At 34.5% G+C, this 138,131-nt stretch overlaps 12 protein-coding genes, 1 long non-coding RNA gene and 1 pseudogene across 15 annotated transcripts in view; 5 read left to right on the top strand and 9 right to left on the bottom strand.

Moving 5' to 3' along the window:
• The window catches only part of LOC114761397 (uncharacterized), a 1,182-nt gene extending 849 nt beyond the window's left edge, over nucleotides 1-333 (top strand). Inside the window, exon 2 of the long non-coding RNA XR_003742143.1 lies at nucleotides 91-333. This is a non-coding gene — a long non-coding RNA (uncharacterized LOC114761397). The remainder of the gene's footprint in view (nucleotides 1-90) is intronic.
• Nucleotides 334-6,736: 6,403 nt separating this feature from the next.
• On the bottom strand, nucleotides 6,737-8,540 carry LOC114761401 (uncharacterized). 2 transcript variants are annotated; one of them, XM_028950762.1, is made up of 2 exons: nucleotides 8,457-8,540; nucleotides 6,737-7,573 (listed from the first exon to the last, which is right to left on the bottom strand). In XM_028950762.1, exon 2 carries the CDS (start codon nucleotides 7,569-7,571, stop codon nucleotides 6,840-6,842), a length of 732 nt encoding a protein of 243 aa, XP_028806595.1. In that variant the 5' UTR covers nucleotides 7,572-7,573; nucleotides 8,457-8,540; the 3' UTR covers nucleotides 6,737-6,839. The 2 variants fall into 2 exon arrangements, with proteins under 2 accessions (XP_028806595.1, XP_028806596.1); XM_028950763.1 differs by lacking the exon at nucleotides 8,457-8,540 and adding an exon at nucleotides 8,336-8,360.
• Nucleotides 8,541-15,089: 6,549 nt separating this feature from the next.
• On the top strand, nucleotides 15,090-15,778 carry LOC114761405 (uncharacterized). Its single transcript, XM_028950768.1, has one exon. The coding sequence runs from the start codon at nucleotides 15,134-15,136 to the stop codon at nucleotides 15,758-15,760; it is 627 nt and encodes a 208-aa protein (XP_028806601.1). The 5' UTR covers nucleotides 15,090-15,133; the 3' UTR covers nucleotides 15,761-15,778.
• Nucleotides 15,779-23,718: 7,940 nt separating this feature from the next.
• Nucleotides 23,719-32,208, top strand: LOC114761395 (golgin candidate 1). The gene is made up of 21 exons (XM_028950756.1): nucleotides 23,719-24,073; nucleotides 24,795-24,881; nucleotides 25,240-25,289; nucleotides 25,369-26,124; nucleotides 26,224-26,286; nucleotides 26,439-26,516; nucleotides 26,616-26,819; nucleotides 27,462-27,518; nucleotides 27,619-27,693; nucleotides 27,767-27,838; nucleotides 28,013-28,075; nucleotides 28,193-28,291; nucleotides 28,761-28,838; nucleotides 28,940-29,008; nucleotides 30,306-30,353; nucleotides 30,440-30,535; nucleotides 30,612-30,688; nucleotides 31,096-31,141; nucleotides 31,225-31,323; nucleotides 31,423-31,467; nucleotides 31,594-32,208. The coding sequence occupies exons 1-21, from the start codon at nucleotides 24,046-24,048 to the stop codon at nucleotides 31,663-31,665; spliced, it is 2,262 nt and encodes a 753-aa protein (XP_028806589.1). The 5' UTR covers nucleotides 23,719-24,045; the 3' UTR covers nucleotides 31,666-32,208.
• Nucleotides 32,209-36,386: 4,178 nt separating this feature from the next.
• LOC114761388 (NADP-dependent malic enzyme) lies at nucleotides 36,387-41,094 on the top strand. Its single transcript, XM_028950743.1, has 19 exons — nucleotides 36,387-36,805; nucleotides 36,984-37,104; nucleotides 37,219-37,293; nucleotides 37,508-37,659; nucleotides 37,748-37,853; nucleotides 37,970-38,035; nucleotides 38,180-38,275; nucleotides 38,382-38,453; nucleotides 38,546-38,629; nucleotides 38,708-38,806; nucleotides 39,067-39,114; nucleotides 39,219-39,272; nucleotides 39,395-39,493; nucleotides 39,568-39,657; nucleotides 39,779-39,856; nucleotides 39,981-40,055; nucleotides 40,148-40,238; nucleotides 40,449-40,577; nucleotides 40,685-41,094. The coding sequence occupies exons 1-19, from the start codon at nucleotides 36,654-36,656 to the stop codon at nucleotides 40,771-40,773; spliced, it is 1,776 nt and encodes a 591-aa protein (XP_028806576.1). The 5' UTR covers nucleotides 36,387-36,653; the 3' UTR covers nucleotides 40,774-41,094.
• Nucleotides 41,095-41,941: 847 nt separating this feature from the next.
• LOC114761379 (dehydrodolichyl diphosphate synthase complex subunit NUS1-like) lies at nucleotides 41,942-43,064 on the bottom strand. The gene has a single exon (XM_028950737.1). It carries the CDS (start codon nucleotides 42,823-42,825, stop codon nucleotides 42,070-42,072), a length of 756 nt encoding a protein of 251 aa, XP_028806570.1. The 5' UTR covers nucleotides 42,826-43,064; the 3' UTR covers nucleotides 41,942-42,069.
• Nucleotides 43,065-45,351: 2,287 nt separating this feature from the next.
• Nucleotides 45,352-45,750, bottom strand: LOC114761349 (E3 ubiquitin-protein ligase RNF181-like). Its single transcript, XM_028950699.1, has one exon. It carries the CDS (start codon nucleotides 45,748-45,750, stop codon nucleotides 45,352-45,354), a length of 399 nt encoding a protein of 132 aa, XP_028806532.1.
• Nucleotides 45,751-56,327: 10,577 nt separating this feature from the next.
• Nucleotides 56,328-62,873, top strand: LOC114761365 (probable protein phosphatase 2C 6). The gene is made up of 4 exons (XM_028950718.1): nucleotides 56,328-56,894; nucleotides 59,826-60,113; nucleotides 60,428-60,533; nucleotides 62,089-62,873. Exons 1-4 carry the CDS (start codon nucleotides 56,415-56,417, stop codon nucleotides 62,409-62,411), a joined length of 1,197 nt encoding a protein of 398 aa, XP_028806551.1. The 5' UTR covers nucleotides 56,328-56,414; the 3' UTR covers nucleotides 62,412-62,873.
• Nucleotides 62,874-65,912: 3,039 nt separating this feature from the next.
• Nucleotides 65,913-72,434, bottom strand: LOC114761338 (putative ABC transporter B family member 8; annotated as a pseudogene).
• A 4,237-nt stretch (nucleotides 72,435-76,671) lies between these two features.
• LOC114761341 (uncharacterized protein C3F10.06c) lies at nucleotides 76,672-80,450 on the bottom strand. The gene is given in 8 exon segments (XM_028950687.1): nucleotides 76,672-77,086; nucleotides 77,305-77,364; nucleotides 77,821-77,929; nucleotides 78,008-78,108; nucleotides 78,257-78,844; nucleotides 78,847-78,906; nucleotides 79,492-79,653; nucleotides 79,990-80,450. Coding segments are annotated over 8 exon segments (1,545 nt in total). The 5' UTR covers nucleotides 80,276-80,450; the 3' UTR covers nucleotides 76,672-76,907.
• Nucleotides 80,451-81,813: 1,363 nt separating this feature from the next.
• Nucleotides 81,814-89,639, bottom strand: LOC114761340 (uncharacterized). The gene is made up of 14 exons (XM_028950686.1): nucleotides 89,297-89,639; nucleotides 87,626-87,681; nucleotides 87,358-87,532; nucleotides 86,868-86,969; nucleotides 86,516-86,587; nucleotides 86,082-86,198; nucleotides 85,877-85,954; nucleotides 85,523-85,585; nucleotides 85,346-85,442; nucleotides 84,587-84,665; nucleotides 84,230-84,441; nucleotides 82,993-83,138; nucleotides 82,620-82,742; nucleotides 81,814-82,288 (listed from the first exon to the last, which is right to left on the bottom strand). The coding sequence occupies exons 1-14, from the start codon at nucleotides 89,381-89,383 to the stop codon at nucleotides 82,127-82,129; spliced, it is 1,569 nt and encodes a 522-aa protein (XP_028806519.1). The 5' UTR covers nucleotides 89,384-89,639; the 3' UTR covers nucleotides 81,814-82,126.
• A 6,453-nt stretch (nucleotides 89,640-96,092) lies between these two features.
• On the bottom strand, nucleotides 96,093-104,465 carry LOC114761339 (DNA (cytosine-5)-methyltransferase CMT3). 2 transcript variants are annotated; one of them, XM_028950684.1, is made up of 21 exons: nucleotides 104,170-104,465; nucleotides 102,488-102,522; nucleotides 102,239-102,350; nucleotides 100,665-100,772; nucleotides 100,449-100,568; nucleotides 100,241-100,340; nucleotides 99,949-100,163; nucleotides 99,786-99,851; nucleotides 99,411-99,668; nucleotides 99,233-99,291; nucleotides 98,715-98,781; nucleotides 98,300-98,629; nucleotides 98,132-98,200; nucleotides 97,959-98,045; nucleotides 97,782-97,869; nucleotides 97,541-97,656; nucleotides 97,338-97,442; nucleotides 97,183-97,226; nucleotides 96,997-97,066; nucleotides 96,656-96,759; nucleotides 96,093-96,522 (listed from the first exon to the last, which is right to left on the bottom strand). In XM_028950684.1, the coding sequence occupies exons 1-21, from the start codon at nucleotides 104,398-104,400 to the stop codon at nucleotides 96,351-96,353; spliced, it is 2,556 nt and encodes an 851-aa protein (XP_028806517.1). In that variant the 5' UTR covers nucleotides 104,401-104,465; the 3' UTR covers nucleotides 96,093-96,350. The 2 variants fall into 2 exon arrangements, with proteins under 2 accessions (XP_028806517.1, XP_028806518.1); XM_028950685.1 differs by having other exon boundaries at nucleotides 102,239-102,338.
• An 8,824-nt stretch (nucleotides 104,466-113,289) lies between these two features.
• On the bottom strand, nucleotides 113,290-115,562 carry LOC114761407 (uncharacterized tRNA/rRNA methyltransferase slr0955-like). Its single transcript, XM_028950772.1, has one exon. The coding sequence runs from the start codon at nucleotides 115,300-115,302 to the stop codon at nucleotides 113,437-113,439; it is 1,866 nt and encodes a 621-aa protein (XP_028806605.1). The 5' UTR covers nucleotides 115,303-115,562; the 3' UTR covers nucleotides 113,290-113,436.
• Nucleotides 115,563-116,425: 863 nt separating this feature from the next.
• LOC114761389 (hexokinase-1) lies at nucleotides 116,426-121,493 on the bottom strand. Its single transcript, XM_028950745.1, has 9 exons — nucleotides 120,746-121,493; nucleotides 119,813-119,963; nucleotides 119,548-119,730; nucleotides 119,069-119,143; nucleotides 118,733-118,888; nucleotides 118,503-118,601; nucleotides 118,301-118,431; nucleotides 117,233-117,314; nucleotides 116,426-117,092 (listed from the first exon to the last, which is right to left on the bottom strand). The coding sequence occupies exons 1-9, from the start codon at nucleotides 121,015-121,017 to the stop codon at nucleotides 116,745-116,747; spliced, it is 1,497 nt and encodes a 498-aa protein (XP_028806578.1). The 5' UTR covers nucleotides 121,018-121,493; the 3' UTR covers nucleotides 116,426-116,744.
• Between the last annotated feature and the right edge of the window lie 16,638 nt (nucleotides 121,494-138,131).

Below are 138,131 nucleotides of genomic sequence, written 5' to 3'. Positions count from 1 at the left end.
ATGATATTATATATCAATAATATTTTTAGTTTAAACATTCCGTTTTTTTTTAAAGTATTGCTGACATTAAAATTTTTTTGCATTTTGCAGCATTTTCAAAGTTTGAACACATATTGTGACTCAGATGAGAGGAATACGCGACATTTGGTCAGAGTACTTCTTAAATTTAACAAAATTAGAGTAGAAGATGTATAAGTTGTACGTTTCTCCTTTTGTATAACAAAATTAGATTTTTATTGACAATTTATTTGGTTTTGTTCTACATATGCTACGAATTGGTGGTTGTATTTAATATTAAATGTAGCTGGTTATATATAATAGTGGGTTCCTATATGAGAGGTGATTATTTAATAAAAAAATATTTTTTAAAAAAACTACCACCTACAGCTTCTGTTGTAATACAAAACAGAAGCCATAAGTACCAACATATGGCTTCTATTATAATACATAACAAAAGCCATAAGTGGGTACCTATGGCTTCTGTTACTCTTGAAACAGTCACCGTAAGTGCTTAATCGTACGGTTTCTGTTCTTTCATAACAGAAGCCGTAGGTAATACTTTTCACTACTGTTGCTTCTACTAATGCACATATACAGTAGTGAAAAGCTACTTTTAACAGAAGCCAAATGGGGTATTTTGCACTAGTGCAGGTTGCTTGCTGTGGTGTGGTTTGGACATGGTTTTATACACAGAGCATGCGTTCGCCTTAGTGACTCGTGAAAATTTAAATCAAATAAAAACACATAACCACATTGAGAGGCTGATATATGACACATGCCATATATCTTCGAAACGTGGTGATAAAGAGGTCACTCAATAATCAATATGGTCTCTCCTTTTCTTTTCTTTTCTTTTGTAAATAAGAGGAAGAAGTGGAATATTTACACAACATAACAAGGCAAGTAGGTGAAGATTTGACAAATACAGACAACGTCCGCCATTCGAATTGCATTTTACACGTTTAAAACTAAAAAGAAAACGCAGTGGACTTTTCATCCATCGTGCGTCATGACATGTGGTGGCGCTCTCATAGAAAATATCTGATTTTATTATTACAAAGTCGTTACATTGTTTGGTTTGATTGAATGGAATGGTTCACATTCACCTTAAATTTTTACAGTTGAGGACTCAAATTTTATGAATGAAAAAAAAATTATATTAAAGGAGTTGTCCTCAATTAGACGGCGGAATGATTACTTTAATGTTAAATTAAATATGATATGATAGTACTACTTTCGTTCCAAAATATAAGAGCTAGTTAACTAATTTGAGTAGATTAACGAAACAAGTTAAGTTAGTTATTTGTAATAAATATGTGTTGTCTTTTTTAAAATATCCTTACTAATCAAATTTATGGGTTAGAACTACCATTATCAAAAAGACTATTTTAAAAAAAATAAATAAATATGAAAGACAAAATAAATTAGAATCATATATTTAACACCAAAATAAAAGTCAAAATGAGGTTTCTCTACGAAGGACTGGAGGTAGTATATTAGATATTAAGTAGCACTTTTTTAAATTATTTTAATTAATAAAAATATTATTAAAAAAAGTACAATGAAAATTGATTATGCTGGGCGACTTTCGCAAGGTACAGTGCAAAACGCCAAAGCCACTAACGTGAGGTGGGGCACAAGGTCGTTTTTAATGTGGGTCTGGTATCTCTGTCCGCCATGTATTACTCCCTATTCTTAATATAATGATTAGATAGCTAATTTGGATTTATTAAAAAAAATTAGTTAACTTGATTATTTATTACAAATATGTTTTGGTCTCCCTAAATTAAATTATCATTTTCAATTATATGTATTGGATGATGAGAATTATCTCTTAGTGTGAATCCTTTTACTATCAATAGGAATATTTTTTTTAAAAAAAGGTGATAAATTAAGATCATACATTTAGAATCAAATTCAGCTCTCCAATTAATTTTTATATTAACAAGAAGCGGACGTAGTATATTATTCCAAGCCTTTACCCCTCCTGGTCCCTCTCAACTAACACCCGCATATGAATCTTTACTACTAGATTTTTGTTGTGCGGTTATTTAATACTCCTCTTGTTTTAAATATAATATTCATTTTATAATACAAAATATACTATAAAATGGGTTTTATATTTAAAATCAGAAGAATATATTGACCGGAAGGGATTGAATATGAAATTCTCTACCCACTTATAATTTCATCCTTCACCCTTAAAACGGCAGGACTTTCTACTCTACTCTACGCTCTTTTTCTCTTAATCATAATTGGATTAAAACTTCAACATTCCATACTTAAAAAGTATATAAATAAATCTTATAATGGCTAAAATTTAATCTGAAAAGCTCATTACTATTTAATGGTCCCTATTTAATATTTTATAAAATATCGTTATAATTTTAGTATTTTACTTAAAAATAGATAAATAAATTTTAACTACTAAAATTTGATCTAAATAACTCAACTGAATTTGGTGGAGGAGAGAAAAACCTATGAGATTCTGGTGTTTGGTACCCCTGGACAGGGAGCACATGTAGCTAGGTCGCAGTGAGTTCATGCTTCTGCCCTAAATATATAGCATGTAATTGATAAAAACATGCACGCAAGGAGTTTATTTTAGGGAGAATTGTAATTAGGTCCCACTCAAGGAAATTAAATACAAAAAATTTTCTTAAAATTATGAAATTATTCTGAAGTCTCAAGGGACTTTTTTGTAATAAATTTTATTTGTTTAATTACAAAATTACTCTTTTTTTTTTAAGTTTGTATTGACAACTGAAAGAGCAGTGGTTGACAACTTAGGGTATAAGGATTGACAACTATCGCGATTGGTTTGACAACACATTTTCTCAGCATATCACACCCTAAGTTGTCAAATCAGTCGTGATAGTTGTCAATCCTTGCACTCTAAGTTGTCAACCATTGCTCTTTCAGTTGTCAATGTAAACTTTTTCAAAAAAAAAAGAGAGTAATTTGGTAATTAAACAAATAAAATTTATTACGAAAAAGTCTCTTGGGATTTCAAAATAATTTCATGATTTCAAGAGACTTTTTTGTATTTAATTTCTTTAGGTGGGACCTAATTGTAATTTTCCCTTTATTTTATGCCATATTTTCCCCAAATCTACCCTACATTAAAGATGCATTTTCGAAAAGATCTCAAAAAAATTTATTTATAAGTCAAATTGGACAACTTTTGTTTACAAACAAACTCTCATGCTTACAAATTTTTTTGGTCAAAACTCATGCTTACAAGTTAAACTTGTAAAAAAATAGTAGAAAAATTAGTCTTTCAGTCCTTTAAATTTTAGCTCAATTATAACTTAACCTCTCATTATAATTCGATGTAACCCAATCCCTAAATTTTTAATAACTCGCTTAAAATTTAGTCATTAGTATTTACTCCATTTAAAAAGTTTACACTTATCATCCACAAGCAGAACTGAGTCATCCAACCTAGCTTGAATCAACAACCATATAAAAGCCATGTCAGCATGAGGAGAGAAGGAAGAAAAGCTTGGGCAATCAAAAATGTCAAAGAAGAGACCATTGCCAGAGAAGGCAAACCTAGTTCTGACATTTTGCTAGGTTAGATGACTCAGTTTGACTTATGAATGACAGGATAAAGTTTTTAAATGGAGTAAATATTAATAACTAAGTTTTAAAAGAGTTAAAGTCTCGTTTGGATTGAGATTGTATAAAGCTATTAAAGAGTATTTAATATGTGTAATTTCTTGTTACATGGGACTAAGTAATCCCATATAAGTAGGATCAGGGAATACTACCTCCCCATGGTATTTTTCAATCCCGCATACATGGATTTGCTCAATTCTAAATAATAAGCAATCACTTATATTAAATACTTTTTTAACATATAATTTTTTTTAACCTCAACTTCAATCCTTACCCTTATATGCAATGTTTTGTAGCAAACAGGATATAAAAGTTTAAGGTTTGAGTTATGCCGAGGGCTGAATCATAATTGAGTTAAAACTTAGAGGATTAAAATATTCATCTTTCCAAAAATAATTTTGTTAGAAAGTTTCTGTATTTAAATTTTTCACCTGAGATTTATGAGTAATTTTATACACAAAAAATGATGAACCATGGCTTAAAATCGAAGTCCCATGACAAAATATCATTTTGGCGTCTATTTATTAAAAATAAGTTTTAGTTAAACTTTATTCATAACTTATTTTTTATAAATAGGTTCGGGTAATAATAATCCCCAACAAAACATAATCTTCGGCCCAAAAAAAAAACACATAGAGCAGGGAATATGGGTTGGAACCCACAGGTCAATCCGCCAACCAGCTAAAAAAGAATGGGTTAGGATTGGCATTTTGCCAGCCAATTAAAATGCAAGCTACTCTAACCTGCACCGTATAACCCGTGAGTTATAGCGGGCTAACTCGCAGGTCGACCCGCTTAAGTCGCCATTTTTTTTCCTCCACATAAATAATAGGTTGTTATATTTGAAATTTTTTCCCCTTGTTTACATTTCAATTTTCATGTTACATTATATATATAAAAAAATATTTTTAAAAAATAAGCATAGTATATTTATAAAAAAAATTTAATGACTAAAATCAAATATAAGACAATATTTGTAATGGAAAAAAAGTGTTTTAGAAAAACACGGTGAATCAACTTTTAAAAAAAAAATAGATAAATGCCCTTCTAATTTATTAAGAGATAATTTTTTGTATCAAACATGGTACTTGTATGAAAAAAATTGTAAAATTTATCACTTGATGAGTTGATGTTGAATGTTAATCATGTAAAATATTTGTAATGTATTGTTTTATATTTGTATTGACTATTTTAAATGTAGTTAAACATAATTTATATTTGTAATTGCTTTTGAAACTTTGGATCACTATTTATTAATTTTAAAACTAAGTAAAAATAGGGTTTAAAAATTAAGAATTAAAAAAAATGACAGGCTAGCGGGCTAGCCCGCCAATCTGCTATAACGGGTCAAGGTTGGTATTTTTCCAAACCTTCAAAATACGGGCTCCTTCAACCCACACTGCATAACTTGTAGGTTGTGATGAGCTGGCCTGCAATGCACGAGCTGCCTCTATTCTCAGCTATAAAAACACACACACACAAAGAGACAACGCAAGTTTACATCTAATATTTGCTCATGCGGTCGAATATGCCTCCACATCCTCCTTTGGAATTAGAAGGTTTGGGAAATGATTTTAATGAAAAACTCACCTTCCATCCTCATGATAGGTTGGAGCCACATAGACGCAATATAATACTACCTCCCTAAAATATAATAAAACAAACTAGTTAAATTAGGTAATAGATAGATATTATTTATTTGAAAAAATACCTTCATTAATTGTGTAGATTTAAATTTCTCCCTGATAGTATAAAATTTTTTTTAACATATTCAGTCATTGTAAGGATTACTTAGGAGGAGAATAAATGAATATTAAAATCAAAATAAATTGATATTTTATATTTAGAACCAAATTTAATCTCTATATCTAACTCTTGGTGCACGATCATCACATATATCTTCTTTCTTCATTGATATTTTGGTTATTGCTGTTGGCCTCACCCACCTGTCAATGTCAACATGAACCGTTTTTTCTTTTTCCTTTTTTTTTTTCAGAAATAAAAAAGAAGACAAGGGAATGATCACGATGAACAGTAACTGCGCTATGTTTTTGTGTCAGGATGCATCCGTTTTTTCCTAACCAACCAATCGTTTATAGTTATACAACGATTTTATATATAGAAAAATAGATTAATCCGAAACTTCCACAGAAACTAGGAAGGAAGCGTCACGGTGCCAGGGCCACAGCCTTAAAATCACGTTGGATTGAATGAATTACAAATAATACAAACGGTCCCCTCAATAGTCCAGCCTAGCTGAAATATGAACCAGAAGAAGTTAAGGGTCAAGAAAGAAGACAATCTCGGCGAAGTGGTGAAGCATAATGCAGAAACAAAGGCCAATCACAAAGTGTCTCTGATCCACTACCACTGCTTTGTCTGAAATATATGCATCCTTCAATTTTAGATACCACTGGTAGTGGCCAAGTATTTTATTGTCCTTGTTTGTTTCAGGGCCCATTTTCAATTTTGACACAGTCCGCACTACATTCTCAAAGCACGTTTATTTACATGTTAGCCAGCAATACAGATAGTGACCGGAGCTGAGCAAGATGCTAAACAGCACAAAAATAGTCCAATTGCATTTTCGATTTTCAATTAAAAAAGTCATAGGACAGAATTTCTGGTTTTGTATGGCTATTCAGTATGAAGCTTGCCAACACACAGCAATCAATAGTTTTTCTCTATAGATCTGTTCGTCTCAGCTTTGAATTTTGAAACACAGGATTATACTACTTTCGATTTTAAATATAAGATTTGGTTTGTAACGTAAATTGCACTACAAATTAGATTTTATATTTAGACTTGTATGTCTCATGCACCCTATTCATGCTTGAACACTTCATGATTGGCCATGCTGCCGTAACCAAGTTCAAAGGGGGAAAAGGCTGAATAGAGGAAATCAGTGAAACTCAATTAGTAGCAATGGTGATGACTTGAAAAGAAAAGAAGTTGAAAACAAAAACAAAGGACGAGTAACAGGTCTTTATGTTTATACTTCACAACCGGGGGAAAAAAAAGTGTGAAAGCCTCCATCAAAAATCATGCAGCCACTGATTTCTCTGAAAAAATAAGATTGTACATGATGGAAAGAAAGAACGAAAGAAAGAAAGATCTTCTGTTCCCAGCAGCTTTTTGCTTTTGCTGCTAATGATAACAGGTGATTCTGATGAGTTCTTATTTACAATTACGTGAAACAGACTCAGAGTCTTACAAACTCATGTATCAGCATGAGCAATAGTACTTTGAGAAGTTACTTCTGCATCAACTACTATAGACTTTGAGCCTCCAAAAGTCACTTCAACAATGTCATTTTCTGAAGATGTGACTCCTAAAATATTGCTTTTGACGGCTCCATTTCCCTTACTATCATTTGATATGTTTTCTCCATGCACAATGTCGATCTGTGCCACGCCGCCCATTGTCTCAGTTCCATTAACTTCAGGAGGAACACCGTTTTCATCATCAAAGGTATGGGCCCAAACCCCACCTGTCAAGGTGTTAGGTTCTTCAATGGAGCCGTCAGCTGATTCTGTGTTCCTTCTGATTTGCGCTTCTGCTTCCTTCTCATTACTTTCAAAATCATTAATGACTGCTATGTTGGAATTCTCAACATTGCCTTGCCCTTTGTCATCTGACTGACTTTTGCTTGCTGTGTCATCAGTATTTCCAGAATTAGTATCCTTCTTAGGTTCTTCTATATGAACTTTTCCCAAGGTAGGGAACTGAATTTCATACAACCATGACGGTGAGCCTTTACGCCCCAAAGACACAGCCCAGTATTGTTCAACAGGCTTGGGTAGTCGGCCATAGTCGTCTGGTTTATATCTTGAATGGTTGATCTGGTATGTCAACCAAGCACAACCAGCCACAAGCAGCATCACCATCAATGCCTGCTTCACGTTGGCCCCTTTAGATCTCTGTTGCCTTCCCAGGTTCTGATATTCCATTTCTGCCAATGATGAAATAAGTCAAACTCTAAGGAAGAAGAAACCCCCAAGATATTTTTAATAGGAAAATTCTGGCCTTATGAAATTTAGAGATTAAAGAATTGGCAGCGCCGGCAAGACGCAGTAATAAATCCGACGTTATCCCCTGGGGAAGGAATTCGAGTTTTAGGAACTAGAAGCACCGAAGCCCATTTAGATTTTTCTTTCTGATGATTTAGCCCCTTTGTTTTACTTTATTTTTTGAATGAAACTGCGTAATCAGTTACTTCAAACACCAGGGTAGATAACTCTCGGTCGGCCTCCACGTAACTAGAGCAAAACAATGGACGCTGATTGCACAAAAAAAAAAAAAGGGTCTTTAGATCACCATTACAGTTCCCAGTAAGCCCCTTTAAATTTGAATGAATAGAAATCCGTGGTACGGAAAAGCCCAGTTCTTGAACTTTCCTTTCACCTGTGCTTCCCGATCATTCTAATTCCTATAAATCGACTAGACCCAGTAATCCATTTGTCACAGCAGGGAAACCGGAAACTTGTCACCGAAAGACCAAATGAGAAAATCGGATTGAATTGAACAGAAAAACTGAAACAAAAAGTCAAAAGGGGAGAAGAAAACAGAGAAATGGTTCTAGTCTAAGAAAAACAAGGTCGGTTTGCACAATGCTCTTCCTAGTTCCAAATTTATCCAAGAAAAATTAGTCATTAGCAACCATAGAAGAATCAAGAACTTCAACGCACACTAGAATTCAAGAAACAAGCATTACCACGGCATGGCCAAAAGAAAACCACCCAGAAATCAAACATACATAAAAAGCGAGGCGAATTGGAAACGAGGAAGCGACGGTCAAGAACTCTTAACGAGAAAGAAAACGCGATAAAGGTTACCTATTGCAAATGAAGAGCTTGATGATCTTGCTCTGAGGAGTTGTCTACTTGCTCTTTTTGTTCTTTGTGCTTTCCAAAAATTTTACAGAGGAGATCAAAATTAATAGTTTGGCACGCTGAGAGTCGTTGAGAGGACCCAGAGTGGCGGTTGCTTTTTGTGTGTCATCTCCAAAATACCCCCGCCTTCCTCGCCGAACCTTGCTGCTTACTCAAAGCGTGCGCAGGGTTAAGACTGACTAAGCATTGACTTCTCTGAGGGTAATTAGGGAAATCAAATCATGAAATGCCTTGGAGTCCCAAATCGCCTTATCCCTATTTTTCTTCTGCTTTTTAAATTCCCGAAATTAATGCCAAATTTTCTATGCGGTGATTGTATTTTCCCCAATTTTTTAATCATGATTAAGGTGAGATAGACTCATCAAATTGGGCTGGCGAAAATTAAACAACTAAAATATCACTGCAACCAAATTATTAGAAGTTTAGAGTATCATATCATCATTATTAATTAATTTTATAATAATTTGACAGACTCCCTTTGATTCGGATTTATCAGTTTGATAGTTAACAAAATAGTCAAATACAGGTGTGCAAGCAAATGATTCAATTTTATTAGTGTCCGTTCTGTTGTCTGATTTTGAATCAACCGGACCTTCTTGGATTTATCAGAATTAAAAACTGGGGACCTCCATTGAAAGTTCTGAATTTCATTTGAACTAAAATAATAATGACCCAAAAAATAATAACAATAATAATCAAGAAGATTGCGGAATCATTTGCTCTTGGTCAGCTGGTGTGATGTGGGGTTGAGAAGTTTAGAAATCCAAATTGGTTTTGTCTACGTGAATGAACGAGTAGTGAAAAGGAAGTGCAGGGAATTGTCAAATGTGAAATGTCAACGGTTACCTTGTTGTTGCTGCATACAAAATATATTCTCTCCCCTTCCCTCTCTCTTCTCTCGTCAGTCCGTCACTCTTGAACAAGATCTACTCATATTTTCAATTATTTATGCTTATTAATCAATTCGTGTATTTCAAATTAATTTGTCAAACCTTTGAAACTAGATGAATTTATCTTGCCTTCTAGCCATTGGGCTAAAATTGAGGTTGGGTCCATAAGAAGGTCCAAATCTCGGCCCGTAACCATACAATTCTCAAAACAAGGCCCAATTTAAATAGACGCTGGGTTATCTCTTCCGGATGTGATCTACGCCCACTCCCAGCGGAGCTCCTTTTTATAAGTAAAACTAAATGAATATAGTATACCCCCAAACAAAAAAAAAAAAAAGGATGAGTATAAACTCATGGGGTTGGGTTTAGTAAAAGAGATTAGTTTATCACAATGTAACAAACCAATATTCGAATTACTGGTAAGAGAAGTGTTCACATATAATGCCTGATAATATTTTAAACAGGGTTGTTTCTATTAGGAAGATAATGTGGGGCTGCGCTTGACAAAAAACTAAATGAATATATTAATCTGGAACAAGTGTGCCGTGGTATGCCACGTGTACGTTAAATTCTGAACTCCGGCAAAGTCGCATACAAGACGCAAAAATGTGGCAATCATTTCATAGATAAAGACGAAAATGTTGGATAATATGATAGATGTGGACAAGGCAGAGCGGGAGGGGGCTCCTCGTGGAGAGCCCTAAAACAAAAGGCAATGAATTATGAAGAGAGGAGTTGAATGAACGGAAAAGGATATGTGATTGGCACAGAAACAAAAAGTAAAGTAGGGAAAAGCAGAAGCACTAGATTGAAAAGGGGTTCAATAGTATGAATTGTGTGGAAAATAATTATATACTTTATATATAATTAGTAATATGGGGAGCCAAAGACAAGGACATGATGAAAGTTGGAGTACTACTTTATAAATCAGGACCGCCCTATACATATCCAAATATCTTCACGCAACCCTTTCCCGCTCCCATAATTCACTACAGTACCTATTCTTCCTCATTTGATTATTCTGAGAATAATAATGATAACTTTACTTAGTCGCTAAAAATAGTCAGTGAAATGAATGGGGGGTGACGAAGAAAAGAAGTGGTATTGAACAGTGTGACTGGCTGCGAGATATAGGGATACATTTGTCTTTTCATATCTCTTGTTTTTGCCAACAGGAACAGGGTGCCCCAATATAATACTAGTAACATGGGGCATTGTGTTAAAAGTGAAGCAAAGCATGCAAAAACACGAATTCTCGGGGAATGAAGGAATATGGGAAGGAAGATGAGAGGGCTAAGGAAACTCCACTGGTCAAAATCAGAGTTGCCACAAATACAAGTTTCTCGTAATATTTTAATTCCACTTTGTATTTCCGTACTTTCCTCTGGTAAGCAAACCACCAACAGTCTCGTGACCAGCGATACTTAATCCAAACCCAACCTTGAGCCTGTTTGGTTAAGCGGTGGGATCTCAAATAAGTCCGTTTAAATTCAAATAAGTGCTTATGAAGCATGGTTAGGGTGTTTGGATAATTTTTATAGAATCCCGATGAATCGTGATTTTAACCTCCCACCGCACTTTTAGAATGAGCAACAAAAGATAGCTTATGCGTTTAAAAAATCCCGATGAATATTCAGTAACTAAATTTTCTTTAATCTACCCCTCATTCTAATGGTAATTATTTTAATTTTTTTAAAAAAAAAAACATACAATATGAAACTGTTTTTCTTTTAATTTTATCTAAACAAAAATAAGATTACGGATGACATATGATTGAAACAACACAATCAAATATTTAGGTAATATTCTGATTCTAGGAGCATTGTTAAATTAAGAAAATAATGATGACAAATAATTTTTCAGCTTATTTTTATATTTATTATTGTTATTTTATCTAAATGATATCTCTCCATTTACTCTTCCACAAATCTCTCTTCAAATATTATCTCCACATATTTTGCCTACAATTTTTCAACCTAAACGGCTAAACCACTTCAAATAATAATAATTTTAAAATAAAAATAATATTTAAATATTCATGTCATTTATTAAATTATATTTAATAAAATTTATTATTAAATATAATAATTATGAAAATGTAAACAACTTTATTAACTTTATGTCCTTTTTAGTAATTATACACCCATAAATGATTTTAATGAATAAAAACCAAACATAATCACAATTCTTAAAATCACTTATAAAAAAAAAATTCAAACAGAAATCACGATTAACTAATATCACTTATAGCCAGTATCACTTATAAAATTTACGATTATCTAAAATTACAGTTGTTCACCGCTAATCCAAACGGGGACTTCGTCCCTACGAAATAGCATTTCAGTGACTGTATTGCGTATAACATTTTATTCCTAAAAAGAGAGGCTTATTTGGGTCTGGGGGAAGAGACTGCCTATAGGCCATAGGCTAGCCTCGGCCTCCCGGGTGATGCGGCGAATCGCGATGGATGGACACAGTCCTGAGCGTGCCACGTGTTCAGAACATGCCATTTAACTTGAAGAGGGGATGATTGTTTTTTTTTTAAAAAAAAACGATTTCTTTTACACGAAAATCATTTTATAGAGTAAATTTATATGATTTGAAATATATTTCTTCGCCTTATGCTTAATCAGTTCAATGTAGTGTGTATTATATTATTAAAAATATATATTTTTTGGAAACAAAGTTATTAAAAAAATTTATGTTATAATATTATTTTTATTTTATATTCAATTCATTTAACATAATTGCTTAAATAAAACATGAACTTGATATCTAAATTACCAGAACGAAATATGAACAGACATCTCATGTTCTTTCTTATGTCATCCGAGATTCCACTACAACATCCACTCTTCTGATATTTAATATAAGATCTAATTATTCTTCTGATCCTAAATATAAGAACTTTATATTTAGACCCGGAGAAGTAATATATTAATATTAGTCTTATATATAAGACTTATTTTAAATGTTTATCAATTTTTTTTAAATTAACTCCATTGATATTCCACTAATAATAATTAAGTAAGAGATGTAAAGAAAATTAAAAAAAATGTTTAGAGTGTTTCAGTAAAAACATACAATATTAACTAATATTTTTAATAAATTAAGTTTTATATTAAGTATTGGAAGAATTTACGGGCACTCTAACATGTCGTCCGTGTTCAGTTAGTCGATTGAAGATGTGAAGAAGTCAAATTAATTTATAATATGCACTATTTACTTCGCGTAGATGTAATTATTCCGTATTCAGTGTTATTACACTGCATAACTTTTCATCGAATTGCCATACCAACCCACTGCGCGGTAGTTAAAATAAAGAAAACGATAAAACAAACAAGGCGTCGATATTTTAACTCAAGTTATTTTTACCAATAAAATTTTTCTCCAATAACAAACTTTTCTATAATTTTCCGTTGAACCTTTTTTTTTTTTTTGCCAACAATTTTCCCTTTAACAGTTTAACTTACCCAAGGCTCCGTCCGCTATGGCTATGCAAGGACCAGTACCTTAGATCATGCAGAGCAACGACAATTCAAATGCCAGTACCGTCGAAGACATGTCTTGAACAAACTATTTCATTCTCAAAATGCAATAATTTGAGACATACGCTCCGTCATACACTGCTGCTACGCTTTTATTTTAAGGGATCGACGGATAATTAGTAAATTCTTATGCAAAACTTGATTAAAACCAATACACACAATAAAGTAAAATCTACTGTCCACATTAAAATTATCATGCATGCGCTATTCCTGAACTAAATTATTATTACTACAAAAAAAAAACAGATAAATTTTTCATAGTTAAGTAGATTGCCAAAATTCTGAGCTGGCGATCTTGCCTTGCCACAGCGGAAAACTGGAAATGGGCATTACCACGTCTGTCAGAATAGATCGTTGGCACCTGTCGCCGTCTTTTACATAAAGAATGGGCATGGATTAGCTTTGCTGAAAGTATGTATATAATGGACTCATAATTAATACTATCCCAAGTTTGAATATACTCTTCCAGTTATTAAGAACCTAATTCTTAAGTTAATTTTAGTTCTAAATATAATATCTATTTTTTATATTTATCAATTTTTTTTCAAATTACCTCTACGGATACTTCTTCAACCATAATAAAGTAAGTAAGAAAAGAAGTATATTAAGAAAAATGATTATGGGATTTTAGAAAAAAATATACTACCTCTAGTCCTTAATATAAGACCCCGTTTGACTTTTAGTTTTGTCCTAATTATAAACCCCAATCTATTTTGTCTCTCATATTTATGCATTTTTCCAAAATAGTCCTTCTAATGATGATAGTTTTAACCAATACACTTAATTAGCAAGGATATTTTAGGAATGACAATACTTATTTATTACAAATAACTAACTTAACCTACTTCTTTAATCTCCTCAAATTAGTCAACTAAGTCTTATAATTAGGACCGGAGGTAGTATCATGTTTCTTATAATTAACTAACTTATCTAATTTTTTTAATTTTAGCAAGTTAGTTAAATAGGTCTTATATTAAAAATCAAAAGAGTAGTACTCCTCCGGTCCTTATTATAAGACCCAATTTGACTTTTTATTTGGTCCTAATTATAAGACCCTAATCCATTTTGTCTCTTATATTTATGCATTTTTTCCAAGATAATCCTTCTAATAATGATAGTTTTAGCCAATATACTTAATTAGCAAGGATATTTCAGGAATGACAACACTTATTTATTATGAATAACCAACTTAACTTACTTCCTTAATCTCCCCAAATAAGTCAATTGGGTCTTATAATTAGGACCGGAGGAGTATTTATTTTTACATTATATGAAAGGCATCAATTTTTGTTTTGTTTTTTGGGTCGGGGGTTTCAAAGTTAACGCATCGGAGCTAGCGGTATGGATTAGCTTAGAGTGCACGGCAATGGGGAAATGATAATTTAAATTTGACCCCGAATTTCTCTTCAATTATACATTCAACTCTAGTGTGCAGAGGGAGATATCCGTCCGCAAAGTGTGTGCGGACTGCAGGGGTCGATGTCGTTTATTATGTAACTAGTTACTGTGCTTATCACTTCAATGACGCGTCCTGACGCTATCATTAGATCTCTACTATCCAGATTTTATATGAGTAGTCCAAATTTATTTATTTTATTTGTTTAAAATAATTATTTTAATACGTATAAAATATAAAATAAAAATAATCTCTTAATTATTATTTTTTAAAATAAATTTGTTATTTAAAAATAGTTAATTAAAAATTTTAAATCTGAACCATTTAAATAAAATTTCAATAATCATGGACTGGGAGTGTTTATTAAGGAGATAAACAGTGAAACTAATCCTCTTTTGTTATCGTAAACCAGGCTCTCACCTGTTTCCTTGCCACTTCATCGTAAAACACACGCCGTTTGAGCTGCTCGCACTGTTCTACTCACAATCTCCATGAAAGGCACAAACGGGAAACAGCATCCCCCACAATTTAGCATTTAATTTAATTTAAAAACATTATCTATATCGTTCTTGTCCACACATGCATGCCTCCCTTTCCATCTCGTGCCTATCCCTCTCAAATCTCATTAGTTCAACAACACGCGCACGCGCTCGTGGGATTTCACTCGCTCTCCAATCATGCACTACGTCCCTTTAAATACCTGTTCTCGCTCGCTCTTTCTCGTTCCATATCCAATCTCAATTTCTTATTCGCTTTCTCTCTGTATCTCCCTCCCTCTCGATCGAAATGGAAACTGAGACTAAAGCTCCGGTGGTGGCCAAGAAGGTTTGGAGCATTGTACGGTTGGTTCTGGTCATGTTGAGAAAAGGTATAGCCAAGAGCAAAGTCGCGCTTGAGCTCCATTTGCTTCTCAAACGCGGGAAGCTTGCCGGAAAGGCCTTAGCCGACAGCACTCTGATGCTCCACCACCACTTCGCCGCCGCCTTTGCCTCTCGATCTAACAACCACCACCATTCCTTCATCCCTCCGCGTGAATACGAGTTCAGCTGCAGCAACAGCCCCGCCTACCCCTTCGCCTCCGCCATCAAGCGCAAGCACAAGCTGGGTAAGTCGTACCAATACGACGACGTGTGCACCGTGAATGCCTTCCAGAAAGTGCTGGAGATGCTGAACAATGAGAATTCCAAGTTCGTGGAAGCCTCGCCTCTGGTGACATTGCCAGGCTTCGGGAAAAGCCCTATCGGGAAGCAACTGAGAGTGACCGACTCGCCGTTTCCCTTGAAGGACGACGGAGATAGCCAGGTGGACTTGGCGGCAGAAGAATTCATTAAGAAGTTCTACAAAGATCTAAATTTGCAGAAGACAATGGCCGTTCTTGATTCGCCCTGCCCTAAATATTTGTGGGATAGGTGAATTACGACGTCGCTCATATCTCTGTGTATTTGATCCCACGCGTATATACCTCAAAACTGGCTACTACATCTCACGAATCAATACCTTCTATTTTTCGCTGCTGTAACGTCGCATAATGAGCAGTTTTTTTCTGGGTTGGTTCTTGAAGTGAGAGCTAGCTAGCTAGCTAGCCAGTGCGTGCTCGGACGTACTTGGGGTTTACTTCTGATTTGTCATCACAATGTGGTCTTGGTGTTTTTTTTTCCCTCCCTCTTTTTAATTAAAAGTTGACAGCTCCCTCTGTTTTTGGGTTGTGAAAACCCTTTTGTCACAATGTTGTGATCTGTTCATGGTGATAATAAAAGGAATTACAGAATGAAGGGGATGATGGAATTGTGCCTGTCTTTCTGCGGAAGATTAGGAATAATAATTTCTCTTCTTTCAATAAAGGACGTCGTCGTACCTACCGGGAGACTTTGGATGATAAAGGAGGGACTAAAGCAAGAGCGTTGTGTTTTGTCGTTGGTAGAGGAAGAAATTCAAGGTGCAGCTATCTTTTCTAAGTATTGGTGAGTTGGATCAGTTTGGCTTTATTAGCCACCTTTTATTATGTCTCTCTTATCTCTTGGCCACTCACTATTATAATGGTGGAACCACTGGTTATGGTTCGTAATACATATTGATACTGTACGTACTCGTCGCTTATTCCAAAATCACTTGAATTTTTAGTCTTTTTAAGTCTAATAATCAATGATTAATTATATGATATAGTATGGAGCATATAGCATATATAGCTAGCTTGAGTATATGTCCAATATCCATACAATCCTTTTGCTCTGGCGTTTCAGTACTGTACTGTAATTGTTTTAAGTTGTGGACAATAAATTGTTTAATAAGATGTACGAAAGATATAAGAAATCATAGTTTTCTTTTCAAATTGGGTGTTTAGGATAATTAATTAAAAATTATTCAATTCATTAAGGGTTTTGAAGTTTATATTTCTTTGTGCATGTAATTTTATTAATGCTATCACTACTCCAAAAACCACCATATATATAATATATATCCACTCATGGACGCATATATATATATATATAGAGAGAGAGAGAGAGCATATACTAAAAACATTGTATGCTTCAATTCAAGCATATCTTTTGGCAGTCACTATGAAATACACACAGATGAAATACATAGCCCAAATTAATAGACTTGGTGTATATATAGCAGGCTTCGGGGCAGGATGTTATAACCACTCTGATGCTTAGTTTAAATCATTTGTAACACATTTTTATATATCAACAAATACATTTTATTAGTTCAAGTAATTTATAAATATAGGATTAGAGGGAGTAATGTGCATTTTGTCATCATTCTCCTCCAAACTGGCCAAAACAACTAAAAGTACAGATGCCTTTTTAGTTTTCCTAATTTGTTTCGATCAGCTTGTCTTTTTCGTTCAACTAATTCCATTGGGCATTCACTAATAAAGCACAAAGAGTCACTATAACTCTCATTTAAATTTCAAGGACACGCGGCGTCCAGCTCCGGACATTTTAGAGATGATGAAGGCTAATAAGTAATAGTAACAGAGCAGAAAGCAGAAATCTTGGTGTTTTATTCGAATAAGTTTTTGTAAGTTGTAATTCATTTATTGGTCTGTGTTTCACACTTGCTGTTTTATCGCGTGTATTAATTAATTAATTAATTAATTAATTAATCACAGTAATGTAATCAATAATAAAGTATTCATGTTTTCACTAATAATTAGACTGAGATCTTAAGATTCAATAAACTGACATTAGGGGGAATGTACGTGTGGACTCTTTTTCTTACTTGTTGATAGGGACCATGATTAAATTAATTGCTTAATTAATATCATGTGGCCATCAATTAACGTCTATGCAATTTTTCATAGTACACTACTATTTGATGTGGAAACTTATTGATAAAATAATCCAGGTCATATTATCGATTGGTGCAATCATTGAGAATGTGAATAGATCAATGGCCAATAGATGGGCAACGCTTGTAACTAAAAAAATTGCAATTATAGCAATTAACCCAGTTAAAATATAATTGAAGGAGGACCTGGGGGTTTCACAAGAACCAAAATTATTGGATTGGCTAAAGTAATGAAGAAAATAAACATCAACGGGTTGTCCCTCTAATCAATGACATCACAGCGAAGAATGAAGAGGCCGCCATTATATCCACTATAGCAATGGTCAAAGAATCGGCAAAATCAAATGCCCCAACCACACTTTCCTCCATTGATAATCTTGCGAGCGAGATAATAGTTAAAATTCAAATTAACGCGTTAAGTAATTGAAGTCATAAATATCATTGTCATCAATATAAAATGTAAAATTTATGAGAAGTCATCGTACGGTTCATAAGTGCTATATTACCTCCGGTCATAATTACAAGACCTTGTTTGTAGTCTACAATTATGACCGGAGGTAATATATCACTTATGAACCGTATGATGATTATACAAACGAGATATTATAAATATGACCCGAGGTAATATACACGCAAACACTAACTAGACATTTGTCAACAGTATAAGTTATAAGATGAAGTGTTTAGATACATATATATATTACCAATTTCTTTGTGAAATGTATAAATACCATTGTTTTAATGTTTCATGTAACATTGAACCAATATTAAAATTAGAAAGTTTAAGTTTTTCAACACCTGTTCCAATTTTTTTTGCCGGACCAAGCTTCTAATTTCTCATCAAAACAACGCTAGATTCATGAAATGTATGGATAACTATTGAAAATAAAAATAAAATGGTTGTCCCGAACCCAAGAAAATGTATTGTTTATCAATATAATGATGTGATTTCTTTGCAATTAATTATATATTTTATATAAGGATAATGTATAAATTTGTTCCAGAAATATTATTATTGGGCATCTGGGAAAAAAAATTTGTGTGCAAATTTATTTTAAAAGTTTTGAAATTTAGTAACATCAAATTAACATACTTTTTTAACAGTAACGAGCAATATTATTAATATCTCTGAGTAAAGAACTTTCCAGAAAAATTTAATTTTATGCCCTCTCCTCTCCTTCACCTTTGTTAATACTTTTGTCAATGCTTTGGCCCTTTCTATAAACTTTGCTTTTATATATGTTCGTGGCTCTTATTTTATTAAGCTTTATTTATTCAACCAATATCCATACTTTACGAGCCACACGCCATGAGACGTGTCTTCTATGATCGTGGGACATATATAGACCATTCGATGGGAGACGCTAGCAGACATTGATAGCCTGATTTACTGAGAGAGAAAAAAAAAAACAGACATTTATGATCTGATCTTGACACTTGTCTAGAATGCCATCGCATTGATAATTAATTAATCAAGCTGGACAAAAATTGACACTAGCAGTGATAATTAGTTAATCTTAACTATAACCCAATGTGATGAAATTAGCACATAGTATTTCAATTTAAGAGTTATGAAATCCCTACACCGATATATCAAACAGACGGATTTTATTAGATTATAGAGCAAAATACTCTAATATTTCTTATATTTTTTCTTAATTACACAGACATTCCCCTTCATTTTGACACTTAAGTCTAAATTATTAATTCTGTTAAGAATGTTTTAAAAAGATACTTTTTAATTAAAATTTATAGTAACATATTTTTTTACTTACTAATTTACCCTTCATAATACTAAATCTCTTAATTTTAGCTTAAAAAAGTTTTGAAGAATTGAAAGTTTTTTCTTTCCCTTAATTTTATTTTTTTAAATAGTTATTTGTTTAATGTTTTCATCATATTGACATAGAAAATTAAGTAATTTAGTTAATGTAGACAAAAAAAAACTTGAACGAAAATTTGATTAATTCTTTAAGTAAATATATTGACTAAAAAGGTTATAAATATTTCGAACAAAATTTTTATTTAAAAATTTTAAATTATAAGTTTAAATGATTTCTATAATCTTTCTAACTTAGATAATTTATATTATATGATGAAATAAATATGTATTTATTTTATTTTCTAACCATTTAAAAAAACTAAATAAATAAGTTTCATTTATATGATGAAGATTAAAATTATAAAAGTTTATAATATAATAAAAATTAATAAATTTTATTACATTTCAAAAGTTTTGAAAATACATGTATTAAAATTATTTTTTGTTGTTCAAAAATTTTTTTTGACAAGTATAAATGTTTAAATAACTTTTATGTTAAAAGGGGGTATTTTGTTTTTTGTTTAAGTCAAACTTAACAGTGAGATGGATGAAAATGAAACTTTAAATATTAACATACATTTTAATTTCAATGAAGGTCTATATATATTTTCAAAATAGAGGAGGGGTTTCTGTAATTTAGATAAAATATAAAGGTGGTTGGTGTATTTTACTTTAGATTATATAATTGATTCACATCAATAATTCATTGTTAGTTAGTTATGAGCATGGATCAATTATATAATACTACACCTGATCCTAAATACTCTTTCGGATTTTAAATAAAAGACTCATTTTATAGTGTAATCTACACTATAAAATTAGTTTTACATTTAGCATTGAAAGAGTACGAGAGCTAGTTATAGATTTAATTTGGTCATAACTATAAGGCATCAATATACTTTTCGCCCATATTTATTCACTTTTCTCCCAAAATAGTTGCTATAATAAATACACATGTTAAAGAGTTTTTATCTTCGTGCATATGATTAAAAAATATTTTAGAAAAAATAACATTTATTTATTATAGATAATTAACCTAATTAATTTTTTTAAATATTTACAAATTAATTATTTAACTTTTATATTAAAAACCAGAGATTACGGCATAATTGTCATGAAATGAGCACAAACTATTCAGAATACTTGTAGTTAAAAAAAAAAAGAGAGAAGAAACTAAATAAAGCCATGAAAAGATTAAGCTTTTGCTTTATAGAATGGTAAATCTTGCAGGGGAAAGGGAGGGACTTGCAGCGCAATCTGAGCAAACTTTTAAGTCCCACGCGGGGATAAGGAAGCTTTATACATGTAGCGTGGAGCTGCGTCTATTGATAACACACATATGCATATGTGGGGGCAAAGCTTTTACCAAGTGAACGGGTTGGGTTTTGTCAATTTACCCCCTAAAAGAAAGAGGAATGAATGGCACTTGAACTATTTTGTCAAACACTACCTAAAGCAAAGGTGCTTTAATTTTGCCCCTTCGAGCTTCAATAAAAGACCCATTTATAAAAGTCATACCCTCGTTGCTTCGTTAGGTGTGTAATGGGTAATAGTGGGATACGTATTAAAGGGACTTTTTTAGGCGAGGCTCAGCGTTTCAACGTTTGAGTTTATTATTTAAATATTACTCCCGCCCGTAATATTTATAAACTTCAAATTTAGAAAAAAATATAATCTATTTTATAAGTTTTAATTTTAAGTTTGTTTTAATATTTAATATATTTTTTAATATTACTCTTAATTATTTCTTTCTTATCATATTTTTCTACACATTTTCTTTCATTTTTTATTTATTATTAGGATATATTTGAAAATAAAAATATATTTTTAACATGTTTATTGTTTTTAACTAATTTTAATAATTATTTATTATTTATAGATTAGTTATTTAAAACTTATAATAAACACAAGAGGAGTACTGTATTATGAGGATGTCCGGTTGTGGTACGTACACACACATTGAAAGCCCTTTACTTTACACGCACTTTGTGTGTTATATACGTACTATATTTTTATATATAATAGTAAGGAAGAAGTCCTGAGAAACAAGTATTTATCTGTAAGTTCTAATAATAGGCAAGGAGTTATTATTTATTATTATAAAATTTGTTATTGCAGACTGCTCCATTATTCATGAGGTTTTATGACAATTATGTTATTTACTTAGAACTTTATAGTAATTTTCTCTTATAATAACACTTGCTTGGAGCAGTATATATAACGTCAAATTAAACAACAGTGTTCATGCATGGATGAGTTTTGCTTTTCTACGATATGATATTTTTTGTCCTAAATATAGAAATTAGTAACTAATTTATATAGAGTTAAAAATTAATTAAGTTTAATTTGAAGGGGCTAACCTTCTCCATTATGTAGGGAATTGGGAATGAAAGATCATAAGACTAATATTATAGATGGATTAAAGAAAAGGGCATAAAGCAGGAAATACCAAGGGGCCCCTATCAAATTAAAAAACAAAAAAACAAAAAGCACGAATTATTCTTTTATGTATTATCACTGCCACTCGTTAATCTTACCGTTCGGCCGGTACTAACTTTTCCCTGTGATTCACTAGAAGCAGGACTTTCGGTTGGTACTCTTTTTAAAAAAATAATTTATTGCACCTGTGCTTCTAAATTTTCGCGTATTCTTTTTAATAGTCTCCATTCTCAATTTAAAAGAGCAAAATAGGGGGAAAACTTTATGTTTTCAATGTTTTTTATGTTACATGGAAATTAAATCACATTCCACTTACCTACGAGAACGTTACGAATGTATATTAATTAAGAAGATAAAAGCATAAAAATTTCTATGAGACATAGTTGTTTGTACTTTACGCTCATTTTTATTTCTTTTATTTAATGTATCTTTAACCACATGGGACCTTACAAAAAATTAAAAAACAGTGACACTATAGACCTATAGTGCTTCTTTTCTATCTGTTTGCCATTACTAATATCGCGCGTTTATAATCTCAGGCCCATTAAAGGGGCCTTTGATGAATGATTAATGTGGTTACGTGAAGCCACTAATCTGCGTGATTGTGAGCCTCATCCGGCCCAATCTGTATAGCATGTACTTCTCCGGTCCTTATTATAAGACTCAATTTGACTTTTTATTTGGTCCTAATTATAAGACCCAATCCATTTTTTCTCTTATATTTATACATTTTTTTCCAAGATAATCCTCCTAATAATGATAGTTTAGCCATATACTTAATTAGCAAGGATATTTTAGGAATAACAACACTTATTTATTATAATAACCACCTTAACTTACTTTAATCTCCTCAAATAAGTCAATTGGGCCTTATAATTAGGACCGGAGGAGTAATAATTAGTTTGTCTCCCTGTTGTGGCCTGGGGTTTTCCCTTCTATGTGATGGACTTTTTTTTTTTGGGTACATGTGATGGACTTTTAATCTTCCTATGTGAAAAAAATGGACCTTTTAATCTTCTGAAACTTTTTGGGCTACATGAGCTCGTATGCTTGAGGCCCAATCTAGTTTGCATATTTTTACTCCTCAGCCCAACATTGATATTACTTAGAGAGCCATTTAAGTACCATACTCTTGGCTTGGATTGAGTCGGAACACCTGTCCAAAATTTTACTATAAAAATAAATAAATTGCCTTTACTAACGGGTTGAGTCTCGAGAAAATAATTAATCTTTCGCAACATAACAAAAGGTTGAAATCTTTGCAAAAATAGTTTTTAGCATAATAAAAATTGCCTTTATATAAAAAGCAGCATGCTCTTTTAACATTTTCAGCTAATAGAGATATTAGGGATTAAAAAACAAAACATTCGAAGCCTGCGTTTTAGTGGCCGGATGGTTAGAAAGTGGGTAATAAGACACTCTCACGCTCTAGGTCGTGGATTCGAAACGCAACGCCTGTTGCGGGTAAATTTTGGTATTAGTCGGTTACCCAAAAGGTGTTAGATACCAGGGCTTTAAGCCAAAAAAAAAAAAAAAAGACCTTTGGTTGCGTAGCTGAGACTTTGTAGAGGGAATTTTCTTGCATACATTGATTAAACACATTATTTTCTTTCTTTAATAAAAAGTATGCCTTTTCAAAATTTAATGATTTTTTTTATCAAATTGAAATTAAGTTCTTTCAGCTCAAAAAGGAAAGAAAAACCAAAAAGTGAATGAAATCCCCCACTTTTTTTTTTAAAAAAAATTGAAATTAAGTTGACATTAATAATAATTGCGTAAACAAGAATAGGACGCGTGAACTGAAGAAGCCCCTTGTTTCTTCAATATTACTCGAAGCTGAATTGCTTGCCGAAACCAACCTCCTCGGAACATAACTAACGATCACGTCCGTTGGATTGCGTGAAGTTGTAATTCAGTTCCTGAATCCTTTGATGTCCACCATTCCTCAAAAGAAACGGTTTTATTTCTCGCGCGAGTCTTCCTTCATAATCAAATATCACTGCGTTTTTCAACTCCCTGTTCCAGCTCTCTGAATCTAAGGGACGTCGTACCCTTTCCTCCGCTTCTTCATGGAGGCTTCATTCCTCGATCTCTAAGGAAGCACCCCAAAACCCTTTCAGATCCCAATCGACTTTTATCTGAGATGGCTTCCTGGCTCAAGGCCGCTGAAGGTATCGATCTATCTCACTGCTTCTGTAATCTGCATTCTGAATTTCCCCTAATTTGACACTTTCTATTATTATTGTGTCATTGCTTTAACTGGCAAACCCTTTGGCGTCCCGTAGGGTTCGAGATTGATCTGGTTTCTTTTACAAATTTTGTGAGTTATGGTTAAGTGATTTTTCGGCTTACTGCCTTTACATGCTCTGATTCGATGGTTAAAGCATTTAGTCAAATTCTACTGGATTGTTTTGGATGTTGAACATTGGCTTGAACTATAATCATAAAAGCTTCATAAAGCAGCTCCTTGCTGATTTGTGGGTGTTTTTAGCTGGACAAAGATGTATGCTTCCGAGGAGAATGCAAATTACCTTTACATTTTGCCCAAACTTATGAATGCTGTTAAAGCTGCCCAACAGAAAGGGAATAGCTCCCCCGGATCAATTGCATTGCCAGTAAATTTTCTACAACTTCGCGTGGAGCATAATTTCACTTTAAATACTTCTTTACATGGTCACTTCTTTTTTTTTTTTTTAAATCACGCAGGAGAAATTTGTACCAAGTCTAATTGATCTTTTGCCTCCTTTGTATAGTTTTTGGTTCTATCACCTACTGCAGTATTAAATGGAAAGTTTCTCTTTTCCGGCCCCCACATTTGGGTCTGTGCATGCATGCAGCTCATATTGAAATAAATTCTTACTTACGACACTCTTTTTCTATTTATGCGAACAGATTTATTTGAAGTTGTAGATCGAAGGGCCAAACTAGTTGTCAGTGAATTAGCAGATGAGCAGTCTGATTCTAAGTCGCCGGGTGTAGGTATATAACAATCATTATGCACTGATGTTTGAATAGTGACTGCTTGACCTGAACTTAATCCTGGGTTTAATGCTACAATTTTGTATTGTTCATTTACTAGGAAGATTAAATCTGACACATCTGACGCTTATAAATTTATTATAAGCTAATTTTTATTGCTAGAATGGCAATTTTGCTGTCACCTTGACTCACCATGATTAAAATTTACTGGATTGATGTGCTAAGATGCGTATCCAAGTGTAACTGTTATCTGCAAGAGAAAATAACAATACAAAGCTCAGTTTTCTAGAATGACTCCATATTTTACAATTCCAGATGCACAAGTGCTAACATTTTTTTGAACCTTTCTGACAATTAGCTTCTAGCGGGCAAGGATCTCAAGGCAATAGGTCAAAATCAAAATCTAAGGTTTGCCTTCGAAGTTTATCCTTAAGTAGTGTTCTTATAATATGAACCTTGATCATATCTTCTTGAACTATTTTTGCAGGCTCAAAAGGGACAAGCTGTTCCTTCTCCTGTAAGTAGTGACACTGCAAAGGAGTCAGGTGGCATACAAGAAGCCCCAGTAAATGTAACTTCTCCAAGTAATAAGTTCGATTCAACAAAGGTTCAAAAGGGACAATCTATCTCGTCTCCTATAATAAATGATATTACAAAAGAGCAAGTTGGCACACCAGCAGAACCATTAGAGGTTACTACTCTGAGTGATAACGTTGATCTTAATCTTGTAGCTGAGAATGATGGGAGTGCTTCTATGTCTACAAGCCAAGCTGATAAGGAGCAGCAACCTACTGAAGCAATGCCACCCTTGTCAGGCATTCCATCACCAGAAGAGATAACTAATGATGTGAATAAGCCTGAAATGGACAATGTGGAGGTCTTAGTAAATGATAATAATGCTGAACCTTCCACTATTCCTTCACCAATTTCTACAGACGGCCAGCTTTCCAAAGAGAATGCTTCAGATATCCATGATGGGCCCTCCTCTCCATCTAACAAAGGAATTGAAGGCCCCAGTGAAAATCAATCCACTGATACTGGCCTAACTAGGGAACCTGGAAATTTGGATGCTAATTTCAAAAAGGCTCAAGAGAGATCTGAATCTCTGACCTCTGACACTGCTTCTAATGGTGATGTTGTTCGTAAAGATGCTGGTTTAAAAGTTGAATCTATTGATGATGGAAAGAGCCAAGACGATCATAAAACTGATAATTCAAAGAAAGTACAAGATCAACTTGATGAGGTGTCATATTTATTATAAGAGAGAAGCTTATAAATTATTAATTGGAATGCATGTCTTCTATTGAATTTCTTCTGACTAGTTTTTAAGTTGGTCTCATAGGCTCAAGGACTGCTTAAAACAGCTAAATCTACTGGCCAATCTAAAGAGGCAAGATTAGCTCGGGTAAGAATGATGTCAACTAACATGTCTGTCATCCAACGCCTTCCTAAGTGGGAGAGGCATGATTACAGAGGCATATCTTGCAGATTGATCATGGGATCTTAGCCATAATTTTCTTCTTAAGATGTTTAGTTTATTTTCTTATTGTTCTTCAGGTTTGTGCTGGACTATCATCACGACTTCAAGAATACAAAGCAGAAAATGCGCAGCTGGAGGAACTTCTTAGTGCAGAGGTGAAGCTACATTACTATTTGTTGTTTAAAGGACTAGTGTTATCATGCTTCTCCATTAGAGAATATCTAATGGTTTTAATACTAAATTAATGCTTACAGAGAGAGTTGAGTAAATCTTGTGAGGCTCGAATAAAAGAGCTGCAGAAAGATTTGTCTGAATGCAAAAGGGAAGTATCAAGAGTAGAATCAAATATGTCTGAGGCCTTGGCAGCAAAGAATGCTGAAATCGAGACTCTTGTCGGTTCTATGGATGCTGTCAAAAGACAGGCTGCATTATCAGAGGGAAATCTTGCTTCTCTGCAGGTTCTTCATAGTTATATTGAAGTGTATTTTGCTTATCTTTTTTCTGCGGCTACTGTCTCAACCTGATCTATATGTCCTGCATTATTTACTTTAGTCCCTGCAAAAGTTTTCTCCTTCTTCTTCATTGAACATATTGGGTCACTCAAGCATTGGCATCTGTGAGTTTGGCTGAGAATTTCATGTGGTCATTGTATTCCTTGAAGTTTAGATGGGCTCCTTTTCCATTTTATCAGTTCTATTTGGCTAACCACCATTTTTTTATATACAAAAGAGTTTTAGCCATTTAATTTACATTACCTACTGTGTAGTTTTCAAAAGATATACCTTGCTAGAAATGCAAAATAAAATAGCTGGTTTGCATACAGAAGAGATTGCCCAATAGTGCCTACCGGAGCATGAGATGACGTGCTGTATTTATCATAGGATAATGGCAGAGCTGCGTTTATAAAATTGCTCTTTCTGTGTCAGTGTAGTCTTTTTTCAAATATATCATTTAACTGCTACCTGCGAGTCTTTTTGTGGTAAACAAAAATAATCAGCTAATATACTACAGTGACCGAGTAGCATGTTGACTTGCCTATATCATATTTTCTCCATGATTTTGGTCTTCCATTTATTCTGTGCTTAATCACATTTAATCAGGCAAGCATGGAGTCTATGATGAGAAGTCGAGAACTTACGGAGACAAGAATGATGCAGGTAAGTAAAATATTTGCTACATGTAAGATTACCTTAATTATTCTGACGTTTATGATTTTTTAAAATGAACTTTTGTGTTATGAAATTTTTATTCTCATAGGCTTTAAGAGAGGAGCTAGCATCTGCTGAACGAAGAGCAGAAGAGGAGCGTGCTGCTCATAATGCTACCAAAATGGTCGGTAGATAGAGTACTTAATTCTTGTTGCACTTTATCTTGTACCTTTCTTATTTTGTGATTGATGGGACAGTCTGCCATGGAGAGAGAAGTAGAATTGGAGCACAGAGCTGTTGAGGCGTCTACAGCCCTTGCAAGGATACAGGTAACTTGACTACTTATCGTGCTATGCAGGTTCTATTAAAGTAAATGTATTTATCCTTCTGTTAATAAGCTGGGTATATTTATGTTCCCCCTGATAAGCTCTGGGAATTATAGAACCAATTCTGACATCAAGGCTTACCATATGCATTGATTAATTGATTGCTTCTCATTTCAGAGAATAGCGGATGAGAGAACAGCGAAGGCCACAGAACTGGAGCAGAAGGTGGCACTTCTTGAGGTACATAGGGAACAGTTAGTTAGTGATTTTTTTTTTTAAATAAAGGAAAGGCTAAGGCTGATTGTTAATTCTGAAATAAAGATCTAGTAAATCAATTTTTGAGTCTTCTGTTACTAGGTTGAGTGTGCATCTTTAAATCAAGAACTACAAGATATGGAAGCACGTGTTCGCCGTGAACAAAAAAAGTCACCAGAAGAAACAAATCAAGTAATTCAGGTATTACTTAGGCATCTCTTCATCAATTAATTTTTCTTGCTGTAGGTTTCTGTACACTGTAGTCTTCTAATGAACTAATTATTATAATAGACATGTTTAAAGAGCTGACACCCTATATACTTTGTGGCCTAACCTTTATACAAACAACACGTAGTATGATATAATTATGCATGGACCCCATATTAAAGGGTGATTACATTATACTTGTGCAAATTTCCAAGCATTAGATATATTTTTCCGGCCAGCAAAAAAGCAAAAAAGCATGTATTTGCCCATGTTAGTACTTCAGTAATTATACTTTATGCTGCTACTTTGGCATGCATACTCAATGGATATTGTGTATCATATGGAAGGAAGTGTAGACTGGGAGCCTGAAATCATCAACTACTTGCAACTATCCTGCTGTATAAAATTTAAATGTAAATTTCATACATTTAGATTCAGGTAATAATGACTTTAATACATTCAGATTCAGGCATGGCAAGAAGAAGTGGAGCGTGCACGCCAGAGCCAGAGAGATGCTGAAAACAAGCTTTCTTCTTTGGAGGCAAATAACTTCTAATTCTGTGCAATTATTTTTATGAGATAATAATTTTCCATCTTTAGTTTCAAAATTTGCTTACTAATATTCATTATTTCTGACTTCAGGCTGAGTTGCAAAAAATGAGAGTTGAAATGGCTGCCATGAAGAGGGATGCTGAGCATTACTCTCGCCAGGTAGTTGCCTTTGATATTTCTTAGTTTATTTACAAGTTAACTCTTCTTGTCGAACATGTGTAAGTACACAAAGCAAGGGCCCTGGCTTTTTGAAATTTCATAGCTTCCCACGTTAAATTTTGTTTATTCAGTTCATGAGCAAGGCTGTCAAATTGTAAATTGAAAAGCTTTTATTTGAATCGTGAATCATAAATCTGTTGGATAGTAAAATTCCTAATAGCTGTGTTATATTCTTAGACATCTGTTTTTGTCACTTATGGATCTTTCTCAAGGTTAAATTAATATACTTTTGTCCTAGATTTAAGAATAAAAGTCCATACTACCTCATATACTTCTGTGTGTGAACAAATGGCATCAAATGGAGTTGGTTTTTTGAGGTTATTTTAAAAGTACGTTCCTCTTTTAACCTTGGATCTGTTTGACCCGTTAAAGGTTCTGGCGGGAGTTGTGTAGCCTATAATGTTTTTGTTAATTCAAATTTTTGAACGTTCTCCATTAAATTTTTCAAGTAAAAACAAAAAAAATTTATGAAAACAAACTGTGACCTTGAACCTTCCAAAATAGCCTGGTTCATTTGTGGACGCTGGAATTCTCCATGATGTCTATTTTCTTAGATTGCATGAAGAGAGACACAGAACCATGTTTCTAAAATCAGCAGGACTCAGACTTGATTGCACAGCTGCATTAGTGGTGGACTCAAATGTCAAAGTAAAGAACATCATATTCTTTTGATTTCATCAATTAAGAGCTATTATTATTATTTTTCGTTACATGAAAAAATACTTTCAAACTTACTTCTCAACATGGTATTATACTATGTTAATTTTGGCTGAAGTATACTAATCATTTAAATGGTTTTTACTTGAAGATATAATGGACTTGACATTTGAAAATTTAATGGTTGATAATTGGATAGTCAGGATTAATTGACGTAGCAGACATAAATCCACTTGATTGATTGTGAAAAGGTTCCTTTGAGTTTTCTGTAAGTAGGCAATCACATGCATCCAGGTATTTCCATTATCATGCTAAATATGTTATATCAAGTGGATGTTACGATGGCTGTAAAATTTCTAATAGAGGTGTAGCTGTCTATAAGACTGTAAGTCCATAACCACCATTGGAGGAGTAGTAAACTAGTAATTAATAATTTCACTTCAAATGTGATCTTGCTTTTCATTTATAGTTTTCGACACATATTCAAGTTGGAACTAAATATGCCTCTCTAAGATGTTTTAATGTCATGATGAAGTTTGGAACGCTGGTTGTGCTGATTGTAGTTATATTACATTCTCAGGAGCATATGGAGCTCGAGAAACGCTATCGTGAACTAACTGATCTTTTGGTAATTCATTGCTCAATTTCATTTGTTGCTTGTGATGTTCGATTTTTTTGTGTGTCATAGAAATGCTTCTTGTTTTGCATACCCAGTACTATAAGCAAACACAGTTAGAAACCATGGCCAGTGAAAAAGCTGCCACAGAATTTCAGCTAGAGAAGGAAATAAAGCGTCTTCAAGAAGCACAGGTATGTGTTTAGGTGCTTTTGGCTGCATGATCAGTGTTTTGGTCCACACAAGTTGAAGTCATTGTCATTTCGACAGGTAGAGGCTGAAAGAAGTCGGGTTTCCCGACGAGCATCTTCATCTTGGGAGGAAGAAACTGAAATAAAATCTCTTGAGTATGTTTCCTCTTTAGTTTATATTAGCATGTTTCTTGTTTTCTGTAAGATATTTTATGAAGGAAATTACTGAGAACTCTACCTTAAATGATTTTGTGCGTGCTGATTGGGATATGCATGTTCCTACCAGCCTCCATTGCCGAACTTAGGTCCTCCTTATTTGTAAAGGAACGAGAAACTATAATGCTTTAATCTGTTTAATTAATCACTTGTTTGCATCTAAATATGAAATCTAGTCCGTTTCTGGGATTCCAGTTTGTTTTTTATTGTGCATGCTAAGGTAATAAATGCATTTTCTTCATTGCAATTCAAAATTAATTCACTCTTTTGATTGGTTATGCTTGCTGGAGTGAATTTCCAATTGGGGAATCAGGAAAGTGATTTTATAGAATTAATTAATATCGCAGGCCTCTTCCCTTATATCATCGTCATTTGATTGGTGCAAGTGCTCAGGTATAACAACGAACATATTTCAAGTCATTTGCATTCTCCTTTCAGCACTAATTTTGGCTTCATATTTGACATGCTTGATACAGTTACAAAAGGCAGTGAAACTGCTAGATTCAGGGGCTGTTAGGGCCACGAGATTTCTTTGGCGGTATCCTACAGCTCGAGTTTTTCTGTTTTTCTATCTGGTGAGATCAGTTCAAAATGTGTTTAAAAGGCTCAATGGTTGAAATAGGATAAAACAAAAAGATTTGAGCTCTTTGCTAACCTGAAAAAATTGTCCGCAGGTGTTTGTACACCTCTTTTTGATGTATCTGATGCATCGCCTTCAGGTAACAATGTTCAGCTGAATGCAATATTTATAGAACATGGTTTATGACAATAACTAATACAAGCAACCATGATAATCCTTTTAGATTGTTAAATTATGTTGACTTTGCATTTAATTATCTATTCAGGAACAAGCTGATGAATTGGCTACCAGAGAAGTAGCAGCATCCATGGGACTTGCTAACCCTACTTTACCATGAGTATCCGGATACTCCAGGGCGCATATGAGTTTTAATCTATTTCCGGCTTTATGTTTTGAAGCATATAGCCAATTTAGCTGCTGTGTGGTCGCTCAATTATTGTGCAGCAAATTACCAAGTATGCCACCCAAAAATGGAAAGTAAGCCCGCTGTCATGATTCATCTTTAGCTAGGCTTTTTGAGAAACTACTGTGTCTGGATGTTGGGGTTTGGAAAACACAGTTAGGGGAAGCTGAGCTATTCCAATTGGTGGCTGCATCTCTCATTTAGTATGCCCAGCGGGAATAACTGGATTTGTAATTGCATGTTTTTTCGGTCCCTCTTTCCTCTTTTTGTGTTGGTGCGCAGAAATAACACGAGTGGAAGAAAGTTGCTGTAGATACACAATTACATTTCTTAGGGCCATTGCCGATACTGACACTAAACTTGGATATAGCAGATTTTTTTGTCCTAGGAAGTCTGGTTGCCGTGATTACTATTTCTTCAACCGAAATGTGAATATTTAATATTGGAAATTTACCGAATTTTGGGTTCCTTATTTTAGTAGCCATGTTATATCGTGAATATCTCAGCTTCAAGAGTTCGAGCTAATAGGCTCAGCAACTAAACTCAAGCCGTGTCTATCTTGGACGGAAGGTCCGCGGGTTTTGATGTTGAATAATCTCGTATATCTATCTAGGCCCAAATGAAGGGTAAGAAAAGGAGGTAGGGAAGAGAGAGAAGGGAAAGGGGGGGGGGTTAGAGAAAGAAGGAAGGAATAGTCTCAATCTCTGTCTTGTCTTGCACTCCGTCTCTCTACTCCCTTGTGGGATAACTGATGCACAAGGCATATCCCCACGGGGTGCCCAAGAAGGCCTAGATGATAGGATTTATGATGGGATTTTCATGTTCTAGCAAACCAAAGGAGCGGATTCACCACCTCTCAGAATTTGTGCTTCGCGTGAGGTAGTATGGGTTTTGAGATTCAATGTGAAGATGACATTAAAGTTTTATATTCCGCCCCTTCAAGCTTATCGGCTCTTATTTGTGAATAACAACAACAATAAAACTCCCGCTCTATACCGTTAATATTCTGTATGACTGGTGACTTGTATGTATGATGAAATCGATAATCACAAAGCTAAACTATATGTTATAGAAGTTTTATATTTGATAGACTTTCTTACTCTGATACTTCAATTTACCCTTACCGTTCTCCGGTACCTTATCCTTGTCCTCTTACGTTTGAAAAAACGATTTGGCCCAAAAAATCATTGAATAATAGTTAAGAATCAATGTAATAAAGATCACGTTGGCCAAAAAAAAGAGTAACAAGGATTACATGGACTAAAAAGGTCTTATTTCGCGTGCATTCCCCAACTATTCGTTTCATTGTGCTGCTAATTGTGGCCATTCTCCCTATCCTCCATTCTCCCTAGCCAAACATCGTCGGAGTTGGATAATTCTGTGAGGACCTCTGAGTTTCCTAAGCTATTTATTCGAATAATATTTTTTTTTGAAAGTGTTAAAATTATTGCAACATAACTTTTTGACTAATCGACATTGACGTCGACTGATAATTTCAAATTGACGGGAGCATTTTTTTACCCCTAAAACACTCATGGAAGAGTATGAATGATTAAATATTACTTTCAATTCTTAATATAAGAACTGATTAACTAATTTTAATAGATTAAAAAAATAATTAAATTAATTATTTGTAATAAATATGTATTGTCTTTCTTAAAATATCTTTATTAATCATGTGTATTAGTTAAAATTACTATTTAATAAAACATTTAATATGTATAACTGTCATCAGAGTTACTTTTAAAAAAAGTAGATAAATATATTAAACTATTTTTTATATTCGGAGGTACGCTTCGAAATAATTGCATTCAGAAATCAAATCAACAGAATATTCAACCTTCAAAAGTGGCTGCTTGCTAATGCTATCCCCCAGGTACGAGCTGTCATGTTTCTAACTCTTCTATGCAAAGTCGTCCTCATCCTCCATTTTTCTTTTTTCCTTTTGTTTTATTTCGCATTAATTAACCCTACGCCGACAGTGGGGATTATGCATGTCCCACCAATCATGTCTTTGCATCTATCCATTATTTGCTGAGCTGGATAATGTTATCTCAGCATCGAATAATACAAAATTAATCTAAATTCTCTCAATTAGTACTTCAAATCACATATATGATTGTGACTTTGCACAATAAATATCTCTCCGCACCACCCAGCCCCAATTACTCAGATCACTATTTTCTTCAATTTACATGTTTCTTCCCAAATTACTAACTTCTGTTGCTAATATAAAAACTACTTAACTAATTTAAATATATTAAAAAAATTATTGCAAAGACTATCTTGAAAAAAAATATAAATATCATTATTACAAGAATTATCTTAAAAAAAGAGATAAATATGATAAAATATATTATAGATTTATATTTAGGGCCAAAATAAAAGTCAAATAAATTTTTATATTAAAAATTACTTTGGTATTTGGTATCACCTTAACAGTGAATAATAATAATTTCCTTCATATACTTACTTAAAATTAGATTATGAGAGTGGATTAACAGTCTGTTAAAAGTGGAAAGAATTCAATGCATTTTAATTTATTTGTGGTGTAATTTACTTTTTTAATTATCACTTGTTTGAGCATATGCTTAATGGAAATGTAAATTGTAATGTATATCCTTTACTGCTCTCCAAGATATTCCCTAAGGGCCTGTTTGGTTTGAGGGGAGGGGAGGGGAGGGGAGGTTTAGGGTTTGTTTGGTTGGAGGGGAGGGGAGCCCTCCCCTCATTTGGTTAAAAATTTTAAAAGGAAGGAGAACTAAAATGTCCCCTCCCCTCCCTTCCCTCCTCTCATTTTGGCTCCCCTCTGAATTGGGGGTTTTTGGAGGGGAGCCAAAATTTTGGATTATTATGCCCTTATAGTTTTTTTAATATTCCACTTCTACCTATAAAATATATTATTATAATATTTATTTCAAATAAAAAATATATTATCCTAAGTAAAAAAAATAAAAAATATATACATTATTATAATTAAAATATATTATAAAAATTATTTAAAAATAAAAATTTATTTAAATAAAAATTATAATATTATAAAATTAATTGTTTTTTTTATAAATATGTTATTTATTAAATATATTTTAAAGTTGAAAAAAAGATAGCCTAAAGAAAATAAAATTTCATTTTTTTAGAGCATATAAAATTTGTTAATTTGATTATTTTAAATATATTATTATATTAATTAGAATAAAAATTATTGTACCAATTTTTTAATACACATATTAACATGATAAGACTAAATTTTTTTTTAAATTATATGATTTAAATTAAGATGTAAATTAATTTATATAATATATCAATAAAAAACATAAACTAATATGTAAAGGTAAAATGGTAAATTGATTATTACAATCCCTCCCCTCCCCTCTTTGAACCAAACAAGAATCATTAAATACCCTCCCCTCCCCTCCTTTTTAATCAAACCAAACAAGGTGAGGAGGGCCTGTTTGGTTTGAGGGGAGGGGAGGGGAGGTTTCATCCTCACCTTGTTTGGTTTGATTAAAAAGGAGAGGAAGGAGGGTATTTAATGATCCCTTGTTTGGTTCAAGGAGGGAGGGGAGGGATAGTAATAATCAATTTACCATTTTACCCTTACATATTAGTTTATGTTTTTTATTGATATATTATATAAATTAATTTACATCTTAATTTAAATCATATAATTTAATAAAATTCAGTCTTATCATGTTAATATGTGTATTAAAAAATTGGTACAGTAATTTTTTATTCTAATTAATATAATAATATATTTAAAATAATCAAATTAACAAATTTTATATGTTCTAAGAAAAATGAAATTTTATTTTCTTTAGGCTATCTTTTTTCCAGCTTTAAAATATATTTAATAAATAATATATTATAAAAAATTAATTTTATAATATTATAATTTTTTATTTAAATACTTTTTTATTTTTAAATAATTTTTATAATATTTTTAATTATAATAATGTATATATTTTTTTTTTTTTTACTTAGGATAATATATTTTTTATTTGAAATAAATATTATAATAATATATTTTATGGGTAGAAGTGGAATATTAAAAAAACCACAAGGGTATAATGGTCCAAAATTTTGGCTCCCCTCCAAAAACCCCCAATTTGGAGGGGAGCCAAAATGGGAGAGGGGAGGGGACATTTTGGCTCCCCTCCCCTCCAAAATTTTAAACCAAATGAGGGGAGGGGCTCATTTTCCCTCCCCTCTCCTCCCCTCCAACCAAACACACCCTAAAGCTTACTAGTCCTTTGAAGCCTTTGGCGCCAGGCTGCCCGCATGGACCCCAATTAAGACACGTGTGTCCACCAGAGACGACTTTTAATTTCTCTTCTTGGACTTGAAAAGTCCACACCAACTCCTAGTTGTTTCCACTTCTCCCTCTCGCGCCGAACACGGACACAACAAAGCTTCCGTCTTTCCTTTCTCTCTTCCACCTTCCCATCGCGTAATCCTCTATTTTGTTTTATTAATAACCAACTACTTGATTTACCCAGATAAACGGTAATTTTTCAGTATTATTACGCTTTGATCATCAATCACAGAGAAAAAAGTGAAAAACAACCCCATTAAAACTAAAGATGATTACTTTATTATCCATGAGAAACGGATGTGCACTGTGTCTATTTTTTTAGTCACCGGTGCGCTGTGTCTATTTTTTCAGTCGGCCGGGGCACATGGTCCAACCTTTAAACAAATTGAATTGACATGGCCACTTGCTTGGTGGCCTCCCACTGACTTGATGTATAAAAATCATCGCGGTGCATGCAAAGAAAAGCAGAGCTCTTGTGAAGCGGGGACACTGGACTCCAATCAACTCCGGACTTAGTGGTAGCTTTGGTGGTTCGCGGAGGAAAATATCAGAGTGATACCAAAAGGACCATTGCACAGTTGGAAGGAAACAAGAGGAAGGAGTTCGCAGGATGGAGAGCACCCTGAAGGCGATCAGAGATGGAGAGTCGGTGCTGGACCTCAGCCCAAGATCCGTTGTCAGCGGCGGCGTTGAGGATATTTACGGCGAGGATCGCGCCACAGAGGATCAACTCGTCACCCCCTGGACTTACTCAGTTGCCAGGTCAGCTTCTTAAAAATTTGTACTTCCTTTAGCTCACTTCATGGATGCTTGTATACTTGATCGTTCAGTCTTTTCTAACAAATAATTTCACCAAGTTTCTCGGCCAGCATGTTTTGTTTTTGTTGCCAGCATGTTTTCAGTCTTTGTGGTCTGAGTTTGTGTGAGACTTGTGTTGCAGTGGTTACGCTTTGTTGAGGGATCCTCAGTACAACAAGGGGCTTGCTTTCACTGAGAAAGAGAGGGATGCTCACTATTTGCGTGGACTCCTCCCTCCCGTAGTTAGCTCCCAACAACTTCAGGTTTGCATTTCAATGATAAAATTGACACCTTTTTCTCTTACTTGTTAGTGGTATATTTTCATTTTTCTACCCCTTCTTTCTTATTCTCTCTGTTTTATTTTCTTTTGTCCCCAGGAGAAGAAACTGATGAACAACATCCGACAATATCAGGTCCCGTTGCAAAAGTATATGGCAATGATGGACCTTCAGGTATGCATTTTCGATAGCCTCGTTATGATCACGTGACACCGCTTGATATAGCTTTTGGGAAAATCAGACCTTTCCATTTTTATGTCTTGAATGACTATGCCATTTGTTTCGTTTCTCCTTTTTGTGATGCTTGGACTTCCTTGTTGTGCTTCACATATATGTAGCAAAAAGGATGATATGAGAGAGTAACATTGTGTGTTATTCTGGTCTACAGGAGAGGAACGAGAGGCTGTTTTACAAACTTCTCATTGACAATGTTGAGGAATTGCTCCCAGTTGTTTATACTCCAACAGTTGGTGAGGCTTGCCAGAAATACGGAAGCATCTTCAGGCGTCCTCAGGGCCTCTACATTAGTTTGAAAGAGAAGTATATAAATAAATTCCTGTATTCCCCCATGCAATTTTGGACAAGATTTGACTTGATTCAGTGTTACAAAGGTGTTGGCATTTTGCAGAGGGAAGATCCTTGAGGTACTGAAAAACTGGCCTGAGAGGAGTATTCAGGTCATAGTTGTAACTGATGGTGAGCGAATTTTGGGACTTGGAGATCTTGGATGCCAGGTATTTCTGCAAGATACTGATATTCCATGATGTACAGTGATATTAAATCATTCCAGATCGTTCATGGTTGGAATAGATGAACAAGCCTTCACATAATAATGTTGAAAGTATTTCAGGGAATGGGAATTCCTGTTGGTAAATTGGCTCTGTACACAGCACTTGGAGGAGTTCGTCCCTCTGCAGTAAGCATTTTCAGCTTATTGCCTGCTTCTTTTCATTATATCATTATATTTAGATTGTGTAGAGGTCAAGAATCAGAATGTAGAAACATCATGCTGCGACTGTCTTTTGTTTCACTTTTCGTTTATTTTCTTTTCTGTGGCTAGTGCTTACCCATAACAATTGATGTGGGGACCAACAATGAGGAATTGCTGAACAACGAGTTCTACATTGGACTTAGACAAAAGAGGGCAACTGGACAGGTTTTTACATCATATATGTCTAGCTTGAACTTATTTTGACATAATCTTACTATCTGCATCGTTTGACTTGCATTAATTTGAGGCAACTGTGGTGGTTTTTTCTTAGGAATATAGTGATCTTCTGCAAGAATTCATGACTGCTGTGAAGCAAAACTATGGAGAAAAAGTTCTTATACAGGTTATCACTTTCATGCATGCATTATGAGGCTTTTGATTCTATATGCATTAGCCAGCTCTTCGACTGACTATTTAAGAAAATAAATTCTGCAGTTTGAAGATTTTGCAAATCACAATGCTTTTGAGTTGCTGGCAAAATATGGCACAACTCATCTTGTTTTCAATGACGATATTCAGGTACCAACTTGCTTGAAAGCTGACATCTATTCTTGGAAGATTATTATGTTCTAATTAATTATTGTCTTGTTGCATCAGGGCACTGCATCTGTTGTTCTTGCTGGGGTTGTTGCAGCATTGAAGCTCATTGGTGGCTCTCTGGCCGACCATACATTCCTGTTCCTTGGTGCTGGAGAAGTAAAGACTCCTTATTTTTCCTTATTTTATTTATAGCTTAAATATCAATGCTTGTTCCCGCCCTGTTAAACTGAAAGGGAATAAACTAAGTAGTACAAAAGATTAAACCATTTTTCCTATAGAGAATCACGCACACACCTTTCTGTTTGCTTTTATGTATCTACTTAACTTGGTCAACAATTCGTGTGCAAAAATTCACTCATTCTAATGTATTTGACTTGTTTTTATTTCATCTAACTTATTTTCTATCATGATTTCAGGCAGGAACTGGTATTGCAGAGCTAATAGCTCTTGAGATGTCAAAGCAGGTGAAGACCTATTTGTGGCCTATAAAAAGCGAAATTTGTTTTGCAATGGAATTTACCTCATAATCAGTGATTTTCTTACATTAACTTATATTTTTTTGCTCCAGACAAAGAAACCTATAGAAGAGACTCGCAAGAAGATATGGCTTGTAGACTCAAAGGTGGTTGAGAGCTTGATATCATTCCTCGGAAAATTGTTCCTTTTACATTTATTTACTTTCTTGTTTCCTCAAGTTCAGTTTGGTTCCAATTAAGTGTTTTTTGCTTTTTTTATCTCTTTCAGGGTTTGATTGTTAGTTCAAGAAAGAATTCACTTCAACATTTCAAGAAGCCTTGGGCTCATGAACATGAACCTCTTAACAGTCTCTTAGAAGCTGTCAAGGTGCCAAAATTTTTCTGTTTATTTAACAGTTGTTTTTGGAACGGTCTTGACGCTTAAATAGTTTACATATTCAGGTAATCAAGCCTACAGTTTTGATTGGATCATCAGGAGTGGGAAGAACCTTTACGAAGGAAGTGATTGAGGCTGTAGCTTCATTCAATGAAGTAAACACCTCTCTGTCTCTCTCATGTTGTGCCTGAACATTTGCTTTTATTAGTATGTGTTTGTTTATTTGAATATAACTTCTTCAGTAATAACTGTATCTGTGTCATGCTTGGCCTGTAGAAACCTCTTATTTTGGCTCTCTCTAATCCAACGTCACAGTCTGAGTGTACAGCTGAGGAAGCATACCAATGGAGTGGGGTAAGATAGCAGTAGCAGATATATATTTTTGATACTGGTTTGGAGGATTTGATGCAAATTATGTTTGATACTCAATTTTATTGTGATAACATGAGCCATAATTTATGTTTGTTTCCATGAAAAGGGTCGTGCAATTTTTGCCAGTGGGAGTCCTTTTGATCCTGTTGAATACAAGGGCAAAGTCTATGCTTCTGGCCAGGTTTCACAATCTCCTCTAACTTATTTTATGTGATCCTCCTTTAACTGGTTCGAGAACTGGGATTTATATACTTTCTTTTCTCGACAAACCAGGCAAACAATGCTTACATTTTCCCAGGCCTTGGCTTGGGTTTAGTAATCTCAGGGGCAATTCGCGTACATGATGATATGCTTCTAGCAGCCTGTAAGTGGATGATGGCAAATGTAGCATATGATGCATTCTAAGTACATAATATTTTGTTCTGTCTGTCCTCTTTGTGAGCCCACTGCATATATTTTCTTCGTTTCTTCCACTGTAAATGTCTTTCTAAAAAAGAAATCTACAACAATTGCTTGTGGCTGTAAGAACAACAAAGAAATGCTCTATTGAACTTGGTTTCTTTGTCTTGCGCAGCGGAAACCCTGGCTAAACAAGTGACAGAGGATAACTACAAAAATGGATTGATATACCCACCATTCTCTGACATCAGAAAAATCTCAGCTAATATAGCTGCTAATGTTGCTGCCAAGGCGTATGAACTAGGTGTGTGTTTCTCTTTGTCTTGAACTCTTATCAATCCATTTCATGCTTCTCAGGAATGCACGCATTTCCTTGCGTAACTCATAATAATCACTGAACTTCGATTGTAGGGGTGGCTACACGTCTCCCTCGTCCTGAAAATCTTCTGAAGTATGCCGAAAGCTGCATGTATACTCCTGTCTACCGCAACTATCGGTGAATGATTGGCCCAAACATGCTAAGATATCGGCTCAAATAAGGATTTGCGTGTGACATGTAGAATAATGTGCTTTTTATGCAGCACATGCAAGAATGAGTAATTGTATGCTTACCATTATGAAAATCTTATATCGTGCCATGTAATGCCAATGGTAACAAAACTCGCCTTGAAAAGTGCTTGAGGAATCGTGGTGGCCTAAGTTACTTTGCCTTGGCCACTTTGTTTTAGGAAATAGAGCCTCTGGCTCTTGTCCCTGTAATGGCCTACTGGCTTAGTTATGACTAAAACTTACTCCCCCGTGCACGGGGAGATCAAATTGCATGTGGAATTTTTACCTTGAATATGAAATGAAGTTCGTAAAAAATAAAGTGTCAAAGATATGACCTGTCCAGCAATTACTCATCCGGAACTGAATGATAACGAATCAGATCAATGGGCATATCGCATCTAAAAGACGATCATTTATAGAATCAACATGACATTAATATGAATGAACCGCGTTATATTTTCTCAGATTGATATATACTTGCACAAAAGACGTGATCAACTTGGAAGGCTTGAATATTATCTGTACTTTGCATGATGGGCTCGAAACATCAATGTCTTTCAGAGTCTCTAATAATTCTATATCAGTAGAACGCGGCATGAAACAAAATTTTTTATAATGTGGTTATAATTCTAATTCTATCATATAGCATTATAATAATAAATCGAATTAGAATCGCTACGGTGAACTAACGCTTATCAGTTAAGTTTTTCGGGGCTATACGACAACCTATAGATCGACATGCTCAGGGAGCATTCTACACATGCACTTCAAATTTTTCATAATACTCAAAAAATGGAAATGGAATCCAATTATTGATCCAAATATTCCCATCTTTCTGGCTGATATATATACAACAATCTATTGATCACCACGTTTAGAAAGCATTCTCCACTTGCAACATCTTATTTTACATACTCAAATCTAAATGGAATCCAGTTACTTAGAAAAGTTCCTGTTTCTTTTCGGTCAATGAATAAATTTATAGTAATGATTTATATGAACACAACTGGCAAACGGAAGAAGTGAAAGTAGCCCTTTTTTTTTCAAGTGAACGACTTGTGATTCCATGAATTGAGAGCGCAGGGTACAAATCAGGCCATAGCATGAGCGAAATTGAAATTTAAATAAGAAATATGACAAGGCGATTCCATTTCTCATCGTGTTACATCTTAAAAATTTACTAAAAGGAAGGGATCTTCTTCACAATTCTAAATACCTATGCTATGCAACAACTAGCAAAATCCTTCTCATTTACCATAGTTTTGATGCACCTTCGTGAAATCATAAATAGCCTTCACTAAGGAACCGTATCTCATGGAGTTCAATGATCCCATGTGTACAATCTCCGTGTACTTAATTCTCCATGCAGGAAAACCAAGGTGGCACCTCACAGGTCCATAGACCAGCAAAAGGTCAGGTTCCTGACCTCCGTAACCAACAATTCTCAGAGCCTCATCCAATTGAGGTTCAGTCAAGTGTTGAACATCAAGTGTGTCACCCAAACTATGTCGCTTCAAATTTTGAGCAAAAATCCAGTTCGCTGCCTTTGTCATTCCCTCCCTCCCATCTGCATACGAAGCAAATTCTATAGTCATGTGATTAGGACCATGGAGTGCGTCAGCGTCATTAGCCTCCTCAATCTTCAGTTGCTGCACAATCGCTTTCTTAGACTTCTTGATCACTCCAATCCTGTCATAGAGGCATACGTTCTTCACACCAAGAGAATCCAACCACCGCAAAAGCTCAACGACTTTTGAAGTCTGATGAGCATCGTCGCTTTCTATCACGATAGCGAGGTAATGAAGCTTTCCCAAATTACATAATTTGTAGCTTTTCAATACTGCCGAAGAGATCAGGAAGCTTTCACACTTATTACCCAGGGCTAATATGGAATACCATATGCTGACAAGTACATGTAGAAAGCGCCATATAAATCGAAGCCCAAGCTTGCCAACAACGACGATCCCGCAAGACAACTTCTGAACTTCACATGTAGACTTCATGAATTTGGACAGTCGAGCTTGCTGCTGCTTGATTGAGTAAGAAATAAGCGTTACCTCCGCTTCTCTATGCTTCCAAAAGGTATGACGGAATAGGGGATCACCGGAAAGGACTCGAGGGTGTGGTGATGGCGTCAGAAAGCGGGAAGAAGCCGACGTCGTCCTGCGATTAGGGACTAGGGATTTGGGGGTTCCGGGCGCACAAAGACGCGTTGAGCGATAACTAGTGCTTAGTTTTTTTTTTTTTTTTTGGGCTGAAATTGGACACCAGAATTGATTATTTATTATTATTTAATTTATTTTTTTTTTTGAGCTGATATGCAAATTTTATATTAAAACTATGAAATGACGTAATTTTTTACAAAAAATTTCGGGATTTTTTTTATATTAACTTTCGTTGTGAAATGATCATACTGTTTTTGTGTTAAAAAATTCAAGTGACAGCCACAGTCGGCTAAGAAATTATTGGCAAATAATGATTATAAAATCAATTATTACTTTTTACCTTAAAAATAACAAATAAATTTATATAAATAAAAATGAAAGTTTAGGTAGCGATAATCAGCATTTTAAAAAATTATGCTTGAGATTTAAGCAAGGCGATACGTGAATATCAATTGTAATACTACCACTTGATTTTTTTTTAAAAAAACAATTTAATTATATGAGACTGTAACAAAAGTTTCGGCCCCATGGACTGTTTTGAAAAGGCAAGTCTAGATTTTAAATGTCAGTGGTTATCATTTTGAGAAAATATAATTTTTTTTGTTTTTGTAAGTTAGGGTGAATTTAGGTTAAACCTCTCTAAAATTTGATCAGATCTCCTACTAATACTAAATCATGGCCAGTCAGTAGCACATCGTCTTCAATAGCCTTGATAAAAATTGACAATAATCTGAAGGATTAATAATCCCTTAATGGACAAACCATAAGGTTCTTAACTCAAAACTGCTGAAAGTGGGTGAGTACGTAGTCTAAGAGCATTTGTGTTGCTTCATAGAGAAAATTGATGACATATCTCATGAGATTTGAAATATGTGGATGGAGGTATATATCCATAACCATAAGCATAGTGAGTATGAGGTATCTGGCTGCATAAAATGCTTGCGAACAAACTGCCATTAAGGAGTCACTTCATGTTCGCGGCTAACTAGAACTTGCTGTTATATATATTCTAATCGTCACAACAAAGAATTTTCGTCCAACTGATGAAACAATGAAATTAAAGGCAATCAACCATCATATACATCCTCACATTCAGAAAAATAAATCCATCTTCTCTTAAAACATTTACTTCTTTGCATTTTTCGGATACCTTTTATATATATCTCCGGTAAAGCTTCCGAATGTGTATCTGTATGTGCATGGTAATTTCTAAGTCTGCGTACCCAGAAGCACCTATCGGGATTCGACCCGCGTCGCATATCTGGCTGTGATGGGTGAGTCTCCCAACAGGGATTTCTACATATGTTGAGGCTCGAACTCGAGACTTCACTTAAGTGATACCAAGTTACTTACCACTTGGACCAACCCCGTCGGTGACAAATGTGATGTTTGTTCATGATGATCTATAAGCTTTTGCTTTCTCTTCTCTTTCAATGCAGCCCATGTGGCCTAAAAGCAGACCCAACAGCAAATCAAGCAGGTCATCTAAAAACAACTAAAAAATGGCACTCTTTTTCGGTGGACTCTGAACAATGACTTTCTTTACTTTATATATTTTTACTATAAAAATGTATATGTAAATTTTATACTATATATATCTACTACCTCCAGTCTTATTTATAAGACCTCATTTGTAGACTATAAATAACGTCTTATAATTATGATCGAAAGTAGTATATATTAATTTCAACTTCATAACTAATTAAATCCTCTCGTCATCTTCATCATCTTCTAGAAATTGTCTTTTCATTTATTGACAGAAAAGGTAATTACTCGTTTGTGGCTCACTTTGCCGTAACTTGGTTGTCAGGTTTCTATGCTTGCCGGAAGACCATTTACTAATACCCCCGCCTTATCATTTGAAAGGATAGGATAATAAAGAGTTGTCGCCTCGCATTTAGCCTACTCATTTTTTCGGTTTGGACTTAGCTCCCAGTGTCGTCGTCATCATCCATAAATCTATCCATTAGATGTATATATTTATCTTGTACGCATTCAACGTCGACATTCTCTCTCTCTCTCTCTCTCTCTCTCTCTCTCTCTCTTCCTTACCTGACCTTTTCAGTTCATTTAAAACATTTGAATTTAGGCATACAGCATACCTGTAACGATGTTGAGATCTTCAGGAAAGTCTTCCGTTTTAATTCGTATTCTCATTGGATGAAACAATACTCGCTGGACTGTTTCTTCTTCCTCTATATGTGCCCTTCTCTTTATTTTCACTTCCTCCATGCATGGAGCTCATTAATTCCAAGAACAAAACCCCCGTTAAGGAAGAATAAGTAATAACAAGGCACTACACATATATACATATAAAGGTGTAAAGATACTCATACTGGTATATAGTATATATGACAACGTTGATCAAGACATTGTGTAGGTAATTGATGAGAGTGGAGGGAAGATATGAGAGCGGCAGAGGGGGCAGGAGTTGGAGCGAGAGATCCAGGCGGCGATGCAGCCGGAGTGGTACACGTGGCCGCAGGGTATTTGTATTTGTTTGTTTCCATCGTCGGAGTCGAGGTTGCTGCGCTGGTCAAAGCCTTGCATGCAAACGGAGCAAACAGCATCGCCGTCCATGTGCTGAACGGCCGGCAATGTGGCAACGAAGCTCTTAGAGTGGGCAAATCGGCGGCATGAATCACCGGCTGATGAGGCGAGAGCCTCGTCGAGGTCGAAAGCGCCCAAATCGATGGAGTAGGTGGAAGGTGGGTGCGGGGAGGTGGCCAGGTTATTGGCTTCTGAAACGAGCGCGTTATCCATCGCCATATAACTCTAGCTTGTTTTCTGGCCTCCTCACCTGATTAGTTTGCGGGTGGCAGTTTCATACATATATATAACAGCGCCTCATAAGTATGGACCTTGAGTTTTTAATTTTTTGATGTTACGTTATTGGTTGGAGGTTGGCAGGCTGCAATCGTTAAGATAAATAGATAGACCGAGTATTAAAATGTCAGGCACTTGGCCTCAAATATAGCACTATTATGCTCAATATAAATTTATAATACATTCTCTGTAACCTCATAATAAATTCTCGCATAGTATTAAATTGATAAAAAAATTTAGTTTTATTTTCTTATTAAAGTTTTCTTTTGTTATATTTACAAATCATTTTTATGTATCCCTCTTCTTTTTCTCTTTTCAATGAGAATTGAGTAAGAAGTAAAATTAAAAAATAAGTATTAAATATATTACATGTGACTTATATTTAGGATTAAATTTTTTTTCTACAAGTGACTTATGAATTAGAACCAGGGTGGCACTACTAAATATTTTTCTCAAATCTTTCTTAAACACAGGCCGTGAGTTTGAATTATGAGGTAAAAAAGAGTGAGCATTAAAATAGAGAGAATAATATTAAAGTTCAATTTGATAATTAGGTCTCAAAAAACTTTTGAAAATGAGTTGCAAATATTAATTAAAATAATTACAACTATGTCTAAAACTTAAATTGTCTTGTCTGCAGACTGCAATTAATATCGTCCGCGTTAGGTGGTTTTCCTTTCAGCCTCTGGTCCAGAAAAAAAAGACTGCAATTAATTATCGAGGAATTATTTGCAACGAAAGCTATATTTAGAACTTCTTTCCTGAAAAGGATATTGTTAGCTTTGCTCAAAAAAGAAGAGGATATTGTTAGACTTAAATGTCACTGATTCAATCCTTTGGGACCATTCTACCCTTGTTCCTATTATATATTTATACGCATACTTTCTCCCACTCTTAGTTACAGGGCAAACTAATTACTCCGACATTTTGATGTAGCAACTGATATGTGTACACACGCTTGTATGAAAATTTTAATCTTTTTTATCTTGTCCCTTAAGTTAATATCCAATAAAATATTATATCAGGATTAAAAGCTTGCCAGCAATTTAATGCAATAAAAGAATGACAAGATTGAAAACATATATAGACATTGCATTTTTACTTCATATTTTGGACTACACAAAGCTTTAATTGTCTTGTAATGAAGATGGGAGGAAGTTCATAACTTACAAGTCCATAAGTAGTTTTTCATCTATAAATAGTCCATTTCATTAGGAAAAAGAGAGAAAATATTTGCGGGAGGATCGTATTAAATGTGCGAGTTAAAACATAAATCATTTTTGGAAAAAAAAATAATGATTAGTTAATGACCTTGTTTCAAAAAATACGCTCCATAAAGTGAGAATACAGTCACACAATTCCCTTACTTCCTTTTTTTTTTATTGAACTCTGTGATAATGTTCTGGGAAAACCATTTAATATATGTTCGCACCATTGGCCTCTGTAATTTTGTTGTTAGTACTGTTAGCCTCCACATAAAAGGTAACAATAGTACTAACAGAGCAAAATTAGAGTGTTTAATTAAGAGAAGAGAATAACCCAGTATCAAATTAAAAACTGAAAAAAAAATTATAAGCACCTGCAATTAATTTTCCCTAATGTTCTCAAATTTTGGATTATGATTAAATAATTTATTCAAATTACGTAATTAAGATATTAACCAGTACTGTTGACCTGGAGGAAGCCCAAATGAGAGTTCTAAAGTCTAAACGCAGGCTGTATGCCGCTTTGGGTCGCAAGCAAAAGGCTTGCCCAACCCACATCTCATTTTGCATTTGAAAAAGTGAAGTGCCATCAGCCAGTACCATCTATACATTCATATGCTACTTCCAGTACTTAATATAAGACTTTATTTGATTTTTATTTTGATCATGAATATAAGACTCTAATCCATTTTGTTTCTTATATTTATAAATATATATTTTTCAAGGTAGTCTTTCTAACAATGATAGTTTTAGCCAATACACTTGATTAGTAAGGATATTTTAGGAAAGATAATATTTATTTATTATAAATAACTAATATAACTTATTTTCTTAATCTTTTCAAATTATTCAACTAACTCTTATGATTAGAACCGGAGATAGTATTAATATGCATAATATAAAACGTATAACAAAATGTAATGTGTATAAAGTATAAACCATGAATTTTGTTGGCAAAAAACGAATCATGAATTTACAACTCACCTCAGATTCCACGCAAATCATAGCTCACAATTTAATTGTACATATGATCTATTTTATAAATTTACAAATGCGAAACTATATAATTTCTTTTGGCCAAAACTACAAAAATGGAACATAGAGAATAAATGTAAATAAGTGAAGTTGGCTACACGTGAAAGTATATTTACCTATGTCATTTTATCTCTGAATACTACTTGTATGAGTGTAATGAATTTCTTCTTTATATATTTATTTTGCATGTCATTGATTAATACTGCTATCCTCTTTTTTTCTCCCTCCCTAAATTGAACGAAATAACATTAAACCCCCCCCCCCCCCCAAATTAAACCAAAGAGACCCTTGGGAGGGGAAGTGGAAACAAATCCCCCCCCCCTTCCAAAAATCCCATAAAAATTTGTAAAACCAACCCATGAGAAGGGAACCAAGTCCCTCCCTTCTAAATTTTTCATACTGAAAGATATTCTTCCGGTCCTTAATATAAGACCTATTTAATTACTTTGATTAAATTAAGAAAACCATATAAGTTAGTTAATTATAAAAAATATAACATATTTTTTTTTCTAAAACACCATAATCATCTTCCTTAATATCCTTTCTCTCTTCTATTTGATTATGGTTGAGGGAGTATTCATAGCGGTAATTTAAAAAAAATTAGTAAATATAATAAATAGATCATATATTTATAACCAAAATTAACTCAATAATTAAGTTCTATATTAAAGACCGAAAGAGTAGTATTTTATTATTAAGGTAGGTCACAAAACTGAGAAATGCCCACTGAAGTTACCATAAGCCTTAAAACTCCAAAAACGATTATAGACATTCTTTTATATATATATATATATATATATATATATTACATTACAGTAGGGCTCTCACATGGACAATAGCACTAAAACTCATGCCTCCGGGAGATATAAGTTGCATACATTTACGAACTAGAGACATGCTTGATTAGCCAAATCAAATTAATTTTGCAAAAATCACTTATATGAAAAAAAAAAACATGGTTAACCAAACTCAATCAAAATATATTTTATGGTCCAAAAGTAGTTCTGTCGCGTTCATTTTTTATTTATACTTTTGAACCGTTCTAATTCAGATGAAAACTCTTTTAGTATTTAAAGAATGAAAAGTCAAAAAATAACATTACGGTGGGGGAGTTGACTTCTCTTGTAAAAAATATTGGTATAATTAACCATGATGATACCCATTTTCTTTTCCCTTCTTTCTTGCCAATGATGAAGAGCCACTTCAGAGATCTAGCACGTGGCATGCAATGATGTGGGATTGCATTGCAAGCACGTGGCAAAATCCAATAAGCAAATGCCTCCCGCCGAATGTTAGTGCCTTGGTGATCCTTTTATTTAGATTAATTAGATTTGAGGCCCATCAGAATCATTAATATACACGAACACCCCTTTGTAAGTGGGCCCTTCGTACGGACGAGGTCAAAGTTATGCGTGCGGTTGTGAACCGTGTGATCTTGCCCCTCCGTTGCATGTACTTACCCTCTTTACCTAATCATATTCCACTGGGTTCACATCTAATGGCTTACTAATCTCATTGACTCTGTTCATTGATCTAATCAACATTATGATCCTCCCAATCCAGCATTTAGACATCTCCAATTATTCAATTACCCAATTGAGAGGATAAATAGAAACAAAGCACATATAGATATGCTATTTTAATTTCCCCCATTTGAACATAATGGTTAAGCAGTTAATAAAGGATCTGAATCTTCTTAAACATGATTGATTGTTTGAAGTCATTCTTATTTCATAATCAATATCCTCAAACATTCGGACTAAGCAATAATATCATAATTCCTCTTATCCTCAACATATGAGTAAGCAAATCAATTTAAAGAGATTAAGAAAATAAGTTAAATTAGTTACTTGTAAAAAAAAATACGTATTGATTGTTTTAAAATACTACCTCCAATTCTAATTCTAAGATCTTGTTTGTAATTTACAAATAATGTCTTATAATTAGGACAGGAGGTAATACTATTTTTAATCATAATTTATATTGCAATTATCTTTTGATGAAAACTCTTTTACTATATGCACTCAATAGAGATAGTTTGAGGAGAGATTATAGGAGATAATAAGAAATCTTGTTATAAACAAGATTTTATAATTAGGATAGAAGGTAATACTACCTCTGGTTTTTAATATAAGATCCTATTTGATTTTTATTTTGGTTATAAATATAAGACCCCAATCCACTTTGTCTCTCATATTTGTACTTTTTTTTTCCAAAGTAGCCCTTCTAACAATGATAGTTCTAATCAATACACTTAATTAGCAAGGATATTTTAGGAAAGACAACACCTATTTAATTAAGACAAATAACGAACTCAACTCACTTTCTTAATTTCTTTAAATTAGTCAACTGACTCTCATAATTAGGACCGGATGTAGTACTATTTTTAATCATAATTTATATTGCAACTATCTTTTGATGAAAACTCTTTTACCATATGCACTCAATAAAGATAGTTATAGGAGATAATAAGGAATCTTGTATTTAAAATTAAATTAAATTTCCTAATTTAGTTCATATATTTAGGATCGAAAGGAGTATATAAATATCAATAATAGTTTTCAAGAAAGACTCGGGAGAATATACTCCTCTGGTCCTGCTTATAGGATAGAGATAGAAGATATTTGTTTTCCTATTTATAGAGCGCTGAGAGAAATTTTTTGTATAGATGTAGAATTTTACCGTTCATTTATTATTGTGTTAGCTTTGTTTATATGAGGTATAATGTATATTAAATAAGGATAAAATTAAAAGAATTATTAAATTTTAAATAAAAGTTACTAAAGTTTGATGTTTTTTTTTATCTGTATGAAGCATATTAAAATTGACTTATAAATAGGATTCAGACTATTAAATCATGGCATATCAACCACTAAACCAAACCTAACCAAAACAGTGTTTTGGAGCTTCCTTAACTTAGCAAACACAGCACTGGACAAACAAACCGGGTACTTATGATTTGTGGGAGTGTGGTCCTGAACTAATGAAATCACATTGCTGCCCTCCTTGCGAAATGCGAAGTGATCTAGATCCCTGCCACCTGTCCATGAACAATGCGCAGTAATTTTCTTCGGCGCTCGGCATTTCCGAGACTGGACCACTTGGATTATTAGTCCCTAAGGATAGAGGGTTTGCAAATGAAGCAACGTCGTCACTAATGAATATTTGATCCCTAAGTCATTGTCCGAATGAAAACTTCTTGTTCATGCTTAGCTTGCTCAATACAAATCAAACAGTTTTATTTTCACGACACGGCCTGCTTTCACAAGTCATCACAGCCGTGAATTTATTATATATGGAATCTTGTTACTACAAATTTAAGTTCTACAATAATGATATGCCATGTAGATACAAAGGAATTTTCGATTTAAATACCTCACAAATATTTAGCCTGAAAATAATGTTGCTCGTATTATTCTCTGCAGACAGCACATACGGCATCATTTGGTCAATGGAAGGTTGTAGGAACCTGAGAAAATAAGCTCGCTCTGCCACGCACCATTTTGACTGTGAGGAAAAGGAGACAGAGAAAGCGAGATTCATATATTGTCGCCCAAAGTTCTATCGGGATGTGATGACCATGGAGTTTTACTGACATGATATTCAATTCAAATGTTATCATTTTAGCGTTTGAAACCATTTATTCGGTTTCACTTTTTGGATCTTCGACGTAACTTAATTGATCATCGTTTCATACACGTTACCAGTCGCTTCACTAAGTTGAATATATTAAAAAAATTTATTAAATTAGTTATTTATTAGATGTTATCTTTTATAAAATATCCTTACTAATTATACGTATTAGTTAAAACTACTATTTGATGAAATTTTTAATATGTGCAACTATTATAAAAATTATTTTGAAAAAGATAGATAAGATAAACATAAGAAACAAAATGAATTGATGTCTTATATTTAAAACTAGTTTTTATATTAAGATTCAGAAGCTGTATTAATTAAGAAAGTACTAGTAAATCGTCAAATTTTTATCCATGAGGTGTCAAAAATATAAGCTGTTTGGACTAAAACACAAAGCCTGTTTTCAGATTTCGAGAAGGAAAACGAATTTAGTGGTCGTTCTTGGACAACTTTATTTACGGCACTATAACAAAATTAATTAAATAATTGTAATACTGGTTTGGCATTAAATATTAAACTTATTTTTTATATTTATTAATTTTTTTAGATTATCTTTATAAATATTCTCTCAACTATTATAATCACGTAAAAAGAAAAAGATATTAAAAAAAATAATTATAATATTTAAAAAAATATTTTATATTTGTTATAATAAGTAAATTTAATTATTTTTTAATTAATTAAATTAATTAAATAAATTTTATATTAAAAAAATAGAAGAGGAAGAGAATATATTAAGCGTTTTTTATTGTTATTCCCTTTGTCACGACCTAACAAAACTCAGACTGATAGGGAAACAGAGAAGGCTATAAAGAAAAAGCCCGAGACTCGTGGAAAGCACCGAGGCATGGGAAGGGTCCACGTTCGCAGAGGGGTGGGTCCCAGAACAGGAGGTAATAACAGACACCTTGCTGATGGTGGTTTGATCAGATGGAATCCGACCTAAAGCAGTTAGGTACGGGTCCATTCTCTAAACATTAAAACTTCTGCTTCTTCGACGTGTGGGATGGCGGTCGTGCTATGTTTTGCGGTCCTTCATCAATTCATCAGGATCTCCGTTCGGCCAAGCAACTGCCTCTGCCAATCGGGACCGTCCATCCACGTACCTTGTTTCCGGGAAATGGGCACGTGTTCAAATCACAGGTCCCTACCGTGATGATTTAGGACTTGATTGCTCTCGCCACAGCTGCCGGTTAATTTCATCATAGTGAGTGGGCCCCCACCTACGTGTCGCCTTTTGGCTCACTGCCGAAACCCACACCCCAGCGGCCTAGACTCCCACGTGTTTTGTTTTCGGGGAAGGCATCCCCTCCTTGCTTCCCAAGTTTATAACTCTCCACAAGTTCCTCGCACGTCACGGACTTCGTCTCGTCACTTTTCATTCCTTCTTTTCATTCCTTACACATCACATTTTTTTTAATCATAAGATTTTGTTTATAATTAAAACCGAAAATAATGTATCATCAAAATTAAAAAAAGAATAATTAAAATAACTAAAACGTTTTTATGGAAATACGAGAACAAACAAAAATATGGTCATCCTAATTAAGTCGGAGAAGGGAGTTCGTGCTGTCAATCTGGTTCCGCAATTCATAAAGATATTGTAATTCTAATTTCGGTCCACGAGTTGTTTGAATTAATTTTTTTAAAAGGGATTTTATGATATATATATATATATATGCAGTGCTTTTTTTTAATTGATTCTAGAAGGCATCCAAACTCCCTCTTATTTTTCTCTTAGGTAGGTATTATTTGGTGCGAAGAAAATAGAAGGAAACAAAGAAATTTTTTTAATAAACTCTATTTGAAATATTTTAGAAGTGACTTTTTAAAATTTTAATAAAAAAATATAAAAGAGAAATAAAAATTAATTAAAAATTTTAATTTATTTCTTCAATTTTTTAAATTTGTTTCATTAAAATTTCTTCTCAATTTCCTTAACACCAAACGGAAGCTGAGGTGTATTATTGAAGTGGAACTGTGTCATTCATCATCTAGTTTTTCCATTTCCTATCTAGAGATCTCAACTGTGGAAACTTATACCCCTCCGATCCTATGTAGTACTTTTCCGGTCCTTAATATAGAACCCAATTGTTAAATTGGTTTTAGTCCTAAATATAAAACCTATTTATCATATTTATCAATTTTCTCTAAATTACTTATATAGATACTCTCTCAGTCATAATTAAATAGAAAAAAGAGAGGAAGCATTAAGAAAGATGATTATGGTGTTTTATGAAAAACGTGTCATATTTCTTATAATTAGCTAACTTACCTAACTTCCTTAATCTAATTAAATTAGTTAAATGGGTCTTATATTAAAGACACGTGGAGTAGCATATATAAACTAGATAAGGTAATAAAATGGTATTATTCAAACTAAGAATCATCAAATAAATGGTCGCTGCTATATATGCCTCAGTTAGCCATATATGAATAAACACCATAGCCGCTTGTAATTGCCAACCGGAAACACAGCCCCATTTGTGATCCTAACGAGTGGTGGAAATTTGGAACATCATCTGCTTATCAACAACCCAAAACCTGCGACCGTTTCGAAACAAAATAATCCAATCCATACTCATAAGGCTTCTGGGTAAAAACTTCACATAACCTTTGATAAAACACACACACACACACACACACACACACGAGCACTCACACTAATTATTTTCAACCATATGTGCCTTTCATGATTATAGAACTCCACCTCTCTTTTACTTGCAACAAGAATATCTTATTTTGGCCGCTGAAATCACACGATTGTTTTCATTTGTTCATCAGTAAAATATTTGCTCTTTTCCTTTTTGCCTAGGTAAACCCCAAATGTGATGCTTTTTTATGAAGTTAACGCCACACAGTACTACATAAATTAAGTCTCTAATTAATTAGGGGCTTGTGGTATATATGACAATAACACGCTGGACGATGGTCAAAATGTTCTCACATCAATTAGATTTGGTAAAATCATGTTCATTTCAAAGTATTTAGGGAGAATTATATTAAAATGATCATTCACAAAAGTTAAAAAAAATACGGTTTTTGTCATGAAAGGTTGCTGCCTTCGGCAAAAACCATAATTTCATAATTTTTAATGTAAAACCAAACTTTGAACACAGAAACCAGCTAAAATCTCTTCTCATGACATTAAATCTGTTGAATAATCATTATTTATAGCATATATTTATCTATATGTAAAATTAAAATATTTTATTCAACAAGAAAAATAAAGATATGCTCTTTTTTTTTTGTGGCTCGAAAAAATGGTATGAACGGTCAAGTCTGTGAAAATGGCGAGAACAACAGGGAATGCGGTTTGCACTGACGCAACATCGAAGCGGGCGCGAAGGCATAATGAGGAAAGGAAGACACGTGGAGATGCAGCACTAGAAGTGTGCTCAACATGCTCTTGTCGAGGGAGCTATTCGCTCATCACTAAACCGAATAACTCCCTTTCAACCGCCCAATTCATGTTTCCTGCTAAATAAAAACCCAACCACCCATTTTAAGTTTTTAACACACTGATTTTATACTTCCAAGGATTTCAATAAGAAAAATAGATAATTAGCTTTTAAAAATTTAAAAATTATATTAATTATTTGTAATATATATTATTTTTTAAAATATTATATTTAATAAATTGCACTGGAAATATTTCTTAATGAAAAATTCTCTTGATATATGTAATTAATATTGAGAGTTTTGAGAAAATGTGTAAATTTTAAAAATATAAATTAGGATCCAAGTAAACGCTTTTACGAATTCAAATATATTCAGGAGTGAAAGCGGTAGTTTCTCAAATTTAATCATTATCCATACAAAAATGTAAAAGCTCAGAAATGCAATTTTTTTAAAAATATTAGCTATACTTTTTTTTCCTACGAATATACCGAAGCTGAACTTGTAAAAGACTGATTGTCAAATTTTAAATTACAGAAATAAATAAAAAAATGGCTTGTATTTTCAAACATCTCACTTCACCATCATGTTTTATAATTTTACTGAGGGAGTAAAGATATTATGAAGGGACAATCACAAAAAAAAGATCTTATAAATTAAAAAATTGCATTTAGGGATCCATTTATAAAAATTATTGTTATTTGTTTTTTTAATTATTCTTAAAACCAATATTAACACTACCTCCGATCCTAATTATAAGAACCAATTGACCAATTTGAAGAGATTAAGAAAGTAAGTTGAATTAGTTATTTGTTCTGAGTAGTTGTTGTTTTTCCTAAAATATTCTTGCTAATCAGGTGTATTGATTAGAACTATCATTGTTAGAAGGGCTACTTTGAAAAAAAAAGTATAAATATGAGAGACAAAGTGGATTGGGGTCTTATATTTAAAACCAAAATAAAAGTCAAACAGGGTTTTATATATAACACCGGAGATAGTATTATAATGGATTCATATTTACAATTTTTCTATTTTTAAAATTTTTTTTAATGATTTTTTCTATTGTGAAATCAACTGGGGGAATAAAAGCACGGAAGGGTGAAGGGCAATAATTTTTATGCGGAGCGTAGTAACTAGAAAGAACGACAGAAAAAACCGCAGTTAAAAACTACCACTCCAAAGGAAATAATGTAGTATCCAATTTCACTCCGGATGCGTGTGCCGTAGAGTAATATCTTATTACACGTGTCCCAGTCTCACCCGTCTTTTCTTCTCCTTTTATCGCTGCCTTCGCCCCCTGTCCTCCTCTCCTTCGCTCCCATCATGGAACAACCCTTGCACTTGGACTTGGACGACTTCCAGCTCCAGCAGGTCGACTCCGCCTCCCCCTTCTCCACCTCCTCTTCCGCCTCCACCTTACCCTTCGTTCTCTCTTCCGAATATTCCCGCAGCACCTCCAGCTCCGGCGACATTTCCACCATCAGCCCTGGCTCCGGCGACATTCCTGGGGTTGCGATCTCCAAGGTCCTGCCCTCACCTCGGTCGCACGATCCCCCTCCCTCCCAAGAGATGAGCGCCTCCAGGGACAAGTGCGTCGGACGGAATAACAAGGGAGTCAGTTGGGGATTTACGTCGGTGATTGGCAGGAGGAAAGAGATGGAGGACGCTGTTGCTGTTATCCCAGGGTTTATGTCCCTCCCGTGCGATCGCGTCGGCGGATGTACAGCTCCTTGCTCGAAATCCTCCACCGAGATCTCGCCCGTTCATTTCTTCGGCGTTTACGACGGCCACGGTGGATCTCAGGTACAAACCCCTTCCTTCTTCCCTCAGCATTCTCCCTGTGCTGATTTTCGAATTTTATTCGTATAGATTATCGTAATACTACTTCCGTTTGTTGTAAAAAAATATTTTAAAGAACTTGCTCCCATTTGCGACTAGCTATAGTGTTGACGGGGGGCCGGTGGAATACCTAACGCATTCTGCATATTTTTCATCGCGAACAGACCTGATCGGAGAGGCTATTTTTGTTGCATTTTTTATCTGCTTGACAATATATTTAATTAAACTCCTTAGCAGAATTTTTTTTCCTCGATTAAACGCTGGAATGAGATGATTGCTGGGAAGACCACGTGGTATGCAAAGAGTTGGTCCACCAGAGAGAAAATCCATGGGTCGTTCCGTTTCGTGTCCCGCCACGCGTAACAATGACCGTACAAATACTTTTCGTCTTGGGTCATTGGGGCGTCCCTTTTGTTTTGTTTGCTTAGTTTCTCTTGCTCTTACGGTTTTACCCCTGGATATATTCTCTAACGTCACCGTCGTTCACACTGGCTTTTCTCACTGACGAATGATTACTGGTTTCCGGCCAACCATTACTTTCCGTCTGGCCACCTGTCTAGAACCTTTTGGTATTTATTGATGTAAATGGCGGAGCATTTATCAGTTATAAAAACGTTTACATAAAATAAATATGGTTTTTTTTGGTGTATGATAATAAAATATACTCCTTCTTTCTCTTGTTATAAGATCTAATTTTTTGAATGGGTATGTTTCTTTTTATAAGATATGAGTATTTAATGCATTATTATTTATTTTATCTCTAATTTAATGTATTTGATATATTCTCTTCTTTTATTTATCTTATTATTACACTTTCATATTTTCCCTCCATCCTTTATTATAAAATCTTTTAAACTAAATTATGTGATTTAAAAAAAATTAAAATTAGTTAAAAGTAATTTAACAAATACAATTTTTTTAAATACTTGCGTTGGTTTGGATGGAGAAGTTTCAGACTACAGGAACATTGTTTGTAAAAATAGTAGAGTTTTTGTGAGGGGGTGTGATTTGTGAATTCTGAACCGTGGGAAAAGGAGGAGCCACGTGGACGGAGGAATCCCTGTGTTATTGAAGGAAAAGGTGGATAATAATAGTAGTATGTAGGAGGAGGTGGGACCAATGGCTCACTGTGTGCGTTGGTGCCACGTTTCCAACTTAGAGGACGATAGTTGGTATGTTATGGTCCTCATCCCCACTTTATTCTGAACTTTTCTTTGTTTAGGGCAGCTCAGCTCATCTCCTACGCAGAAAAGCCCCTTTCTTTTGTTACTTTCAAATGAAATCACCTATATGCTTGTATATAAAAATAATTATCATTGTATTTTACTATCTGAAAAAACATACACAGATATGATATATTAGCTTTTTGTCTTACATACCACGTACGATACCTGGTGATCAGTGGTTGGCCGTGCGGCTCCGTCTGGGAAAGCGATTCCTTTCTCTTTCTCTATTTTTTTTTTAATGGAAAAATTACAACAAGGTGCCACAAGAATTAAATAAAAAAAGTCTCTTAAAATTATTAAATTATTCTAAAGTGACCTCATTGCAAGTGATTCTACTTGTTTGATTACTAAATTATTCTTTTTTAAAAAAAATATATATTGATAACTGAAAGTGCAGTCTCTAAAGCATAAATATTAGCAACTTCAGGTATTAAAAAAAAGTAATTTAGTAATTAAACAAATAAAATCTTTTGCAAAGAGATCTTTTGGAACTTCAGACTAATTTGATGATTTCAAGAAATTTTTTGGATAGGACCTTATTGTAATTTTTTTTTTTGATTTGAAAAGTCTTAATATATATATTTCTCCGGTCTTTAATATAAGATCTATTTAACTAATTTGATTAGACTAAGGAAATTGGGTAAGTTAGTTAATTATAAAAAATTTGATTAGACCAAGGAAGTTAGGTAAGTTAGTTAATTATAAAAAATATGACATATTTTTCCTAAAATATCATAATCATCTTTCTTAATATCCTCTCTCCCTCTTCTACTTGATTATGGTTGAGGAAAATCATAGGGATAATTTAGGAAAAATTGATAAATATGAGAAATAGGTATTATATTTAGAATCAAAATCAACTCAATAATTAGGTCTTATATCAAGGATAGGAGCAATAATGGGGCCTAATTACGTTGCGAAGTTGGTAGGTACAGTTGACTTGTGATATCTAAATCTGAATTCTAAAGTTTAATGATTAAAAACTGAATATCATGGTTAGAATCCATTAAATTAACCTGGAGAATAAATCTGCCCAAGAGTCCTCGCTACGAAACAAAAGAACAATACCCTCTCGTGTAAGGCTGATTCAAAACGACCCACACCCCTCATTACAGCAATCCAAGGCAAGTTAATTTGGATTGCGGGTTCTAAAACAAGATGAGTGCAGGCTCTTGTAGCTGAAATCCGGATCGTCGTTAGAGCCTGGGATTCAATGTACTAGAAGCAGCACCAATGCCCTAAACCTTTAATACTGTTTATCACTGTGTAGGGCAGTGCAAATATAATGACTATTTATGAAGATCTTATGTAAAGATACTTTATGAATTGTGGTGTGTTAATAATGTCAAATATGTGACTATTTATTTGTTTTCATTTACCCTTCTTTTTTTTTCCCCTGTTGAATGATTCTTCAATATCATTTCGAATTCATGATGGGCATGTTTATTTATCATGCTACCAACGTTTATGAAGTTCTGGTTAAAAGGGCCTCTGAATTCTTGATTTGGCTTCATTCAGCTTCTATTCTTGAATGAATTTGTCCAATGTTAGTAAAATCTGACCGTCACAATTTGGAACATGGAGATATCTCTTGCCATACAGAAAAGAGGTGATATTATATCATGAGTAGATAATCACTCTCCTAACTTCGGTGGAAATTCAACGCTAGGTGGCCAAGTTTTGTGCCGAACGGATGCATGAAGCTGTAGCGGAAGAGTGGGATCGAGACACAGCTCAGGGCACCGAATGGCAGGGAAAGTGGGAGGCCGTTTTTGCTAGTGGCTTTGAGAAGACTGACAATAAAATTTTAACAGATGCGGTAGCACCAGAAATGGTAGGATCTACTGCTGCTGTGGTGGTTCTATCTCGTTGCCAAATCATTACATCTAACTGTGGCGACTCAAGGGCAGTTCTTTGCCGCGGCACACAAACAATCCCCTTGACTGTGGATCAGAAGGTCTTCTGAAATCCTACCTTGGTCCATTCTTCACTATATGTTGACTTGCATACGCGCATTTGGTTACATATGGCTCTGGTTTACTATCTTTTTTGTTTATTCATGTATTTATGACTTCATGTGAATTAGAAGACAGAATCTGGTTGTGCGCAGCTTTGAAGTTTGAGATACTTGCAACCGATGAAGGGGGTAAAAAGAAAATGAAAGACCCGTCATTCCCGTTTGCAGCCATTAGACATTTATCCTTTACTTAAGTATTGTTATATGTTGTTTTGTAACCGAAAATTAAGATACAGTTATCCTTGCTTGTACAGCCTGATAGACAAGATGAACTGTTGAGAATTGAAGGAGCAGGAGGAAAAGTCATAAACTGGAATGGAGCTAGGGTGTTTGGAGTTCTTGCCATGTCCAGGGCCATAGGTACCTTGATTTCACTTCTTTATATCCAGCCATAGGTTAAAAATTTGTGTCAGATTTTCTCCTGCTGAACTATTGATTAAGGCATCTTATTCCTCTCTATAATATTTAGGTAATGTATGTAAGCACCATAACATATTCTTGATGCATTAGCTAAAAAATATAGTTCTCAAAAGTCGAAATGGTTTATATCTTATAAACAGCAGTATGGTAACTACTAATATGTGACATGAAATTTCAGCAGTTCTTATTAGCATGTATTTGTCCATTTGATGGGATTCATCATGTGTTGTATAGATTGCCGAGTTTTGTGTTTTTTGGATAACAACTTTTTTGGGTGGGGCCAAAGATATGAACTACTTTTCAAAATCTCCTAATTTAGTGGTTGTCACAATGAAAATGAGGGGGCAAAGGAGAGGGATGGTTGAAGACCGAAAAGAGGAGGAGGTAGTTTTGGCCTTTTGATTCTCGACACTAGTTTTTATTCTTTTTTGGCCTGACATTTTAGGATCGTCTTACTTATTGTTATTTTCCCAAGTAAACTTCAATTCTTGGTTTGTTGTCCTTTCTGCATTCTGTTCATGATTTGCATCTGTAAAATTCTCAGGTGCGGAGGATACTTAGTACATCTTTAGCTGAATATCCCATTCCCTGGACCGGACCTATCCTATTGACTTCAGTTGTATTAGCTTACTTTGTTTTATACATAATTGATCATTTTATAGGAAAAAAGGTATATCTGTGTGCTACTGCATATGACAGAAAGCCTAGACTGTTATGACTAATTAAGAAATCAAACCTATGGCTTTTTTCGTAAGTTACGTGTAGCTGAAGCTAGGTAGATTGGACCCCTATAGAACGATTCAAAGATTATGTTTGCTCTTTCATGGGAAGACTTGATATCGCTATCTTTTATTTCAGATTCTTATTTTTTTGTCCCTAACCTACTGATGCAGGAAAATATTACTAGTTTCTTGTCAGTAAAATCTTTTGGTGCCTGAAAATTAGATCGCAAGAGGCTTGCCCCGCCATTTATAGACTTAGATACACTTTGTTCACTTTCCATTTGATTGGGACAACCTAGTCGTTTTAGTTATCTTCTACTAGAAAGAAGCGAGCACACAGCCAAGGTGGGTCATTCCGCTTTCTCTTCCGCATTTTTTTTTCTTAATTAGTTAATGCAGGTATCTTTCAACGGGGTATAACTGATAGGGGTTATAGTAACTGAATAGCCTTTTCTGTTATGCTTGGGAACCAAAAATGGCTTGCAAGACTGGAGCGATTGTGCTCATGAATGATCACATCAACAAATTTAATAAATTAATGAATTTGCGCGATCCGTTTATAAAGAAGCGGCACAAAGATGTTAAATTGTTTGAATTTATGCCGAGATTCAAGTGCTTTACTGTGAAAAGGTGTTCTGTGAGGTGTGAGCTGGTGGAAATAAGCATGTTCAAAGTTGAACAACCAACATCTGGATATCTGGGAAACGAAATGATCGACTGGCTTTTTCCTTCTTTCTTTTTCAACTGGAACTGTGTACTGGCTAATGTTTCAGGTGATCGGTATTTGAGGCCATGGATTATTCCACTGCCTGAGACGACTTTTACAACGAGGAGCGAGGAGGACGAATGCCTGATACTGGCAAGTGATGGGCTTTGGGATGTAATGACGAATGCAGAGGTCGGGGAAGTTGCACGTCATATTCTTAGACGACGACGAAGGTCCTTGTCTATGGAAGAAACTCCACCTGCCCAAGTCGTGGCTGATAGCCTCACAGAGATTGCATGCGGTAGAAATAGTAGAGACAATATTTCGATCATAGTTATTGATCTGAAATCAAAGAGAAAACGCCAGCAAAAGCCTCCTTTGACTTCCTAATTGTTAACATCAATTTTTTTAATGAATTTTAGCCATGAGAGCCTCAGATGATACTGAAAGTCGTAGCCGATTCGTGAACAAACAGGACCCTTCTTGTCTGACCCCATTTGCTGTACAGAGCTGACCAGCAGAGAGGCTTGGCTTAATAACAAGTAGACAGAATTCTGCTTGGAGTGTAGATCAACCCTCAATTTTCATTGGTTTGGTCCAGAAGGGGAGCCATGATTTGAAACGACACCATTCCATTTTACCTCATGAATGAATGTGTACAGGAATTGATATCCTATAATCAAATATACCGGTGATGTACAAGTGCATATGTATATGTATGCATGTGCGCGTGTTTTTCCGTATTTCGCCATTTATCATTATGGCCTTGCGGAGCAAAGATGTCGGGTAATTTGTTTAAAAAACCTCCAGTTCCGTGCTTTTATTCTATCTTTATGTTCTTTATATGCCAAATATTCTATCGTTATTGCTCGCTTGTTGCCCTAATTCTACATGATTAAATCTTTTCACCTCGAGACTTTCAAATATGATACTCTTCCGGTCCTAATTATAAGACCCAATTGACTTATTTGAAGAGATTAAGGAAGTAAGTTAAGTTGGTTATTTATAATAAATAAGTGTTGTTATTTCTAAAATATCCTTGCTAATTAAGTATATTGGCTAAAACTATTATTATTAGAAGGATTATCTTGGAAAAAAATGTATAAATAAAGAGAGAAAATGGATTGGGTCGAAGGACCGGAGAAGTATTTTAAACGTGGAGTTGGCAGCCCAAATCGCATGTTTAGAATGCTCTGATTATTTTGCAGTGTAATTTTAGGACCGGAGGAATATAGCATTATGGAACATGTACTAGCAAACATGCTTGAGAAAACTTTGATTAATTAAAAACTACTCCAAGTTTGGGCCATTGAAATATGGAGATTTCAAAGCTACATTGAAATAAAAAAAATACTGTTGTCGAAGCCCGTGTGTTCAAAGTCGTCTCTGTTCCCCCAAAACAAAGAGGATTATTAATGATGCCAAGTCTGGGCAGAGCTGTGCCTCTGATGTCATCAGATGAGAGAGATTAAGATCGAAGGCAGATCATTAGCTATGAAGGCCTGAATGCCGTGATAATGCATAATCGGCCAGGAAATTGAAATCTAAAATCTTTTTGGGTTCCCCTTTGTGAAGTCTTTAAAATAGCTAGACACACTTTTTCATAATATTCGTAAAATTTAAATAAGAAATTATTGACATGTAGACATATATCCATGCAATAGTACTAGAGAATTAGGAAGAAAATACTATATTAGAGATTTTTTTAATAAATTTTGCATTATTGCATGTCCAAAGTTTCTTTTTGACGAACACACCAGTGAAGATTATAACGTATGCATGTGGTGAATAATTTCAGTGGAATTAAAAATAAAAAATATAACTAAACATTTTTTTTGCCTAAAAAATTCAACTAAACTTGATGATACTCCAATTGTATTTATTTTGAATTTTAAATGAGCTCAACCAAGTTAGTTAGATTTGATTTTGCTTAATCAATGTGTCAGTATATATATATAAAAAAATTATAAGCTCTATTGTTTATAATGCAGTTTTTCCTAATGTTAGGAGAAAACTGTCAAATTGATCATATATAAAACTCATATACTTTATCATGATTACTACAAAAATTAATAATATAAAAACAAACTCAAATATTATCTAACGTGAAACTGCTAAATTAAACCTGACCCACTTTCAGCCTCGATAATCCATGTACGCCGCAGTATTATGTATTACCGTTGGAAGATCTCAAACATGTTGGATATTAGATTTTGCAATCTAAATTATGGAAGAATAATTAATGAATGCATATGCATGAGATTCGAGCCTAAATTACTATTTTGCACATATAAAAATATGTTGTCGGGTCCCCTTTTGACGCACAAGCCTTCTACTCCTTATCCTCCATTTGATAAAACAATGGACAATCAGCCTTTTCACCAACACCTTACTTTGATGAAACAGTCCCTCTTTGATGAGGTTCATCTCTTGCTTCAATAATTTTGATCTCATTTTTGCTTTTAATTTGCTTGTTTAATTAATTTGTTATTATGTATTGGAAGAATTACAATTAAGTCTCAAAGAAGGGATTTAATTATCTTAAAGTTCACTGACATGTAAAAGTAGGTAATGACAAATTTCAAAATAGAAAATGACAACAAGTTTAGACTCTTTACTTGTTATTAAAAAAATTTTATAATTAAATTTTTTTCTTGGTACCTCTTGGTAATTCTCCCTTGTGTATCTGCTCACATATTCCCATTTTGCTGAAACTAATTAAGATTAGATTGTTTATCAGAGAAATGACAAAAGCCAATTTCAATATTATCTTTGAAATTTGGCAAGGATTGTAACAAAGAAGTAATATCATATTTTATCCAAAAAATGTTTTTTTTAATATTCTCATGTATTGGAAAAACTAGGTATGAGATATTGACATAATAATTTTTTGGAAACTCAAAACTCCACTTCCTTCTTGTTCTTTCTCTCCTCCACCTCCCTTTTTATTAAGTTCTTAGATAGTTCAAGTCAATTTTTTTGGTAAATTTCATCTAACACCTAAATAATTAGATATTTCACCACAATAAATATGTCTTGCAATAGCTGAACTTTGAATCCTTCGTTCTTCCGTTTCTTATATATGGAGATAGATTAGGAAAAAAATTGAGATTCCAATATCCGTAAACTCTGTAACACAAGGTAAATCAGCAAAATCCTCTATATCTCTTCGAAATGAGAATATTTTTATAGAATTTTCTATCGGATAAACTAGATTTTAAATTTATATTGATATTGATTATTCACACACTCATCATGCACAGAGAGTACAGTATCAGATAGGAAATAACGATTCCAAATGAAAGAAGATAAAATAATGTGGAGAATGGTGCAGGGATTTTTGAGTCCACCCCAGTTTCAACAGCTGGAGGAGCTGCAAGACTTGGACAGTCCTCACTTTGTTCAGGACATATTTGCCTTGTTCTTCAGGGAAACTACCAGACAGTTCCATGATATTGACAACATTTTGTGAGCGCCATCTTTACATTGATCTCAAATTGTCGTGTCCTCTTTATTCATTAATCATAACAAATTGTAATTGAAGGATTGTGTGCCTGCAGGTTTCATGAACATGAAGACAAACAGAGCATGGACTGTTTGCTTCACCGACTCAAGGGAAGCGTTGTCAGGTATCTTATTTCTTTTCCTCAGCAACGTGTTTCACTTAAATATCATGTAAAAGCGTAAGAATATCTCTATGAAACCTACTTCTTGGAGACTAATTGGAATTCCATTTGCAAGAGTTGGGTTTTTCTTAGTCTTATATTCTATAATTTGACTCCTCAAAGTCTTGACAATTCAAGGAGTTAACTTTTTGCAGTCTCGGTGCTCCCAAGATGCAGAATGAGGTGGACAAGATGAGGAAAAGCTGGGAAGAAGACGACATGGAAGGGTGATGAATGATGACCCCACTTCACTTTTATTTTATTCCTCTGTTGAAACAGATATGGCTATAGCTATCAACTTGTGGCTACGTATACATAATATAACAACACCGATATGAATAGCCACGAATCTATGCAGGACATTAACTGCTTATAAGCAGGTGAGGCAAGAGCAGCTGAATCTCAAGGCCAAAGTTGAACCTTACTTTCAGGTCTCTCTATATCCTTCTTTACATATAACTAGTGCCTAGTGATACAACTTCAAATTGCTTTGTAATAACATCGATGAATTCACGTGCAGTTGCTGCGCCAAGTCAAACCGGCCGAGTCTGCTCAACTCCCCAAGTGAACAAGTTGTTGTAGCAAGAATGGGACTCCCCTTATGTTCTGTGCTTTGAAATAAACGGAGTTCTACCCTATGATGATGTTTCAGAATCGTCTCAAACCATATATTTACATAATAAAATTTTCCATTTTGGGTGAGCATTTGGCCCCTTATAGCAGAGAGCCATATAAATTTTATCATATTTATGTGCTAGTGCTAGTGGTTTCTAAGTTTGATGGGTGGAAAGGTTGAAGAAGGCACCTTTCATGTGCCTTAGGCGGGCATAGGTTCCTCGCTCTAAAACCTTGCCGTCTGCAAGATATGCAATGGAGTCAAGGTGCTTAATGGTATTGAGTCTATGTGCAACAACAATGGTAGTCCTCCCAACCATGATCCTATCAAGCGCTTCCTGCACTATCTGTTCTGATTGTAAGTCCAAAGCACTTGTTGCTTCATCCAGCAGTAGTATTGTTGGGTTCCTAATTATTGCTCTCGCAATCGCTATTCTCTGCTTCTGTCCTCCGGACAATTGTACTCCCCTCTCCCCACACTCCGTTTCATATCCATCCTTCAGTGATCTGCATTACAAGAGAATTAATGGATTAATCGCAACTATAAAAATGTGTGGTGATTTGGGTTCTTTCCGTCTTCTGAAATGGTTTTGAAGTTTGCAGAGAAGGAAAAGCTTACGAGATGAAGTCATGAGCATTTGCTGCCCTGGCAGCCTCCACCACTTCATTTTCTGATGCGTTTTGCTTCCCAAACAAGATGTTGTCACGTATGGTGCCTGAGTATATTACGGGCTCTTGGCTTACCAGTGCTGTGTGTTGTCTGTACCAATGGGAGTCTATTTCCCTTATGTCCACGCCATCCACTTTCACGTACCCTCTATCTGCCTCGTAAAACCTTTGAATCAAAGCTATCACTGTTGATTTTCCACACCCGCTCTTCCCAACTAGTCCAATGCTCGTTCCTGCTTTCACCTCCAGGCAAAACTGTCGCAGAATTGGAGTCTCCCTCCTGCTTGGATATGCGAAATCAACGTTTCTCATCTCTATCTTCCCATTCATCTTTTCCAATTTACACCCACTGGTTCCATCTCCAGCCTACAATGACAAGTCACACCTAAAGTGAGTTTTTAACACTATATGAAGTTAAAAATGGAGGCTTTAAGTACTACATATACACATACCTTGGGGATAAGTGATTTGCGATCAAGGATTTCAAAGACAGAGGCGACTGCTGTGGAGGTTTTGGCGAGGTCGGAAGTCATGCTTCCGGCATCAGCTATGACTTTGCCGGTGCTGACTAAAACGAAGAATGTCTTGAACACAGCGCCTGCTGATATTTCACCCTTTTGCACCAACGTGCCTCCGAACCAGAAATCCAAAGCCCAGGACATGAAAGTTAGACACTGTGCAGAACCCATGCCTATGCCGGCTAACCACGACTTCTTCCTCGCTTCCTTCCTCGGTGCCTCCTGAGCCTCGTCGAACAGTTTCAGAACTAGTCTGGTGCTTCCGAACGAAGTTACGATTCTGTGATTATAAACTGCTTCCACTGCAATTTGTGTGCTTTGGTTTTGAGCCTTGATGAATTTGGTTGAGAGTGTCGAGAGCAACACCTTTCGTGTGTAGAAGCAGAGAATTGTAAGTGGTTGAATCGCTATCATAACAAGAGCGAGCTTCCATGCAACCACGAGCCCTATGATCATGGCGATTGTGACGGCAGAAGTGGTCTGCACCAGTAGAGAAACTCGGTCTGCTACGAGTGACTTTACCATGGAAGCCTCATTGCTCAACCTTGAGGATAAGGCTCCACTGGGTTTTGTTCTTCCTCAAACCACGCAGTCTCGAAGGTTAAGATCTTCTCTAGCATGCGTAATCTGACCCTCTTCGTTAATTTCTCTCCCATATAAGCAAAATTGTAGTGTTGAATGAGATTGAAGATCATAGAAGCAAGGGCGAGTAGCGAGAAAATAAAACAGTAAGTCCTGATCCTCTGACGCATTTCGTCATGGCTTTCAACAAAAAATGCAGAAATCACACCCCCAACAGTGAAGGCATATATAGGTTGAACTGAGCCAGATGCCATAGCTGAGAGGCTTCCCATTAGACCCTGCTTCCATTCAGATGCGTTCAAAGAAAGAAGACGGCGAAACGAAGGAGGAGGGTAAGACACAGGATCTGAAGGGGCGTCATCAGGCAAGGGTGATTTTAGGAAGATGGCAGGGCTTGACCTGGCAGTGCTTGGTCTGCCAGCACTGCTTCTTGCGGCAGAAGAAATACCCATTTCTGGATTTTGTTCTTGGTCATCACAGCTTAGTTGTCTCTGTAGTTTTGCTAGTTTTGCGTAGTGGCCTTTTGGTCGGTTTATGAGTTCATTATGTGTGCCTGTTTCAATGACACAGCCACCATTGACGACTGCTATGAGGTCTGCATTTCGAATAGTCGATAGCTTGTGGGCAACAACCTGTTCATGTTTAACAAGTAATTAGATAAGGGAGGTGCAAGTAATTACTTTAGAAGTACTTTGAGTTATAGCATTGCATGGTAGTTCGCACAGGCACCTACCAATGTGGTCCTTCCCATGGAGGCCTGATCAAGAGCAGTCTGAACCAGTAATTCGGATTCAGAGTCAAGAGCACTGGTTGCTTCATCAAGTAGAAGAATTACTGGATTCTTTATGATAGCTCTAGCAATGGCTATTCTCTGCTTCTGTCCGCCTGATAGAAGTGCCCCCTTTTCTCCAATCTGGTTTACATTTAATTTGGTCAGTGGTTGCATTATTGTTGATGAAAAATCAAGTTTGGAATTTTATCTTAGAAACTGAGTAACATTGAATTCATCTATTCTCATTATACATATCATTGAACAGCTAAATAACTTGGACTTAAAAACATACCTTGGTCTCATAACCTTCAGGAAGCTGCCTTATGAAGCTGTGAGCATTAGCAGCAGTGGCTGCAGCAATTACTTCATCCATGGTGGCATCTGGCTTCCCAAACATGATATTTTCTTTTATAGATGTTCCAAACAGTGCATGCTCTTGACTGACTAGCCCCATTTTCTCTCTTATCCATTTCAACTGTAAGCTTCTTATGTCTTCACCATCAATTCTCACAACACCTTCATTAGCATCATAAAATCTCTGCAGTAATGCAATTGCAGTGGATTTGCCACTTCCACTCGCACCGACCAAAGCAACAGTTTTCCCTGCTTCAACTCTGAGATTGAAGTCTCTTAGTACAACTGTTTCTGGACGAGAAGGGTATGTGAATTTCACATGCTCAAATTCTAGCTTCCCACTTATGCGTTCTAACACAAGTCCTTTTGTGTCTTCAACATCAATGGATGGTATCCGATCAATCACGTCAAATATGCGTGAAGCAGCCACAGATGCTTCTGTAAAGTATTTGAGATCCGGAATAACCACTCCAAGGGATCTGTATTACAGGTCACCGGTCAGCATTACAAAGAAAAACTTCATGGAAGACCAACATCTACATAGGACTAGGAATAGTTTGTAAGGGCTATCGCATATTACAAAACCATTGAATTGAAACCTTGCTATGTTTCTATCTTTTCACAACTCGATAAATAAAAAGTGAGAACGAGAGAAATTATTATTACCGATGTATGATTTACTAATGAACAAGAGCTGATTTGCATATAGCATTGTTATTGCGATTTCTTTCAGTACTATTATATTACCTCCGGTTTTAATTATGAGACCTCATCTATAGAATGATTAATATACTACTTCCGATCCTAATTATAAGATCCTGTTTATAAATTACAAATGAGGTTTTCTCGATGGCCTTTGTATCTTATAATAATTGAATATCTTTGACTTGAACTGTCCACACATCCCATTTCAGCACATTCTTGTCTGGTCATTGAGAAAATATGTGTCACATTTGTGGAAGAGATTATGAGAATAATAAATTACAGTATTTCTTTATTACAAGTTGAGGTTTCATATTGATTGCACTTTGTAGCAAAATTATTATATAAGTTATGCTAACAATTATAAATCTTGACGACCGAAAGATCAAAATAATTTTTTATAAAACGGATTTGAAGAATCTTTGCTTTGATTATAAAGCACTAGATAAGTAATTGGAGAGAGAATATATCATGGTTGAGAAATCCCCCTTGGTAGTATAAATGAAGTCCACTTTAGTAACCTTACTCAAGTGCCTAAATGCTTTCACGTGAAGGGTTTGAGAGAGCATTCTTGTGAAAAAGGGCGCCTTTTTTACAAGGAAATTTGGTAACTTGTATTTCATTTTCACTTCTTTACTTACGCACTGCGAAAAGTATGTCATGTGTTGGCGAGTTTTCGAAGGTCTTGATGTTTGCGTCGCAAAAGATGTGGGGTTAGTTGGATCTTCTTTAATTTGGATACACACTGATCAAGATAATGATCATTTAAATATTACAACAACTTTGACTCTGGGCTCACAGACACAGTGAACACCAATCATGAAAATGGATGAACTTAAATCTCATTTCCCAGCAGAAGGGAGTACGATGTCAATGACTAAACCAAAAGTAATAGCTGTATAGTATAAATTTCTGTAACTAGTTATAGCCGGCTTCCGATGAATAACTTTTATAAGATCTCTTCAATTCGCGTGACTCGAAATCAATTAAAACATTTAGTACGGATATATCTTAATCTTTGAAGTATATATAATGTATTTTATAAATAAGCTTACAGACATTTGGAAAAGTTTAATTTTTCATGTATTATGCAATTAAAAGGAATGAAAGAAAGTACTTACAGGCCGCTCATAATGAAGGTGACGCTGGCTGCGTAGACCTTGCCTCCGCTTTCGCCTCTGTACATAACCAAACGGCTTCCATGCCAAGAAAGAAAAGCCCAGATTGCGAAAGAGAGACCCATACTTCCTACAGCGAGACCCTTGGCTATGCCTTGCTTGATTCCTAGCTCTGAAGTTTTGTCCAGTATAGCTGAATACTTCTGGATGATCCTCGTTTCGCCAGTGAAGGAATATATAGTTTTAATAGAGCTTAGAGCCTGTTCTACTATGGTGTTTGCTTTGCCATACTCCATATAAGACTTTTTTGACAGATAGATAAGGAACTTGCCGTATAGCATTCCAGGAATAATCAGCAAAAGCAGCGTTGGGAATGCTGCTAAGGTCACCCTCCAACAAAAGTATGCAGAAAATGCAACTCCTGAGATGAAAGATGATGAGTGCATAAAGAATAGGGGTACCTGCAATACAATATTGAAATGAAAGGGAAGATATTGAGCTTTTAAAAGATCAATTAATGAAGTTGATATGAAGAGTCAGAAGGAGAGAGAAGAATATGGATTAATGAATGAATAACCTTTTCACTGAGAACCTCTTGGATGAGAGAAGTGTCCTTTGATATACTATTGATGATTTCTGAGGTGGTTGCTTCTTGGGAGTCGAATAACCCCACTTCTTGTCTCAGCACAGCTTCCAAATACTTGTAGCGAATTCTCAGAACCTGCCTCTCGCCTGTTTTGCTCCAGCAATACCCTTCTGCATTAATCATCAGCAGTCACTTGTATGCATCTTGCATTCTAAAGTTCCTATGGTTTGTTTTTATTGTTCAAGATCATGTCTTTAGAATATATAGTCAGTTTTTTTCTTAGATTCCAGATAGGTAGTGATAGTGCGGTAAGATTCTCGCTAAATGTCAACTGTAAACATTTGTCACTTTCGCTTTCTCCTCAGAATCTGAAGTCAGAAGATGAAGAGGAAGAGGAGAGTGTTTGGAATTACCCATGAAGGCCGCCACCATGGCTGCTAACCCCAAGTAGACAAAATATAAACTGCACTGTAAACAACAACCCAAGCAAAGATAAAGAAGGTAAGAAAAGAAAAATAATATAACTAAGGAAGAACGTAGTTAGACAGAGTATTACAACATGTGCCAACCTTTTCGACCTCAGCCATGAAATTCCCACTGTTTTGGTGGTTATTCCCATAACCCAGGCTGTTCATGATACGGCTGACAAATATAAGCAATACGTTGGTGGACATGCCATCTCCTATTGCACCTAAAGCACCCATTCCCATGAGCACCATATCAATCCAATCACTATATCTGAAAATTATGGCTATGGAGTTACTTGAAGATCTCTCTTTTCCACTCTTCTCTATCTTCTCTAACACTTCCCTTTCTGAGGAACCCATGTTGCTTCTTTCTACTTCTTCTCCTAAAGCTCAACTTGGAGAGTTTGGAAGCAAGGATAACAATGAAGGAGTTGATATCCTCATCATGCTTATATATGAGTGGGCAAGCGCGTGACACCATTAGTGACTGGAATATATAGTCAAATGAAGCACATTTGAAAAAAGTGCGTAATTAATAGAGATTTATTTATATGTGGGTTCTTAAAGTTGTGGGGCTACCTTATGGTGCTTCATTCAATGAGATAAAAAAAGATGTATATAAAACCTATTTGTCTGGTCTCAATGAACCATGAAGACTGCATTATATAATATATACATGCTATATACCCTTTTTTCCTCAGGCTTCGTCTTATTGGTCTTTCAATCACCAAGTTCAATTTTTCCTGTTCCTGAAGGAAGGACTTCAAGAACATATTAAATATTAAAGTAGTGGGGGAAAAAAACTGGTTGTTACTTTGTTAGGTTCATTTTCCCTTGACATTTGGTTGTTACAAAAAGCAACTGTCTGCCAATTACTACTTCCGGTCCTAATTATAAGAGCCAGTTGACTAATTTGAGAGATTAAGAAAACAAGTTGAGTTAGTTATTTGTCTTAAATAAGTGTTGTTTTTCCTAAAATATCCTTACTAATCAAGTATATTGACTAGAACTCTTATTATTAGAAGGGTTACTTTGAAAAAAAATTTATAAATATGAGAGACAAAGTGGATTGGGGTCTTATATTTAGGATCAAAATAAAAGTCAAACAGGGTCTTATATTAAGGAACGGAGGTAGTATATTAATCTCGTAAGTCTGAAAAATCAAAGGGATCAGGTCAGTCTACGTTAAGCACAGTAACATTATTAGTTTTCAGATTAACAATGCACGTGATCATATGATGAACATCTCATTATATTTTTGACAGGAGGAGCTTTATTAGTGTTTTCTGAGAAGGAGGGACGAAGATAATCAGAAACAGCATATTCTTCTTTTCTTCCTCACAAGTCATTGTGAGGCCATATACCAAATAAAGTTGTTTGCATGCGCAGACCGAATTCCTTGATTTCCTATTTAGATTTCTCCTTTTTTGAACATGCATTGTGAATAAAACGTCACTGGCTTGTCTATGCATGATTAGACCTTTATTTTCTACAATAAATTAAAAGTTGGGTAGAATCAAACGTGTTCGTACTAATTACGTGTCTCAAAGTAAAGTTTTATGCGTACAGGAAATGGCCATAATATATTGAATTTGTTTATTAATTAATGTTGTTGGGTACAGCTCTTTGTTTGTACGTACACGAACCTTTTTAGTGGACAACCAAATATTCTATGAGAAATAATACTAGTTATTCTGATTTTTAATATAAGAATTAGATAACTACTTTATAAATATTAAAAAATTAATTAATTTTTTAATAAGTAGATATTGTTCTTTTTAAAATATTTACTTTTATTAATCATGTGTATTGGAATTATATCTTAACGAAAACTCGTTAATATGTGTAATTATTTAGAGATAAAATGGATAAATAATGAAGATAAAATAGATTTATTCTTATAATGAAGATCAAATTAAATGCTCTTATATTAAAAACAGTTTGAGGCATAATGATTACAGTTACACTATAAAAAACCTGATATTTTAATTTAGAATGGATCCGAGGCAAAATTCAACACGTTTAACACGAGATACTTAGGTTGTCCGAACAAATTAAATTTTGACCGTTCAATATTCCCATTGATTAAGCAGATTTGTGGATTAGATGTGCAATTTGTTGAATTTTTAATTAGAGCCACATGCTATGTGGTAATAATTCCAATCTCCTGCACTGTGATGTTCATGGTCCGCCTAAATCATGTGCCACTATTGAGTCATCTTTTCTTTCTTTAATTAATTTGATATTATAATTAGTATAAAATCGTGATTTTGCTTTTAATAAACAATCCATGAATCAAGTTCTTGCCTTTCTTTCTACTTTATTCTTCTTCTTTTTTTCCTTTTTTGTGAGTTGCTTCTAATTTGTTCTTGTTTAATTAATTAAGCATCGCATCAACATCAAATTTTGATTTGAACCCACATAGCATGGGTGACAGTGAGACTCTATTATTAAATCCCTTTTGTCAAGCGAATATATTCATGTTAATTGGCAAAAAAATTTTTTTTTTTGGGAGTCATAATATTTAGGTTTTAATCAACTTCACCACCGCCCACTAAATAATGATTATGATGAAATTATTTTTATCAAAAGATAGCCAGCCCCAGTTACACAAAACAGGCAATGAACAATGTTTTTATTTTTTATGAAAGAAATAAAAATTTATAGCTCTGTTTGTATTGTCGTGTCAGAATTCTCCTAGACTTTATTATTATACTGCCTCATGTGCTTAATAGAAGAGTTATATGACTAATTTGAAAAAAATTAGTTATGCTATTAATTATCACAAGTTAAAGTATATATTTGGTCCTTTTACTTTGTACAAAGTTTCAATTTGGTCTATTAACTTTAAAAAGTACATATTTGATCATTTAATCCTAAAATCATTAGACTTAAATGATGATTTTTTTTCTAATAATCATCATTAATTTGAAAATTAAAAAGGTTAGCACAAACTTTGATATTTCAAATTTACCCTCATTTTGGTTTTGGTCTCTAAAGTTTCAAATCATAAGTTTTGGCCACTCAATTTTCTTTTTATTTAAAATATTAGTCCTTATAATTTAATAAAAACTTGAACTATTTTTTTTTTTTAGGGACCAAAATCTATAGTTGAAACTTGGGGAACTAAAACCAAAATGAGGACAAATTTGATGGATCAATATCAAAGATTATATTAATCCAACTAAAATTAATTTATTAACTTTTAATATCTCAATTCATCACTTTTTTGTTCACAATTTTAGGGTTAAAAAATTAAAAGTATACTTTTTAAAGTTAAAGGACTAGATTGAAACTTTCTATAAAGTTAAAAGACTAAATGTATACTTTAATCGTTATAATAAATATGTATTGATTTTCCTAAACTATCGTATTTAATTATGTGATTGGAACTATTCCTTAGTAAAAATTCCTTTCAATTAATAAGGGTATCTAAAAAAAATTATAATAAGACAAAATAGATCAAGTTTTTCTATTTAGAATTAAATTTATTCTCTAACTCTTATATTAAGTATAAGAGGTATTAGTATATTTTGCTCAAATTGAGGATAAAAGCCGGCGTAACACTTTACATAGCGGTGCACTTTGAAAACAAATGATTATTTATTTATTTATTTTAACGCCTAAAGAGTAAACTATATCGTTCACTCTGGCTGCCTTCGTCATTAAAAGTTGGTCTGCACAATTTATTAATGTTTTATTTCACGGAGCTCAACTTACTTGCTTTCTTTTTTTTTTTAAATTTCCAATCCATGTAAAACATGTGCCACCGATCATGAAATAATCATCTGCTTGATTAGTTAAAGTGCACCCTACGTTCACAAAGAGGATTAGGCAAATTATCAAAAGGGAAAACCAAATCATGCCATTTTTTAAATCGCTTTATTCTGATGCCCATGTGTAAGAAAATTTCATGCTGGCGTTAAGTGGCGCACCATCATTCTTAATAGCTAAATCGGTCAGTTAGAAAATCAACAGTAATTTCTTCCGCAACAAAAGTAATTTATTCAACAGTGATTGGAAAGCTAGTACATGTATAATAAGAAGTGAAAGTCTCGTAGCTTAATGACACCTGAAAAAAGAGGTTGGGGAATCAAACTACCAAGTGATATAAGGGAGAGTGAGCATGTGCGTGTAATGATTGTGTGCAGATTAGCATTCCCTCCCTATATAAGAACTGGTGAAGGGTTAAGATAAGATGGTGAGAAAATAAAGCTAGTTACAGCTTTTCCGAGACTAATTTAGGCGATAAAAGTGATGTATAAGTTGGGAAGTGGGATTCCGACAAGAAATTGGTTGTACCCACATCATTTACTTCTGGTTTCGTTTATCAGACTTCAAATTGTTTGCGGCATCATGGTGGTACTTCAAAAGCAGGTCTATGAAGTATGATTAAGATGATTGCTTTAAGGGCGACAATGGTATAATTAGGACGGTTCATTTACATGAGCCATATGATTTTACAGGAAGGCACAGCAAGCATAGGTTATAAAGACGACTCCACGCTAGTCAGATTTTTAACCCTTTATTGTTTGGTAATCTAAAGATTCAACAAAGCTTCTTAGGTCACAGACTGATGTGGGAAGAGAATGACAAATGAGATGCGACTGAAATAATATTTTTTTTAACCTGCAACCATATTTAATAAGTAATACAACATGAACAAGAATGCATGAATGACAAATTGTACGTAATAACAAATTATAGTTTAAATTATTCTGCCTATTCTAGTTTGAGACTCCATGCAATTTGCATGGAGCCCAAAATCTAGTTTTACATAACGTAACGTAGATCTCTATCCTCAAGGTAAAACTAAGCTTTGAAAAAGGAATGGCTAATTAGTCATTTGATGTTTGCTGAGGAGAAGTGAGACCGACAAGAAAATTGAAAACCTGCCTCAAATTGCCCCTGGAAGGTCTTGCATTTGTCACAAACTTGCAGATATATACAAGTCGCCGCCTCATCTCCAATTTGGTGATACGGGTCTCGCTGAAGGACTTTCCACCATCATACTTACCTAGCCATAAAAAATGAGACAATTTTAGGAACGTGATTAGTAATTATGGGAACACTAATATTAATGCTAATGATGCATATACCTTAAATTTATTGGTGAAAATATTTCAAGGAAAACAGGTGATTACTTAAAAACCGTTAGATCCCAGAAAGCGTTGATTTTATACTGCGAGAGATTAACTTAATCTTCGGTATCTAATGCAAAGCACAGACATGTACCTCTCTCATTGAATAACGAGGTAAAAATTGCTAGACAAACGCATACACAAATATCTTCCCCTGAAAAGCAACAAAAAATAAGTAGGAAATAATGATAAAGTTGAATAGATAGAGATTAAAATGATTTCCTTATCCATAGATCTGTGCAGGAGAATGGAAGGTCATCCATTCAAAACATAACCGAAGACATAAAGGAAGTTAAGAACTACAAAGTTGAAAAGCATACGAGAAGCTAACCTGAAATTCCTAATACTCACTCAATCATTACAAATACATTTAACATTTTCAATGCAGTGCTATCAAGGATGGCTAAGTTGTTCTCAAATCCTAAACAAACTAAAAATCAATGTCGAATCTGGTAATGCACAAATTCTTGTTTAGGTAACTGAACTGTCGAATTAAACTGTTGGGAATGGACTGATTAAGGATGGCCCGAAAATGGATTGACTAATATATCTAACATAACAAACAATAGAGAGAGAGAGAGAGAGAGAGAGAACTTTAAAGAGCCTTTACCGTTAGAACAGCAAACCAGAAGTCGCTTCCCTTCACTTAGATTCGACTTTGCAAAGCTCACCGCAGAAGGAAGATTGTTTAACAAGGAAAAGCGATCACATTTTGAAGTCTGGACATCAGAAAACTAAGATAAGAAGTTCCTCCTTGGAAATAATGGAAGCAAACTTTCCTTCCACTTTATACTCACAAGAATGGGAAGATGCAGATAAGCTTCTTCACTGCGAAGAGGGACAGAGATGGACTCATGATCACAATTCAATATGCAATCAACATCAGGCACTTCTGCAGCTGCACCAAAAATAAACCAATAAAAAAGAGAAGCACTATTCACTTGAACTAAAACCTGTACAATTAAAATAGTTGTCATGAAGGTTGGACGTCCTTCAAGAACATGCATCAGACAGTGATACAAAGGACATCAGTTCACTGGGCATACCACATTGAGAAGGTCCAACAGAAAGATTTGTTGAACCCAGCCAAGATATTACAGAATCTTCATCAGGAGACCTCAACATGTCAAAGTTCATGTTTGAAATATCAGAAGATGCAGACAATTCATCATGCGATAGAGAAGATGGTTTAAGAGACTTGACTGTGATCTGTGGGGCATTCTCTCCTCTGTAAGAACGGTATACTCTGCTCTTTTCAACTATATCTGCAACTTTCTGATTACACACATCAGGACCAGAGTTTATAATATCGTAGACATGATTCCAAAAAAGATTAGGAGATAAACCCCTTGCCCAACTTTCTTCATCATCCCCAGCGCCTGGTATGTAACTCCAGCTAAACTCAGAGGTAGTCCTATGCTGACTTATGCCAGTTGAGGAAGATGCGGACACTAGTATGATGGGTGTAAAATCCCAAGAATCATGGTCGGGCACTTCATTTATCCAGATGAGAGTTCTTTGTGAAATCCACAGAGGACGCAAGGGCTTCTTCAAGCATGCTGAAAGAGAAGCAATATCAGCTCCACTTTCTTTCAACCTTTCAGTCCATTCTTCAAGGCGCTCCTCAATGGAAGCTTCTCAGTTTCGGAAACCCACAGAGGAAGATGCAAGGAACAGTCCCAGTCAAGGGACATATCTCCCACAATCTCCTGACATTGATCATAAGCGCTTGAATCCTGTTTATGAAGGCAGCAAAACATAACAAATTGTAAGGGCAACACATATATAACCTTAAAGATGAAATATCCATGGTAAGATACCAAAACTATTATTCATAGACTATTGACAAAATTCATTGTGCGCCATGCCCTATTTGATCCTGACAACAAGCAAGATGGCAGGAGAGCAAATGCTATATGTTAGAATGTATTGTTGTATCCGATGTGTTACTTCTCATTCATTGTAAATTTTTTTTGTTTATTTACTTCCTTAAATAGCTGCTAGGGCTGCACCCTCCTACTTGGATATCCACCCATGTAACTTGTGCAATTGAAATCATCAGAAAATTTTTCCAGACCTCTTTTTGTGTCACTATAATTCAATACAAACAAGCCTAGCATGAGGCATTGAGAATGCTTTTGGTACACGAAACAGTCATCTGAAGAAGGGAAAAAGGCAACGGATAGTATTTTATTGTGTTTGGTAGAAGGAAAAATAGCTTAGATAGAAAGAAAGTTTTCCATGCTTACGGGAGAGAGTTTTTGCCTTCCCCTAATCCTACTTACCCCATTGGTTGAAGCATCTTTATCGTGAAGTTTCTTCCTGAAATCCCTGATCGCTCGATTCAAAACACATGTCCATATAGGTATTGTTTTCGACATGCTATCTGGAAACCTCTTTCCTCTTCGGGTGGAATCAACAATGAAACAACCTCCCTTCTGTCCTACCGAATCGTTATCGACCCAAGAAAAAACAGACGAAAACACAAAAGAAAAGGCGTATTAAATGGGGTGGACGAAGTTACATTTCCATCAAACTCAGCATAAAGAAATTACTATTGAAAAAAAAAGAAGAAGAAATAACTGTAAAATTAGCACCAACTTGCATACAAACAAGGGAAGGGAGAAACCTTTTCTAATTTTCTCAACAAAAAAAAAGCCCAGTGAAAGTCTTACATCTATTTGAAAAACCAAAATTTCCTTTTTCTTGTCATTGACAGTATTTTGCATCCAATTAAACAGTACCGGGAAAGATAAAAAGAAAAAAGGTGTCACTGTACCAGCAAGCTGAGCAACATGGAGATTGAGGCGAGATGTGTTGAAGGACCAGTTATTGGTGTGGCCATCGGTGGACTTGAAGTAACAGGTGGAGTGGAATCTGGGGGAGTACCAGAGACCGCAGCGAAGGTTGGCGAGAAGAGGGAGGTCGGGCCATAACTGATTGATCTCACCCACAAAAATGGAGTCCTCGTATATCGATCTCAACGCATTGTAGAGAGTATTATCTCTTCGCTTTATGGTTCTCGCTGCCCTATAAATGCTTAGCTTCGTCCCTTCCTCCATCATGCTCCACTTCGTTTGTCTGCGAGGGGCGTCCGCCGAATAGGGAAAAACAGTTTGTACTTTCTACAGGTTCAAGCTCCCAAATCCGGCGAAGGCAGTCAGGAATGAACTTATTGTTGCCAGAATCAGGCGTTAATTTGCTCTTCTAGACCTAACTCTCCCATTAATCAATTGATATTAATTATATGCTTGTATGGGGTTAATACATACTTAACAAAAGAAATCCTAATAATTATGAAATTGATCAGTAATATATCAATAATCATAATATTAGGAATCTAGATAAAACAAAACATGCGTCCAATGATAAATCACAAATCAATGATAATATCAATTGTAATTAAATTAAAATTTATTACATTAGTATATCAATAAAAAAAATTAGAAACATTTCATTATTTTTATTTCTATTTTTTAATTGTTGGCATACAATTTCTTACTTTTAATTTGGAAAATTAATTTGTCAACAACTGTAATTTCAGTTGATTTTTAATCAAATCTTTGTAATTTTTTATTTTCTTAATTATAAGCATTAATTCTTATAAACACTTATTCAAAGACATACAAATATAAATTGATACAAAACATAAAGTATAAGAATTCACACAACACAATATAAAGTATAAGTTTTTCAAACTCAAATGATGAAATAAAATATTATAAGTGTAAAAGTGAGAAATCATTATCTCATAGCCATCGTCTCGCATTTGCATCTATATAAAATTTGTATTTGCTTGATTTTGATTTTATTTAAATTTGGGACAAAATTAATTGAGTTATATGTTAAGTGAAATTTATATAAGGAGCTGATAACATTGTTGCTTACAAATTAACAAACCATGAATATAGAAACTAATACCTATAATTAAGAAACTATAAGGGAAAAAAACTAATTAATAATATTGTGAAATTTAAGAAATTGTATATTAAATTTTCCAAACTTTCAACCCACTTTTCTTTTTCGAAAATATTCGACTCATCAAAACTTCTCTCTCTCAATCCAAATACAAGGTTTTTTTTCGGTAAAAAATTTTAGGAAAAAAGTTGGATTCATCCACGATCTAAAAACAGAACATTTAACGCTTGATCCACTGGAACCTGTCCTTACAGGCATAAGAGCATAATAAGCAGTTTTATTACGCTGTGGTAATGCCTCTCTCAGTACCACGTTTGGAGCTATAATAAAGTGACACTTTCTAGGATCGAACTCTTTTTTTTTTATGAGAGTCTGACCCTCCACCACCTGAGCCCACAGACAAGGGGTAATCCAAATACAACGTTTGAAGCGGAGAACTCAACGTCATGCGAGTTTAATGGATTCAGGGCTTTTTATAGTTTTCACAAAATGCATGCTAGCCCATTCCGTTTGTGGAAGGGATTGAAACAGTGAGAAGAGTAGATTGTACAATTTAAAAATTAGACAAAACATGTATCCAAAAACAATAAATAGATAAAACATCCTGCACTTTTGCTTTTATTTTCTCCACAGATCACCGCTTATAGCACCTAAATTTTCCCATTTCTATTGCTGGTTTTACGTAAGCCAGAACGAAAGGTTTTTATAAGTAATTTTTCAAGAGCTTGGGATATTAGCACAAGGTCAAAGTTGTGTATAAACTGAGAACTGAATCATTACAACTACAAGATGAACCCTAAATAGGAAGGGGATGAAGTTGAAGAATGATGGACTGAATGGACCTAGGATTTCCTAACACCCTTCAAAATCAATGAATAAATCATGAATGCATGAGACAATAAATATGACCAATTGGTCAACCCAGTACCCGTATACTTCCTAAGCTCATGCTGCCCACAAAACCTAAAATGGTGGAGAGACACAAAATGAAGCATTTCCTAGTTATCAAACTTTTTTGGCTGACGCCATTGCGCCAAACTTCGGGACAAAGAATTGAGGAATGACTCTCTGGCTGGTAATCCCTTCCTGCCGTATAAATGTTTTCCTCCCAAGTCTGTGAATACCGGATCCATATCCTTGCTTCTTTCAGTTCGTTCAATCTGCACATATACAAAATCATTTTGGTCCATAAACACAGTAAACAGCTGCATCAGTTCATGAACTAGAGACGGAAATATCAATGGCTAGCCTGAAAGCAATTCAATCAGTAAGCCACTCCTAAGCGCCATGATTGTCATATATCACAGAACATAATCTCAATCAGGGTTACCAACCTCAACATCTTCACAAAGAAAAATGTAGAATTTTTTCTTTTGGGTGCCATCTAGAGAAGCCTCATGAATCTAGTACTTAAATAGCATATAGTTCTGCGTCTGCTAAAATAGGGGGAAATTGCTTACTCAATTAAAAATGAAGACATGACCAACTTACCTTGCTTATTTTTCCATCTTTCAAATAATACCGAATGCCAGACCAATTGATAGACTGAGAAAAATGAGAACGAATTGCAGAGATAGGGTATAGAAAATTATCCACCAGCATTGCAATGAACACCTGCTCAATAGATAAAAAGTTACTTTTTTTGGCGGAAATACGTTCATTACTCTGCCAATCAGTAACCAGACAATTCACTTTCCTTTCGCTATGTGGCATATTATACTTTAAGTCCTAAATCACTGAGTCGCTGTTAAATTGAAAATTATTAGGATTTAGCAGAAAGCCTGAAAAGCTACAGGAGAAATGAAAGAGTACAAGACATCGGGTTGAGTATAAATCATGCGTGAGGCAAAGCCAATATACTCACAAGAAACCAGTTATAGGAAGCAAGCGAAAGTTGGGGTGCCTCCGGAGACAACATGTTGCACAATTGAACTTCGATCCTCGTCAAGTTCCACATTGAAAGAAGTTCAATTATAGTGCATATGGCTAGTAAGCTCACCAGTGGTAACCCTGGGCAAAGAAAGTACATCAAAATACAAGAACCAAAATGTAAAGTTCAAAATACAAAGTCAAACTAAACAGTGCATTTCTGCAACTTTTAATTTATTTTTCACAGGTCTTGTCTACATATCATGAAATGTATAAATTCAAATGCAACTACAAAGGGGTGTAATGGTTGAAATTAAAATGATCTGACTGAATTGTTGGAACAATATATTCCATTTCTCTTTCTCTTTCTCTCTCTCTCTCTTTTTTTTTTTTTTTGAGTATAACTTAGTATCCTCAAGTCACTTTTGATTTGAGATCATAAGCAATCTCATCCTATAAGGAAGAGAACACAAATTCAAACCCCAGGAAGTGCATTTCTCTTTCTTTTTCTATAAAAAATAGAAGGAATTACAATCAAGTCCCACAGAAGAGAAATAATTACTAAAAGTCTCAATAACAACCTCAACAGCCTATAATGACAAGTCCTATAGTGAGAATGACAATCTCTGAGACTTGTTTTTTAATTGTTTTTCTTGCTTGGGACCTCATTGTAATTCTCCCTAAAAAATATTCCACAAAAGTGATATTACATAACAGTCTGTGTGTTTGAATAAAGCCTCAGGCTAGTGATGAATAGCAAGTCCTGACACTTAGGTAAGGCTAAGTCTTCTTGCACTTTTGAGTCGTGAAGATCATCCTCAAACAAACAAAACTAGCAATGAATTCCTATATAATTAGCGTGCAAATAATTTCCTTACTATTAGTCCATTCTATTCCTAAATGGAATGTGATATGTCAATGATGCTGAACTCTTGCAAGGTTCATTTTTTGTGTGGATAACCCCCTCAACTTGTATTATGCGCATATAATCCCCTCAACTTAAAATCAAGCACAAATAATTGCCGGACATTTCACATCCTGTTAGTGGAATAACAGAAAAACTCATGACATGGGGTTATGAGCACAGTAAGAATCTAGAGGAATATATATAACTCATGAGTTATGTGCAATCTAGCCAATAGTTTAACAATAACCTTCATTCAGCGTCAGAATACTGACTCTGGTTACATCTAACTTAAGAACTATCTAGACAGCAAAAGTAGTGGGCTCACCAACAGTAGTGTGAGTCAATTCTTCAAGTGAGTATCCTTTAACATGAGATCTAAGCGCTGCCGCAACATGAATTGTTGCCATAAAATATGGTGCTACAAATCCCCATGACAGATAGCAGTGGGATGTAAATAGTGCACGGTTCATCATCCAGTTCACTTTTGTTGTGTATGACTCCAAAACAAAAGTCTGTTTCCTCAAATAATTCCAGTACCTGTACATTTTGTATAAAAATAAACATACAGTTATAATAAACAAGAGAATTTTCGATAAACATAGAGCATCACTCAATTTGTCCGCTGGACCATAGGGTACAGATAGTTTGACATATTGGTTTAAAATAAACAATAATCACAGACCTTCCAAAATTAAGATCACTTGCAAGGGGATGTGGAAAGACAGCAACTGGAGGAGACGTAATGAGACTTTTGTGAGCCCCTGAAAGAGAAAACATAATAAACAACTAGAAACAAAATAAAACATATATAAGGACCTCTGCGTGATAGAACATGAAAGACAGAATAAGGACATCAATCTACTGAAGAAAATATCAACCAAGAGAAATCTACTTCCAAGAAAAATAATGGTGAATGGAAGACCTCTGCTAGTCCAAGGAAAAACCTAGAACTTAATTAAGCTTATTTTTGTGGTTTATTGATTATCTTTATTCTAAAAAGTTAAAATTTTTAATTAGGATTTAGATTATCATATGTAAGATAAGTTTAGATATTATTTAAATAATTGCAACTAACTCTCTATAAATAGCCCTAGAGTTTCCTCAATTGTTAAAACTTTTAGCCTTCGGAATATAATTGAGATCTTGCATTCACTGTCTCCTCTCCCTCTTCCTCTCTATTTCTCCCTCCTTTCTTTCTATCTCTCACTCCTTTTCCTTCTCCCTTCTTTATTTCCTAGCTGTCCTACAACAATAAGTATTCTGCAAAATGTGCATGTATAAACAGCATGCAAGAACAAGCAGAATTCTCTTAGATGCTAATAACATACCATAAAAAGCCATCTTTTTATCACTTATTTCAATGCACAATACTGGCATAGCTGCATTACATAATGATAAAAGTTTTTCAAGGCAACTTTTGAAAACAGAATCGAAGATATACCAGCTATAGCTGCAAGAGTCATATCATCAGAATATCCACCATCTCTAAGTCCTGAAACCACACCATATCTGTCTTGTCTAAAGTCATCAGCATGCATCTGCGGGCACTCTACGTAGTTAGAACGCAAGTTGTTTTAGGCAACACCCACAATTTGTAAAAGTAGTAGAAGTTACTTGCCATCATGCACCCTCCCCATAGAAAGAAAGTTTTTCCACCAGTGGCAAAGCCCATCGAACAAGGCTGTTAAATGAAAGTAAAAAAAAAAAAAAATGTTGGAATAAGTATATGAATATGATAATATTAGCAACCATAATGAAGAGCTCTCATTCTCACCTCTTAAGAGTCATAATGATAACAGCCTACTTCTAGCATACAGATGAAGTATCCATGACCATAGACAAATTTGTTTAGCAAAGCTTCATATGTATTGAAACAGCTAAAGGCTTTAACAAAAGGCAAACGGAAGAACATGATCTTATACACAGTGAAGCAGCAGAAATTAGTTACATACAGCAAGTGCCAGCAGCGTACCATATGGTATTCATAGATGCAGTAACTTCCCAGGCTTCCAGATGGCAGGTCAAGAGGGTATCCTGTTTGAATAAATATCTGTGGGTAATCAAAACAGTTAAGAACACAATCAAACAGTTAAACAAAGGGAGCCATAATTATTCGAATCAGACACCAAAAATAGTGACCAAAATGCCAGGCAAAAAAAAAAAAAAAGGTGTTGTACCTCTGGGTTCTTTTCCATCTCATAAGTAAGCGCTCCTATAGACCCAGGATGTAGCCTAACATCATCATCCAGAAACAACACATACTTGCTGTCTTTATGCATTGTCTCCACTCCAACCTGTCCAGATACAGACAGTATGCATTATTAACATAATTGGTAAAACACTTCTGACAAAATCCACTTGAAAAAAACAACCCACCATTTTCCAACATAATGAGCAAAAATCTATCACTGCTCATTTAAACATTCATTTGCCAACTAAGTACATACAGGGAAAATATTTTACAACAACTAATCAATGAAAAAACCAAAACACGTCACATTTTTCACCAAGAAATTGGTGATGTAGGATGGCAAGACAATATATCCCTATTTGGCAAGGCCCTACTTTGCACTAAAAAAGACTATTAAATTGTATGTAAAATAGTACCTACCAATTGATTGTGAATTTTCTGAGTACATGTTGTTGACAAACCAGCTACAACAATCTTAGCATCAACGTGATCCTGGATACAGTTAACAGGCACCTCATATCCAAGTCGAAGAATAACTAACAGGAGGACGTTTAGCTTTAATCATACAAGGAAAGAAGGTTTAAAACAGCAACAGAGAACTGCAAATATACCGAAGGGAACAGAACCCAGCCTCAAAATTCTACTCTTCCAGAAATGCCAAGGAAGAACGTAAACTAGATCAGATGCGTTTATACAAGATATGACACAACATCACCTTTTTACAAAGAAATATTAGGAAAATTTTGATATGAATGCAATGATTAGTTTATACCTCAAATTCTGATATTAGTCGCGATACAGCATGATAAGCAGGATCCTCTGTACTTTCTACCACAAAAAGAAATTCTACAGGTCCACCATAAAGAGATGTGATCTGCATTTGTAAAAGAGTATAACTATATTGAACAAAACTTTTCTATTAAAGGATAGGCTTAGAAAAGGTCGGAAAGATGCCATAACATTGGATGACAACCATACCTCATGGTTAAATCAAAAAGATATTCAAAACACGACAATTAACAATTAAATGTTATCAATCAAATATAATTTGAAGGAATATAGTGGATTTTTCTAAAAGTTAGAAATACTGAGGGAACGAAAAAGGGATATAAAATGCCTAAATAAATGTAGTATTCACTTAGATGTCAAGCCAAAACTTGATATAGATAAAGGGACCAACAAAGAACACATATAAATACTACCCAAAAGGGTAAAATTAAGTTTTTTTTCCCATAAAGTTCCAGAGGTGCATAAATTCTCACCTGGCTTCTCCAATTATGTAAATTGTGTTCACCAAACCCTTTAAGGGGCATAATCACTGTCACCCTTGGCAGATTGACTTGATTGGAGTGCTCAAGTTGATTTATGTCATGGTAAAGGAAAGCAAAACTGTTCTTCTTCCGCATACCATCCTTCATTTTTTTAATCTCTCTGTTCCTGTAAGAACAAAAACAGATGCTTTAAAGATCTCATTGAAATATTATTAAAACTTGTTCCTTGACTCTGTTTTACAGCAATGAAAATAGATACCTGACATACGAAGCACCAGCCCACCCAATGGCAAGGGCTAAGCAAATTACACATCCCTGCAGAGGACACATAAAAAATAGGATTCACATGCTGTCATTGTATATTTTAACTTGAGCAACAAAGGGAGAGAAATAAAAGCCAAGCTCTCATGCCACCTTATCCTGATGCCGACAATTATCATGCAATGATGCAACTGAAAGGTAAAAGTTATATAACGATACTCCTGATGGTGGTAACATACAATCATAAAATCTGGATCAGAAAGTTGAAGCTGAATTTGCCCCTCCACTAATTCCATTTCATTCAACAAGTATCATTTTCAAAAGTTGTTTTATAAGCCCTTACACTCTACATGACACAAGAACTACAAGAACCTCTGGGCTAAAGCGAACTCCACAGAAATGCTAATATGCCATAGTGGAATTGTTCTTATCAGGAAAATGGCAATATTTACACTGGGAGGCACAACATTAGATCAGTGAAGCCACCTATGCATCCTAAAGAGTGACATAAAGTCCATAGAAGCTGGTTTTCCCTTCACCTTCCATTCCTCAACCAGAATAACTAAACCATCTTACTACATTAGCAGCCAGAAGCTTGACATCCCTAAGCCTGAGAAGAGTAGCAATTAATTCCAAAAACCCCCTTAAAAATCACAAGCGGAACTTCCCATCTCCAATATGTTGCTAGACATAAAGTGTATTCTTCATCAGGCGTTGAGACAATCAGAATTCTCAACTTTGAGGATCATGGATCTCAATTTTGAAATTTATAAGCTGCACTCCGAGCCACAATTGCAGCAGTGATATTACTGTTGCGGTAATTTCTACAGCCAGCCACAATGGCAGTCCGAAATGCCCATATTGATCAGCACTTTTGGGCAATCACCATATTGGAATTTAAAATCACAGGTAAACATTGCATACAGGGATAAACAACTGCAAGCCGATACCTATCCACACTATACTGGAGGACCAAATTTAAACACAAACAGAAAAAATTAGAACAAATTCCTCGGAGGCAGCAGAGGCACGCGAGACTGTATAGCTAAAGAATCCAAAGTTAACGTTTAGAATCAAGGCAGCACTTACAAAGCCAAAGCGAAACCATTGATCATCTTTCTGGCAGTAGCAAAATTGAGTTCACTTCTAACGAAAAACTTACATTCCACGCCCCTTGCCATTGCCCCAGACTAAATTTTCTAATCCAAAAGATAATCATCTCCAGCAACCAGAATGAATCACTACCGAACGTGAATCCAGGATGAACTTGCCACTGAGACAGTGTGCATACGTCTCCCAAAACCCGCGATCGTCAAAATAAAACTCAAGCAATATGTCGAGTGCTGAATAGCTAAGAAACTATTTAGCAAAAAAGAAATTATAATTTTTCATTCAGGAGCTTTCACCATCAACAAGCCCAAGAGACAGCACATAACTATCATTTCAAAAAATTAAAAAGAAAAAAAAAAGCATACAATTGGGAAAAATTACTCCAGCTCAACTGAATCCCATCCAAAGGAAGGTCTTAAGTTCATTTATTAAAATAATTACTCAGAATCAGAATTAAAATTTACAGCAGGTGCATTTAAGCACAAAGAAAGGGACCTGGATCCAGAGCAGCAAGAAAAGGGAGGGGAACAAAAAAACAAAATGACGGGAAAAACGTAACCTGGATCTGAATGAAAACAGCGGCTGGACTGCACAAGGCTCTGCTGAGAGAGAAGAGAAACAAATCGAAAGGCCCGAAGGAAGGCATTGTGACCCTTCTCTCTCCGTCTATCTCCACTTCAAGGCCCCAAAAGGATTATTATATATAGAGAAGAGTATGAGAATGCAGTTGCTTGGGAGAATGAAACTGAAATGGCGGCGACAATAGAATCCTTAGGGGCCAGCCAGAGGGAAGGCGAGGTGGTTTCTCTCCCTCCGTCGCTCTCAGATGGCCTTGCACAGCATTTGAGATACGGAAGCGGGAGAGAACGGAGAGGAGTGTTTGGAAATGGAGAGAGATTGAGTGAGAGAGACAACGCCTCATTTTATATTTGGAAGACACTGTCTCTCCTATTTGACCACACAATCTCTCTCTCTCTCTCTCTCTCCCCCCCCCCCTCTCTCACCCCCTCGCTGAAATTTAAATCTGCATAATTTTTGTTTTTGAAATACTTTAATTATTAAATTAAACCATTTTTAGAACTTATATAAATATCCGTTTACATCACAAAAATGACATATATTTTCTTTTTTTTCAAATATTATAACTTTTAAACTGTGCAAGATTTTTAAAGAAATTATTACATTATAAAATAATTGAGAAAAACTTTCATAGTAATTTTTTATTTTTTTAAAATAGTTTGTTATATAATTATAAAATAATTAAGAAAAACTTTCATAGTAATTTTTTTATTTTTAAAATATTTTTTTATATAATTTCTTATAAAAAATTTTGAAATTTACTCGGCTGATAAATAAGAAAATTATTCATTAAGCCGAGGAGAGAGAGAGGAGAGACCGTTTGGATTGGTGGTTATGGAATGGGGAGGGAGGGAAAGGGACCCTCACAACGGGAAGGCGTCCCGTGCGGATTCGATAGGGGAAAGATGCTTTTTCGAGGATCCGAATATTTCATTTTGTTTGTCCAATAAATAAATAAATAATAAATAAAAGCGGCTTTTCGCGAGTTTGGTGTTTGGATTTGTGCTCCGGACAGCCTTGCACATGCCTCCACTCCTGTCTGTTCGGCAAAATCCCTCCCTTTTCCATCTCAATCATTCCTCCTTTTTAACCTAATTCCTCCCTCTCATTTTCAGCTGCCATTCTGATGATTATTGCATCTTATTCATACTCTGTTTATACTTTTGTTTTCACTCATTAGCATCTGTTTGACAAATATCACAAGTAACTTTGATCTTAAGTATAAGATTTAGTTTTACCAATGAGATTTTGTATACTCCTCCGGTCCTAAATATAAGACTCTTATATTTAAAACTGGAGGAGTATTTAGGATAGGAGATAGTATTTTGAACCAAGTCAATCAGGTTGAGAGAAATGGATGTATATTCTGGAGCGGAGGAGCATATCCAAAGTTGAGGAGATGATAAGGGGAAAAGGATGAACAGCTGCACTTGACTGAGGAGAACGTTAGGAAGGGAGAATGTTAGGTGAAGCCGTCTGGAAGGAGAAGAGCGGAGCAGTGGACATTTTAGGGCCTGTTTGGTTTGAGGGGAGGGGTAGGGGAGGGGAGGGGAGGGGAGGTTTCATCCTCACCTTGTTTGGTTTGATTAAAAAGGAGGGGAGGGGAGGGGAGGGTATTTAATGATCCCTTGTTTGGTTCAAGGAGGGGAGGGGAGGAGGGATAGTAATAATCAATTTACCATTTTACCCTTATATATTAGTTTATGTTTTTTATTGATATATTATATAAATTAATTTATATCTTAATTTAAATTATATAATTTAATCAAAATTCAGTCTTATCATGTTAATATGTGTATTAAAAAATTGGTATAGTAATTTTTCATTCTAATTAATATAATAATATATTTAAAATAATCAAATTAACAAATTTTATATGCTCTAAGAAAAATGAAATTTTATTTTCTTTAGGCTATCTTTTTTCCAGCTTTAAAATATATTTAATAAATAATATATTTATAAAAAAACAATTAATTTTATAATATTATAATTTTTTATTTAAATAATTTTTTATTTAAATAATTTTTATTTTTTTACTTAGGATAATATATTTTTTATTTGAAATAAATATTATAATAATATATTTTATGGGTAGAAGTGAAATATTAAAAAAATCATAAGGACATAATGGTCCAAAATTTTGGCTGCCCTCCAAAAACTCCCAATTTGGAGGGGAGCCAAAATGGGGGGAGGGAGGGGACATTTTAGCTCCCCTCCCCTCCAAAATTTTTAACCAAATGAGGGGAGGGGCTCATTTCCCCTCCCCTCTAACCAAACACACCCTTAGAGACAGAGGAGAGAGAGTCATAACGTGACAATCAATACTGTAATGGTGGAATTTTAAGAAAGACGTGGCATCATAATCTGGTTTTAAGGAATGGCCATGTGCCTGTGGGGGATCCCTGGGGAAGCGTCTTCTTCCCCCAGATTCAAGATCCTGCTCTTATTTATATATTCCTAATCCCAATTACAAGCATCCATACCTTAATTTCTTTTTCATATGAGTGTGTCTCATGTCAATGTTAAATTTCTCTCATAATTATTGTAAGAATCCATTTTTGAATTGCTCAGGATGCTTAGTCACCAATGAAAGACTCAAAAAGTTAAAGTATAAACTTAGACATTTGAGTTTATGTCAGATTTTGTTTTAGTCTCTTAAATTTATAAATTTATAAAGTATTAGTATATTTTTAGTTGTTTAATTTTCAATACCATTAATTTTCACTAACAGAAAATGCTGATTCAACAATTAAATGATGATAAATCAGGCTGAAATTTTAATTACTTAATATAATGATTTTCATATTTTAAAGTTAAAATAAAAACAAAAAAGGGTCTTCTCCTCTGTCACAATGGCGTCTCCTCCTCACGTGCTTCATCCTGATCTATCGGACGCAGCTCTTAATCAATAGCGTCCGAGTTGGTTGTCACAAGATTGGAAGAGGCCCTACTGATTTCAATGAAATCGTCCAAGGGGCGTGGAAGCTGTTCTCGACTATGTTCTAAAGATAACTGATCTTTTGGTAATTTAGGGGCTATAGTAGATACAAATTTATTTTTATCTGCCATTAGTATCACTTCCAATCTTTGGTACACGAGTCAGATAACTAATTGAAATGATTAAAAAAATTAGTTAAATTAATTATTTATAATAAATATGTGTTGACTTTTTTAAAGTATCCTTATTTGATCATATACATTTGGGTAGAAATATATTACAATCAATAAGAATATTTTTAAAAACACATTATAAATTTGGGAGATAAAAGGGATTGGACCAAACCTTATATTTAGAATCGCTAACCAGCTCTTAGATTTACAACCGGAGATAGTATGTCATTAGGATTATTATAACATGGGACTTTGTTATCGCTTGAAGTGTTAAAAAAAAAAAAAAACGAAGGTCCAAAGAAAGAAACAACAGAATCAGGGGACTCGGTTCTAAGCTTTAGGGAAGACATCGCATTGCCGTTGAGGAGGAAGGATAAGAGGCCGATGAGATGTCAGGTCAAGGCCGAAAAAGAAGAACATGAGGAGGCCATCTTGTCCCCAGTAGTGGGAAATGGCGGGAGGGGCAATTAGAGAACAAAGAGAGGCTAAATTTACAACGGCGTTGCATCCGTGGAGGGGTCACTATATAAACTCAAGAGATTAAAATAAAACTTGATATAAACTCAAAAAACCAAATCTATGTCTATACCTTAACCAAAATCATATCAATAGGCTATAGATCTAGTTGAGGAGGCTTAAGCCATTTAAGTAAGAAGTCTCCAATTTAAATTACTGTCCATTGTACTTGATAGTGTTTGAATCTGACCCAACCAAACCACCTTCCTGTCGCAACTAAAAAAATATTTGGATAGAAACTAAACTATAGTTTCAGAAGTGTATACAAAATAAATATGTGGAGAAATTTATCTCGATATGTGAAAAAATATTTTTAAAAAGCACTTTTTATAATATTCAAACGCTTCGTAGGTGGGATCAATAAATAAAACGTTGAGCACGTGAGCCAATTGAGCGGGGCAACACCTCAACAAAAGATTATATTCCAGATCCCCACTAATATTCTTATCACAGCTGGCTTCTGTGTGCACATAGACATTCAATTTCCACACAAAAATTAGACGGAGTTTCAATATTACAGCGTTATAGAAAACAGGAGACAGTACTTACTAATACCACTATTATTTTTTTTTGATAATATGGACAAAAATTTAACTGTGAAAGAGACATTAGCAGACAATTCAACTTGTCTATTAAATTTTAAATCTTAGTAAGTAAATATCTTGTTGATCGTTTTTGGGATGCCCCGCCTTCTTCCAAACCACCAAAAAAAAACCAAAGAAGGGAAGAAAGAAAGTAAGAAAATTCCACACATCACGTGGGGTGTTTAAATTTCGTGAGAATGCGTGTACATGTTGTCCAAGACTTGCAAATACACAGCTCAGTATGATCCTGCACGAGTTATTCAATTTACAATTCATAAATACAATTTTTTTTAACTAAAATTTGTAAATAATACTATATTCGCCTTTTAATGTAAGACCTAATTGATTAATTTAAAGATTAAAAGGCTTGATAAATTATTTAATTATAACATATGTTGCATAATCACTTTGACATACTTATATGTATTATTAGATTGTATATCAATTTATAAATTAGACATATTAATTTGAAAAAAATAAATATAATACTTTAAAGTAGTTTATTTAACTACTTTAATCTCTCAAAATTAATCAATTGGATGTTATATTAATGACCGGACGTAATATATTTTTTTTATATGTAGATATATTAATATGCAGATAGCCTTTCTGTCCAATGAGTGAGAGGGATGTTGGAAAAAATAAAACAAACTCACTCTAATGGAGGAGTTTGATTGAATGACAACATTTTTACTAAGATTGCATAAACAATTGATTTAAACTCCTCTCTCAATCATTGGGTCATGACAACCAATAAAAGAAGATGATATGTTTAAAGTTACTTAATTATTGTCATAATATCATCTTTATATATAATCTGATATTTAGTGGTGCTAAGAAAAAAAAAGGCAAAACTAGAAAATTAAATGAGGGTATTAAGGAAGTGATTAGAATGGCGTTTAGAAGAATGAATAAGAAGAGACCCACAGAATGGTGGGGTTGATGTGGAAGTGTGCCACCGAATTGAGCACTGGCTTTTGCCAGCTTTTGCTTTCCCCCTCGCCATGTGGCCCCTTTTTTTCCATTTATTTCTCCTCTTATCTATCCATCTTTCTTCACCTACCTACCACTGAAATCCCATAGCTTTCAAATTTAACCTCGGCTTTAAAATAAAATACGGGGTATTTGGGAAACCCAAAACCATGGTTTCAGAAGCACTTTTTCGTAAAACGAGGTAATTTCCTTCACATATTTACTTTGTAATTCGTAAAAGCACTTCTGAAACTATGATTTGGTTTCTATCCAAACACCCCCAGTTTAGGTTTGAAATCGAGCATCAGTGTGTTGGAGAGAGGATCAAGATAAGACAAGCAAAGGGAAAATAGGGAAATTAGGGCTCTGTTTCAAGTTTGAAATCAAAGTAAATTTTTGGTTGAAAAGGAAAGAACAATGTAGGGACCAGGTTGAATCGGACATGATGGCCCCAAAAAGCAACCCACTTGCTGCAGAATGCAAACAGGTGCTGTGTTGTTTCAGCGGGGATCTCTTTCCACCATGCCTTTCCTTGTCATTGACTCTCACAATTATTGCACAGTGGATTTCACTCTTTATATCTCATTCACACCCACCCCAACCCAAAAAACAAAAAAAGACCTGAGGATCACTATGATGAAAATCTTAGCAGTGGCTAATATTTAGGTAATATATATGTTTCCTCCACTCTTGATGCCATGCACAGCGGAAAGAGTGATGACATGACATGTTGCTATTTTGGTACTCTGTTTCTGGTAACATGCGAGACTTTGAGAAGCAACCAAAGACCTGAAACCCTCGTATTGTATATGTCTTCGCCTATCACGTCTTCTTCGGGAAATGCCCTCAACGATTCGAAAGTTTGGATTCTAAAGTAGGGGGTTAGTTGGATAACAATTGAATTTGAAATCGTTCCAATCAAAATCATGACCTTTTATACAAAATGTCCTTTAACGTGAAAATCACTCTCAAGACTCGGCAAGTTGACTTAATTTATGGTTAAGATTCAATGTGTCTGTTTGGAAAGGTTTAAAAAATCCCCTATAAACACATTTAACATAAATCGAGATAAAATTTCTCTCACATACTTATCTCATATTTCATAAATTACTACTCCTCCGGTCCTAAATGTAAAACCCTTATACTAGAGTGTATAAGAATCTTACATTTAGGACTGGAGGAGTATTAAAAAACTACTTATAAGCTGTTCCAAACAGACCTAATGTTTTGTTCCATCCTTGTCAGCAAAAATTCGAATTCCGTTTTGTTTTCCTGGCAACGTCAATAGGCCCCAGGCTCCCGGTAAAACCCTTGACTAGCTTTATTTGAAAATATTTTTTTGGTAAAAATAAGAACCTTCTTCCAGTGGTAGAAATTAATCCTTCTTGAAATACAAAATGCAAAAAAAGAAACCCTTGTAAATTTAATCCTTCCACAAGATTGACTTGTTTTATTAATAATAATAAAAACAACCTATGACATATTTGCAAATACTTATATAATTGTGATAATTTTTACAAGTTATTATGTACAATTTTTTTTTTTTACTTTATTTCATTTTATGTACTAAACCCATAATATGATAATTACCACTTCTAGTGAAATAATAAATTGAACGCTACTCGACAATAAAGAATGTTTCTAGTACAAATTTTTAACAATACAAGAAAGATGAATAAATTACACATTAGGTCATATTGAAGCACATATTCAAATGAGAAATTTAGGAACTAAATTACAGGATCATTTTCAAATCCCCATGAATGGGAAGAACATTTAATTTTGTGATGATTCAGAATGAATCTTTCTGAATCAATTCCCAAATTATGGGAAATCATTGTGTGAATACTTCTAAACATGATCTTCTGATGATTCAGAAGTAACGGATTCCTTCATTTTGGGGTATTTATCAGGCAACTTAAACAAAGGATCATCACCCGCAGATCCTTGAAATGCAAGCCCTAAAGAAAATCCAAGAGCTCGTGCCACCGGAAATGCAACTGCATTACCAATTTGAATGTACCTAAAAACAATACCAACACACACAGTTTGCTCTCCAACATTTTCATGGCGTGCTAAAGTTGATTTTTATTCTTAAAATGCTAGGTAACTGTTAGCTAGTTAATCAGATTTAAATATCATCATGAGACAGTTACCTCTCTTTGACAGGCCCGTAGAGTTGATAGTAATCTGGGAAACCTTGAAGTCTTGCATTTTCACGAACGGTCAGCACTCTGTCTTGTTCCGGGTGTAGAATTGCCTATTGAAAAACAAAGAGTTCTACATTATAACATATTCTTAAGGTCAAAATGCTTGAGGAAAAACAAAGATATTTCCCCCTTTTTTCGGAAAATTGAGGGAAAATCCTCCATTGAAAATTTATCGGGTCCTTCTCATTGATAAAATTTGTCACGGGGTACTTTTCCCCAATTTTCTCTTTTTTCAGAGAAAAGTTACCATTCATAAATTTGAACCAGATAATTTGTACTCAGCATACTTGATTATGTGGCTCTGCTCTTGTCACAACAGTTGGTATGGTTTCATCCCACCACAATCTTGCAAATGGTCTAAACATATCAACAAAACCACTCCAACATCAGTGTTTCGAAAACTAGGCCCTTTCTACAATCAAATTAACTAAGTACCAAAACGTTGGATCCAAATCATCATAAGGATTACTTACTTGGATGAAGAACCATTAATAAAGGACATGGCATAATCTGGAACCTATGGAAACAATTCAAGAAACAAAGTAGAGATAAAGATCAAACATCATAGAATTATAGAATGAAAAATCATAGGAGAATTCATGAATGGATAAGCACACAAGCTTATTACCAGTGGCTTTCCTGATTCTAAATATACACGTTCTACATCAGGGTCCCATTCAACCCTGTTATCTGATCGCACACGTACACCAGGCAAGTCCCTGAAATTTGCACCCTAGTGGGCAAAAAATAACCAATGCTGAAAATTAACATTATGATCTTTTGTATGAACAACATTTTTCTTGAAATAAGTATGTCCATTAGATAAAGAACCTTTCTTTTGGGGATCTGACACACGCGTTGATAATCGTCGTTATTTAATTCAAGTGGACGATGATCATATATCATCTTCTTTATTGATTTTGAACTCTCTGGAATACCTAACATTTCTGCAAAAAGCAAACGTCTTAATCTAGCAGCCGCATATCACAACAGGAGTAAATTGTCATAAAAATAACTGCTATATAAATTCTATCTACAAACAAATAACTTAAACCATTTAATGTATCATTACCATTTCTGTTTAATCTAATAAACCGCTGAAACTCTGTCTGGGGAGGTTTACTATAGGGTATCTCATCACGACTTTCATCATTTTCAACCTGAAAAACTTGTAAAATGGCAACAAGTTACTTACCAACTATTAAACAGTCATTACAAAGCAACAACAAACAGAATGGTTAAACCGTACAGGAGGCAGATCAGAGATTGCATCTTGTAACAAAAGCTTTTTCTGCAACTGGACATCTGCTCCCGCGTCATGACCAACAAGACTTGTCTGCATATGATGTGTCATTCAGCAAATCACCTCAATCAAAAGGTACAAATCTAGATAGCTAAGAAATTTCCTAGATGTATAATTACCTCAAACTCTAAAGGAATGACGCCTCTTACTACAACATCATGAGTTGGAAGTGGAAACTGAGGAAGCTTCTGCATCAAGTGAATAAAAAAACAATTGACATGAACTTCAAGACTCAGCTCCAAAAAAAAAAGAACTTCAAGACAAAAAGACACAAATTACTACTGTACCTCAGAAGGACGGGCCCCCCAAAGAAAAACACGAAGGCGAAACTGGGGGAGACCGTAGGCGCCAGCGGCCATTATTCCCATGCGACTTTGATAGTTCATCTGAAGCAACCGACCCAATGCATACCTCCCAAGAAATCCATTAGAAAACTTCACAAGATCGACGACGTTTTCCATCAATACAAACTTGGGCTTCAAGTATTCTACAATGTCCATGAATACAACAAGTTGCTTATTTTTTTCATCGCTCAAAGGGCTTTCTTTGTTCCGGAAGCGGTTAAAACCACTAATGCCTTGGCATGGGGGTCCGCCACAAATCACATCAGCATCTCCCTAAATATCAGATGTGATGGTAGAAAAGTCAAACACTGAACAATAACTTCAGCCTTTTCGTTTGTACAATTCAAGCCAAACTTACTGGTAAAGGTAAGATCTTCTTGTTGAAGCCTTCAATGACAAATTCCTTTATAGTTTTCTTGCAATTACTGTAGTAAAACCAATACTTAAATAAGTTAAGTTCGAATCGTTATATAAACGATGGAAGCACTGGGAAAAAACCAGATACAGTCCAATTTGGCATCGCAAGGCTTGTCTAAAAGTCAAACTTCATTAGACCAAATTATTGGGTGGCTAAAATTATTTATTTAAGCAAAAGTGCACCAACATACAAAGCCACTTTGCGGTCATATTGAGTTCAACTCATCATTCCATAAGATACACCAATTTGTAAGTTTAAATAAGCTATATTCAAAAACTTCAAAATTTGCATCGATAGTAGGATTCCGACCATTCAAACTAACCATCCATATCAGTTACCTTCAAATTTGGACTACATTATTTTGCTGAATTAAATTGCAATGTGCACTGCATGCATTTACATGAATAACTACATACAGCATATGACATCGTTTTAAGATTATTCATATTTTCTCTTACCTTAGACCCTCAATTGGCTCCCAAGTGTCTTCGTCAGAATCATAACCCTTCCAGCTGACCTATATGAACATATTAAAATAAACAAAAGTGTTTTCAACTTCAGTAGTAGAAGACAATGAAAGCAGGGTGACAGTATAAGTTTAATCAATTGAAAGACAAAAATACAAGGTGAACAAACCTTCAAGTACAAACCCTGCTCTTTTTTGTTATTTGGATCACCATAGCATATAGCAAGCACTTTTGAAACTTCAAATACTTCACCTTCTTCATCACTTTCATCTTCTTCACTGTCGGTATCATCATCTTCTTCTTCTGCTGCGCTAAAGAGATCATCGTATTGATGAGGTACATTGCTTTTGATCAAAGAAAAATAATTACATAGTTTCTCCCACTCCTTCAATAATGATAGGAAATTTTCAGCCATTTCGTTTCTAACCTGGTTTGCAAGGTAAAGATGTGTAGAAGTTAGCATACAAGAACATCACGGCACAGTATCAGTCACAGCTAAAAAGTAAATTCATGCGTAAAACAACAAATAAATAATGATAGATACCTCTGTTTCAGGATGGTTCATTTCCAGACACTGAGAAGCATATCTGTTCAGGTCCACAGCCCATTTCTATTAAAAAACGAGAAGCTAATATCAGGTCAAAATTAAGAGAGGCAATAAAAATATAAATGTATGTTGTGAAATTTTTGGTAAAGAGATGACTTACAGTTACAAGGTTCAAACCAGACAAAATTCCACCGTGACACAAACCAGTTGACATTGCACCACAACCTGAGTATAAATCTAGTAATTTGACCTCTTGTTCTTTATGTTCTTCAACTTGAGAAACTTCTTCAAGCATAGAGTTATGCACAGATCTTCCTTTTACGTCCACCTCAGAAGATATGGTTGATGATGTCTCACTAGCAGCTTCTCGACTCTCTGAGTTAATGCACCAGTTATGAGAAGCAATCTGAATTGATCGTTAACAAAGAAAAGGATACAGATAAGAGAATAACCTGATGGCAAGTTAACGAATGTGGAGTATGGCAGAAGATACAGCGTATCACAGTAATAATCACAGGGTGGGATTAATTTCTTCTTGGCATCCAAATCCATCTGTAAATAAACACACAAGTAAAAATTTACCACACACAAGAACACGACTGAAAAAAAAGAAAAGAGAACAAAAGACAAAGAAAGAAAATGTGCAATTTGATGGTGTACATTTAGAGGTACTCTAGCAATGTTTAGCCTTTCAACAAGACAATCAAGAGGATTATCATCCCGAATTTCTGAAAAGAAAACTCGCTTTGGATCTATTAAATATCCAAGGTTCTTGATAACCTGGAAAAGTAGGAGGAAACATACAAAATTAGTAAAATAGCACGCATAACAATGGTTTTCAAATTCTGATTTGATAAGAATAAAAATATATCTTACAGTGTCTTCCGCCCTATAATACCATTGTGCTGTGAAGTACAATGCGCCATCAACAGCTTCAAACATTTCAACGATCTTACAAATATAATTCAGCTTCCCATCTTCAGCCTAAATCAACATGTATAAACGACATCAAAACAATGTTAGTCACAAAAAATACAACGCACACCATGCGGAAACAAGTTGAATTATACAATGAATCCAACATCTACTTATGCACATAAAAGCAAACAAGTGAAACTAAACATATTGAAAATCCCCTGCCTTTCAAGTGCCATCAAGTTGAGACTTGAGAGGTCCACCTATAATATCCTATTGTAACATTCACTTCTTTGATCCATAATGTATCTCAGCAACAAAGCAGAAACCAAGACGATGACAATAATAAGTCTTATACCACTAGGTAAAAAGCAAAAATTGAGACATGACACAAAAGTATGGGATTGGCCAGAATCTTTTATGACACAGCTTGTTACAATATTTTTGCAAGGACAGGCTCAATTGGTTGACCTATCGTTGAACACTGTAATTAAAAAGTTGAGCATAATGGCATAATGCAATTTATGTAGCCAATCCCACTCCGTGGGATAAGACTTGTTGGTGCTGGCTGCGTATAGGCTCAATTGGTAGAATTAACCTATGAGGATTTTTGGATCTACTCATATTAATGATCCTAAGCTAATGAGCATTCACTAGTTGCAATGCATCCTTGCTTGGAGTTGCAACAACTTATTTGACTCCTAATGTATCCCAACCCAAAAAGCAGCTACTTCAATATACAATTCCTAACCAAAGTTAGCTAGAATAAAACTTCACTTGTAAGTTATGCATGGCATTGTCACAAATTATTCTGATCTAACAAAAGTAATTTGAAGTTAAACATGATTTGGAGGTTAAAATGGGAGATCAATGGAAAAGTTCAAATATTTGAGATCGATTATACAAAAAAAAAAGGTGAAATTGACAGAGATGTTCACCTCAGAATTCAAGTTGGATGGTTTAAATGAAAAAAGGCTACTAAAGTTATGTATGATTGAAAGGTACCTAATAAAGTAAAAGGAAAGTTTTATCATACTAGTATGAATCCAGGAATGCCATACGGTAGCAACTATCAGACTTTAAAGAGACAACAAGAGCATAAAGTAGAGGTAGCAGACTAGCAATGATAAAAATATTGAGATGGATATGTGGTCATACAAGAAAAAATAATATTCTAAATGAACATATATGAGAAAAGGTTGGAGCAGCATCTACTAAAAAGAAAATAGGAGAAAATCATTTTAAGGCATAGAAAGAAGGTCATTAGGTGCACAATGAGTAGGGCAGATCAAGTGATATAAAACCCTCTAAAAAAAGGTAAAGGAAGATCAAGGAGAACACTCAATGACATTATGGAGCAAGACTTTTTAATTACCAATTTATTTAAAGATTTGGTTATCGATAGAGCACAATAGTGTCATGCAACTTATATAGCCAACCCCACCTAGTAAGGTAAAGCTTATTGTTCTTATAACAAAAGTAATTGCACAAATGTCAATGGTTATCTATATAATGAATGATTTATTTTAACTCACTTTCACATGAGCATCATCATTAAGCTTGTAATCAATACAATCATCTACTTCTGCTTGTGTATAGTGTCGTCGAGCTTGAATAATCTCCTCGTCAACATCACTACACATAAGACGTAAGTCAAAACGTCACAAGAAGATGGGAACAAATATTTAAATGTTAACAATAAAAAGGAATTCTACTCAATGATGGATGTAACACCAAAATCAACATATCAATGTCAACAAGTTTACAATCCAACGTTAACTTACTTGTTTGCATTTGATCCAACAGATTGCCTCTTTTTCTGAAAATGAAAGTGAGAATTTTATATTCAAATTAAAATTGATAGTGGTGGAAACAAAAGATTCGTCAGGAAAACTCATCTAAGATTACACACACACACACACACACACACACACAAAGATTGATGGCAGACTATTGTTTGAAATAGATCTCAAATTTCATCTTCTGTATTAAAACACCTGCAACTCGCCTCGTGATTTATTCAATAGGCAGACTTAACCACTTCACCATCATAAGAAATCTCCATAAACCAAAATTACACGTAAAAAACATTTTACAATTTACAATGCACACATAAACTACTTGTTGCAAAATGGGATTCTCAGAGGTCAGTGGAGTTGACGTTGTATGGGATATAGGATTAATGATAGAGGGTAGGTTTGACTGATTTTTTTTTCAAAAAAATGGCCACGTCGCAACACAACAGGAGAGAAATATTTCCACAGAAGAATATGGTTTACTTTCTCAGCTAATTGCCTTGCCTCAATGACCAGACAGAGTATATAGACGCACATTAGGTGATGCTCTAGCATCTAATTACGTTAGCGACAAACCAAACTTTAGTCTATCTCAGAAAGAACGTATAAAAATGTTGGAGATACCTGAGGATGCACCATTCATAATCCTATTCCTAACGTATTTGCAGTTTCAAAGACTTTGGGTTCTATGCGCCGTTCAAAACGGTGGAGGATACCCGAGGATGCATCATTCAAAATGCACACCCAAACAAGCAATAATGTCAACCATTAACCAACAAGAGCTATCTCGAGTGAACACCGAGATGGCCAACACTCTCCTTCCCCCAAAAACGTGAACTGGAGGAAACAGGTCCACGCCTATCCAATCGCCTCTTAAAACCAACACCAGGCAAGAGCTATCGCGACAAAATCCCTTAATCCATTCGACACGTTCCTTCCCCCAAAAACGTGAATCAGAATAAGCAGGTCCATATCCATCCAACCACCATGACACGAGTGCTATAGCGACAGAATCCCTCAGATCCATTTATTTCCACATAGATGGACCGCCCGTCCATCAGAAAACTCAAATGAAAACAAGAAAGAAATGGAAAGGACGACAAAAAAAGGACACAGCACAGACATCCTCCCATCCGGCTTAAGCCAGAGAAGGAGACGCCATGACACTCGCCCGCAGGACAATAGCCAAACTCCCGCCGCTTCTTATTGATAATTCTTTATTAAGGCGAGTAGTAAACTGTTAAGGTAGTAGGAATCTCTCTTTATTCAGTGCTATGAGTTCTCCTTGAAGTTCAACAGTACTGGTTCAATATAACAGACATCTGGCTAAAATAATTTAGTTCTAATATGATAACATCAAGCGGAAGTGGGAATCGATTGAATATAGTTATCCTAAATTGAAGAGTAATGGAGATTGGGATAGAGTCCCGCTGCTGAAAACAGATTGCTTTTGTTAGCGGAATCTAGCTCCCTCATGGTTGTTTGCGTTAACGCATTGGGGGAGACATCACAAACCTAATTTATCTCTTTTCTTTTTCTACAGGTGCTGAAAATGAAGTTTTCAGCTCATAATGGGGAATCCGAAAAACAGTTCTTTGAAGAAAAAATAGTTTCGCCAAAATGAGGATACTTTAGAGTTTAAATTAGGAAGCTTTACAGGGAAAATGTACCTTTCCCTTCCCCTGGTACCGATGGGGCCAGCGTTGCCTTGCTTCCTGGTCGGGAACTGGTTCTCCGAGAAATCTACCAGTAGGATGATCAGCACTAACACGCGTCTTTGAAGAAGGAAGCAGTTCGTCTGCCCCACGCTCCAACTCCTCCGTCTTCTTGAACTTCTTGGAAGACTTGCCAGAGGCTGAAGCAGAACCAGCGCTGGACTCTGTTCTGCGTTTGCTCGGCATGGCTGATGCACCCAGATCGCGGCGGAGGAGAGAAGCAGGGTTGTGCTGTGGCCACGACACGCGGGAGAGAAGGATTCTTATGTAAATGAATGCCAGAAAGATGAAGGAATTTATAGAAGGCGCTCAATTTTAAAGATGGTGGGAGGAGGGCGGGAAGGCGAAATTCAAGGCATGTTGACTTTAATGACCTTTGTGAACGTTAAGGGCCTCCGGCGTGTTTGGCGATGAGGCAAATTAGCGAAGCAAATAGTTTCATGAAAAGGTGAATATCTCAATGTAATAATTAAAATTTATTTACATTACGCTTTTTTTTAAATTTGCAAAATATGTGAAGTTTTCAGTTACTTATTATGAGGGCCTAGGTGTGGGAAAAGACTATTAATGCGCGGATGCATGTGTGTTAATGTGTACACGTAATTCATATAAGAGATAGTAAATAATAAATGCGAGCAAAGGAGAATGAATCCATTTGTGATTTGATATTTTAAGTTATGGTATTTTATTCTCTTTATGCATAAATTATAAGTGCAGAAATTCAAATTGGATATATTACTAATTTTAACTGAAATTGTGATAAAAATTATTTTATTAGGAAAAATTGTAAAAAAAATACCTCTTGAAAATCAAAATTTCAAATGAGCTTTGTTTACCATATTTTAATAACAAGTGACAACACTTGAAAAGCAAATAATAATATATTTTTATAATAATTTCTGATTTAGGATTTTAAAATTTAAAAGGTATTTTTATCCAACTAATTAGAGGCCTCATGCAGTGTATAAAGATCTAGAAATTTAAGCGTAATACTTTTTACTTTTTTTTTTTTTAGATAACAAAAGGCCTCGGGTAACATATGAAGACCTAGAAATATGGGCACATATTCTAAAATAGAAAACCAATAAGTACTAGCTGTATAAGAAATGGTATTTTTTAATAGAAACAATATTTTAATATAATTTTGATTGAGACTAAGACAAAAAAACTTATTTTTTTTGTCCACTTCATTTGTTATTAAATATAAAATGTAATCGGGAGTTGATTTGATTCTAAATATAAGATTTTCATCTATTTTTTTTCAAAATTTAAATTTTCTTTGTATACCACTGTCCCTTACGTTGCCAACTTTAAAAGGGATTTATAAATTATAATTTATTTTTTATAAATAACTAATTTAACTAATTTTATATATATTAATAAATATATTTAAAATAAAAGGAGTATTTTGTAAAACAGCGAGAGGCCTCGTGCTATGCATGATGGCCTGGAAACATGTGAGAAGAAAATCAGTAAGCGTTACTGTATAGCTTAGAAATATGTGCATAGAAAATCAACAATAAACGTTCCTTGATAAGAAACAGTTTTAATAGAAACCGTATCGTGTATGAGGGCCTAAGAAAATCAGTTAGCGTTATTTGTATAAGAAACAATTTAAAATAACGAAAGGCTTCGTTTATTGTATGAAGGCCTGGAAATATGGGCACATATTCCAGAGCATTAGCTGTATAAAAAATGATATTTTTTTAATAGAAATTGTATTTTAAGATAATTTTAACTGAGATCAAGACAAAAAAACTGATTTTTTTTTTTATTCACCTCCTTTGGTCTCAAATGTTGAAGCTAACTGAGGAATGATTTGGTTTTAAATATAATATTTAAATCTGTCATGTCTTTCAAATTTTAAATTTTTTTATATGTTATTGTCGCTTACTTTGTGCATTTTAAAGGGAATTTATAAATTGTAATTCATTTTTTATGAGTAATTAATTTAATTAATTTTAATTATATTAATAAATATATTTAAAACTGAAGGATTATTTGTTAAAACAGCAAGAGGCCTCGTGTTTTACATGATAGCCTAGAACATTTGTGCGCAGAGAATCAGCAAGTGTTACTCGCATAAAAAACAATTTTAATAGAAACTGTATCATGTAAAAGGGCCTAGAAATATGTGTACAGAAAATTAATAGTAAAACGTTTCCTGTATAAGAAACAATTTTAATAAAAACAATATCATGTATGAGGTTCTAGCTGGAAATATGTGTAGAAAATCAGTAAGTGTTATTTGTACAAGGAGAAATTTTAAAATAACGAGACAGTTGGAAATATAGGCGCATAGTAGTGTTCACGGGATAAAGATAATCCTGTCCCAGTCTCATCCCAATAATTGGGATGGGATAGCTTTTTCGTCTTTTGTCCTGTTCCATCCCATCCCAATAGGAACGTCCCATCTCTTTTTTTTAAATTTAAAAACTAACTATGTAGAAAATATAAAAACTTATAATAGAAATTATGTGAGGAAAATAGATAAAAATGAGGAAACAATGACAAAGAAAATATTTTTTGTAATCATGAGAGATAAAAAATAAACAAACCTAAAATATTCACTACAAAAAATATCATATAACCCATACAAAAATAACTTATAAACATATAAAAATAACAATTGATAAATACCATTACCAAAATACTATTACTATGGTAAATAAAATAAATTTATAACAACTAAAAATAAAGATAATATATTGGGATAGGACGCCTTGTCCTGCGTCCTGTCCGTCCCGAATAATTTTATTCCATTCTGCTTTCATCCTGTCCCAAAAAAATGACTAGGATAGGGACAAGACGTTAAGACAGGACACAGTTGAACACACCTATGTGCATATTCTAATATAGAAAATCAATGAGCATTAGTTGTATAAAAAATAGTTTTTTAATAGAAACTGTATTTTAAGATAATTTTGACTGAGATTGAGGCAAAAAACTGAATTTGTTTCATTCGCTTCCTTTGGTAATAGAAGTTGATTGGGGATTGATTTTGTTCGTTTTAAATATAAGATTCAAATCTACTATGCGTATCAAATTTTAAATTTTCTTTATATACTATTGTCTCTTACTTTGCTCATTTTAAGGGGGATTTATAAATTGTAATCCATTTTTTTATAAACAATCAATTTTATTAATTTTATTCTTATCAATAAATATATTTAAAACTAAAAGAGTAATTTGTAAAACAACGAGAGGCCTCATGCTATGCATGATGGGTTAGAAATATGTGCGCAGAAAATCAACAAGAAGCATTACTTGCATAAAAAACAATTTTAATAGAAACTATATCATGTATTAGGACTTAGAAATATGTGCACAGCAATCAACAGTAAACGTTCCTTGTGTAAGAAACAAGTTTAATAAAAATCGTTTCATGTATGAAGGCCAAGAAATATGTGCATGGAAAATCAGTAAGTGTTATTTGTATAAGGAGCAATTTTAAAATAACGAGAGACCTCGTGTAATATATGAAGGCCTAGAAATATGGGGGTATATTCCAAAAAAGAAAATTAGTAAGCATTAACTCTATAAGAAATGGTATTTTTTTAATAGAAACTGCATTTTAAGACAACTCTAACTAAGATTAGGATGGAAAACTAAATTTTTTTATTTACTTCCTTTGGTCTTAAATGTATAAGCTGGTTGGGGGTTAATTTAATCATAAATATAAGATTTTAATCTACTTTATATTTTTAATTTTAATTTTTTAATATACTGCTATCCCTTACATTGCACGTTTGAAAGAGGATTCATAAATTATTATTTTTTAATAAATAATTAATTTAACTAATTTCATTCAGTTTGATAAATATATTTAAAACTAAAAGAGTATTTTGTAAAATAGCGAGAGGTCTCGTGCCATGCATGAGGGGCTAGAAATATGTGCGCAGGAAATCAGTAAGCGTTGCTTGCGTAAGAAACAATTTTTATAGAAATTGTATCATGCATGAGGGCCTGGAAGTATGTGCGTAGAAAATCAGAAAGCATTATTCATATTAGAATTTTTTTTAATAAAGATCGTATCATGTATGAGGACTTAGAAATATATGAACAGAAAATCAATAAGCGTTATGTGTATATTATTAATTTTGACTAAAATTAAGAGGAAAATAAATTACCCATTCTCATAATATTCCTAAGGCCATGGTCAGTGGTCACTCTCTCTATCCTTGAAACGGAACAACTCGATCCAATGATAGTTACAAAAATCTCCAACTTCCTCCTTGACTATGATAATCTGGGAGATCCCTAGTCAAAATATTGTAACATTTTTTTTTTTCTTTCGCCTTCGGTGTCCAGCACCTTTTTTGAGTAACTGACTAATCCGGAGCGTCCCAGTGAAGGGATTTCCCAGGATTTGAGCCCTAGACCTGGTGGGTACGCGGCGCCTTACCCTCCCCTTATCGAACCAGTTGGACCAACCCTCCTGAGCCAAAATATCATAACATTGAGCATTAGTGGCATGCACTTATATGCTTTGCACTCCTTTTTCCCAGCAGTAACAAAGGCCAACAGCAATCGCTTTGAGTTCACATATATGTATATGAGAAAGCATAATCTCCATCTTCTTGTAGAAGATATACACTCACTCCCACTCTTCTTCTATTTTCTAGGTTGCCCCTCCACAAATAAATTCTCTTGCTGAAGCATAAATCCTTAATAACCGTTAAAGCATTTTCTCTCTGCCTTCTGAAACGTAGTTGTTGGTTATTAAAAGTATGCAGCGGTCTTTGTTCTTGGATCGCTCTTAATACAGTGGTTTGTATACTTGTATTTAGCTCATTTTCCTCAATTCCAATGGTCCATGTCATCTTAATTCTGGAATAACCAACATCTTCCATTTTTAGGTTCCATTTATCCCATTCAATTTACATCCCACCTTTAAAGCCTTGCCAAAATTCTGATCCCACTAACTCTCTCCATTTTCCCTCAGCTGCCTCGCAATCTCTGAACAAGTGCAAAACAGTTTCTTCTTCAGGAAACCCACAAGGGCATTGTGAAGATTTAATCGTTCCCCTTTTCTATCTTAGCTTCGCTGTATGGTCTGCTTCATGCAAGACTAGCCAATTGCACTTAAAAGTAAAAAAAAACAAATTTTACAGTAAAAAATGTCATCCACAGACTGCTTCTAGTAATATTCCTCACTCTCACTGAACCCTCTTTTTGGTTTTGTGAGAGCAATAGTGTCCACCACAATATTAGGCAGCCAACAACTCAAGTTTTGTTTATTCCAATCACCCCATGGTCTCAAGTAATCTCCTACCTTTTCATTAATGTCAACCAAACCCACAAGTCCAGCCATCGTATCTGCGAGACTTGAGGTATGATCGATCCAGTGTGCACTCCAAAAAGGAGCATCTTCATTGAACGTCTTTCTACTTCCCACTCCTTTCTTAAATTTTTCCCGTATCACACTAAATTACTAGCTAATTCCCCTCCAAGTCAGAGAGGTATTCTGTTTTCTCTTAACTTCAGGCAAAGCTTTCTTCCAAGTTTATATTTAGCATTAAGGACTCAAACCCCAAATTTATGTGGTTTGGTAACAAGATTATAACAAAGCTCCCTAATAAGAGCTTTACTCCGTTTCCTGTCCTTAATGCCTGCAACCCTTTCCTCTTTTACGATTATTGCTATGACTTCTTTCCACGGGAGAATAGAATGTTTAGCTCTCTCCCTTCCCCACTCTCTCCTTAAAGAAAACCCCTCCTCTTTTTTCTCAATCTCACCCGAAATCTTCCTGGGAATTAGCATAGTCTGCATGGAATGCCCAGCTAAGGTAAAAACTTTCCTTTCCAGCAGTAAGATATCCTCTTCCTGGTTTTCTCAAGTAAGGGAGTAAACATACTAGGAGGCCCATGTACGAATAATAGGAATTTCCAGATATTTTCCAAAGGTCACCTGGGAGCTTGGTCAACTTACATGCTCTGGAGAAATGCATATTTTCGGAGCATCACATTCGTGTTTTACTCCGATTCATTTTTATGTCCACATGCTAAAAAGAAGGTATTTGTGCACTGGTAACTCTTTTCATCAGTTCCATCTGTAGACTAGAGGCTTCTCGAAATAACACCAAGTTGTCTGCAAAGAAGCGGTGATTCATCATCTGTTAAAATGTTATAAACTCTCCGGTTAATAAGAAAGTAGAAGTTATACGAGAGATAGAAAACATTAAATAAAAATATAGCGGATCGTGTGGTTGGTTTTCTTTGTATCATTATCTTCCTCTCAAGTTTCATGTAAGACTTGGCTTCATATTTTTTGAAAACTCATTTTTTAATCAAATAATCATGTATCAAGTTACACTTATAAGGCTTTCACTTTTCGTGCAATATGTGAAATGTCTAGAGATATGTGCGCATCTTCCAAGAAAGAAAATCAGTAAGTATTAGTTGTATAAGAAATGGTATTTTAATAATAACTTATCAATACACATAAATTGATCCATCTATTAAAACATTATATACCTTGTTGAGGGAACTACATACAGTGAATCTTTTGTGAGGTTAATTGTTTTATCTGTGACACTATCTTCGCCATCAATTTCATGTGAAATTTGGCTTTATACTTTCTTAAAAACTTATGCTTATTTCTTAATCAAATATAAATCATGTTACTTAAAGTTTTAGTTTTCTTCCAAAAATTCCTCATTAATGCGCGGGTGCATGTATGTTATATCTACTATAATCTAAAAAATGATTGCATACACGAAACCTGTACAAGAGATAGTAAATGATAAATGTAAGGAAAGAGAATAAATATCATCCATGATTTCATCTCTTTAAGGGTGTGTTTGGATAGAAACCAAACCATGGTTTCGTAAGTGCTTTTACGGATTACGAAGTAAATATGTGGAGGAGATTATCTCGTTTTGCGGAAAAGTGATTCTGAAACCACGGTTTTGGAATACTCAAACAGGCCCTAAGTTATTGTCTTTTGTATGCATAATTTCTAAGTATAAAAATTCAATTTATACCTAGCTTATCAATACTTGTCTTTACCGACTTATTCCTTATAACACGATAAACCTTGTTAAGGGAATTACACACACACTTATATAGAATTCATACAAAAGATTGAGAATAATAAATAAAAAATAAAGTAAATCTGTTGTGTGATTGCCTCTATTTGTGTCACTGGGTTCCTCCATTTAAATGCATAAATTTTAATTGTAGAAATTCAATATGTATATATAATCAATCTTGACTGACAATTAAGTGGGGGGAAAAGGTCATTTTACAACTTTGTAAAACAATTAACAATTAGAGGCTTCGGGGCAATGCATGAAGGCTCAGAAATGTAGACTCATATTTCAAAATAAACGGTAAGCTAAGCATTATGCACTGCACAAGAAACAACATTTCACTAATAACTAATTAGCACATACAAAAAAGTTGGTTCAGCTGTTAAAACGTGATTAGCATACCAGCTTATTAACTATTAAGGGGACTACACACGGTATTCATACAAAAGATAGAAATAAATACAAAAAGGGGAGTGAATCTGTGTGTGGTTTCTTTTCTTTCAGCCACTATCTTCTTCTCTTAATGCAGAAAATCAATTTGTATATATTGTTAACAATGAAAAGAACACGGCATTTTATGATTTCATTAACAAGTGAGAGGGCTGTATAAGGGCACTGAAGCATGCATAAAGCCCCATGCCAAAACATAAGCAACTCTCGCCTGTATAAAAATAATACTCAGACATAAAATTAGCAGCAATATTTTAGTAATAATTGACCCGTACATACAAAAATTAATTAAGATGTTTAAATGGGTTCAGCCAGCTAACAACTGATTTCATATGCACATAAAACTCGCTAAATCAAAATTTTTTATCACAAAAACATGTTTTGTTAAACAATAAGGAGGTCCGGTGCAATGTGCTGTTTTTGAAAAAATGAAGGGAAGGGAGCACGGCTCGTTTGGAATGACTTTTAAATAGCTTTTTAATTATAATTTATAAAATACAAGGTAAATATTTTTAAAAAAAAGTTTTGTTGTAATTTACATAGAAAGTACTAATACGTGATTTAAAACGTGATGACAAATCGCACTAAATCTTTTGACATTGTCTGAAGCCTTTGTGGACTAAAATAACTGACAAGTATAATAGGGCCTAGACTATTTGAAGCCCAAAGTATATGGAACAATTAACAAGCCCACCTTAATAAAATTCAATCGGTTCCTTCATAACAGTAGGGCTCAACCCAAACAATTCAAACGTCAGTCCCTTTTTCTTTCTCAGCACAGGTATTTTCTTTTTATCACCGAAGCACAAGCATTTTCATAGTAGAGGTAATTTCCATTGATTCAAATGTTAGTCTCAGCTATCAACAATAGTTGGTCTAGTTGCTAAGGATTCGGCTTATAACCCACAAGGTTATGAGTTCAAATCTCGCTGCCGATGTGAGGACCTTATTGGTGGACGATTTTTAAATATCTCTGTAAACGCTTTTTTAGTTTGGAGGTATGCCCTAACCCTAATAAGTCCCCAAAACCCAACTCACCTAATAGTGCCAAAAAAAAAAGTTAGTCTCAGCTACCAATAGGATTGAGTCTAGTAGTTGCTAGGAACTCAACGTGAACCAATATTTGAATCCTTCCTGTTAGAGGCACCTATATTTAGTACTTAACAATGTCACAAGATTGTTAGTCCTTCATAATGTGGTTAACCAATAAGATTATCTCCAATCAGTGCTTAGCTAAAAAAATGCTAGTCTTAGTTTGCCATAATTTTTTCTTCGATATAATTACTTTAACCATAATCGGCGGTCAAACGAGCGGGTCTGCCGGTTGAGCCCATTGGGAGGGGATGGCTCTACCTCCTTTGTTATTGTCTGGTTCGGAGTGAAGAATTGAAAGGAATCAGGCCCAAAACAAACAAAGAACTTTGAAAGGAAGGTAGCACGGTTTGAGAACTGACCCTCCTCGAAATCGGGGTTTTGTGAGGTCAGAAGGATAGATTCTTTTTGACTAAATTGCTCTCATCTTATTTTGAAAATTATCATTAGTGATTCTTAATCATGAATGTGGTCCTTAAACATAATTCACTCCCTAAAAATTGAGCACGTAAGATGAATACATTACATGACCAATGAGATAACAGGTTATGCAATACATGATGAAAGAAATAAACAAGGTTTCACCAAGAGAAACTCGGAGTAGCACAAACAAAGTCAATGTTCGCGTTCAACGATCTTCCAAGTTCTCATTCAAGTGCATCACCCTGACTACCCACATGTGGCAATGATGCCTCTAACTTTTTTCCAATTAAATGATGAAGCAGCACTCCCGCTGCAACACTAACATTTAAGCTTTCCACAGCTAAATATGATTGGAAGTCTTTACCAGAAATCTCACAATTCAAACCAGTAGTTTCACCATCTAATTCACTAGCAGTCAGATCAACAGGAATATTCCCAGGAATCCTAACTAAATGAGTACATGATTTCTCAACCAAAGGTCTCAAACCGGTCCCCTCACTGCCCAAAACAAGAATTGTAGGTGGACCAGGAACAATATCATCCAAGGAGACAGCTTTTGAGGACACAGAGCCTCCAAGAACTCGCCAACCGTTTTCAGATGAAGACACTAGAAACTGCATCATATTCTTGCAATATCTGAGCTCCATCAATTCAAGCGAGCCTGCACTTGCTTTGCTTACAACACCACTCAATGGGGCAGAATTTTTTGCACACAATACTATCCCAGAAGCTCCAAAGTAATAAGCAGACCTAATTATTGCCCCCAAATTTTGAGGATCAGTAACCTCATCCAAGGCTACCCAAAGGCAACCTCTCCCTTCCTCAACAGAAATAGGATCTAATTCTTTTATTTTTACCATCTCTAACGGTGAAGCATCTAACACTAAGCCTTGATGAGGGCGATTATCAACTACCATATTAAGGTCATGTTTTGATGCTTCTTTAACACTTAATCCAATCTTTTCAGCGATCCTCAGAACTCTCTCAAATCCTTTCTTGTCCTTCTTCTTCCTGTTGTTGCTACTCAAGTCCAGTCCTTCTTGTGCATATAATGCATAGAATTCCCTTCTTCCAGCTGATAATGCAGCCAAAACTGGTCCAACTCCATAGACTCCCTCGCCAACAATCTTAGGCACAGTTGATTGTGTGGCCTCTTTCCATGTCTTTCTTCCCCAACTTTCCTGCTTATTCCATCTCCGAAGCTCAGGTCTCTCTGATCCAGCTCTTCCTCCCGCGATCCCCCTGAATTTATTTTTTATGTTATCCCACCTTGGGTCGTCAATAGCCTCCTCTGTTTCATCATTACCTTCTTCTTCATCATCACCCAACTTCCCACGCCTGCCACCATAAACACTTCTCTGTTCTCCCACAGTCTTCATTGACCCGTACCTACTTTCTTTAACTGCAGAAATTTCACCTTTTGTATTGAATTTTGCTGATGATAGTAAAGAAGAATGTCCAGATTCCAGAATTGTCGAATTCTCTAACCTTTGAATTGATTCTTCCCAAGAGGACCTGTAATTTAACTTCCCTGACCTCTTCAGAGATTCCTCCACAGAAGAACTGTTACTGAATTTCTTTTCCTTATCTGCTGATTCTTCTTGAATGGAGCCCCTAATGCTTGTCATTTTTGTCTTCCCCGAATCTTTAGCTTCCCTAACTTCATTTGACGCTAACCAAGGAAGTTGCTTTCCCGCTCTTCCCACACCAATCCCTTCGTTAACCTTCCCAGCGTAAGAACTCGAAAAACTTCTCGGCCTTAATGAAAGGCAATAACGTCCAGAACTTGTAAGCAGCAGCCCATACGAGACATGCCTAGAACTCACTAGTTTTCCCGTTTCCAAGGTTCCATGCAGCAATTCGGTTGAATACTTTACTGGATTCATCAAACAGAAGCTTCCAATTTTATTCCTGGCCTTATGTGAATAAAAATTGGGATTCTTTAACAAGGGGTTTTGAGAGGGTTTTGGAGCTGAGCAAAATGGTAAGCATTGGGTCTTCAACGCGTGGGATGATTGGAAGCATTTAGAACCCGGAGAAATCTTTGGAACCCGTGGAAAACCCTGAGCTCTGGTCAGGTTTGTATACATTTTATGCAACAAAGAAACCGTATCTCGGAGATTAAAGCTCAGAGATGAATCTCAGAGCCGATAAAAGATAAATACAAGGGGAATCGAACTACCTGATACAGGAGTTAGGGGCTTTCGGAGCCACCATGTAAGTATCTTATCTACTTTCCATCGATAAGTTGCAGCCTTCCTGAAGCCTGAGCCGAGCCCGGGAGCACTAGGGCAGTCTACCCGCTCCCCAACGACGCTGTTTTAGTTTTGTGCGCTGAGCGCTGAGGATGAGAAGATTAGGCGGTGGCGAGACAAGATCGCAGCCGCAGGGGCGTCAATATTCATTCATTTTTATTTTTAAAATGTTCGGCAAAAAATATTTTGAAATTATAAAAATTATTTAATTTCATTGAAATTCTCAAGAGATATCTATAGTTTATCATTGTATATTCAGTAATTTAAATTATTGAAATTGTTTATATCCATCTGGAAAACATTTAAAATTATCAAAAGTGCCATATTTTTTCCTTGAGGAAGTCACTTTTGGAGTTTGGATTGAACTTGCTTGTTATTTTGCCCCTTTTTGAGAAAAAGGTTTAGGCTTTTGGCAAGTTAAATTTCGAGAGCCTTTACCATTCAAAAGAGTTTGTAAATACTAACAAAAATACATCCATCCAATTAGTAAAAAATCGACTGACATGAGGTTATAGCTTCTAATACCCAAAAAAAAAAAAAACAAGAAGAAGTCTCTAGATTTGTACGAAAAAAGAAAAAGAATTTATAGATTCTCACGTTAATCATAAGACTCAAAATTAAATGGAAGCAGTCTTCATGAGTTAGACCTGTCAAGGCTTCCGTGTTAATGACACTTCTACACATGGTATTACTCATATTTTGTTGGCAAATTTGCCTTTCCAAGATTGTCAAATACTCCATATGAATATGATATACCTTTCCACAACTAAAGTTCACCATTCTAAACCAAATTCTTCACTCTACAACGCCATTAGTAACTCCGATAGAATCATTATTTTTCAGATAGAGATGTTGTCTTGTTGACAAAGATACATTGCAGTAATCCAGAGTTTCTCGAAGATAGTCCGATTATTAAACGTTATCGCACGAAATTAGAGGAGGAGGGGGAGGAAGAAAGGCCCACAAATCACAAAACTCTCCATTGATATTAACTCTTGAATGGTTCATCTTGTCCTGATTTATTCTCGCGCGGAACGGAAACAGATTACACTCCAGATAACTCTTCAAGTTTAGTTTACATTTGCCATGTTTATTCCTGCAACCAAAAATATAGCCGGCACTACAAGTTGCAGTAAGAATGAACTGAGTCCTTCGTTAAACTTTCCGAGAGGACTCCGGCATAATCCCATGGTTAAAAGCCCTTGACACTATTGATTTATGCTTAAAAAAAAATGAACATATTACACATCTTGACGTAGTCATTAATCATCAAGTTTTCAGGACTCGTCAACTCCCAGGTACTGGGAATGAGAAGCTGCGAGCAGTGCTGCTCCAATGCCAGAACCATCATTAGAATGCTCAATGACAATGGTCTCAGCTACCTCATCTCCCAGCAACTCCTTCATCGTACTCTCCAAGCTACTTCTGAACTTAGTGTAGTGTTCGAACAATCCTCCATCCAATGCTATCACTGTTTTCTGCTTCTCCCCGACCTTGACTGTGTCCCTTCCTGTTTTCTTGAGGATGCCTAGAATGCCCGCAGCAGAAAGGCGGGCACCACGATTGGCCACAATGTCACAGACTTTGAGAACAATCTTCCTTGTCTCGAGGGATGTATTAGAAACCTGACAAAAAGAACAGCTAAACTTTCACTTCTCATGAAAAAAGAAATGCTACCTAAATAAATGAATCTGTAACAAGTGAGGGTGATATGTGCTGAGACGAGAAAACCTCCACATCGAGTATGAAACTAGAGCATGCATACCTCACATACGTCCCTCAATTTGTTTCCAACCACTTTCAGATCTGGAGAGGTATCATGATGCATGGTAGACATGTCAGGTGTCCTACACATCCCAAAACAAATAAATGAAAAAAACTCAGAAGCTTAAACAAGCAATAAAACAGCAATGTGTTCCCCTGCATATTTATAAAATTCAAAACAGGAAGATTAGAAAGTGAAATAAAACAGCGATCTGTTCTCCCGATATCTCATCATTTTGCACAACTATGCTGGAACAAAACCCCTTCTTTTTTTTTTGGAAAAAATTTAAAACAACAGGACCACACAGTTACATTTCCAAAACAACAACAAAAAGTGATGCAGCATTTGGCAGGGATGAAACTGGAATGACCCAATTTTCCAGAAATATAAAGGAAGAAATGAAAAAGGACTTGCCTATCACTAGGACTATCACAGTACCTCCGAAAGGATGCAGGATGAGATAAAATTAGCAATGTCACCAATCTGAACAAAAATGAAAGAGGCGATGATCCTCTGCTTAAAATTGTTGTTAACAATGAATTACTTTTCTCACCAGCATAAAACATGTTCATTCCCCTATGGTTTTTTCACTTGTAACAAGAGGGATGAAAACAGCTTTTCCACATTACATTTCCCACATTTTTTACCAAGCATAAAAACAGAACTGTAAAGCCTTTCCATAACTCCGTATTTTCACCCTCCTCAATTCTCTATGTCCCCCACCAACCGCCAATCACAACCTAAAAGAGGCAATCTTGACATGGCACTGCAACACTCTACGGTCAATAACATATCTCAAAACAAAGAAAATGCTGAGCGGATGTCTCAATGACCTAGCCACTTACTAGCGATAAGTTCTGGGTGAGAAACGTGAAATAAATGTGAACAATGATGCATTCCCAACACTTAAACCACAGCAACTGATAAGCAGCATAAAGTATCAAACACATGCTGCCCAGGTAGACACACAAGCAAACACCTCCAGCAACAAAATGGGCAGACGGCAATATAAACAATTTCCATCCTAGTTGTGTAGATGTAGAAGTTTAGTTGTATGAATCATCACACCTAAGTATGAATGGTTTTTTTAACTTTGGAGGCACAGTATCTCCAAAGAAGTCAGCTTCTTCAGCCATCTTCAACAATACTCTCCGTACAATCTCCCCCAAATACATGCCAGAAATGATCTTTTCGAATATCTGCAAATAATAGTGGAGAAGTGTTACAGATGGCACAGTTGTCGTTTAAATTCATGATGGATGATCATCACCTGTTCTCCAGGGTTTAGGCTCTCTGCGTCTAGAGCGTGATCATATTCTGTCAGAGGAAGATGTGAGGACCGGAAACTACCCCACTCCATGTTGATAACCTATATAATTAGAAAGTAGTGTGTTTGATTCAACACCAACTTATCACAGGCTGCTCTTAGTTTTGTTGTAAAGATAGGTCTACCATCCAAGAAATGAGACTTACAACCACAAATATTTATAACGTCCTTACCATCTCCCCTGATTTTGGCAGAGGACCATGCCACTTTGGAATAGCTTGTGCACGCTCTACATATGCAGCATTTGTTCCAGTACCAAGAATCACAGAAGCAACAACATCTGGGTTGTGGAATCTGCCTCCAGCTAAAGTTCCAATGGTATCATTAACCTGTATCAAATCGCTATTATGTACTGTTTCCTACCTAAGACATTAAATTACCAATAAAAATGGCAGTAACTATGAAACCTCATAACTCCAAAATTTTCCTCAGACATAGAATGAGAATCATCATCCTCAGAGCCTGAATTAAAAAAATAAAGAAACTAAAGGGATGGAAGTGGAACTGACTAGAGCTGAGACCCGCATGTCAATGCCAATTTTTTCCATAGACTTGGTTAATTCTCTCACCACGTCTTCTCCAACCTATAAACAAGGCAAAGAGAATCCATTAAGGCATAACAATCATATTATTATACTTGAAGAGTAAGAGCTGAGAACTGAAGAGATGATCACTAACAGAGAATTTATTCCTTTTTTTTTTGGGTTACACATAGATATCCTCCTGTTGGAGACAATCCTGTTCGAGATACGATGAGACACTAAAAAAACATTAATATGATACATATGTTTAGTTGTTTACCATAACAAAGTTAGCACAGTAGTATCTGAAATCCAGAAATTCAGGACAAAAAAAGAAAGGGGCTTGTTGGTTTCTCTAACAGATAGAGAATACTTATGCATGTCTTGGACTTGAAGTCTTCATGACAAAACATGAATGGTAATACAAAGAAAGTTGAACATAGCAGAGTCAAGGTAACAAGATTCACCGCATCTTCAATATTGAATCCCTTGGTCCACCTAATTAGAGTCCCAGATGCAATTGATGTTTGCCTAACTGGGAATGAGAATGTAAATCCCAGTTCTCTTTGTCTGCCTGGGGGCGGATGAAAAGCTTCAGGTTCTGAATCAATGAATTTTGCCAGAGCTCCCGCTATAAAATCAAACAATGCCTGAAATGACATGAATTGATGCATTTCAGTGAGGCATTATTGCATGCAAATTACTTTGATACAGTTTCCATCAAAGGCTTACCTCTGAAGAGCCAGTCATCAAATGAGGAGGAATTGAAACTTCTTCCATCCCTTGGTGGGCAACACCTTTTTCTTTTCCGCCCAACTGTACACGAAGAACACGAAAATTCGTCCCACCAAGATCCAAAGCATAGAAGATTCCTTTCTCATCCCTAGAAACAATGGATAAAATATGGGATTTGCACAACAAAGAACAATACTTAAAAAGGTTTCAGGGTCACATCGCTGAATTTTAATTGCTTCCGTCAAATAATATGTGACACATCGTTGTATCATTCAAGTTGTATATTTCAGCATTCTGGCTGTAATTTTTTCACAATACAATGAAAACTATAAAATGCTTTGCCGTTACCTTGTCTAACATCTAGTCAGTGACTATCAAGATAATCATGATTGATTGACAAAGAATTACTGGACAACTGATAAAAATTAAAAAAGAAAAGTTACGTGTGGCCATTGAGTCAAAGACACAAGAATTCCATCAGCCAAAATCAGATAGCACAGAATCATCATAGGTTTAATCAAAATTGTCAAGATAATTAATTAAATGAATAAAAACCAAGAAATGCGAAGAAAGCATAAAAGGCGAGAGTCTCTATTTTCGAAAAGAAGAGACCTCGTTATTAGAAAACACACAGACACACATATATCTGGATCGGTGAAGATAAAAATAGCTCGAAAGGATACCCAAAAATATATCTATATAACCGCAGAAAACAGAAACATAAGCAAGCAAAAGAGTTATCGACGTTAGACAGAATGCTCTTGAATCCGAAAGGAAACTGGATCCTCGAGCATTTTAATCAATTAGCTCTCTCTATTCAGTAGACGCGCATAAATTATCTTCTTTGAGTTGAGGCCAATTCAAACGTTCCAATTAAAAAAGTGTAAATTTTTTTGGAGAATTGGAGGGGAAGGAAATAACTATACGCACCCAGACGGGAGATTGTCAACATAGCTGATTAACATCTTGAGCTTGCTCCCACCTTCAGATGCGAGACCCGCGTGCATCTCAACGTCCATGGCTTCAGCAACGTGCTTAAGCTTGCCAATTGGGGTCCCACACTTCTCCTCGAACTCTTTCAGTATAGCTATGGCACGAGACCACTTCCCCGAGCTCTTCATGCGGTGGCGCACCAGAAGCGCCGCCGCCGCACAAACCGCCGCAGCACAAACAATTGTTGCTCCCACTGCCACCTTCCCCATCACCAGCTTCGCTGCCAATCACGCTCCTCAACCACGTTAACGACAGCTACGAACCCGCCTACTCAATGAATCAGGGACCGTCAAAGCAGCAAGCTTTGTCTTCAGTGAAGGAAAGGAAATCCCGACGAGCTCAAGTCGAGCTCCGGAAAACTCTTGGGAACTCAAAGATTCTTACTCCCCACGGGTGTTGATGAGGGTCAGAAAACGACAGGACAGTAGTGCAGGGGATGAGGGTAAAAGGAGGAGGTAAAAAAAAGGAGAGATTAAATTAAATTGAAGTCAAATAACAAACCCTAGATCAGAGTGCTTTTAATGTTAGGTCGTCTCAGAAAACCATCACGTTCTATCGCAGGAGATGAGGTAACGAACCGAGAAAGTCAATAATAGCAATAGTAATATTATTAACGTAAGGATTTGCAATAGGATCAAGACTCTTTAAACGTTCCTCAGATTTCCACTTTCTCGCATCCCTTCGAAACCGACAGCTTTAATGGCATCTTGGCAAGTGAAGATCGCCGGCGCATGATGAATGAAATATTTGAGTCAACGAAAAAAATGCGAGGCCGAAAACATAGTCAAATTTCTAGATTCCAATTACAATAACACCTTCCTTAATTGGCCATTTGTCAAGTGGCCTCTTTATTTTATTTTTTATTTATTAGTATAATGAGGTAGATCTGTTTTGGTGCCCACAGGCCCCAGGGATCAGCATAAGAAATACGGGTAATTTTTATTTTCATTTATTTTTATGTTTTTAATACTATAAAGAATTTAAATATAGCCAAATATTATATTAACGAATAAGTTATTAAGATGTGTCCACGTTTAGAAATTTTTTATTCTTATCCCATTATTCTTACGGTGTCTGGCGTTTAAACTCATCTACTAATAAAAACACTGACGCAAATATACGTTGAAAGATGAGGGAATTCATAGTATCAACGTTATAACCTAAACTCTTTGTTTTCGTCTTATGATATGAGTATAATCTTCATTTCAGAATATCTATTATAGTTTGGGTTTTTTAAAAAAAAAAAATTGCCGCTTTGCAATATAACCTCAATAAGCATTGATTATTGCGTACAATTTTCTTTTTGCCGAAAATTATTGTGTACAATTTTTTTTTTTGCCAACTACTGGGTACGATTTAAATATTTAATAAGAACAATAATCAAAATTATATGCATTCAAGTTTATTCAATAACTAATGGAATTTTAATTAAACAACATCAGGTTTATTACTTCCTTTCTCTTTATAACAATATAAAAATAAATTGAATTATCTAGATAAAAAGTTGGCTATAATTTATTAAAGACACTAAACATATGAAAAAATGCAATTTAATTTTTAAAAACATATAAAACTGTGTAACAGCTGATATTTTAAAATGGCTGTATTGTATCTCTTGAATGCTGGCGACCATGCCATAATTAGGCAATTTGGTAGTCCAAGAAAGAAATATGGTGTTAGAGGGAAGCACTCTTTTTGTTGGAATACAGGTTTTAATATGTTATTCCTAACACTCCCGCCTCAAACACGACCATTTTATTTTCCTATTTAGTCTTCCTAATATACCCCTCTCTTCAATCACTCAAGTTATGCGATCTCTGTTAATTACACACATTGGTTTAAAATATACTACTTTTGGTCTTAATTATAAGATCTTGCTAAAGGAGGTCTTATAATTAATATCGGAGGTAATAATAAATATTGAAAATAAAAGAAATTAAAATATTATATTTATAACTAAAATAAACTAATCAACAAGTTCTTGTATTTAAATTGGAACGAATATTGTGCATTTTCAAGTGTAATATTTTTAGTTAAACGAAAGATAATAGTAACTTAGAAAATATAATGACACAAAATTAATTTTCATTTAAATTTAATACTGTTAAAACTAAAACATTAGAAAATATAGCATGTTATGTAGTTTATGAACGGGACAACTTTTTGTACTTTTTTTTAATGTTAATAATAATTATCCTGATTTAAAATCATGGGAAAATAAAATCCTAAATGATAACCATTTTTATATTTGTTTAAAATGAACTATAAAATTGCTGGCAAAGAAAATCAACCATAACAATGCTGGATTTTATAATATTTCTCTAGCAATGCGTAAGGATTTGGATAAGCATTTGGATAAGGATGAACGCACAGATTAAATGAGAAATTCAAATTAAAAAAAATTAAAGAACCAGAATAAAATAACAATAATTTAATAAAAAGAGGGTGTTTGGATGGAAATCAAATCATGGTTTTAAAATTGATTTTACAGTATACGAAGTAAATATGTGAAAGAGTTTTAAATATGTAGAGATATCCAAACACCCTCAGAATCTCTATTCTTGAAAACTTGCAGTACCTAATTGGTTTAAAAATGGGCCAGATATGATATTATGAAATCCAAATATATTCAACTAATAAGATTTGAATAACATATTGATTAGAATTTGAATATATTGAATTAAATGGGATTTCAATCAGAGGCTTAAATAAAAAAATTAATAACTAATTTTGAATTTGACTAATATCTTAATTGGGATTTGAATATATTGAATTAAATAGAGGCATCATAATTAAGTAATATGTTAATTAGAGGTTTAAATAAAAAATAATTAATTAATTTTAAATTTTTATCCATTCCTCCTAGATTCCACATCTCTAATTCAAATCTCACTTGAATGAATAAAAAAATCATATTCCTAAAGGAAATAATTCTGAGTTACCTTAAATAATATAATTTATTAAAAATTTAAATCTAATTAAATATACTCATGCATTGGAGAGAAATTTCTAGTTTTTATACAAAATTTTGTAGGTGTATAAGTGTGGAATCAATATTTTTTCTAGCTAAATCAGCACCTGGTGGATGTTTATTATAAATGAATATAAAAAGGCAGCAAAGGTTTGACGCGAAAACGGAGGCGTTGATGGTTTAATTTGACCCTTTTTTTAAGGCACATGTATATCTTTATGAGGTAATCTATGCGTGATGTTGACACACCCCTTAATAGCAATTCAATTCTTAATTCGTTATAAAAGACTAATTTCTTTCATTAAACACAATTCTAATTGGTTTAAAGGATATTTAGATGGAAACAAAACTATAATTTTAAAAGTGATTTTATAAAATATAAAATAAATATATAAAAAAATTTGTCTCAATTTAAAAAAAAATATTTTTGAGGCGTTCTAGGCTAGCTTGACGTAGTTAGATTGAGTTGGTGTCTTGGTGGCTATAGACTCTCCTTTTTTTGGTTTTTCCGCCAGCAAGACTTCTGTTTTTTGAATATTGGTAGAAATGAGGTAGTATTGCATTTACTTCAGTGAATATATTACATTAAAGAAGTTAAATAAATTATTTTTAGATATTATGTTTATTATTTTAAATTAATCTGTTTAAATATATATTTTAATAATATACATAAGTATTATTTTAGAGAAATTATGTAACATATAATATAATTAAGTAATTTTTTTAGATTTTTAAATTTTCTTAGATTACTCAACTTTTATATTCATTGTTTATGCAAACATTAAATTAGTTATAAATAATAGATTATACGGAATTATCGCTTTAAGATGAATGGATAGTAGGATTTATAATCTTTAAACTGACGCTATTGTATCTGGTCAAAAAAAAAAAAAAAACTGACGCTATTGTAATGCAGATATCCATGCCCAGTAGAGAATTTTAAAAAAATATCTTCAAATTTTAAAGTTTTAAATCAGTCTTATTCATGATACTTTAATAACAATTGAGAACATTAAAAAAACAAATAATAATACGTTTTTGTATAGCATTTTGAAATTTTGAAGATATTTTTGATACCAGACATCAACAAAAATAATAACAATAAAAAGTATAAAGATAGTGAAAAAGATGTGGATGGAGGGTTTAAAAAAATGGTAATAGTAATAAAATTAATAGGGGTGAAAGGGACTGATAAAGAGAGTACCAGGTCACAAGGAAAATGGATGAAACACGGAAGAGGTAGTTACGGCGTGATGGGTGGCGTATTCATATAAAATTGGAGAATTAAGACCCACATAAACATTGAATTGTTATTTTTTTAAATATTTTATACATAAATTTGTACTCCTCCGGTCCTTATTATAAGACCCAATTTGACTTTTTATTTGGTCCTAATTATAAGACCCAATCCATTTTCTCTCTTATATTTATGCATTTTTTTCCAAGATAATCCTTCCAATAATGATAGTTTTAGCCAATATACTTAATTAGCAAGGATATTTTAGGAATAACAACACTTATTTATTATAAATAACCAACTTAACTTACTTCCTTAATCTCCTCAAATAAGTCAATTGGGTCTTATAATTAGGACCGGAAGAGTATTGTTTAATCTGAGTTCTTAGATATTTCAATATAAAATTAAATTCTTTTTGTTTTGGCTTCTTTTCTCCCTCCAAACCAAAACTCCATGCCTGGCCTCTCAGCGTCAATTAATTTATTGCGCAAATTGGATCCAAATGGTCTCTATCACGTAGACATCTTTTTATCCCTTGAATTTCAAATCTCGCCTCTGCTTTATTGTCCTAATTAACACATGCATCCATTGCCCCCTTTTTTTTTTTTTCTAACTCACAAAATAAATATTCCTCTAATCCTTAATATAAGACATATTTAAGAAAGTTAGTTAATTATAAAAACAAGACATGTTTTTCTTAAAACACTATTATCATCTTTCTTAATATCATTTTTCTCTCTTTTACCTAATCATGCTTGAGGAAGTATCAATAGGAGTAATTTAGAAAAAACTGATAAATATGATAAATAAGTCTTATATTTATAATTAAAATCAACTTAATAATTAGGTCATATATTAAAGACTGGAAGAGTAATATACTCAGATTAAGTTGTAAATTTTCACTCAATTAAGCACTTAGACGTTTTTATGGGTGCAAATTTACTCCTAAAAATTTAAAATTGGAGCAATTTTATCATTTATTATTAAAAAACAAATGTTGATTATTAAAATAGTGATAATAATTGTTAACATTTTTAACGACAAGAAACAAAATTATTATAATTTTAAATTTTCGATGTAAATTTGTATCTACAAAAACTTTTGAATACGTGGTACTCTAGAGTAAAAAACTCTTGACAAGAGCAAATTTAGACTTTAACTCATATATAATATTTTGATATATTTTCTGCTTTGAAATATACATTGATTTATAATTAAGTGAAAAATCCAAAATTCAAACAATGATAAAGGTTGGCATCAGAGACATAAGAACAAGAATACAGATTAATAATAACACGATAAAGAGAGATAGTGGCCAGTGTACTTACTAGTGCTGTTTGTACGAGATTTTAACGTCTAGTTAAATGCAAATACAATTATATATGTATTAATACAAAGCGATCGTTATTTATTATTGTAGCTCTTAAGAATTTATTTATCATTGCAGTAAATTACAATTAGATTATCGTTGCCCAAAAAAACAAGATTATTTTCAAAATATATTTTGATTCATTTTTTTATTTATTTTTTACTGCCGTGTATTCATACTTTCAAACACCGCAGATACATTCTATATTTTGATTTGACGTTCTTGTTGTCGTTAATTAAATTTACACTGAGCGTTACAACGTTTGAACATCAATAACTTTTTTTTTTTTAAATTGACGAAAAATGCAAGAGGTGGACACTGGGTAGTTTTCGAAAGACAGCATCGATTAATGTCCTGGTAAGAAACAAGTGAATATTGATAGCAACTAAAGAGGTGTAATTTAGAGAATAACTTCTAGAGAATAGATTTTATAAAAGAATAATTTTTATAAAGTGAGAGTGTTTAGATAGTTATTATCAGAAATATTTTTTTATATGGGCAAATTACTAAAAAAGACATAAGTTAATATGATAATTACATTAAAAAAAGATTTTGTAATATATTTTAATTTGAAGAAATAAAATTGTTAATAATATATTTTTTCCAACATAATTAATAATATATAAGACAATGTAATTAATAAATAATTAATATGCATATATAATTTATAAAACATAAGATTAAATATGTTTATAAAAAAAATAACTGAGGGGGTGTTAAAGTCATATTACCGTTTGGATCTATTTTAATATGCACAATCATACTCTCCAATTTGAGCCAGAAGCAGAATGAATTCACTTCTTCTGAAAATCATGGTTTTGAGCCTAAAACCATGGTTTGTCAATTTCTTTCCCTATTTGGCAAGTTTGGAACCCAAACCATGGTTTGAATTTTAAAACCATGATTTTGAAAGTTGGCCAAACAGGCCCTAAATATGGTTAGGTGTTAATTAGGACCTCAAGGGAGTATCAATAACTAAAAGGAGAATGGACATTGAATCAAGTCTCAAAATTTCAATTTAATAAGAGCCAGATAATTAATTTATAAATATTAAAAAAATCAACTAAGTTAATTATTTATAATAAATACGTATTGTTTTTAAAAAATATTTTTTAATCAATTATTTATATTAAAGTTATTTTTTCATGAAAACCCTTTTATATACACAATCACTATAGAGATCATTTACGAAAAATAGATAAATATTAAAAACAAAATAAATTAAAATTTTATATTTAAAACTAAATTAAATTTCTAACTTAGTTTGTATGTTAACTGCTAAGCACCAAAGATAGTATTTAGAAGGTGTTTGAATAGAAATCAAATTATAATTTCAGAAATAATTTTAGAGTATGCGAAATAAATATGTAAAAAAGTTTATCTCAGTTTATAAAAAAATACTTTTAAAAAATATTTTTTATAACGTCCAAACACTTTTTTCAGTTTTTTACAATTTCACTTTTCCTTTTCTGGTTCTGTGTACCCTTCAATAGTAGCTGTAGCTGTGCAAGCTGTGTGCATCAGGTTAGGCGTGACCTGGCCAATAAACCGCCTCTGTCATTAAGGGGGTGTTTTGATTAGTTTTCAAAAAATAGTTTCTTCAGAAAAATAATAAGAAAAAAATATTTTGAAAACAGATTTTAAAAGAATATGTTGTGCGAAAAAAGTGATATTGATAAATTGAAAATATTCAGATAATTATAATGAGAATAAACTTTTTCATATCTAAATTACAAGAAAGAACATAAGCGAATGTGATATTTACATACTAGAATAATAAAAATGATTGTTTTGTATTTGTAAATAATAAAACATATTTTAAAAATTTAAAAATTATCATACTAAAATTAATACAAGATTATTATTGTTGATCAATGTTAAAATAAATAGGCTGTCTTTAAGATGAAATTAAAGAAGAAGTTTAGAGGCAACAATGGCTCATGCGTTTCAAAAAGGAAAGAAAAAAAAGGGTATTTTGAGTGCAATGTGTTTGACACTTTTATTATTACACTCCAAACCAGGATTTTTCACCCTAAAAAAAAATTGGCTTTTGAGGAAGAAAAAAAACCACTGCCTGGCTGCTTTTTTTTTTGGGTCAAAACCAAGTGTTTTTTACTCCAAAATCATGATTTTTGTTTCTACTCAAACATCCCTTAATTCAAGTATTAGAATCAGAATCAGAATCAGAATGGAGATTCACTCAAAACCCAATATTTTTTTTTGCTAAAATATATATATTCTCCTATTGGAGTCAATTTTATTTCAGACACTTTCGAGCACTAAATGTGGGTACCTCTTCTCATAGAAATTTAAATATCGATTCTTCACGTTGTGCCCTCATTGGTAAAGCCGAATTTTGAAATTAGGTGGAATTGCTTGCTTTCAATAATGTCAACCGTTAACCAACAAGAAGCATGTAATGTTGAAGTCAACAAATCAAAACCAACTGCAGATCTACACGCAAACAAATTAAAACACGAACATACAGACAACGTGGAATCAATCAGCATGGCCCTCTTACCGCCCACTTTATGCAAACCAAACGAGGAATCAAACTCCTTGAATTAGCCCCAGGGCTGTTTGGTTTTGGAGTCGCAAGATTTTAATTTTGGCCAAAACTAAATTCCCAGAATCATAACTCATATTTATTTTTTCGTTTTAAAAAAAGAGGAAAAATCCACAAAAATCAAGTATTCTGCCAATGCTAGGCAGCATGAAGTCCTGATATATAAGTGAATATGAACACCACTGATTCTCTCTCCCTCCGTGTATGAAACAAGATCTCATGCATCGATGAATATTTTGTCTTTTATAGAAGAGACAACATATATGCAAATCGAATATTCATTCATTGATACTCAGATGACCAGACAACACAGGTCCGTCCCACATTAATCCCTCCTTCTACGTCGGCTCCAGCTTTCATGATGTCTCATCTTGCTATTAGACCTCAACAGATATCTTGAGATACCCATGCTAAGTTTGCACACACGCACACTTTTCATATTGCTTCCACAAGAAATGTAAAGATTCATAAGCTAACGTTGGTATTGTTTAAGAACATATCCTTTCATTAATCTATATACTACCTCCGATCCTTAATATAAGACCTCGTTTGATTTTTATTTTAGTCCTAGATATAAGATCATAATTCACTTTATCTCTCATATTTATATATTTTTTTAATATAGTCCTTCTAATGGTTGTTGTTTTAGCTAACACACTTAATCAGTAAAAATATTTTAGGATAGACAACACTTATTTATTACAAATAACAAACTTAACTTATTTCCTTAATCTCTTCAAACTAGTCAAGTAGATCTTATAATTAGGATCGGAGGTAGTATATTATATTATTTTTGATCTTTAATATAAAAACTAGTTGACTAATTTGAGTAGATTAAATAAATTAGTCACATTAGTTATTTGCAATAAATAAGTATTGTTTTTCTTAAAATATTCTTGCTAATCAAGTATATGGGTTAGAACTAACATTATTATAAGGACTAACTTAGAAAAAAAGAACAAATATAATAGACAAAGTGGATTGAGATCTTATACAAATTCATATATTAAGCACAAGACACACAGTACATTCTAGTGACTGGTTCCTTAAAATAAATACGAGTGGATGTTACTAGTGTAGCCAGCTACAAGCTGTTGCTTTCAGTGCACACAGAATTTCAGCAGATACAGGTCCATCATATCATCGCGTATGTACGTGTTGTGTGGGAGGATTCATTGAACATATATATTAGCTCATTGGTTTGTGTCAGAACTCGATCAGAAGTATATGGGGTGACTCGGTATTTTAACCCGCCTGACCTACCTGCCTGTCCATACCGTCCCTCGAATCATCGTGTCATGGACGCTAGCTGGCAGCCAAGAGATGTCTTGGGAAAATACATATACTTGTAGAAGATTTTTTAATTTAGGCGTTTTATAACAAACGTTATTTCTCAGGGCTTGGGAATTGGGATAGCTACACAAAAATATTGCCCACTTGATAGCCTAAAAAGATCTGGATAATGTACCTCTAAGCTAAGAGAATTACCGGGTCCGTGTGACTGTTGAGTTCCTGGCTTTTCCAGTACTGAATAGATTCCATTGGCTTTCGCTACAAAGAGCTGCACGTGACAGATCAAAATCAAAGAATCCTGTAAGCGAAGAAATGAGGGTTAATATATGTATTGCTGCGGGGATAATATATATCCACACGAATGTAGGTAATATAGTTCTTTAACGCCCACACAGATTATATATATATATATATATATAGTAATCTGAATGAATGAAATGGAATGACTCATAGCTATATGAAAGAGACTACACAGAAGTATATTATCTGTCTTGATGAGAATTTTATGTTACGCTTATTTTACTATGGAACTCTGATACATAATTTCTCAGCTCAGAGCTTAAAAAGAGGTATATAATGATTGACAAGTTCTGTTATATAAGGCCCAGAAAAAAAGTATTGCCTGAATTGGGCCTACAAAATAATTTTGCAAGCGAGGTCCTAAAGTTCTTTCCGGCCCTGACTCTCCAACTCACCAGCGCCTAATGCTGATGAAATGGTTATAAAGATAACCACGCAGACGAAGAGAAGAGACAAAACAATCTTCTTCTTCTTCCTTTTTTTTTTGCATTTTAAATGGACTAGTTGTTTTTGTCTCAGACTTGCAGACACAAATTTCGGCTGTCACTTTCTTTTCCCAGCTTCTGCGGTTCTGGCCTCAAGATAATGTATAAAAAAAGCAGGAGTTGTTCCTCACAGGCCCAATAAGGCCTATTACCTACACTGCCAGTAAAAAGTGTGGCCCATAAGCATACAGAATGATGGGCCTTTAATATCCATGAAAAAAACAATTAATTAGCACTGCTAACCCTTAAATTTTGTTCTGTTGGTACTGTTGCTAACAAAGTAAGTTAGAATAATTAGAGAGAGACAGAGAGAATAGCTACTAAATTAAAAATTGGAAAAATTATAAGCACCTGCAAAGTAATATTTTTCTTAAAAAAAAAAAAAACAGACAAGGTTATAGTATTTGTTTATCTCTTTGTGCTTTTCTCTCTATCTATTAAGACAAAGATGAAAAAAGATACACTACCTCCGGTTTTTAATATAAAAATTCATTTAATTTTTATTTTGCTCTTAAATATAAGACCTCAATCCACTTTGTCTCTCATGTTTATTAATTTTTTCACAGTAGTCCTTATAATAATTGTAGTTTTAGCCAATATATTTGATTAACAAAGATATTTTAGAAAATATAAGACTTATTTATTATAAATAACTAACTTAACTAATTTTCTTAATCTACTCAAATTAGTCAACTAGCTTTCATATTAAGGACGGGAAATAGTACCATTTAAGATGATGATAGAATGTCAATAACATAATTTTTATGCCATTTTTATTAAAAATATAGATATATGAATGGAAATAATTTATTTAGTGGCAGCAATAGTTCTTCTTTTTGTTTTGGATGTCATGTGCTTGCGTGGCATTTGTAATTTTCAATTTGTTTGTGGTAAAAACTCTACCACACGACCACTCTTTTAGGCATATTTAATCAACAAAATGAAAAGCAACAGAGAGAAAAGACGCTGGGACACCACGTTATCTGATGCCTGATCGGAATGTTCAAAAATTAACACACAGTATCCATTTCAAATATGAGTGTTGTCTAATCATTTGATTTTTATACTTAATATCACCTTTATCCTTAATATAAGAACTAGTTAAGAGATTAAATCTAATTCTAAATATGAGATCTCAATCTATTGTGTCTTTAATTTTTTCATAAATATCCCAATTGATTATAAGAGGTTCTCACTAAAAAATAATTCTAACCACCCAATGCATATGAGTAAAGAGGATAGTTCAAGAAAACCAACACATATTTGTGATAAATAACTAATTTAACTAATTTTTTAATATTATTAAATTAATTATCTATCTTTTATATTAAAGACATGAAGTAATATAAATGACAATAATTTATTGCTTGTAAACCTATATAACCAAATGGTGAAAATAATCCATCAACTCTTACAGTGAAATCTTAAAAAAAATGTTTTTTGATTGTCTTGGGCGCAGGTCGAGAGCAAGACATCTAGAAATTCTGCAAATGCTCATTAATCCTTGAAGTAGAAAATTATTACGACCTCAACAACCATATCCTCTTCTTTATGAGCGTGGGAGAACCGTGGGGCAGCCTATTTAGCGATTTCTAATAATTGATCATATTATTATGACTACTGAGCCATTCACAATCAATCCAAATACTTAGTTTTAAAAAATAACAAAAATGTGTGGATACTAATTGAAACTGAACTGATTACAAGCGACCTTATAGAAGATATCTTAACTAAATATAGCTTTACGGGATTTGGCAATCATTCCTTCACACCCACTTTGATACCATCTGTTGTTCTTCCCTGCAATGAAACTAGTTTGACAGAATTCAAAATGGTCATAGAATAACTAGGACTATTGTAAAGAGGACGATGACCAGAGAAAAAGGATATTAATGATGCTTATACTACTAATTGAGAACTTACTTTTTTGATTGCATTTGCATTGGCGTGCAGCCCACACCTTTACTTTTAATGCAAACTCGAGGACTTTCAGGTAATCCATTTGGTGAAGGAGCAACTGATCAAACCAAAACCATCGATTCCCTCGACCTAATTAATCTGCAAAGTGACATTTCAATTTTCAACCCTAAATATTATTATTATAATACAAAAAAGCATATCAAAGTTATTATCCGACCTCATTTTAACAGCTTACTGTTGCTAATCAGGCAAAATATTGAGCACACATGTAAAAAAATATTATTGCTTTAAGGAAGCATATACCTGCCTATCTTTTAATGATGCCGTTTTTTTCCCCTTCCTGAGCTTATTATCACTATTTGTCTGGTGGAGTGTGACGTCAAAGATGGTGTGTATACATTCAGTTCCGGCATCAAAGGAATCTGTAGAAGGGAAAGTGCCTATTTTTGAAAGAGGTTTGTGATCACAAGTAAGATCACAAATACGCGGGAATCACTCAAAAAGTAAAAAAAGAAAAGCTAGTCTTTGACTTGGGTCTGTGTTCCATATTTAGGTGGGGTGGTGATTGAGACCTTTAATGAACTCATGGGGTTCAACCAGAATGATGTAGTAATGACTCTTAGGATTTGATTCGGACGTTTATACCTTTCACAAAGAGTTAATTATAACAAAGCATATATGGACCTTTCACAAATTGCAGTCTAATCATAGAGAGTCTCCAACTAAACAGAAGCAGCAAATATTGAGCCCCCAAAATCCAACCGTATCTAACTATAATCATTCCCCCATTTTGCGGTTGAATTTCCTGCACGCCCTTAATGAAGATTTTAACTGATTCCTATATCTGATTTTGTCAACACAAGATAATCTTTGTTATGCTCCATAGTTATAATGGGTGGTGTTGACTTATTCCTACTTATCGTTTGACCCATTTAAAGGAACTTAAAGCCTCCAGATGTTTAATCCAGAAAGCAGGACGTTGCAAAGCCTTTCACCATTAAAGACATCATGCATGTTCTCTATCATGGTCAGAAAAAGCATTGATTTACAATTTGCAGGACCACGAGCACCAAATACTTCTATGTGGGGCAGCCCTGGAATTTGTACCGAGTTTAAGGAATCCACACTTATATGTATGTTAACCTATATACAAAGGACTAGAGATGCAAAACATGGAATTGACGAGATACTAAAATCCCATTTAAGCAAAAGCCAGCCCCACGTGGCAGAACACAACAATTTCACTGTTACTTTCCTGCCTTTTCTTCGGGTGGGGTATGGTTGGGTAGGAGGCACAAAACCACTCACCGTAACCTCTCATTAATATGGTCACTGACTTACAATCCACAACCTACCTTACTGGAGAATTGACGGTCAAACTTGAAAATGAAAGGAGTATTTGGACGAAAATCAAATTATAGTTTCAAAAGTGCTTTTACGATTTACAAAATAAATATATGAAGAAGTTTGTCTTGTTTTGCAGAAAAGTGCTTCTTGAGGGTTGCCAAACACCCTCGAGATAGAAAACACCTAGCTTGTCTTTACCTATGTGTTATAACAGAAGCACTCTACAGTATAAACATGCTTGTACATCTATATATAAGCACACACAAATACTTACACGTATATATTTACACAGAAGCCAAAAGGTTGAAGCTTTAGCAAAACGGTTCAATCAGGGTAGGCTTCTCTGATTTGGCTGAGAAGACTGAAGAAAGTTCAGCAATCTTTTGATTTAGACAAGAATGTCTCATAGCCATGTGCAGCAATGCGTCCCACGTGGGATATGACATGCGTGTGGGTCTCTCACTCCAAGTGGCTCTGTTTTCTTCTTTTCTTGTCAATTTTGGCAAGATACAGCACATGCCACAATCCCCATAATTTCCAAGCATGGTAGCGAAGATAGGGAAGAAAAAGGGAAATCAGCCTTAGACACAACGAGAAGACTCAAATAATGTGCATTAAAAATATGCATGAACACCTTAAGTTGATGAAGCATCAAGCAGCACCAAACCTTTTTTGAGGTATATATGACTCTACATGCAATAATGAAAATGACAAGATCCTCTTTTCTTTTTGATTAAAGCCTTTGTGGAGTCTGAAGATGAGCTGTGCGTGTGAGGCAAGTAGCTGGCTCCGTAAAGTCCTGCCTACTGAGTCATCATCTCTAACATCACGTGCTTATTTCCCTTTCTTTGCTAGCCCTTTTTCAAATTTTGATAGTTACAAGTGCCACATTTTTCATCGTTTTGATAAATTTGTCTATCAACCCGGGGTAAAGCTTGACAGGTAAATCAGAGATTTGATTTTGTGATTCTTACCAACTGGCTATATGTAAGTCTTCTCACCTTAGAATTATTCTCCTTTCCCCCCCACCTTTTTGATGGTCCTATTGAAAAGAAAAGAGAACAATTATAGGCTATAACTCGAGGTGCAGCTGTTAAGGGAAACTTTTTGCACCTCCCTAGCTTCATATTTCCTTGTTCTAGTACAACCTCGGCTGATTTATCTGTGGTCTGCACTACGTTCATGCACCTTTTTGCAGTGCAAAGCTTTTAGAGGCAAAGCCAGCTGAGTCCCAAAAGTAAGCTGACTGAATGGAGAAGGGATCTGAAGACCAAAGCTTGATTTTTTTAATGGTTACTGTGTCGGGGGAGCTGCCAAGTGTACCATACGCATTCAATTCTGTTTCGCTTGAAATTATATGAAAGCAGATATTGAAACCCACACGGCCACACCAGAGCACAAAAGTAAAATAGAATTACTTAAAGGCAAGTTCATGGCCATTTTAGGTTACGACATGTCAAAATTATAGGCTATTTAGGGCCAACTCAACCAAAAAAGCGAAGTCAATTCAAAGGTGTGTGAAGCATTATTAATGTTATCTTCATTCAAATAATGCATGTTGGACCCCATACACAACAGTTTGAGAAGAAAAATATTCAGTTTCGTCTATTTCATTCATTGTTCTCCACTGGACTACACACACACGCGCATACTGCTACGAGAGGAGCAGAAAATAAGTATATATTGCCTGTAGATAAACTCTAAATTAAAATACAGTATTTATGACCATCCAAAGCTAGTTGATGTCCCATTTATATCAGTGCTGGAATAGAATATGACTTCTGCATCACTCTTTCGGCAAGACAACGTATATTTAATGAAAAAGCTGAATGTACGTATATTGGAAATTGATAAATTCACCACAATATAGAAATATTAACCTGCACTTTTCTTGGTATTTCCATCTTGGATGACAAAAGTCGCCCCTTTACAAATCTGAGGACAAGCAGTTCTTTTTCTGAGGGGGAAAAGCCCTTAGCTCACAATGTTCCTTGACATTTCTCAATGGACACGTACATGCCACAATTTGTTTGTAATATAATATTCATTGCTCTCTGAGGCCAGTCTTTGGGTAATAGGCGCATATATAAAAAACCCTGATCACTTGAAAGCTAATCTTTTGAGCAAGCTAAGTGAGAGCATCAAGACAGGTTTCAGTGAATCCAAGAGCTGGTAACGCTCAATATATTAATCTTCTACCTTCATGAATGTGCTGTATCTAGTCATATTGTTTCATAAAAGTTCCAATTTCATAAAACTATAGCAGCAAATCGCTAAAAAGAACACAGTTTGATTAAATTCATATGCTCAAAATGAGGAGTCAGAAAAAGGCAGAAGTAAGCAATAAATTAAGAGGACAAGTTGAAGGAAGGAGGCAGGAGTCGATCCTAGGCATCTCCCCACCCACCTCATGCAGGCAGAGATTTTGGGAAATGATCATGTGCCTCCATGATCAAGTAGCTAAGCGTACCACACCATGGCTGCTCATCACCCAAGAAAGATGCCCCACCGTGACTTCTGATGCAGGGTCCCACCCCACCGGCTGGCCAATAAGAGTGAACCTGCCCCCCCAAAACAAACCCTCCAGTCTCTAACACCTGCTATGATCCTAGTTTAGATTTCTATATGCCCACCCCAACATATTCATTATAGTGCTTAGTGTGATAGAGTCAGAATCCCTGGGACATAGCTACGTTCACATATTTAAAATAACATAATAATAAAATATGAATTATCTTTTCATCCTTTTTTAGGAATGTTTGGCTGTTTTGCTTTGGTGAGATAATGATTCTGTATATGTAAAAATAGTATAGGCAAATCAGCAGGCAGTCGTTGTGCATATTAAACCAAGACTAGCTTGGCAAGAAAAAAGTACAAGAGAGGGATTTATAAGGGAAATGGAATTAAGAGAAATGTTTGAATTGTAAAGCAAAAGTGGTTGGGTGTTTGACGGGGCACTATGTGGGCGCTGGGGTCGCAAAGGGTGTATATTTTGGGGTATGAGGCACAACACAGCAACACTGCATTACATGTACACAGATGATTCCCCTACTACAGTAGTAGAAACAAAAAGAAGGGGGGCAAAAACAGAGAGAGGAGAGATATATAATACATATACACACACATAGGGAAGGAGAGTGTTTGAAGCCTCTTAATGGACATGATCAAGTGAGCTTTATTAACTCTCATTCACTCTCTTTCTCAGTTCACAACAAATGAGTAAAAGATGAGGATCTGATCCAAGAAGTGGTGCCTCCCAAATGTGAGACTAATAAGTGCTGTCAGATGGGGAAGGTGGGGACTGCATATTTGTTTGTCATATTCCCTACAACAATAATTTCACCTCCTTCACCCTCTCTTCAATTTCCCGTTCTCTCTCTCTCTCTCTCTCACTCTCACACTCTCACACGCAACAACACAACAACACAGTAGTGGTGAAAAGACAGCAGAAAACACAAACATTTGTAGAGACGTGGAAAAGACAATAACAGTTAATTAAACCAACTCAACACGATGGAGACAGATAGGAAGAGAAACAAGGTAAGTGAACAGTACTGATGAATGGCCAATTGATGGGGGCATGCATGTTTCCTTCCAACCATCTGTTTGTGAAAACGGGAGCGGTCTCTGGCCTTAAGTCTCCGTTGATTGCGCACGCAACCCATGTGACCGACCTTGGACACACCCCAGTTCATTTACCCCAAACAGCCCATATTCCTTCTCCCGCCTTCATTCCTTTTTTACCAGGCAGCAAAGTTTGTGTCACTAACCAACAAAATTAATCATGACCCACGATTTTTTAAGCCCTAATTATCACCTTGGTGGTGAATTTCAA

This window comes from Neltuma alba, unplaced genomic scaffold (assembly GCF_004799145.2).
Source record: "Neltuma alba isolate B1F8T4 unplaced genomic scaffold, ASM479914v2 tig00011119_pilon, whole genome shotgun sequence".
Taxonomy (NCBI): domain Eukaryota; kingdom Viridiplantae; phylum Streptophyta; class Magnoliopsida; order Fabales; family Fabaceae; genus Neltuma; species Neltuma alba.
This window is presented reverse-complemented; position numbering and strand designations above follow the sequence as displayed.

Excerpts from the sequence above, each read along its gene's own strand:
- LOC114761401 (XM_028950762.1), bottom strand. The coding sequence starts at position 7,571 with ATGGAATATCAGAACCTGGGAAGGCAACAGAGATCTAAAGGGGCCAAC.
- LOC114761405 (XM_028950768.1), top strand. The coding sequence starts at position 15,134 with ATGGAAACTGAGACTAAAGCTCCGGTGGTGGCCAAGAAGGTTTGGAGC.
- LOC114761395 (XM_028950756.1), top strand. The coding sequence starts at position 24,046 with ATGGCTTCCTGGCTCAAGGCCGCTGAAG. Across the intron at positions 24,074-24,794 it reads CTGGCTCAAGGCCGCTGAAG|ATTTATTTGAAGTTGTAGAT; the intron begins GTATCGATCTAT and ends TTATGCGAACAG. Across the intron at positions 31,142-31,224 it reads TGATTGGTGCAAGTGCTCAG|TTACAAAAGGCAGTGAAACT; the intron begins GTATAACAACGA and ends TGCTTGATACAG.
- LOC114761388 (XM_028950743.1), top strand. The coding sequence starts at position 36,654 with ATGGAGAGCACCCTGAAGGCGATCAGAGATGGAGAGTCGGTGCTGGAC. Across the intron at positions 36,806-36,983 it reads TGGACTTACTCAGTTGCCAG|TGGTTACGCTTTGTTGAGGG; the intron begins GTCAGCTTCTTA and ends CTTGTGTTGCAG. Across the intron at positions 39,115-39,218 it reads CTCTTGAGATGTCAAAGCAG|ACAAAGAAACCTATAGAAGA; the intron begins GTGAAGACCTAT and ends TTTTTGCTCCAG.
- LOC114761379 (XM_028950737.1), bottom strand. The coding sequence starts at position 42,825 with ATGAAGTCTACATGTGAAGTTCAGAAGTTGTCTTGCGGGATCGTCGTT.
- LOC114761349 (XM_028950699.1), bottom strand. The coding sequence starts at position 45,750 with ATGGATAACGCGCTCGTTTCAGAAGCCAATAACCTGGCCACCTCCCCG.
- LOC114761365 (XM_028950718.1), top strand. The coding sequence starts at position 56,415 with ATGGAACAACCCTTGCACTTGGACTTGGACGACTTCCAGCTCCAGCAG. Across the intron at positions 56,895-59,825 it reads ACGGCCACGGTGGATCTCAG|GTGGCCAAGTTTTGTGCCGA; the intron begins GTACAAACCCCT and ends ATTCAACGCTAG. Across the intron at positions 60,114-60,427 it reads CCTTGACTGTGGATCAGAAG|CCTGATAGACAAGATGAACT; the intron begins GTCTTCTGAAAT and ends TTGCTTGTACAG.
- LOC114761340 (XM_028950686.1), bottom strand. The coding sequence starts at position 89,383 with ATGCCTTCCTTCGGGCCTTTCGATTTGTTTCTCTTCTCTCTCAGCAGA. Across the intron at positions 86,588-86,867 it reads GACTAATATCAGAATTTGAG|GATCACGTTGATGCTAAGAT; the intron begins GTATAAACTAAT and ends AACTGTATCCAG. Across the intron at positions 85,955-86,081 it reads AGATGGAAAAGAACCCAGAG|ATATTTATTCAAACAGGATA; the intron begins GTACAACACCTT and ends GATTACCCACAG.
- LOC114761339 (XM_028950684.1), bottom strand. The coding sequence starts at position 104,400 with ATGCCGAGCAAACGCAGAACAGAGTCCAGCGCTGGTTCTGCTTCAGCC. Across the intron at positions 100,164-100,240 it reads ATTCGTTAACTTGCCATCAG|AGAGTCGAGAAGCTGCTAGT; the intron begins GTTATTCTCTTA and ends GCATTAACTCAG. Across the intron at positions 96,760-96,996 it reads GAGCAGAGCCACATAATCAA|GCAATTCTACACCCGGAACA; the intron begins GTATGCTGAGTA and ends GTTTTTCAATAG.
- LOC114761407 (XM_028950772.1), bottom strand. The coding sequence starts at position 115,302 with ATGTATACAAACCTGACCAGAGCTCAGGGTTTTCCACGGGTTCCAAAG.
- LOC114761389 (XM_028950745.1), bottom strand. The coding sequence starts at position 121,017 with ATGGGGAAGGTGGCAGTGGGAGCAACAATTGTTTGTGCTGCGGCGGTT. Across the intron at positions 119,731-119,812 it reads TGATGACTGGCTCTTCAGAG|GCATTGTTTGATTTTATAGC; the intron begins GTAAGCCTTTGA and ends ATGTCATTTCAG. Across the intron at positions 117,093-117,232 it reads AATTGAGGGACGTATGTGAG|GTTTCTAATACATCCCTCGA; the intron begins GTATGCATGCTC and ends TCTTTTTGTCAG.